This window comes from Euleptes europaea, chromosome 3 (genome assembly GCF_029931775.1).
Source record: "Euleptes europaea isolate rEulEur1 chromosome 3, rEulEur1.hap1, whole genome shotgun sequence".
Classification (NCBI taxonomy): Eukaryota; Metazoa; Chordata; class Lepidosauria; order Squamata; family Sphaerodactylidae; genus Euleptes; species Euleptes europaea.
In genome coordinates, this window is record NC_079314.1 from 17,517,990 (window position 1) to 17,659,922 (window position 141,933).

At 50.0% G+C, this 141,933-nt stretch overlaps 2 protein-coding genes and 1 non-coding gene across 5 annotated transcripts; all 3 read left to right on the forward strand.

Moving 5' to 3' along the window:
* The first annotated feature begins 1,876 nt into the window (after nt 1–1,876).
* KIRREL2 (kirre like nephrin family adhesion molecule 2) lies at nt 1,877–60,660 on the forward strand. Its single transcript, XM_056846705.1, has 15 exons — nt 1,877–1,945; nt 37,719–37,868; nt 39,536–39,685; nt 42,317–42,474; nt 44,028–44,178; nt 44,399–44,504; nt 45,421–45,569; nt 46,702–46,829; nt 46,982–47,108; nt 47,230–47,330; nt 50,405–50,603; nt 53,235–53,345; nt 56,077–56,186; nt 57,500–57,709; nt 60,198–60,660. Exons 1-15 carry the CDS (start codon nt 1,888–1,890, stop codon nt 60,639–60,641), a joined length of 2,352 nt encoding a protein of 783 aa, XP_056702683.1. The 5' UTR covers nt 1,877–1,887; the 3' UTR covers nt 60,642–60,660.
* TRNAD-GUC (transfer RNA aspartic acid (anticodon GUC)) lies at nt 14,210–14,281 on the forward strand. The gene has a single exon. It is a non-coding gene; the product is annotated as a tRNA-Asp (tRNA).
* Nucleotides 60,661–80,535: 19,875 nt separating the features above from the next.
* On the forward strand, nt 80,536–136,405 carry APLP1 (amyloid beta precursor like protein 1). 3 transcript variants are annotated; one of them, XM_056846210.1, is made up of 17 exons: nt 80,536–80,643; nt 88,565–88,732; nt 91,908–92,037; nt 93,832–93,944; nt 95,213–95,391; nt 96,328–96,602; nt 97,764–97,894; nt 99,336–99,410; nt 100,863–101,021; nt 104,184–104,312; nt 105,072–105,171; nt 108,140–108,286; nt 121,578–121,601; nt 122,027–122,094; nt 122,808–122,933; nt 133,729–133,872; nt 136,253–136,405. In XM_056846210.1, the coding sequence occupies exons 1-17, from the start codon at nt 80,536–80,538 to the stop codon at nt 136,349–136,351; spliced, it is 2,175 nt and encodes a 724-aa protein (XP_056702188.1). In that variant the 3' UTR covers nt 136,352–136,405. The 3 variants fall into 3 exon arrangements, with proteins under 3 accessions (XP_056702188.1, XP_056702190.1, XP_056702189.1); XM_056846212.1 differs by having other exon boundaries at nt 80,575–80,643; nt 122,808–122,876; nt 136,253–136,402; XM_056846211.1 differs by lacking the exon at nt 121,578–121,601 and having other exon boundaries at nt 80,575–80,643.
* Nucleotides 136,406–141,933: the final 5,528 nt, after the last annotated feature.

A 141,933-nucleotide genomic window follows, 5' to 3' on the forward strand; every position in this document is an offset into this window, starting at 1 on the left:
CCAATGAGTAACCACAGCTAAACTCCCGACAATAGAGATCTGAGGAATGGACTTCCAGGGGCACCCATTGGCTTTTACCCCCCATGAAGGAAAACGTATGGGTACCCACTTTCTCCTCTACTATAGATAAAAGCAGATTGGGGAGTTCTGCCTGTCAAATTTGTATTCATCCCTTCTTTCATTGAGCATACCTGGCCAGCATGGTGTAGTGGTTAAGAATGGTGGAGTCTGACCTGGAGAACCGGGTTTGACTCCCCACCCCTCCACATGAGCGGCGGAGGCTAATCTGGCAAACCAGGTTGGTTTCCCCACTCCTGCGCTTGAAGCCAGCTGGGTGACCTTGGGCTAGTCACACTCTCTCAGCCCCAACTACCTCACAGGGTGTCTCTTGTGGGGAGGGGAAGGTGATTGTAAGCCGGTTTGTTTCTCCCTTAAGCGGTAGAGAAAGTCGGCATATAAAAACCAACTTTTCTTCTTCTAAACCCGCCCTCCCCAAATCTCCAGGAATGTCCCCACCCAGAGTTGGCAACGCTAAGGGTAGGCATCCCTACTGGCCCGTGGCCCCTGCGGCCAAATATCGCCTGCTGGTTTCCCCTGGCCCCATTTGGGGCCAAGCAAGGAGCTGGTGGCCAGCCGGCCTAGTGAGCAGCTAAGGCAGGCAGTGCTGGGGGTGGTGGCAGGCAGGCAGGCAGGCAGTACCCGGTCAGAAAGCTGCTCGCTGCCTACAGTTGCATCAGGCTGTTGTGTAGAGACAGGCTTCTCTCTCTCCCCCCCCCCCCGCCCCACTCCCCACTCCCCCAGGGCACCGGCTTCTATTCTCGCCTTCCCTTCTCTCCCTGCGACGCGGGTCGGGCGGAGATCACCCGGGTAACCCCCGCCGCCGGTCAACCACGCAACTTCCACACTTTGCAAAACTGAGCGGATCCGGCTACGGCCAACCCCGGGGTTGGAGACCCGCTTGCAACTAAGAACCAAACAGCCCCCTAAAGTAAAACCACCAACAGGCATTGCGGAGGGGGTGGGGGGCATGGAAGGGAAGGACACTGCCTGGCGGGAAGGAGTGGGGGGGGGGTCTGGGAATACATCAGGGGCGATCTTTTGGAGCCGGGAAGCGAGGATCGTTTTAAAAACCAGGACATCTGGCAAACCTGAACGGACATTGAGCGATTCGTCTATTTTTTTTGGGGGGGGGGGCGTAGAATCCACGCACGTTTTGCAAGCCGCGGCCTCCCCCCCCCTCCGGTCCCCGCCCAGCGATCGGATCTTGCAAGCGGGGACTGGAGTCGGAGGGAGGGGGGGCTCGAGCTCAAACTCCCCCCCCTCCTCCCCGGTCCTTCCCCCCCGGTCCTTCCCCGTCCGCCAGCGGCATGCTCAGTGCGAGCGGGCGCCTTTTTTCCTTAATGAGTGCAGCCTCCCAGGCAGCCAATGGGGAGCCGGGGTGGGCGTGGCCACGGGGGGGCCGCCTTTGCTGAATGAGCCGGAGCTCCCTAGAGGTGAAGGGCTCCAGTGTGGAAAGAGCCGGGGAAGCGGGCGAAAGTGGCGACCGGGAAGGGGGCAGCGCTTTTTTCCAGCCCCTTCTTGCAATTAAAGGGGAGGCCCGGAGCGGATCTCCCCCCCCCACTCCTCCTCCCGGCCACGCACGGCTCCTCGCTCCAAGTCACCCCCGCGGCCAAGGTCAGGCGAGGAGCCCGGGCTCGGCACCGCGCTGGGTTAGACCTCGCCGAGGGATCCCGGGCGTTGGTGCTGGGGGGGTTGGGATCCCGGGCGTTGGTGCTGGGAGGGTTGAGGTCCCGCGGCCAGCGCCGTCCGCGCCGGAGCTCCGAGCCCCCCCCCTTCCACTTTTCCGCCCCACCCCGCCCCACTCCCCCCACCCACCCCCGGCCCATTATGAGGACGGCGCTTCTGTGGACGTGGATCGTGTCCCTGAGTTACTTCGCACCCACAGGTACGAGCTGGGGGCTTTTTTTTTTTAACCGGGGGGGGGGTCCTCTGCCCTTCTGAACCCTGGCACTCGGGCCGGCTTCGCCCACTTTTGGAGCCCGGCTTGGAGGGCTTGGACGGGGCGGGGTGCATTTAGGAAGGGAAGGGGCGGCGTGCTGCGGAGGGGGATATTGGGGGGGGGTCTGTAACGCTGGTCGTGGGGTTCAGCGGCTAGGGCAGGGATGGGAGGGGCCGGCCAGGACTCCTGGGTCCCTTTGGGAACGGGGGGAGGCGGTGGGACCCCGGATTGTTGGTAGGGGGGGGAACCGGAGGGAGGCCGTGTCCGAACTGTGCCATGGATACAGCGGGGTGTATGGATGACCTTGAAGAGAGATCGGCCGGGATCGCAGCTTCTGCTGCTCCCTGTTGTTTATTGAGGGGGGGTTGGCTAAATGAAAGATTTACCTGCTGGTTGTACTGGGCGGGGGTTCTCTCTTTCCCCGGGGAGGACCCCCCCCCTTTTAAGGACTACACGTTTGCAGTTTCATTCCCAGAAATGTAGAGGCGTGTTTGTCTGCTTGGGGGTGGGGAGAGACTCGATCCCCTAAACTATGCGGGTGGAGACCAGGGGCAGGTTCACCTCCCCTGTCCTTATTCCCTAAAGTGCGATCCGGGGATAGACGGGTTCTTGGGGTTAGGGGTGAGAGAAGCGGCGGCGCTGCGGCGAGACACCCCCTCGTGGCTAACCTTGAACGAGTCCGTGGCGGGCGGGATGCGCCCACCCACCCGCCTCGACGCCCGGCCGTCCTACCCCCTTCCCCGGCTCCCTAACGCGAGCTCGCCGATCCTCATTCAGGATGAGGAGGGACGCCGGCGCCTCCCTGGAAGAGTCCCCGAAACGCCTCTCTCCGCTCGGAGCAGCCTTCCCGCGACGTCCGCGGAGCGTCGCTGGTCCCGCTCCCACGCCCGGGTGGCGCTCCTCGCGGGTGGCGCAGTCCGGGCCGGGTCTACTCACGAGCAAGCCCCGCCGCGCGTGGGACCGGCGCATCCCCGAGACTTGAGTTCTCGCCCGCCCGTCCCCGCACGTGACCTCTATCGGGAGAACTGGGTTCTTAAAGCTTCCCTAACACCGTTTCTGCATTGGGGGGGGGGGTTGGCCTCGGATTTGCCGCGCTCTAGATGCGCGTTTTCCCCATCCGAATCCCCAAAACTCAACATTAAGCCCCCGTGCAGAGTTTGGAGAATTCGGATGGGGAAAACGTGCATGTAGAGAGCAGCAAATCCAAGGCCAAACCTCCCATGCGTAAATGGCCTAGGGCGAAAACGCGCGGTCGCTTGAGCCTCCTTTCTTCCCTGTTCCAGCCTGGATCGAACGCACGGACGTTCTTCGAACGTTCCAGCCAGGATCGAACGCACGAACATTCTTCGAACGTTCTAAGAACGTTCTAAGAACGTTCGTGCGTTCGATCCTGGCTGGAACAGGGAAGAAAGGAGGCTCAAGCGACCGTGCGTTTTCGCCCTAAGAGTTTTGCCGCCTAATCCCCGAAAGAGGGCGCCTGGCGAACGGAGGGGGAGGGCGGGAAAAGGCGCTCTGCACATGCTCGGAGTTAAGTCGCATGTCCCCCAACTGGCATTGATTGGGGGGGGAGGGGCAGGGAGGGAGGCCGGGCCTCGATCCAAAAGCGCACGCTGAAGGGCGTCCGCTTAGGCCGGCAGCCAATCAACGCCCCGTCTCCACCCCTCCAGCGCCTGCCTCGAATTGCAGGCGAGGCTCCCCCAGCCTCGGAGCGGCCGCGTCTCCAAGGCGGCGTCGGGTTGGGGGTCCCGGGGCGCGCGGCCCCCACTCGCCCCCCCCCACCGCCTGGGAGAAGTTCTCCTGCGCAAGCCCCTCTGAGATGAAAGCAGCGGTGTCTCGGGGGTCGGTGGGTTGATCTCCCGTTCGCTCCGATGGAGTTTCTGCAGCAGAACCGCCCTGCCCCGCCCGGACTCCCCGAACCCACCGCGCGGCCAACCGCGGGTCATTCTGGCAGTGGGTCGCTGGGCGGGGCCGTGGGCGGGGCGAGGTGGGCGCCTCGGGGAAAGGAGCGGGCTCGGGTCCCTTTAAGGGCGGCGCTCGCCTGCCTCCTCCAGTCGCAGTGCTGCAGCGGCGGCAGAAAGGGGCACCTGCCGAACTTCTTCTCCCTTTGCGCTCTTAAAGGCGCAGGAGCCCGCTTGGGCGGGGAGGCGGGGCCGGCGCGGCGCCGGGGCTGATCCCGGCTGTCAGATGCCTTCCGTGGCGGCGTGGGGAGTGCAGACAGGTCCCCCCGGGGTAGGGCTGGGGGTGGGGGGGTGCGGGGAGCGGAGGTGTCGAGGAGGGCGAGCGAGTTCGCACTTGCACGCCTGGCTTAGCCCGCGCCCCCGGCGGTGTGTTCCCTTTGCGCTAACACTAATGATTGCTGAATGGTCGCGGCGCTCTCTTGTCCTGGGGCGCTGCGCCTCTCTTGGCGTTGCGTCGAGCTCTGCATAAATAGGGATGTGGGGGGGGGGCGGATAAAGTCTAATGATGATGCGCCTTGAGACGGCAGCGCCTCCCCCCCCCCCAAAAAAAAAAACACACACACACAGACACACAGGGAAAATAGATCTGGGATGGAAGGAGAGGCGAAGCAGGAGGACAGAGCCTTGAATGTTCAACTGCCTGCAACTGAGCTCCATTCTATTTTTTAACAACTCAAACTCTCTGAGAGGCAAACCTCTACAAGCCGCGGAGGATGAACACATGAGCACACGAAGCTGCCTTCTACTGAATCAGACCCTTGGCCCATCAAAGTCAGTATTGAGCACATGAAGCTGCCTTCTACTGAATCAGACCCTTGGCCCATCAAAGTCAGTATTGAGCACACGAAGCTGCCTTCTACTGAATCAGACCCTTGGCCCATCAAAGTCAGTATTGAGCACACGAAGCTGCCTTCTACTGAATCAGACCCTTGGCCCATCAAAGTCAGTATTGAGCACACGAAGCTGCCTTCTACTGAATCAGACCCTTGGCCCATCAAAGTCAGTATTGAGCACACGAAGCTGCCTTCTACTGAATCAGACCCTTGGCCCATCAAAGTCAGTATTGAGCACACGAAGCTGCCTTCTACTGAATCAGACCCTTGGCCCATCAAAGTCAGTATTGAGCACACGAAGCTGCCTTCTACTGAATCAGACCCTTGGCCCATCAAAGTCAGTATTGAGCACACGAAGCTGCCTTCTACTGAATCAGACCCTTGGCCCATCAAAGTCAGTATTGAGCACACGAAGCTGCCTTCTACTGAATCAGACCCTTGGCCCATCAAAGTCAGTATTGAGGACACGAAGCTGCCTTCTACTGAATCAGACCCTTGGCCCATCAAAGTCAGTATTGAGCACACGAAGCTGCCTTCTACTGAATCAGACCCTTGGCCCATCAAAGTCAGTATTGAGCACATGAAGCTGCCTTCTACTGAATCAGACCCTTGGCCCATCAAAGTCAGTATTGAGCACACGAAGCTGCCTTCTACTGAATCAGACCCTTGGCCCATCAAAGTCACTATTGAGGACACGAAGCTGCCTTCTACTGAATCAGACCCTTGGCCCATCAAAGTCAGTATTGAGCACACGAAGCTGCCTTCTACTGAATCAGACCCTTGGCCCATCAAAGTCAGTATTGAGCACATGAAGCTGCCTTCTACTGAATCAGACCCTTGGCCCATCAAAGTCAGTATTGAGCACACGAAGCTGCCTTCTACTGAATCAGACCCTTGGCCCATCAAAGTCACTATTGAGCACACGAAGCTGCCTTCTACTGAATCAGACCCTTGGCCCATCAAAGTCACTATTGAGCACACGAAGCTGCCTTCTACTGAATCAGACCCTTGGCCCATCAAAGTCAGTATTGAGCACACGAAGCTGCCTTCTACTGAATCAGACCCTTGGCCCATCAAAGTCAGTATTGAGCACACGAAGCTGCCTTCTACTGAATCAGACCCTTGGCCCATCAAAGTCAGTATTGAGCACATGAAGCTGCCTTCTACTGAATCAGACCCTTGGCCCATCAAAGTCAGTATTGAGCACACGAAGCTGCCTTCTACTGAATCAGACCCTTGGCCCATCAAAGTCAGTATTGAGCACACGAAGCTGCCTTCTACTGAATCAGACCCTCGGCCCATCAAAGTCAGTATTGAGCACACGAAGCTGCCTTCTACTGAATCAGACCCTCGGCCCATCAAAGTCAGTATTGAGCACATGAAGCTGCCTTCTACTGAATCAGACCCTCGGCCCATCAAAGTCAGTATTGAGCACATGAAGCTGCCTTCTACTGAATCAGACCCTTGGCCCATCAAAGTCAGTATTGAGCACATGAAGCTGCCTTCTACTGAATCAGACCCTTGGCCCATCAAAGTCAGTATTGAGCACATGAAGCTGCCTTCTACTGAATCAGACCCTTGGCCCATCAAAGTCAGTATATTGAGCACATGAAGCTGCCTTCTACTGAATCAGACCCTTGGCCCATCAAAGTCAGTATTGTCTACTCAGACCAGCAGCGGCTCTCCAGGGTCTCAGGCAGGGGTCTTTCACATCACCTACTTGCCTCGTCCCTTTAACTGGAGATGCCGGGGATTGAACCTGGGACCTTCTGCATGACAAGCGGATGTGCTACAAACTGAGCCGCAGCACTTCCCTAATTGTCTACTCTTGGATGGTGCCGAGTTGTTTTCTGTTGCCCCAGAAGGTCAGACATTAGGCTATGAACTTGGGCAGTTCATGAGAGGGAGGGCATCTTGGCCATCTTCTGGTCACTGGGTGTGTGTGGGGGAGGTAGTTGTGAATTTCCCGCATTGTGCAGGGGGTTGGACTAGGTGACCCTGGTGGTCACTTCCAACTCTATGATTCTAGTCTATGATTCTCTGAACTGCAGCGAGTCTGGGCTTCTGGTCCGCAGCAAGAATTCTGTGTGAATCAAAAGTTCGCACTTGGCATCACCAATGGAATGTGGTTCAGGTCAAAAACACTGCTTTGTATCTGTTTTCTGGAAAAGTCGGTACATAGCAGGGGGCTGAAAAGGCACGTGGCTCCGGTTGCCAACTCCAGGTTGGTAGTTTCCTGGAGATTGGGGGAGGGCACAGTTTGGGGGGCGGGAGGGCCCCGAGCACGGTATACTGCCATGAAATCCACCCTCCAAAGCAGCCGTTTTCTCCTGGGGCTAGCTTGGAGCTCGGTTGTGATTCTGGGAGATCACCAGGCCCCACGGGAGGTTGCCAACCCTAGGCTGGGTTGAAATCTCATCTCCGCCATAAGCTCGCTAGCTGGCCATTGGTTCTTCCCTGCCTTGGGTCCACCCCGACTGCGATATAATAAAACTGGCCTAGCTTACAGGGCGGTTTGTAAGAGTTGCTGTGTTAATGAACATAGGAGGCTTTGTAAACTGAAAGGCTATTAAAATACCGTTATTTCTAAGCAGTGAATTGGCTGGTGCTGCTGATGTCTCATACAATAAAGCAGTCGGGAGGTGGTCAACATTTTACCTAATTCTCTTGGCTCTGACACAACATAGCCAGTACAGTGCTATGGCTAGCATGTCGGCCTAGAATTGGGGGAAACCAGGTTTGAAATCTCACTCTGCCGCTAAGCTCACTGACTCTGGGTCAGTCACACACTAGCTGCCTGATCTCCTTTACAGGGTTGTTGTTAGGGGAAAAAAGAGGATATAAATGGTTAGATGCAATCTGCATTGGTATTCACCCCTCTTTCCAAGCTGGAATGGACCCTTGATGGATGCTCAACACTGGTGTTGCTTAAGAACCGGCGTGGTGTAGCGGTTCATGTGTTGGATTAGGAACTGGGAGTCCCCGATTCAAATTGCGACTGCCATGGAAGCTTGCTGGGTGACCTTGGGCCAGTTGCGTATTGCTGGCCTAGCCTACCTCACAGGGTTGTTGTGAGGATAAAATGGAGAGGGGGAGAATGTTGTAGCCACTTGGGGTCCCCAGTGAGGACGAAGGTGGGGTATAAATAAAGCAAGGTCCCCCCCCTTTTTTAAGTTACAACTCCATCTGTCATTATCTTCTGAAAATGGAGGGGGGAGGACACCAAAGCCTGCAACAACATAAATCAGGCCTAACTCAGCTATTGGTCCCAGTCTGCAAAATGAAAACCGACAACCGGTCAAAGGCCTCCTTGGCCTTCAAGCGGTCCATCTTCATGGTACCCTTTCCACTGTGGCTTAGTAGTAGAGCATCTGCTTGGCATGCAGAAGGTCCCAGGTTCAATCCCTGGCATCTCCAGTTCAAGGAACCAGGCAAGTAAGTGTTGTGAAAGACCTTTCTCTGCCTGAGACCCTGGAGAGCTGCTGCCGGTCTGAGTAGACAATACAGACTTTGATGGACCGAGGGTCTGATTCAGTATAAGGCAGCTTAATGTGTTCACATCCGTTTGTCTGCACGGGAGCCTTTGTATATCTGGGCCAGGGAATCTGTGAGCATTGTGGAGAATCCTGGGGAATATTTGGGGACAGGCACTTGGTTCCCAAGGGGTGCCGGGTAGGGCTCTTGGGCTCCACAGCTGCCCTGCGTTGACTGGCAGGGCGAGCTGAACACATCCCATATTCTGCTGTGATTAGGGTTGCCAACCTCCAGGTACTAGCTGGAGATCTCCTGCTATTACAACTGATCTCCAGTCGATAAAGATCAGTTCCGCTGGGGGCGGGGCTGTGGCTCAGTGGTAGAGCATCTGCTTGGCATGCAGAAGGTCCCAGGTTCAATCCCCAGCATCTCCAGTTAAAAGGACTAGGCGAGTAGGTGATGTGAAAGACCTGTGCCTCAGACCCTGGAGAGCCGCTGCCAGTCTGAGTAGACAATACTGACTTTGATGGACCAAGGGTCTGATAAGGCAGCTTCATGTGTTCACGTGAGAAAATGGCCACTTTGGCAATGGGGCTAGGGCACTGAAGTCCCTCCCCTCTCCAAACCCCACCCTCCTCAGGCTCCGCCCCAAAAACCTCCGGCAGGTGGCGAAGAGGGAAAGGGATGTCTCAGTGCAAAGGGTGGGGGGAAGACATCTTGCCAGGAAGTTTGCTCCCCAGCATTTTCATTCGGAAGCCCCTGGCTTCTGTCAACCCCCATGTTTCCCCAGTTAACCCTTTCCAGCCATCTGATTCTTGTGACACTTCGAAGATGTTCTTTTGGCACAGGCTTTTGTGGGCTGGAGCGGGCCTGTAGCCCCTGAAAGCATGTGCCACGGTGAATCTCGAGGAGTACCTCCAGACACCTTGCTGAATTCCTCCGAGCCCAGCTTGAACACCACTGCCCTAGATTGAGCTGTATTTGAGTCGCGTCAAATAGATTTTTTTTTAAAAAAAAAATAGAGAGCTCTATTTTCTTTTCTTCCCTTCGAGTGTTCCAGCTGCGCGGCAGCCAAAGGTGCTTGGAACAAAACCGAAAGTGTGCGTTGGGTCCTGGCGCTGTCTTGGTTTTGAAAATCTTGACTGTGTAATAAAAATCTTTCCATTGTCCCGACATCCAGTGCTCTCTGCCTATCCGGGCTGAAGAATTTGGTTTTCTTTGCTTCGCAGCCCCCCCCTTCTCCCCTAGTGTTCCAGCAGAAAAAGAAAGAAAGAAAATTCCAGCTGGCTCCCAAGAATGATAGAAAAGGATAATTCCCCCCCCCCCTTCATCCTTTAAAAGAGAGGGGAGAAAAATCCCGTCATCTCATTGAGAAGCTGTGTGACTGAAATTTGGCAAGAGCGAAAGCTGGCCTGGGGGATGAGCCTTCTGTTGTCTCTGTGGAAATCCACTCAAATTTGCAGTGATCTCAAGTTGGCAAAGTTGCAAAGAGTGCATTTATCTGAATACTAATGCCGTGCCTTGCCTGTTTGAAGCGATGCAAATGACTTACCCCCTCTGCCTATCGCTGATACGGACCGGGGGCCGGCGGGGGGGGGGGAATAGCTGGTCCGCCGACCCCAGGAGGTGATGGAGGGGGGAAAGGCTCCTTGGTAGGGCTGACAAACAATTAACTGACAAAATTGATCAACTTACTAAAAAGAAAAACCCTTGCAGAATCTCAAGGTGATCTTTAGAGTGTGTGATAGGAAATGAATGTGGTTCCTTTTTTCCTCCCACCCTTTGGACAGAGAAGAAGAAAAAGAGGGGTTGGTTTTTATATGCCGACTTTCTCTACCGCTTAAGGAAGACTCAAACCGGCTTACAATCACCTTCCTTTCCCCTCCCCACAACAGACATCCTGTGAGGTAAGTGGGGCTGAGAGAGCTCTAAGAGAGCTGTGACTAGCCCAAGGTCACCCAGCAGGCTTCATGTGTGGGAGTGGGGAATCAAATCCTGTTCTCCAGATCAGAGTCCACCTCTCCAAACCACCATTCTCAACCATTATACCACGTTGGCTCCCACACGGTTGGGAAATGTGTTTAGCTCCCATTTTAAAATGCCATGAGCTCTGAAAAGCCTCTTGCAAGGGGTAGACAGTTCAGATTAGGAATCGGGTCTGTTTGCCGGTTGTCTGCTCCCCTAAATATTACGTTGGGCTTCTCCCAGCTGCCATGCGCCAAACCAGACCGCCAACTTGGTGTCACGGTTAGAGTGTTGGATTAGATTCTGGAAGACCCTGGTTCAAATCCCCCTATCCAAAGCTTGGTGGGTGACCTTGGTAGATGAGGCTGAGAGAGCTCTAAGAGAGCTGTGACTAGCCAAAGGTCACCCAGCTGGCTTCATGCGTAGGAGTGGGGAAACCAATCCAGTTCACCAGATTAGCCTCCGCCGCTCATGTGGAGGAACTGGGAATCAAACCCGGTCCTCCAGATTGGAGTCCGCCACTCCAAACCACTGCTCTTAACCACTACACCACCCTGGCTTTCCATAGTAACCTGTGCCTGCTGTAGTAACCTGTGCGTGCTCAGCAAAAGCTTTTAAGGCAAACAAGTGTGTGTTCTGTGCCGTGAACGTGTGTTTTGGCAGCTGTGCATGTCCTGTAATGTGGGAATGCTCGAGACAGGTTCACAGAGGGGGGGAGCGGACCCTTCCCATTTATCACTACTGCCGTCTTGCTTTGCCAGCGCTCTTGACCTAGCAGCCTCTGTCTGGCCTGCCACTGCGCTGCCGTACTTCTTTCCAGATGGAGGCCAGGAAAACCTGCCCGATCACGAGAGCCAGATTGAGAGAGCAGCAGATGTGCAGGTTGATGAAGAAAAATTAATATATTGAGATGAGAGATGCCTCTCCCTTGTCACACAGAATAACACATCTATCGTTATCGTTCTAGTGTTTTGTCTAAAAGCCTGTGTGCTATATAGACTTACTTGAATAAATGGAATATCACATCTTTAGCCTGCTGTTCCTCCCGGGAGCTGGGGCTGTGGGTTTCCTTTTCCCTATATTAGCCTCGCAATAGCTGAGTAGGGTTGCCAATCTCCAGGTGGGGCCTGGAGCTCTCCCAGAAGGAATAACTTCTCTCCACGCTACAGAGATTAGTGTCCCTGGAAAAAAGGATGCTTTTGAGGGTGGGCTCTTGTGTGCCAGAGGGCCCTCCAAGCATTGCCAACCTCCAGGTGAGGCCTGGAGGTCTCCCAGAATGTCTGTTGATTTCCAGACAACCAAGATCAGTTCCCCTGGAGAGAAAGGCTGCTTTGGAGGGTGGACTCTATGACATTATACCCCAGTGAGGTCCCGCCATTCTCCAAACCCCACTGTCCCCAGGCTCCATCCCCAAATCTCCAACAATTTCCCAAGATAGAATTGGCAACCCTAATCCCCCTGTTGCCAAATCCCAGCCTTGCCATGCTCCACCCCCAAATCTTCAGGAATTTGCCAGCCTGGTGTTAAGCTGAGAGAAAGGGATGTGCCCAAGGTCACCTGGTGAGTTTCAATGCAGAGGAGGGATTTGAACCCGTTTCCAATGACGGCGGCAAAGAAGAAGAGGAGGAGTAGGAGTTGGTTTTTTTTATGCTGACTTTCTCTACCACTTTAGGAAGAGTCAAACCGGCTTACAATCACCTTCCCTTCCCCTCCCCACAACAGACACTCTGTGAGGTAGGTGGGGCTGAGAGCTCTGAGAGAACTGTGACTAGCCCAAAGTCACCCAGCTGGCTTCATGTGGAAAAGTGGGGAAACCAACCCGGTTCACCAGATCAGCCTCCGCTGCTCATGTGGAGGAGCGGGGAATCAAACCTGGTTCTCCAGATCAGAGTCCACCGCTCCTAACCACCGCTCTTGACCACAACGCCACGCTGGCTCTCCTAGTTGGACACGCCGGTACACACCATGTATAGATTCCTCGTCAGCAGAAAGGCTATTGTGGAATTTGGTCCTGAATCTGGCAGCGTGGCGGATGGCCAGCCGGTCCCCTTGGCAACTTAGTGATGGGATAAGGCGCATCGGCATTAATAATCTTCCTGCCAGGATTCCCAAGATTGGCGTACTTGGTGAAAGGTCCCAGCTGTGCCAGTCACCATTGTTGGGCTTCTATGGATTTATTCTGTTGGCAGATTTGGGGGGTGTGTCAATAAACTTTTATTGCATCCTACAAACCCTATATTGGCTATGGGGGGGCATCTATAGATCCATTTAGAAAAATGAACCGCTACGTTCAGCAAGGGATACTGTATAAAGCTCATACCTGTGTGTCTCTAAATACTGGCATGCTCTGTGAATGTGTAGGGGCTTTTTTTTTTTTTTTTTTTTTGCTGACTCGAAGAAGCGGCTGATATTAAACAAAAATTAATAATAAAGCTCCCCCCGCCCACCGCGTGCCTCATCCGCTGTCACCAAGTAATTGTGTGATCCTTTAATTTCCTGCGGCTGAAAAAAAAAATATTTGGATTGATTTCTAACATGTCTGGAGAGCTGCTTTAAAATATCCATTGATTATTACCAGCTAAAATTGTTGGAGGAAAAGGGAGGGAAATCGAATTTTCCAGAGAGAGAGAAAGAGAAGACAGAAGCCTTTTTAAAAAAAAGAAAACGGCCCTGCAATTATTACATGCTTGATGGGCACTAGATAGATTGGCAGCGGCCCAAAGATTTTGTCACTGCCGCCCATATTTCACGGCGAAGGGAAGAGATGCGAAGGGCCGTGTGTATGTTTCTCCCCCCCCCCCTTGCAGTTACTGCTTCTTCCAGAGCCAGCCTTTAGCTTGACATATTGGTTTAGCCCCAGAACCCGTTTTTATTGCCAGAGCCCCAACTCTGGAACGCGGGGCACTGGGGGGGGGGGGGCAACGAATGCATTAGCGCCGTCGCCAAAAGAGGATTCTGTTCTCAGCCGTTGCTTGTCCTATTGTGTGGGGACACGCGAGGAAGGAGGAATAGAATTACCTGTCTCATAAGTTTGATTCCTTGCCAGGGGGTGCTAATATATTGTCCAGCTATGCTTGTTATGGTGTCGGGTTCCCCCCGGCTGCTGAAAGCATAATAAAAATCTGCTTTACATCCCTGCTTGCCCCATTGTCTTGCTTTATTTGGGACAGTAGGCTGTTTTGGGTACCTGGCACTGTGTAAATCAGAACTCACAAAAGTATCAATGTTGCCCCCCAAGGAAATCCAGTTTGTGCACAAGTCTTTGAGTGGCCCCTGCAATGTCGGAGAAGGTTTTAGGGCTCTGAGCTTGCCCTTGGCACCAGCAATGCCAGAAGCAGCACGCAACGCCCAAAACAGGGTAGGAGACATGTTTTGGAGAGGAGCCGTGGCTCAGCAGTAGGGCATCTGCTTGGCATGCAGGAGGTCCCAGGTTCAATCCTAGGGTTGCCAGCTCCGGGTTGGGAAATACCTGGAGATTTTGGGGGCGGAGCCTGAGGACGGTGGGGTTTGGAGAGGGGAGGGACTTCAGTGCCACAGAGTCCAATTGCCAAAGCAGCCATTTTCTCCAGGGGAACTGATCTGTATCGGCTGGCAATCAGTTGTAATAGCAGGCGCTCTCCAGCCACCGCCTGGAGGTTGGCAACCCTATTCAGTCCCCAGCATCTCCAGTTTAAAGAGTCAAGTAGTAGGTGATGTGAGGCCCTGGAGATCCTCTGCCAGTCAGACTAGATGATAGTGACAGGGATGGACCAATGGTCTGAATTAGAATAAGGCCGTTTCATGTGCTCAGTTGGACTCATGTGCTATTTTCATTTTATCTCCGCTTTTCTCATAGAACTCAATGAGTGACCTTAGGCTACTAGGCTTTGATTTCCCCCCTCCAATTGCTGAGCTCAAACTGCCCCCCCATTATGTTTATGGGGGTCCTCTGTCTCCCAATACCACACTTTAGGGGGCCTTTCAGTCTGTAGCAGCAGGGAGGGGCTGTGGCTCAGTGGTAGAGCATCTGCTTGTCATGCAGAAGGTCCCAGGTTCAATCCCCGGCATCTCCAGTTAAAGGTGCTAGGCAGGTAGGTGATGTGAAAAACCTCTACCTGAGACCCTGGAGAGCCGCTGCCCATCTGAGTAGACAATACTGACTTTGATGGACCATGGGTCTGATTCAGTAGAAGGCAGCTTCATAAGGAAGCCCTGCTCTACTGATGGAAATCTCTTCCATCTTTGGAAATTTTCCATGGGATCCAAGCCATGGTTTCGGCTTAGCCTTCCTCAGAAGGTTGTTGTGAGGGGCCAGAACCATATTCATGCTGTCCTGAAAGGTGGGACAAAATTATGATTGATAAAATGTAATAAATAAGCCCAAAAATATGAGGGCAGGTTTCCACCACATGATAAATATTGGATTTGTGCATCCAGTAGCAATTGACTCATATGCAGATTAACAGGCTCTTAGGTTTCTAGGCCTCATGAATGCTGGGCAGTTGAAATATGAGAGAGACAAAATGCCGGGGAAGGGGGACACTTGAGGAACGCAAAATACAAAATTTGAAAAGTCTACCCAAAATAAGAGAACTCCAAATGCAGTCTCCAACTATAATTACGTTGGTTCACTTGCATACAGTCTCCGGCTACAAAAATACATAGAAGAAGAAGAAGAGTTGGTTTGTATATGCCGACTTTCTCTACCACTTAAGGGAGACTCAAACCGGCTCACAATCTCCTTCCCTCCCCCTCCTAACAACAGACACCTTGGGAGGTTGGTGGGGCTGAGAGAGCTCTGGGAGAACTGTGACTAGCCCAAGGTCACCCAGCTGGCTTCGTGTGGAGGAGTGGGGAAACAAATCCAGTCCACCAGATTAGCCTGCGCCGCTCATGTGGAGGAGTGGGGAATCAAACCCGGTTCTCCAGATCAGACTCCACCGCTCCAAACCACCGCTCTTAACCACGACACCACGCTGGCTCTCGAAAATATGTTAAAATACGAGGCATTGAAAACTGTACAGGATCAGGTCTCTGTTCTGTGTAAAATACAGATTACATCAGAATAGTGCCATAATCCTGAGAACTCAGTGGGAAACCAATCAGCTACCTGTTTGAATGGATACTCTTATGGGTATCAGACCACACGGGGTTATAATTTCTACAGTGACTACAAGGAAAGAGTGTTGACTTTATGTCTTAGTACCTGTAATCAGATCTTCTAGGTGTCCTGCTGAACTGAATTGTACCCAGATTGAATTAGAGAGTTTTTCTAACTTCCTTTTGTCCAAATCCTTAAGCCTCTGCCTGAGTCTATACAAAAGCCATGCTGCTCATGGGGGAGAAAGGATGGAGGGGGGGAACGGAGGAAGGTTAATTATTCTCTGTATTTTTAATTAATATTTCGGATTCTGAGTCTTATCAGAAGAGATGCATGTGAAGTCCTAGGGAGTATTGTGATGATTGGGAGGCATCTTCACAACAAATGAGGTGTAAAAAGCCAAGAACTGCATCTGCCGAAATGTCCCACTGGGTCAGCAGGTGACTCGGAGCTGAATTCTAAATTATACCATATGGGTTCCTGTTAGGGTTGCCAACCTCCAGGCTATAGCTGGAGATCCTCCTATTACAACTGATCTCCAGCCGACAGAGATCAGTTCCCCTGGAGAAAATGGCCGCTTGGGCAATTGGACTATATGGCATTGAAGCCCCCTCCCCAAACCCCACCCTCCTCAGGCTTCGCCCCCAAAAACCTCCCACCGGTGGGGAAGAGGGACCTGGCAACCCTAGTTCCTGTCTTTTCCCCTATAGGTGCTTAAAGCAGCCTGAGAGAACATATGGTGTAGTGGTGACAGTGTCAGGCTAGGATCTGGGAGACCTAGGTTCGAATCCCCACTTTGCCATGGCTGCTGGCTGGGTGACCGTTGCACACTCCCGGACTATCCTACCTCAGCGGGTTGTTGTGAGGTTAAAATGGAGAGGAGCATGATGCCTGACACCCCACAGCACTCCCCGTTGCTGCTGGCTCCAGCTTCTACGTCTTTCATATTTTATTCCAGCTGCTGTATTTCTAAGTCATTCATCCCTATGGACTAGGAACATGAATCTCAATGACTGCATTTGAAGTGTCCCATTGCAATATTTGTGCATGGTCTGTGAGAAGCAAGTGTACCAGCTAATCTCTCCCAGATATTTCATTCTATCTACCTGCAAATAACTGGATGCATGCATCCTGGAATGCACTCTGTGACGGGCACCTCAAAGGCATGATCCCTAACTGATGCCACTTGCACGCTGTGCATGTACTGAGACTCTCAGCATAGCAAGGTGGCAGGGACATTGTTCCCTTGCCAGGCACATGAGGGGGTGGTTATGTGGCTGACAGATGTTTCTGGGCTCTGCTGTGCTTTGGTGGTGAATAGCGTGCTTGTCGCAGCTGACTTATGGAGACCCCACGGTTTGCAAGGCAAGAGGCATTCAAAGGTGGTTCACCATTCCCCGCCTCTGCGTAGCAACCCTGGACTTTCTTGGTCTCCCATTCAAGTACTAACCAGGGCGGACCCTGCTTGCCTCTGCGTAGCAACCCTGGACTTTCTTGGTGGCCTCCCATCCAAGTACTAACCAGGGCGGACCCTGCTTGCCTCTGCGTAGCAACTCTGGACTTTCTTGGTGGTCTCCCATTCAAGTACTAACCAGGGCGGACCCTGCTTGCCTCTGCATAGCAACCCTGGACTTTCTTGGTGGTCTCCCATCCAAGTACTGACCAGGGCAGACCCTGCTTGCCTCTGCGTAGCAACCCTGGACTTTCTTGGTGGCCTCCCATCCAAGTACTAACCAGGGCGGACCCTGCTTGCCTCTGCGTAGCAACCCTGGACTTTCTTGGTGGCCTCCCATCCAAGTACTGACCAGGGCGGACCCTACTTGTCTCTGTGTAGCAACCCTGGACATCCATGGTGGTCTCCCATCCAAATACTAACCAGGACCGACTCTGCTTGCCTCTGCGTAGCAACCCTGGATGTCCGTGGTGGTCTCCCATCCAAATACTGACCCTGCTTAGCTTCCATGATTTGCCAGGATTGGGCTACCCTGGGCCATCCTGTTTGGGAGCCCACTGTACCTTGCCTTCCCCAAAAAAACTTGCCGGGGTTATGAGCGGAACCGAAAGGCCTCTGTCTCAACCCCCTCAAAGAGCCTGGGGAAAGCCACACAGTACTGCAGATGTATCAGGGTGTTGTCACGCGGACTTAACACAGGGGGGAGGTAGGGTGATGACCTCCAGGTTGGGAAATTCCTGGAGATTTGGGGGTGGAGCCTAGAGAGGGCAGGGTTTGGGCAGAGGAGGGACCTCAGCAGGGTTTAATGCCATAGAGTCCACCCTCCAAAGCGGCCGTTTACTCCAGGGGGGACTGGTCTCTGTAGTCCGGAGATCAGTTGTAATTCCAGGAGATCTCCAGACGCCCCCTGTGTGTTGGCAACCCGAGGGGAAGGGTTTTCTTCTCCCACCTCTCTTCTCCAGACCATTAACAAGGCAGAAAATGCTGTTTGGCCCGGGAAGTCTGATGCATCAGCCTCCTTATCGGGTGTCGGAGGACGTGCGCATTCCAAAACTGAGAAGCCCCAGCCGGCTGCCTCTCCGATGCTCGCATAACATGGAAAAGATGAAAGGGTTGGCGAGAGCCGCACCTACTCATGTGCCTCTCCTTCCCTTACGAGGTGTTAAGAGTGTGAGATAGCGCATGCAACTGGAATCGGAGTGTGCCAGCACATCAGGGGGGGGGTTCACTGTAGGAAAACCGACCTTCCGGTGACCACCAGCAAGGTCACCTTTAAGCCTTTCTCCTCAGCCAGGGGAAGTCAAGCTGGGCTGTGTTTTTAAAAAAATTGGAAGACAGGGACAATTATAGAGAGCCAGAGTGGTGTAGTGGTTAAGAGCGGTGGTTTGGAGCAGTGGAGTCTGATCTGGAGAACCGGGTTTGATTCCCCACCCCTCCACATGAGCAGTGGAGGCTTATCTGGTGAACTGGATTTGTTTCCCCACTCCTCCTTATGAAGCCAGCTGGGTGACCTTGGGCTAGTCACAGCTCCCTCAGCCTCACCTACCCCACAGGGTGTCTGTTGCGGGGAGGGGGAGGGAAGGTGATTGTAAACCGGTTTGAGTCTCCCTTAAGTGGTAGAGAAAGTCGGCATATAAAAACCAACTCTTCTTCTTCTAGCCTTGCCCTCCATTGAAGTCTCGGCAAGGAATTAATTCAATGCAGGATAGTTTAATCACCCTGAACGCTGCCGTTGCAGAGTTTCATTTATCATGTATTTAGTGCTTCTTTCTTTCTTTATTTAGGAGTTTTTTGCAAGGAAGTCTCCAATTGTTGAAGTTAGTTCAGAAGTCGGTCTAGGGTTGCTAGGTCACTCTTCGCCAACGGCAAGAGGTTTTTGGGGCAGAGCCTGAGGAGGGCGGGATTTGGGGAGGGGAGGGGACTTCAATGCCATAGAGTCCAATTGCCCAAGCGGCCATTTTCTCCAGGGGAACTGATCTCTGTCGCCTGGAGATCAGAAGAAAATCATTACCAACACTTCAAACCACTTGACGCTTCGTGACTGCAACTGAATGTCTGTTAGCAACTGAATGCAAGTTGCATTCGCAAATACATTCGCAAAGACTTTCTTGTTTCTTTCAGTGTTTAATGCATGTGACTGAACAACGCGTTTAACCATATGATTTTGACTTTCATGCCTACTATTGTACACATAATGAATTCACAATTGTGTTTTTGTATATGCCTAAATTGAATAAGATTACTATAGCATTTAAAGAATTGCTGGCTGTTTATTACTGCTGTTCCTTGTTTACTAAGTACCTGGAAGTTGGCAACCCTAAGTTGGTTCCAGTTCCAAAAGGCTGAGAATCCCTCCTTTACTCAGAAGACAAGAACAACAAGGAACTGTGTTTTTTTATTTATCTATTTACTACATTCCTACCCCGCCTTTCTCCCCAGTGGGCACCCAAAGCCGCTTACATCATTGTCCCGTCCGCCACGTTATCTGCACAACAGCCCTGTGAGGTAGGTACGGCCGAGAGTGTGTGACTGGCCCAAGTTCACCCAGCAGGCTCCCCTGGCAGGGCGAGGATTTGAACCTGGGTCTCCCAGCTCCTAGTCTGACACTCCAACCTTTGCACCACGCTGCCTCTCCGTTTTGGCCCGATGTCCCTCCAAAGCGCTTGCTGGCATCCCAGCTGAGAAGGGCCGGGCTTTCTTTCTCCTCGGCAAAACAAATGGTTGCAAAGGGAAAACTTCCGCATTGCTCTGCCAGACTTACTGTTGCAAATCGGCCTCTGTCTTTTCCCCGTGTTGTGTGCCTCTCGATTATGTCAGTGCGTGCCGGGGAGGGGGGTGTCTCTGCTCTGACCTCTAAACCCCTTTTGCTTTCCCCACGCACGTTAGTTTGTTTAGAAAATGGGCATGCTTGTGAGGCAGCTTGCAAAGGAAAATGATCCAATAAAATCATAAAGATGACAGCATAAGAATTAACTATAATAAACAAGCCCAGGGCATAAAGTATTCCAAGCGAGTTGGCTGGGTTTTAAAAGCCCCAAATGCTACCTCTGTGCTTTGCAGGGCACAAAACAGTTCACAAAACAGTTCACAAAACAGAATCGATGCATGTGTGTGTTATATATATATATATATATATATATATATATATATATATAATATATTAAACCCTCTTAGAATATACTCCAACTGCCCCTGTTTACTATGGAGAGTGGCTATGTTCTTGCGCATGGTAAATCACACTGCATTTATTTTGCCTTAGGGGGATATTTAGGGGATGTCTTTTTTTCCGAAACAAAGTTAGCGGGCATGCGCATAAGTTCTCCAGCTTTCTTTTTATTTCTCCCGGCCCTGCTGTTAACCGCCTATTGAGGTAGCAATTTGGCTTGGTGTTGGGCCTATGCTGTAATAACCATTCGCCTCGTCTTGGGGATTCCTAGTTTTTCACAAAAGGAACGGTTCTGGCCAGTCCACGCCTCCGGAACCTGTACAGGCCAAAACATGGCGTAGCAAATGAATACTTCAAGAAGAGGAGATGAGAAATGTGTGAAGAGGGACCGGGGTCTGATGTATTCAGGCTCTGATAATCGGAGCGCGCACGAGAGGGCATCTGCGCCTGTGAAATGTTGGAGGGACCGTCTTTGGGGTTGGTTGGGCTCGGTTTCGGTTCAGAGGGAAGTCAGTGGGTCAGGCGGAGACCACCAGCGCTCCGCTGCCATCTGGGAAGGCCCCAGGGCGAATGGACCGGTCTGTGCCAGTATTGTACTCGGCCCAAGACGTGCACGCTGGGCTGCAGAGAGGATGGGCAGATGCGCGCCGGGGATTTTCTGTAGGCCTCGCGATTCAGGGCAGAGGGGGAGCCGAGGCACGGAGTGGCCAGCTTTAGCAGAGACAAATGCAGAAAATTAACATCTGTTGGCTTCTGGGGATGACCTAATTTCTGGCAGCTGAGCTGGTGCCAGGCAGCTATGGCAACATACTGCAGGGGTGTGCAAAGCTCGACGGCGAGCCCGTCGGCACAAAGGGCTGGCGGACGAGGGAGGTGTGCCCTCGTCGCCAAGATCTGTCGGTGCCACACAGGAAGGCGTCTGAGGGCTTCTTCCAGTCGGGTAATGAGAAGGTCAACCAGGAGTCGGAATTCTTTGCTGTAGCGGGATACGTCTACGTGAAGCTGCCTTACCTTGAGTGAGAGCCTTGGTTTGTCAAAGGCCATGCTGGCTCAGTGGTAGAGCATCTGCTTGGCATGCAGAAGGTCTTCGGTTCAGTCCCCGGCATCTCCAGTTAAAGGATCAGGTAGGAGGTGAGGGGAAAGGCTTCTGCCCGAGACCCTGGAGAGCTGCAGCCAGTTTGAGTAGGCTATACTGACTGTGATGGAAACAATGGTCTCATTCAGTATAAGGCAGCTTCGGATGTTCATATGTCTATTCAACTGGCAGCAGTAAAGGTCTTCTATGTCACTTCTATTACCTGATCCTTTTAGCTGGAAATGCCAGGGATTGAACTTGGAACTTCCTGCCTGCAAAGCAGATGCTCTGCCACTGAGTCACAGCCCTTCCCCTGAACAAGAATACAGGCAGCTGCCTTCTACTCAGTTATCTCATTGAAGTCACTATTGAAGTCACTATTTTCTCCTCTAACTGGCAGCAACTCTCTAAGATTTCAGGAAGAGACAGGTCTTTTCCAACATTTGCTACCAGAGGTCATATAACTGGAGAAGCCAAGGATTGAATCTGGGACCTTTTGCATGTCAAGCAGATGCTCCGCCTATAAGCCACAGCCCCTTCTCTGTTTTGCCCATCAAAGATGGTATGATGTTTTGGGAGAAAGCGGCTATGGCAGAAGCAGAAAGGGCAGGAAGCAGTGAACAGGAATAAATGGACAGTTCACAATAGAGGGAAATAAGTAAAATATCTTGGAGTAAATGTAACAGGACAAAATAATCACTACTTTAAAGATAACTGCCAAAAAGTCTGGACAAGCATTAATGAAGATATACAAAGATGGGGAAAGTTAAAAATTTTGTGGTTGGGGAATATACAGTCAAGATGAATGTACTACCAAGATTGATTTTCCTATTCCAAATGTTTATAGAGGGAAAGATTATAAAAAAATGGCAAAGAACAATAAATATTTTAATATGGAGCAGGGTCAGACCATTAAATAATTTTTAAAAAACAATAGAGGGAAGTAAGCAGAGGGGTCCTGCAATGATTGGTACTGGACCACAGCTATTTAATTGGTTCAGAAGTTTTTGGGTTTTTTTTAGTTGGGGGTGAACTGTGTAGTAGTGAAGTTTATAGAATCATAGAGTTGGAAGGGACCACCAGGGTCATCTAGTTCAACCCCCTGCACAATGCAGGAAATTCACAACTACCTCCCCCTCACACACCCCAGTGACCTCTACTCCATGCCCAAAAGATGGTCAAGATGCCCTCCCTCTCATGATCCTCCTAAGGTCATAGAATCAGCATTGCTGACAGATGACCATCTAGCCTCTGCTTAAAAACCTCCAGGGGAGGAGAGCTCACCACCTCCCGAGGAAACCTATTCCACTGAAGAACCGCTCTGTTAGAAAGTTCTTCCTAATGTTTAGAAAGCTCTTCCTAATGTTTCCAGATGACACCAAATTAATTAGGGTGGTAAAAACCATGACAGAGCATGAAGAGGTACAGGAGGCTCTATCTAAATTGGGTGAATGGGCAGCAATATAGCAAATGAAGATGATGCATATTGGAATTTAAAAATCCTGACTTTAAATATGTGCCGGTGGGGTGGGGTGTCAAGGTGCAGCTGACTTATGGGGATCCTGTAGGGTTTTCAAGGAAAGACATTCAGAGGTGGTTTGCCATTGCTTGCCTCTGCATAGCAGCCATGGTCTTCCTTGGTGGTCTCTCATCCAAGTACTCACCAGGGCTGACCCTGTTGAGCTTCTGAGATCTGGTGAAATCAGTCTGTCAAGAGCTTTCCAGGTCAGGGCATTTAGGCTACTTCCCCTGAATATACAGGCTCCCTTCCGTCACCTTGGGTAGTAGCTATTGATGGACTTTTCCATGAATTTGCCTAAACCTTCCTTTAAAGTCTTCCAAGTTAATGGCCAATCACCACATATCATGGGGCAGTAAATCCAAGGAGGAGGAGGAGGAGGAAGAGTTGGTTTTTATATGCCGACTTTCTCTACCACTTAAGGGAGAATCAAACCAGCTTACAATCGCCTTCTCTTCCCCTCCCCACAACAGACACCTTGTGAGGTAGGTGGGGCTGAGAGAGCTTAGAGAGAACTGTGACTAGCCCAAGGTCAGCCGGCTGGCTTCATGTGTAGGAGTGGGGAAACTAACCCGGTTCACCAGATCAGCATCCATCGCTCATGTGGAGGAGCGGGGAATCAAGCCCGGTTCTCCAGATTAAAGTCCACTGCTCCAAACCACCGCTCTTAACCGCTACACCACGCTGGCTGTCCTCGAATGAAATAGTACTCCCGTACTCGAATGAAATAGTACTCCCTGATTTATGGAAACATCTTGGCATCTTCCTTCCTGGGAAACCCAAGTGCATACGGGAAACTTCTCAAGTTACTGAGCAGAAACCAGGGTTTAGGGGGTTATTGATCCAAAGGGGTGACATTAGGATTGGGCTCCCAGAATCTTGGCAGAGCTCTTGAGCACGAGATGGCTGGGGGATGGCCGGGGGATGGCTGGGTGGCGGAACTGATGGGAATTGAATGAGGCCGGGATACAAAGCCGCCATTGTCCGGCTGCCGGCTCACACACTCACAAGCTGCCAGCTCTGGTAACCCGCTCCCCCTTTGCCCGATTTGCAAAACGACAATATGGGATTTGTGGCGCGCGCGCTCCGGCGAGGCTCCCCCCCCCCCCCCGTCGTCTTCCACTTCTGCCGCCTCGTCTCAGAAAGGGGTTCTTCCCCAAATAAGAGGCTTAAAGCAACTGGGGTGGGGCAGGGGCTGCCACCTGAACCCAGACCCCGCCAGGCAGACATTGCCTGGCCACGGCTTGTTAGTCAATATGGCGGAGACGAGAATCCAGATTCTGCAGAGCGGATTTGTTTTTGCAGCGGGCCAGTTCTCAAAAATCTTGGATATCCCATATACAAAGATGGGGAAAGTTAAAAATTTTGTGGTTGGGGAATTTATCTGCAGTCATATGGGATGGCTTTTTGAAGCGGCAAGTCGTCTACAGCCGTGTTGTCCCAAAAGCAAGAGCCAAGAACACAATCATAGTAGCTAGCCTTCAGATGGGGCCTGGAGATACGGTTGCCAACCTCCAGGTACTAGCTGGAGATTTCCTGCTGTTACAACTGGTCTCCAGCCACTAGAGATCAGTTCCCCTGGAGAAAATGGCCACTTTGGCAGTTGGACTCTATGGCATTGAAGTCCCTCCCTCCTCCAAACCCGCCCTCCTCAGGCCTCCCCCCCCCAAAAAAAACCTCCCACTGGTAACCAAGAGGGTCCTGGCAACCCTACCTGGAGATCTCCTGGGATTATGACTATTCCCCAAATAACAGATCCGTTCCCCTTAGGGTTGCCAACCTCCAGGTGGTGGCTGGAGATCCCCTCGCTATTACAACTGATCTCCAGCCGATAGAGCTCAGTTCACCTGGAGAAAATGGCCACTTTGGAAGGTGTACCGTATGGCATTATCCCCTGATGCAGTCCCACCCCTCCCCAGCTCCCTCCCTCTCCATGCCCCACATCCAGAATCTCTAGGTATTTCCCATCCCAGAGCTGGCAACCCTAGTACCCCTGGAGAAAATGACTGCTTTGGAAGGTGGACTCTGTGGCATGGTACCCTGCTGAGGTTCCTCCTTCCCCAAACCTCACCCTTCCTGGGTGCCACCCCCAAACCTCCAGGACTTTCCCAAACAGGGTTGTCAACCCTAAGCACCATCCATGTAATGGGAAGCAAATTCCATCGCTTATGTGTCTATGTCCCTTTTGTCCTTCAGGGCCTTGTCAAAATGCGTTATCCCCGCACCTTTTTCCGTCAACCCACCCATCATCCAGATCCTTACGGGCTGTCTCCGGGAAAGCCCCCCCTGCGAGCTTACGCCATGATGAATCTGTCAGTCTTTAAAGTGGGGGGGCTTTCAGGCCTTGAAGGTTTCTGGGTGTTTTTTTTTTTTTTTTAACTTCTTAAAAACACACACCATCACAGAGATGCTCGATTTGCAGGAGGGGGGTTCTTGTTTCTCTTTTTGGTTTTTTTTTTGGGGGGGGGGTTAATGCAGCTCAGCCTCGCATGCTTTTTTAAATGTTCCCCGGCTCCTCATTGTAGGGCCTTCTCTTAATTATGCCGCATGGCGGGGAATCCGCTTTTGCCACTGTGTCGCCATAGGCAAGGGAAAACATCAAGAAAAACCCACACCGGCGCGGCAAAGAAACGCAGCCCGATCGGGGTTTTTTTATGGATTGTGTCTGTGTGTTTCCAGTTCTCTTTTCTTGGGAGGAAGATTTTTGTCTCTTGCCAGGGTGGGGAGAAGGGGTGGCTTCCCCACCGACCTTCGAGCAGAGGGGCAGAGAAAGCCGGCTACAGAGCCAATGAGGCCTAGTAGGCTGTGGGCCGTGCCGGGGTCCCTTTTATCGAGGGCAGGGTTGCTACCAGGTCCTTCTTGGCAACCGGCGGGAGGTTTTAGGGGCGGAGCCTGAGGAAGGCGGGGTTTGGGGAGGGACTTCAATGCCATAGAGTCTAAGCTAGTATCCCACTTGGGAACCTGTGGACGTTGCTGTGGCTTAATAGTGTACCTTTGTGGACTTTGTTATATTCTGGAATTACCATTACATGGATGAGATAATATGGGGCTGAAGAAACCAAGGTGAAACGGCCGTCCCCCATCTTTGGATTTATATTCACTGGATTTATACCAGATGAACATACTATACAATTGGAACCAACCAACTTTGATAGACTTAAGAAGAGGACTTTTTTGCCTGGTTATTCTATAATCCATGTATATATTGTACATTGTGTAGTCACTGCTGTTAGTGTACATTGTGTAGTCACTGCTGTTAGGTCTATTTGTCTCACACTGCTGTCTTTGATGTTTTGCACTTATTAACATTTGCATTTTTGCTACTTGGCTCTGTGCATTTGTGTACCTTTTACCCGTGCTAATTTCCAAACCATATGGTATAGGCACGGGAGTGCTTTTGTTTTGTTTATAGTGCCTGGAGGTTGGCAACCCCAATTGAGGGGCTCCGTTTCCTCCGGCCTCTAATCAGCTCCCGAAGGTGAGCCGGGCTCCAACCCTCCGGATAGGGTTGCCAACCTCCAGGTAATAGCTGGTAATCTCCTGCTATTACCACTGCTCTCCAGCCGATAGAGATCACTTCATCTGGAGAAAATGGCCGCTTTGGCCATTGGACTCTATGGCATTGGAGTCCCTCCCCTCCCCAAACCCCGCCCTCCTCAGGCTCTGCCCCAAAATCCTCCTGCTGGTTGTCAAGAAGGACCTGGCAACCCTAACTCCAGACCCTTTCTGGGGGCGAGCTCTGCAAGGGGGGGTGCCACATGCCCCCCATCCCCGGTGCCACCACCCCTCCTGCATTTTCGTGGGGCGGCCAAGAATCCTTGGCAGAAGCGATCGGGGGTGACTTGGGCGGCTTTCATCTCCCGTTCCCCCCCCCCCCCCGCGGCTCTGGCACAATGGGCCGCCGATTTCACGCCTATTAGCGAGCAGGAATTTAGCGGCTCGCCTTTGCCTCTGTGCGGCTTCAAAAAGGATTTGCGGCGGAGCGTGGAAATGCAGCGCTCGGGCTTCCAGGAGCCTGCAGGGGGAGAGGGGAGCCAACAAGTGTGTTGGGGGGGGGGGAGTGTTGGAACGGGAAGAAGAAGAGTTGGTTTCTATATGCCGACTTTTTCTACCACTTAAGGAAGAATCAAACCGGCTTACAATCACCTTCCCTTCCCCACAACAGACACCCTTTGAGGTAGGTGGGGCTGAGAGAGCTCTAAGAGCTGTGACTAGCCCAAGGTCACCCAGCAGGCTTCGCGTGGAGAGTGGGGAAACCAAAGTGGTTCACCAGATTAGCATCCACAGCTCATGTGGAGGAGTGGGGAATCAAACCCGGTTCTCCAGATCAGAGTCCAGTGCTCCAAATCACCGCTCTTAACCACTACACCAGCGCCTTCCTATGCCCTAAAAACAAGAGAAGAGTTGGTTTTTATATGCCGACTTTCTCTACCACTTAAGGCAGAATCAAACCGGCTTACAATCACCTTCCCCTCCCCACAACAGACACCCTGTGAGGTAGGTGGGGCTGAGAGAGATTGAGTTGCCCAAGGCCACCCAGCTGTTTTCAAGTGGAGGAGTGGGGAAACCAACCCAGTTCACCAGATTAGCCTCCGCCGTTCATGTGGAGGAGCTGGGAATCAAATCCAGTTCTCCAGATCAGAATCCACTGCTCCAAACCACTGCTCTTAACCACTACACCACACTGGCTCTCACTACTAGGCTGGGAGAGCCTTTCAGTGCAAGATCTCTGGTTGGGCTTTCGAAGGTGAGGGGGCTGCGGCTCAGTTTGTAGAGCATCTGCTTGGCATGCAGAAGATCCCCGGTTCAATTCAATCCCCGGCATCTCCAGTTAAAGGGACTAGGCAAGGAGGTAATGTGAAAGACCCCTGCCGGAGACGCTGCCGGTCTGAGTAGACAAGACTAGCTTTGATGGACACAGAAACATATGGAGCTGCCTTATACCGAATCAGACCCTTGATCCATCAAAGTCAGTGTTGTCTACTCAGACTGGCAGTGGCTCTCAGGCAGAGGTCTTTCACATCACCTACTTGCCTAGTCCTTTTAACTGGAGATGCCAGGGATTAAACCTGGGACCATCTGCATGCCAAGCAGATGCTCTACCACTGAGCCATGGTCCCTCCCCAAAGGGGAGGGACTTCAATGCCATAGAGAGTCCAATTGCCGAAGTAGCCATTTTCTCCAGGGGAACTGATCTCTATCGGCTGGAGATCAGTTGTAATAGCAGGAGATCTCCAGCTACTACCTGGAGGTTGGCTACTGATTATATCCTGCTCGGGAATGTTGTAACTAGCAGAAATTGTCTGTGCAACCATGTATCAGTGAATTATTATCCCTATGGAGGAAATTATGTAAGAAGAATTCATGGTTTGCCTTTGCTGATCCCTATGGGATAGAGAAATTTCTGGCTCTAGAAGCCTCTTACAAGACGAGTGTGAATATTACTGATTCTATTGAACGGGACTGAGGAAGACTTGAGACTTGAAACGATCGTATCCCTTTTCACCCCTTCTTTTTCAAGACCTCAACCTTGGATTGAAAGTTACTGTATATGTATTTACACACCTGTATAACTTGCGTATGAATTACACTTTTGTCATTTTTGATACCGCATTGCCTGTGTTCTGTACTTACTACCTGGAGGTTGGCTACCCTAGAGGAAGGAGACTTGGGAGGCTGGGGTATGGGGAGGGGAGGGACCTCGGTGAGGGGGGGGGCGTACAACGCCTTCCAAATAGGGATGTCAGCCTCCAGGCGGTGGCTGGAGATCTCCCACTATCACAACCGATCTCCAGGCGACAGAGATCAGTTCCCCTGGAGAAAATGGTCGTTTTGGCAATTGGACTCTGTGGCACTGAAGCCCGTCCCCAAACCCTGCCCTCCTCGGGCTCCACCCCTAAAATCTCCAGGTATTTCCCAACTGGGAGCTGGCAACCCTGCTTCCAGTGCAGCCGTTTTGTTCCCAGTGCATCAGATCTTTGACATCTGGAGAGAAGTTGTATTTCTCAGAGATCTCCTGGCTCTACTTGGAAGATGGCAGCCCTAAGTCCATGGAAGCCTCTTGTCTATAAAAAAATCACACCCTTTACTCTGGGAACCGTACTTCTGGGAGGGGGTGGGGCTAAGGATCCCAAACGACCGTTCCTCGAATTCCTTGGGAAGGGGGCAGCCATGCCCCCTGAATGAGTGTCAAAATGAAATGCCCGCAGAGAATTCTCAGTTCCTATTTTTTCCCTAAAATCTGTCACAATTTCTTCTCATCTTGATGATTAATCATAGACTCCACACCCGTTCCCACATTCTGTCGCGTATATACAGGATTGCTGTTTTGAAAATCTGCATTAATCCAGGATTTCTATCTCTGTGTTCAGAACAGAACCCCACTTTTCCTTAGAAGCATGTGTTGGGTGGGTGGGAAATGTCTACTTTCTTCTTCTTTTGCTTCTTTTGTCTTCCTGTTTCTCTCTCTCTCATCTAGTAGGCTGCCAGCTTTTGCAATAATGTTAGTTAGCGGTGCTGTTGAAGAAGAAGAAGAGTTGGTTTTTATACGCAGACTTTCTCTACCTCTTAAGGAAGAATCAAACCAGCTTACAATCACCTTCCCCTCCCCACAGCAGACACCCTGTGAGGTAGGTGGGGCTGAGAGAGCTGTGACTAGCCCACGGTCGCCCAGCAGGCTTCATGTGTAGGAGTGGGGAAACAAATCCAGTTCCCCAGATTAGCCTCCGCCGCTCATGTGGAGGAGTGGGGAATCAAACCCGCTTCTCCCGGTCAGACCCCACTGCTCCTAACCACCGTTCTTAACCACTACACCACGCTGGCACGTTGACAGCAACTAGGTGGTTTTGATTAAAATCAGGTGAACGCTTGACAGATTTTTGTCGTTTAAAATGTTTAAATTTCTAGTCTTCATGGTTCCTATGAGGGGGAGAATATTTCAAATGAGAACGTTTCAAAGATGGGCCAGATATCGGATTGTACACCTCTTCCCACATTTATAGAAATATTGATCTATCTTTTCTGTAGAGGATTGGCTGTATCCCTGGTTCCAACTCCAGGTTATCTTTCCCCTCTAAGTAGGACTGCATTCCTAAGTAGAGTGACATCTTTCTAAATTAGGGTTGTCAACTCCAGCTTGGGGAGAGCAGCCTTTGAGGAGGGGAAGGAGCTCAGCGGGGATACGATGCTACTCTAGGATCTCTGTTTCTCCTAGACTCTATAATATGCCATCCCATCCGCCCTCTGCAGCTGCCTTTGCTCCTGAGGAAACTGATCTCTGTCATCTGGATATCAGTTGGTAATTCAGGGAGAGCCTCATGCCCCGCCTGGAGGTTGGCACCCCTAAAGGCACCATGCCTGCCACAACCAGCAGCCACCCTGAAGAGTGAGCTCACTGGGCCAACAGCGGTTTCCTCTAGGGTGGCGTGTCAAGAGGTGATCGGATCCGGCGCCGTCGTTGAATAGAGGCACGGCACAGCCTTGCGGTGGCGGAATTTGCTTGAATGGCACCAGATGGGTGCCCAGATGGACTTCTCCCTGTGGGCTCGTGGGGGGGGGGGGGGTTTCATTCCTGCAGCTGTGTGTGCTGAAGAAGAAGTATGTGTGTGCGTGCACACGCACATGAGAGTGTGTGTGTGTGTGTTTTAGTTACGTTAAAAGCAACGCGATTCGTGGGATATGTGTGTCCCCCCCCCAGCGAACATAAAGCTTGCATTTGGGGAATGTGCAAATAGCCTAATTTAGGCGCTTAATGGAGAAAATTGCGACGGCTCCCGCTTCAGTGTGTCCATTAAAGCGATTCTGAGGGCCAGCGAAGGCCTCTCCCATTAACATCGCTGCGAATCAACGCCTAGAGCTGCCTTCCGACCTCTATGCTGCTCGGCCGGCCCTTCGGCTGCGGCACCCGCCGAGCCGGTAGCTAGCTCCCCGTCGGGTGTCAACTCACCCCCCGCGTGCAACACGGGTCATTTACGCGTGGGAGGTTTACCTGAAGTTCATTGCTCGCTCCCCCCGCGCTTTCTTCTTTAGAAGCTATGCACCTGCAGTCTCCAAGCTCAAAACAAGAAGCCCGCCCCTTTAAATGCTGCTTTGGGGTTGGCTGGGGTTCTTTCTTTGAGAAAGAAGTCTCCCCCCACCCTCCAGATATCTCAAAAAATCTATTTTAAAAGACAAAAACACCCTAAAAAGAATGTGGGGGGAACCCAAGCCTTGCTTTAAAAGTCCATTCTTCTGCCCAGAAAGAACTCCCAGGAAGCAGGGAGTATTTGAATCCCTGCCTCTTTACACACTGCTTTGTAATCGGCTGTGAGAGAAGCCAAGTTTGCGTGTCCCGCGCTTTGCCTTATGCACGGGGATTTCACCCGGGCTGAGCTCAGGGGAGAGGAAAGAATTGGGTTAACAGAGGAATGGAAAGACCTGGGGTTTGTGAGGGCTGGCAGCGAGGTCATCTCTAATGGAGGGAAAACTCATGCATAACTCCAAGGAACAACCGAAACAGACCGGGGGGGGGGGTAAACGTGAGTATAAATACCCATGCGTAAACGACCATGGTCGTCTTTATGGGTTATGATGGACCAGCATCTCTCCCTTTTTTTAAATGATTGGTGCTGTCCAGGGTGCTTGCATGTACAAAGTCCTTTGCAGTGGTTTGATGATTTGGCATCACCGTAAACTAGGGATGGTTGGGAGGCTCAGAAACTTGGCCAAGGGCCGAGTCTAACCAGCTGCGCATCTTCTGGGAGGTACTTAGAGAAAGATTGATGGGCCATCCCCTTGACCCCATCTCCCTACAATGGCCTGCCAGCAACTTAATTTATTTACTTCATTTATACCCCACCTTTCTTCTCAACGGAGAGCCCAAGCAGCTTACGTTGTTCTCCTCTCCTCCATTTTTCACCTCACGACAACCCTGTGAGGTAGGTCAGAGTATGGGACTGACCCAGCACGGGGCCTCCCAGATATTAATCTGACACGCCCACTGTATTAGACCCCATTCTCTCTGTGGTTTGTTTGGTCTGCCTCTAGATCAAGAACTGGAAAGCTAAGCTTAACCAACTGGATTAAGTTTTGAGGCTTCCTACTTTGCCCACCCCGTTGAGCTAAAACCTGCATAGGGCAAAAAGAAGGGACGGAATCGTTTAGGACCAATAGGGTGTAGCACATCAGGAGACTTTTTTTAATCGTATTATTCTTTGCTGTGGCATTTCTGCAGCTGAGATAGTGGGATCCAGTGAGCTAAAGTTTAGGATAGAGTGGAATTAGCAGTTGGGGTCAGAGCCTATTTTGAAAAGGTGCCAGAACAGGAACCTCTTGGGGAGGGGCTGCGGCTCAGTTTGTAGAGGATCTGCTTGGCACGCAGAAGGTCCCAGGTTCAATCCCCAGCATCTCCAATTAGACTAGGCAAGTAGGTGATGTGAAAGACCCCTGCCTGAGACCCTGGAGAGCCGCTGCCAGTCTGAGCAGACAATACTGACTTTGATGGACCAAGGGTCTGGTTCAGTATAAGGCAGCTTCACGTGAAATCATGTGAAATCTTGCATTTGTTTCTCCTGGGCAGATAAAACACAAATTGGATTGGAATGCAAAAGCTACACTGATTGGGTCATTTATGCTGTTTAAAAGCGCAAAGGTGGAATCAGTTTAGGATTGCCAACTCCAGGCTAGGAAATACCCAAAGACTTGGGGGCAGAGCCTGGGGAGGTTTGGGGAGGGGAGGGACCTCAGTGGGGTATAACGCCATAAAGCCTACCCTCCAAAGCAGCATTTTTCTCCAGGAGAACTGATCTCTGTCCTTCAGAGAGCTGTTATAAATCCAGGAGATTGCCAGGCCACACCTGGAGTTTGGCAACCCCGGGTCAGGTGAAACCACTGTCCCATGTTTAGGGGAGCAACTTGAAAGGGGGGGGTCTGTTCTGGACCACTCGTATAGTTGCACGTGCCATGCACGCCGTCATCTCAGATGCATCATTTCCTTCACTTGGGAGTCGAGCAAGTTTACACATGCCGGTTGCATCTGATGAAACAAGCTCTGACTCGTGAATACTTATGCTGGAATAAATTTTGTTAGGCTTTCGGGTGCCCCTGGGCTCCTGTTTTACGTACTAGTTGTGTTGAGGGAAGGGACGGCAGCTGGATTCTGCTTTGGGGTGCCTCCGGAGCCCGTTCTTGTACAAATGGTGCTTCCTTTTTAAACATTTTTAAATCACTTGAGCCATTTTTTTTTTATTATTATTATTTTTGCAAGGGTAAAATAAGGTATACTTTAGCATTTGGCACTATTGCGGTTGTCGTCTCATTGGGACTGGATTTATTCGAGCGGCCGGGAGCGCAAGATAAGCCAAGATACCAATTCTGCAAACCGTAAAATAGGGAGGTGTTCTTGACGTTGCTTGCAGAAATACCCCAGGTTTTCATTCTCAAGAGATAAAAATAAGGCCAAGGCCAATGGTGCAAAATAGATAACAAGATTTATTATTACTCAGAATAGAAACTCTCTATGTGTTTCGCCCAAGGGGCTTCTTCAGGGAAATCTGTAGTTATCACAGTAGCCTTCAAATAAGCAGTAGTTCTTCAAATGGGTGAAACGCGTAGGGAATTTCTATTCTGAGTAGTAATAAATCTCTATCAATTTTGCCCCACTGGCCGTGGCCTTATTTTTAATCTCCTGTTACTGAAGAAGAGAAGGGTTGGTTTTTATATGCCAATTTTCTGTACCGTTTAAGGAGAATCAAACCAGTTTACAGTCTCCTTCCTTTCCTCTCCCCACAACAGACACCCTGTGAGGTAGGTGGAGCTGAGGGAGTTCTGAGAGAGCTGTGACTAGCCCAAAGTCACCCAGCTGGCTTCATGTGGAGGAGTGGGGAAACCAACCCGGTTCACCAGATTAGAGTCCACCACTGTTGTGGAAGAGTGGGGAATCGAACCCGGTTCTCCAGATTAGTGTCCGCTGCTCATGTGGAGGAGTGGGGAATTGAACCCGGTTCACCAGATTAGAGTCCACCACTCAGGTGTAGAAGAGGGGAATTGAACCCGGTTCGCCAGATTAGAGTCCACCACTCAGGTGTAGAAGAGGGGAATTGAACCCGGTTCGCCAGATTAGAGTCCGCCGCTCAGGTGGAAGAGTGGGGAATCAAACCCGGTTCTCCAGATTAGTGTCCACCGCTCATGTGGAGGAGTGGGGAATCAAACCTGGTTCTCCCAGTTGGCGTCCACCACTCTTAACCACTGCACCACGCTGGCTTATTCCTCTTTTCATTCTCGAGCCACTCTTTTCCTTGGTATGAATCTATACCTTGGCTGGGCCGCGTGGAGGGCCCCGAACCGAAGCTCTGGCCGGTCCCAGACTTGGCGGTGCCGCTGACTACCCAGTCTGATTAGCAGGCCCTATTCTCTTCCCAGGCGGAAGAATCCGCCTGCCTTCCTGACTCCCAGCCTTTGTCTGCGGCTCCCTCTGTGTCTTGACCCTCTTGAGGGGATTATCCGGCTGCTCAGCCCCTGGTTGAGTGGGTAAACTTTTAAACAATGGGACAAAAGGCCCGGCCTTATTGGATTGCAGCTAAGCAGGCTTTAGTGAGGAGATAAGAGCCTCAAGATGGGGCGGCTCTGTGTGCCAATAAAGGCTCTTTCAGCCTCTCGGATCTTAACAGACTCCCAGCGGCTGGGAGGGCGGAGGGCGGGGTCTGGGAGGTTGCACAGAGCGGGTTTCGGGCACTGGGGCAGAGCTGATAACAGGGTGGACTTCCCAGCATCTGTGGAAAAAAGTTTCATACGATTCTATTGCATTGTTTGGGTGTGCCTGCTACGGCTTTGATTTGCATCGGTTTCTAATTCTGGGAAGCAAATCTTTCTATGAAGAAGGAGAAGAGTTGGCTCTCTTCAGTCTTCTCTTCTTCTCCTTCTTCTCCTTCTCCTTCTGTCTTTTCCCATGTTGTGTGCTTTTCAATTATGTCAGTGTGTGCCAACTCTTCTTCTTCTTCTTCTTCACTTAAGGAAGAATCAAACTGGCTTACAATCGTCTTCCCTTCCTCTCCCCACAGCAGACACCTTGTGAGGTAGGTGAAGCTGAGAGAGCTCAAAGAGAACTGTGACTATCCCAAGGTCACCTAGCAGGCTTCATGTGTAGGAGTGGGGACACCAACCCGGTTCACCAGATTAAGAGTCCGCCGCTCATGCAGAGGAGTGGGGAATCAAACCCTGTTCTCCAGATTAGGGGCCACAGCTCCAAACCACGACACCCTACTGGCTCTCTAGCCATATGTAGACATATGTACTAAAATCATTTGTGTGTCAGTCCTCAATTCCAAGGTTGTAGACACTAAAACTCAGTTTCAAGCCACTGTTCTCCAGATTAGAGTCAACCACTCTTAACCACTACACCACGCTGGCTCTCAATGAATAAATATAGTTCGTCCTTCTCGTCCTTACAAATAATTTTAACAATGCACTAAGTCAGTATAATTCTTTTAGAACAGGACCCTATAAGGGTGTCTGAGGTATCCAGAGGATTAGAACACTTCTCCCTGTGGTCTACACACACATGCTGAATCGTGTCTGCTTTGCTGCCTGTACACAAAGCATGCAGCTGTGATTGCCCCCTGCTGTCTTTCATATGTGTCACAGGTGTACAGCTAGGCTTGCCATTTGCGGTGGGTGAACCCTCGCCCACAGCCCCAGTCCCCTGCCCTCGAGAAACCAAGGACCAGAAGAAGAAAAAAATGGCCCCCATAGCGACACTCTAGGAATTTCCCATATCTCTATGGTCTCTACTATAGAAATTAGGGGAAACTCCTAGAGCGTCATCCAGAAGGGAGATCACATCCCCCAAACTCCGCCCTCCCCAGGCAGCTCCTTCAAAATCTCCCAGCGTTTGCCAAGGCAGAGCTGGCAACCCTTAGTGCAACCCTGGCTGTATACTTGGCACATGACTCGGTGCTTTGTGGAAACCGCTGAACACTATGTGCCACATGAAGCGGCTCTATCCCATGTAACTAGATGATGGTTTATTCTTACCCAGTCAGCATGATGTTGGAGTGACTGGAACTCCGGCTGCGTAATTGGAGTTTGAAAAGCAGCCAGGGGGACGGGATCGGGGGGGGGGGGGCACAGTGCTGGAGAAGGAGGAACTTTCCTACCCGTCTCTGTACCATTTCCTGTTTGAACATGGCACATGGAAGCAAAACATGGCACTGGTATCCTCTCTCCCCCCAATCCATGGAATTTAAAAGCAGTCCAGGAGTACCAGTGGAGAAATGGTGTAGGGAGGAGACGGTTTAACGCTTGCTTTGCCAATCCCCAATCTCCCCAGAGCGGCTTTGCTTGTCTGAACCGGGTTGGTTTCCCCACTCCTCCACATGAAGCCTGCTGGGTGACCTTGGGCTAGTCACAGTTGTCTCCGGACTCTCAGCCCCACCTGCCTCTGTTGTGGGGAGAGGAAGGGAAGGTGATTGTAAGCCGGTTCGAGATTCCTTTAAAAGGTAGAGAAAACCGGGGTATAAAGGCCAGCTCTTCCTCTTCTGAAGCTCCATTCCCAGAAGTCCACTGTCCTGTATCATCTGGCCTTTAGGCTTCCCACCCCGTTCCTAGCTCGTTCTTTTGGTCTAGCTACCAGACTCAGGTTTCACCCAAAGCTGAGCAAAAAAAAGAGCTCCGTTTCGGGCAACCCCTCAGTTTGACTGGCGCCTTCTCCTTCTCCCAGCTCCACAAAGTTCTGTTCAGTGCATTTCCGTAAGGCTGGAAGAAAAGGGGAACAGAAGAAAAACTGCTCAACGAGGGCAGCGCAGAGCAGAAATGGAGCCTGCTTCTTCTTTTTTCCCCGGCCGAAGGGCATGTGCAGAGCCTATGAAACTGGCACCTCAGCAGTCTGTGGCAGGGAGATAAGGAAGTGCCAGGGGCCCGGGGGCTGCTGCGTTGCCTCAGAATTGAAACGTGCTCTATCAGCGCTCTTTCCCCTCACACCCCCGGTCTCTCCCACCCCGTTTCTTTGTGCAGAGGCAGGGAAACTAAAATTGCTAACAGAAGGAACACTTTGAGAACATGCACGTAACTCATGAGGGTGGGCGCACACAGTCCCGCAACATTGCTGAGTTTTTTGAAAACTTCCATGCAAGCAGAAAGCTGCACTCCACATTTCCTTGGTGTATTAGCTTTCTAGATGCAGGGAGATAGTTTTTACGTATGGGAGTGTTTGAAGCTGCAGTTTGTCCTCTAACTGCTTTCTGGAGTGGTACTATCCACTCAGTCACCACAAGGTTTGTCCTTGTGTAGGTCAGGTCTAGATTACCTGGGGAAAGGTTGGTTCCTGTAGCTAAAGTTGCAACATGGAACCTCCATGTGCAGTACACAGTATACCTTTGAGCACTAGGGGACAAAATAAGGGGTTAAGGCCTTTGTGCCTTGCCAGGCACATTCAGAGGCCCCTCTTTGGGTGCTATCAGAATCATGGCTGAGACGGACCACAATCTGAGCAAGCTAACAGGTCAGTTTATGCCTCTTTGCTGCGAGAGCCGGTGTGGTGTAGTGGTTAGAGCATTGGACGAGGATCTGGGAGAGCCAGGTTCAAATCTCCACTCCTGCCGCAGAAGCTTGCCGGGTGACCTTGGGCCAGTCACACCCTCTCAGCCCCACCTACCTCACAGGGTGGTTGTGAGGAGAAAAGGGAGGAGAGGAGTCTGGAGAGAACCATGTTGGATTCTTACTGGGGAGAAAGTCAGGGTATAAGTAAATCAATAAACCACAGCCAATCAAAGTTCCAGCTCGTTACAGGGAGCCTTGAGGCTTAGAATCATAGAGTTGGAAGGGGCCCTACAGGCCATCTAGTCCAACCCCCTGCCTAATGCAAGATCAGCCTAGAGCAGAGGTTCCCAAACTGTGCTCCGTGGAGCACTTGGTGCTCTGCAAAACATCTCCTAGTGCTCCATGAAGAGGTTGGAAAGAAAAAAATACTACTCTCATTCAGTTTAGCTGCTAGGTGAAAATTAGTGCTCCGTGATGAATTTCTCTCCTGAAAAGTGCTCCATGGCTCAAAAAAATTGGGAACCTCTGGCCTAGAGCATTCTCGACAAGCGCTTGTCCAGCCTCTGCTTAAAGACTGCCAGTGAGGGGGAGCTCCCCACCTCCCTAGGAAGCTGATCTCACCATCGAACAACTTGACTTAGCAGCCTTGACTTAGCAGCCTTGTTTTTCTTCCCTCTCCCCTTAGGGTTGGCGGCCTATTTCTTCCAGCAGCCCATGGATCAAGTGATCGTGTCTGGACAGTCGGTGACCCTGGCCTGTGTGGTGATGGGCTACCGGGGCATGGTTCAGTGGACCAAGGATGGGCTGGCTTTGGGTGGAGAAAGAGACCTGCCAGGTAGGTTTGCTGTGGTGTGGGAAGCAGGCTGGGAAATCCCCGAAGATCTGGGGAGGGGAGCTTGCGGAGGGCAGGGCCCAGGAAGGGGAGGGAAGAGACCTCAATGGGGTGTAATGCCATACAACACCTGTTTTCTCAGGGGCAGCTGATCTCTGTAGTCTGGACATCAGTTGTAATTCTGAGCGATCTCCAGGTCCCACCTGGAGGTTAAACCTATAGAAACCAATACCACTATAAAATTATGAGTCTGTTTTATATACACTCATTAATGGTTAACTCCAGTACATATATAAGCTTTTATGCAGATATTGTAACAAAAATACCTACGCTTTTGACAAGGTTTCGCAATTTGTCCTTGTTTCACTTTAACTTCCTTAGAAGGCTGTTGCTTTAAATTTCACAGGAGATCCTTAGCTGCTTTTGAAGTCTTACTGATTCTTATTCCCATTCTCCAAGCAAATGTTCAGTTAAATCTTGACAGACCACGCCGTTCTGGGCTCACGCACAAAGGTCTGGAGGTTGGCAACCCTTGGAAAGACCTCTGTGGCATAAGAGACCTGCCCTCCAAAGCATCCTCTTCCTCCTCCAGGGAAACTGATCTCTGTAACGTGGAGATAAGTTATTCCTTCTGGGAGATCTCTGGAGGTTGGCACCCCTAACAGAGAGAGGCAGACGATGTGGTTATAGGAGAGATCAGTCACAGGTGACATTCGCCACCAGACAGACCTGGCGCCTGCAGCAGTAGTCAATCAATCAATCAATCAATCAATCCTTTATTGGCATAAAAAGGCGCAATACAAAAGGATACGAAAGGAATGGAAATATTAAAAGGTGCCCTTTAAAAAATGGTTAGTAGATAGTTACATCAAATAACATTGTTTGTTGATAATACCATCTAATTAACTGTTTGGCGGGCTTTTAAAACAAACTTTAAAAACTGTGCCGTCTCCACTATTTGAGGCGAACTGTTATTCGATAAATAGGCGGCATTAAAAGAATCTAGGACATTCTGTCTATCAGTCAACAGGGGGCTTAATAGATCATTGCGAGATTCTGTATAGAAGAAGAAGAGTTGGTTTTTATATGCCGACTTTCTCTGCCACTTAAGGGAGAATCAAACCGGCTTACAATCACCTTCCCTTCCCCTCCCTACAACGGACACCCTGTGAGGTAGGTGGGGCTGAGAGACTGTGACTAGCCCAAGGTCACCCAGCTGGCTTCATGTGGAGGAGTGGGGGGGTAAAATCCAGTTCACCAGATTAGCTTGCGCCGCTCATGTGGAGGAGTGGGGAATCAAACCCAAATCTCCAGATCAGACTCCACCGCTCCACATAGAAACAGCTGTAGTCATTGTCCAAGCTATTGGCATTTCAATCGGGAGTTTGATCTTTTAAATTTTCCCCCTGGCCTGTTACAAGGATAGTTTAGGGCAGGTTTTTTCCCCTTGTGTGTGCTTTTATGCTCCGGGGGGAGGGGGGCTTCATTAGCCGCTTTCCGATGGATGTTATTTTCAGTCGTTCATTTCGCCTCGCTTTATTCTGTGAACCGCCTCGCAGAACCGGCATAAACGTTTCGAGTTGATAAATAATTGGGGCAGGGCGCTGTGCGCATTTCTCCGTTCTGGGTCCCGCGAACTAATCCCGTCCCGCATGCCCTCTTTGCTGCAGGCTGGTCCCGGTACTCCATTGTTGGAGATGCTTCTGCCGGGCAGCATAATCTGCGCATCGATTACGCCGAGTTGGACGACGACGCGGTCTACGAATGCCAGGCCACGCAAGCGGCGTTGAGGTCCCAGCGTGCAAAGCTCACCGTCCTGAGTGAGTTTTCTTTTCTCTTTTTAAAAAAATATTTTATTGTTTTATAAAGAAAGGTACAGAAGGAAAGAGGGATAAGGTAAAAATAAAAATATCCAACATACAAATATAGGTCAATCAGACTACATTGCCCTGCTTTTCTGCATTATAATCAGATATTTGTTCTAATTATTAAATAAATAAAGAATGTTTAGACTAACATATAATCTGAAGGCGATCACCTTGTTAAATTATTCAACACGTCGAATATCTCCACTACATCTCTATCGTCAAAGTTATTTCTCCGTATTTATATCTCTGCGTTCATTCATTCATTATCTAGACATAGAAATTAGTTTGAATATAAATTCGATATCATTACTATTAATCGACCTCTACTTTCTTATTCTGTTTTCTGTTAGTATTAAACGTCGACATATTTATAAAATAATTTCCACTTTTCATAAAACTTCTTGTAGTTTGTATCGTTGCTTGTATTTATCATGTTGGTCATTTTCGCCACGGTAGCATATTCCATCAGTTTATCTTTCCATTCTTCTATATCCGGGAGAAGTAGTTGTTTCCATTTCCTCGCCAAAACTATTTTGGCGACGGGAGTTTTCTCCATGGCATCTGTCGCACGGCTCACTTCTGTCATGTTCCCCTGATGTGAAATTGCCCTCTATGTAGTACTCAGCGCATTCATGGGTGGGCCTGGGTCTCAGAACTTTGTAAAATTTCCGTGTCTGAAACCTAAGGAGGGTTTCCCAAAGAAGAAAAATCCAAACCTGAGGACACGTTTGGTTCTGGTTCTGAGACGAGACTCTGGGATTCCGTCCTGAACGTACTAATATATTACTTTATAATAATATTAACATTATTAATATGTTAAAAATAATATAAACCAGAGAGGCAGTCTAATATAGTGGACAGCCAGTCAGGTGAAGTGGTTAGAGGAAGGGTGTCGAACTCATTTGTTACGAGAAGTGGATATGACATAAACGTCACTTGGTCGGGCCGGGCCATGTGTACCGTAACATTTAATGCTAGGTACTGGAGATACTGACTCTATAAAGCAAGCCACGGCCCTCAATTTGCAAGATATGAGCAAGGCTGTTAAAGATAGGACACTTTGGAGGACTTTCATTCATAGGGTCGCCATGAGTCGGAAACGACTTGACGGCACTTAACACACACACACACTGGAGATACAAACTTAATAGAAGATACAGGCAGAGCCAATTAATGATATTTTTTTTTACTTAAAATACAAACATGCTCAACGCAATAACAGTCTTACAGTATTTCTTTAATTTATCAGTCTCTGATAATTGACACCTTGGGACTGGGGGAGGTGGCTGCCTTGCGGGCTGGATAAGAGCCTTCAAGGGGCTGGGTCCACACACACACCCAGGCCTTATGTTTGACACCCCTGGGTTAGAGTGTCGGACAAGGATCTGGGATACCCAGGTTCGAATCCGCACTCAGCCATGGAAGATCACTGGGTGACCTGGGACCAGCTTTCAGCCTAACCTACCTCACAGGCTTGTTGTGAGGATAAAAGGGAGGAGAGGACAAGGATGTAAGCTGCTTTGGGTCCCCTTTGGGAAGAAAGGCAGGGTGTAAATGAAGTAAAATGAAATAATCCGTAAAATATAAGCAGTAGGGCGTCACAGGAGCATTCTGTTTCCCTCGGGGGCCAAACAGATGCCCCCTTCATCTGAAAGGCCCATAAACAGGGTCTCAGAAGCCAAAGCCTGTCCCTGTTGTTGCCCAGGCCAACGGGAGATTCATAGGTACACTGGCCCTTCTGTACTTTCATTAAACTGTCATAGATAACCGCCATTAATAGATAATCCTCCATTAACTTGACTTATCTTTGGAAGCCATGGAAGTTAGCAGAGTTGCACATCCTGCAGCAATGAGTTCCACAGGTTAATTAAGAGTTGTGGGAAGAACAGCTTTCTTTGGCCTGCTCTGCAACTACTAACGCTGAATGTAAACGGATGGCCGGGTCGCTTTGACAGCCTGTCCCCATGACGCTGCTTCCTACTGAGACAGACGATTGCTCTGTCAAGGTCAGCCTCGTCTACTCTGACAGGCAGCGGCTCTCCAGGTTCCCAGGCAGAGATCTTCCATTTCTCCTGTGGCCAGCTAGCGATGCTGTGGGTTGAACCTGGGACCTTCTGCCTGCCGTGCAGATGCTCTACCGCTGTTGCAGGGCAAGATGAAAAGCTGCGTGCTGGGTCTGGAGGCTTTTCTTCTGGGTGTTGGAGGAGTGTTGGACTGAGTCCTCCTCACACATACGTACACACCCCGATTACTTCCCCCAGTTTTATGGGATTCTCCTGCCTCTGATGTATCGAGAGAGAAGTGCTCGGATCCCTGCGATGGTGGTGCTCTCTGGGGGAAAGCGCTGGCAAGCTCCGTTCTGTCGCAAATGATTAAATGCTTTAATGATCCCCTCTTCAGTAGATCTGGAAGAGAGCCCTGGCTTGGATTAAGCATTCCCCTTCTGTTTCGCTCCAGCCGGGACGTGATTCCAAAGGAGCTTGCGCTTCCAGAAGGCTTTACGCGTGCGGCAATGGGGGGGGGGTGTCCCCTCCCCGAGCGTCGCCGCGGCTGACCTCCTTTCTCTTCCCCTCCCCCTTCCAGTCCCTCCCAACGATCCGGAGATCCAAAACGGCCCCATCGTGCACGTGATCTCCAACGTCCCCTACAACCTGTCCTGCCGGGCGGCGGGGGCCAAGCCTGCAGCCGAGATCAGCTGGTACCGCGACGGGCAGCGGCAGGATTCTGCGGTTTATTCCAAGGTGAGGCTGCGTTGCGGGGCGGCGAGAGTGAAGCAAGCTGCATGGACGGACGTCTCGAGGGTCTTCCTCTAGATATGGACGTTCCAAAACCAATCTGAGGAGCTCAGTACGGCGCTTTACCACTGCTTCCTCCCATACTGTTCAGCACCCCCACTGAAAATCTTCTAATTCCCACTATCTTTGGCCCCACCTACAGAGGTGAGGTAAATGGCAACCAGAGGCAGGGCTTTTTCCGTGGTGGCACCTTGTCTCTCTCGAAAGCGCTCCCCTTTGGGACCCGCTTGGCTGTCCTTTAGGCACCGGGCCAAAGATTTCTTTTTACTGAGGGGTTTCAACCTTTTAAGCTCCACTTTTCACCCGAGGAAGAAGAGTTGGTTTTTATATGCCGATTTTCTCTACCTTTTTAAGGAGAACCAAACCGGCTTACAATCTCCTTCCCTTCCTCTCTCCGCTACAGACACCTTATGAGGTGGGTGAGGCTGAGAGAGCTCTAGGAGAACTGTGACTAGCCCAAGGTCACCCAGCTGGCTTCATGTGGAGGAGCGGGAAATCAAACCTGGTTCTCCAGATTTGAGTCCACCGCTCTTAAATACTGCACCATGGTGTCTCTCTTATTCTATGGCCTCCGTTTTAAGAGTTTTTTTGCCCCTGGTTTGTTTTTAATATTGATAATTCTTACTTTTTTCATAATTGCATTTTTACGTCATGAACTACCTCAAGCCGGTGTGTGGAGAGGTGGCACATAAACATTGTAAATAAAATAATTTTTGACACGACCGACTAGTATTTATTTATTTACTTCATTTATCCCACACCTTTTTCCCCAATGGGGACCCAGGGGGGCTTACATAATTATCATCTCCTCCATTGTATCCTCACAACAACCCTGTGTGGTAGGTTAGGCTGAGAGGGTGTGCCTGGCCCAAGGTCACCCAGTGGGGTTCCATGGCAGGGTGGCGGTTTAAAGCTGAGCCTCCCAGATCCTCACCTGCCACATGAAGGGGCCACCAAAGCCAGCGGGGTGTAGTGGTTAAGAGCGGTGGTTTGGAGCTGTGAACTTTAATCTGGAGAACCAGGTTTGAGTCCCCATTCCTCCACATGAAGCCAGTTGGGTGACCTTGGGCTAGTCACAGCTGCCTTAGAGCCCTCTCAGTCTCACCTACCTCGCAGGGTGTCTGTTGTGGGGAGGGGAAGGGAAGGTGATTGTAAGTCGGTTTGAGTCTCCCTTAAGTGGTAGAGAAAGTCGGCAGATAAAAACCAACCCTCCTCCTCCTCCTCCTCCTTCTTCCTCTTCTCTTTCCTCTTCTTCTCCTCCTCCTCCTCCTTCTTCTTCCTCTTCTCTTTCCTCTTCTCCTCCTCCTCCTCCTCCTCCTCCTTCTTCGTCTGTCTTTTCCCATGTTGTGTGCTTCTCAATTATGTCAGTGTGTGCCAACTCTTCTTCTTTCTTCTTCTTGAACCACTGCACCATACTGGTTGTGTGACTGTGGATCGGAGATGGCATTGGGGCCACAGGGCTCAGGTGACCCATGCCAGTTCCCTTTTCTCTCCCGCAGGCGCTGATGGAGGACGGCAAACGGGAGGTGGCAGTCAGCACCCTCCTCCTGACCCCCAGCAGCAGGGATAAGGGGAGCGCCTTCACCTGCCGGGTCAGCAATCCCGCAGCCCCCGCGGGCAAGCAGACGACGGTCACCCTCAACGTCCAGTGTGAGTCTGAGCAGACGGGGACCCAGCGGGGACAACACTATTGGCGGTGCATTCCCCAACCTGCTCTGGGGCGGAGCTCTTTAAGGGGTGCTGGAGCCACAGGCGGGGCTAGTCTTGGCAAACCATGACGCCTCGGCTTTTGGAAATTGCGGCCTGGGCACCCTGTTATCGAGGCAGAGGAATGTTTAGGGTTTCAGCCGCCTGCCTCCTCTTCCTGCAGACCCGCCTGTCGTCACGCTGTCGGTCCAGCCGCACACCGTCCCTGAAGGTGGCAAGGTCAGCTTCCTCTGCATGGCCACCTCCAACCCCGAGGTGACAGGCTACAGGTAAGGGTTAGAACAGGGATCCTGCTCACCCGAGACCCGGCTGCAGCAAAGAAGTAGCTCTGACGCCCTCTATGGGAGGTTTGGGGAGATTGCATGCTCACCGGTTGGGAACGCAGGGTCAAATCTTGGGTTTTGTCCTTACATAAGAACGGCTATGCTGGTTCAGACCAAGGCCCATCAGCAGTCTGTTCACACAGCGGCCAACCAGGTGCCTCTAGGAAGCCCATAAACAAGACGACTGCAGCAGCATTATCCTGCCTGTGTTCCACAGCACCTAATATAATAGGCATGCTCCCCTGATACACAGTGGCCAACCAGGTGCCTCTAAGAAGCCCACAAACAAGAAAACTGCAGCAGCATTGTCCTTCCTGTGTTCCACAGGACCTAATATAATGGGCATGCTCCTCTGATCCTGAAGAGAATAGATCTGCATCATGACTAATAGCCATGGATAGCCCTCTCCTCCATGAACATGTCCACTCCCCTCTTAAAGCCCTTCAAGTTGGCAGCCATCACCACATCCTGGGACAGGGAGTCCCACAATTTAACTATGCGTCATGTGAAGAAATACTTCCTTTTATCCATTTTGAATCTCTCACCCTTCAGCTACAGCAGATAGCCCTGCATTCTAGTATTATGAGAGAGGGAGAAAAGCTTCTCCCTGCCCACTCTCTCCATACCATGCATAATTTTATAGACCTCTATCATGTCTCCCCTTAACTGCCTTCTTTCCAAGCTAAACAGCTTTGAGTGTTTTAACCGCTTCTCATAGGGCAGTTGCTCTAGTCCCTTGATAATTTGGGTTGCACTTTTTTGGTTGCTTCTTCTGCAGGGGCGGTTGTTCTCCCCCCTCCCCCACCCCTTTCCCCAAGGGGCCTTAAGTCAGGATTTTCTAAGGTTGTGCCTGTATCCACAGGTGGGCGAAAGGTGGCGTGCCTGTTCCCGAAGCCAATGGAGACAGCTACGAGGCGACGGTCGACCAGTCCTTCTTCACTGAACCCGTGTCATGCGAGGTGTCAAATGCTGTGGGAAGCACCAATGTCAGCACACTGGTGGATGTGCATTGTGAGTGAGGAAGCTGATTGGGATCCCAAGATAGGTTGGGGACTTTATGGAAAGGTGGAGGCCGGCAGGGGATATAAAGGGTTATGACCATACCGTTGGCAAGGTCAGGACCATGGACAGCAGACCAAAGGTTGTATGCTATGGGTCTGTTCCATTAATAGTAGGGCATTTCCCCAACACAAGAGGCTCTTCCATTAAGAAGAAGATTTGGTTTTTTATATGCCGATTTTCTCTACCTCTTAAGGAAGAATCAAACCGGCTTACAATCACCTTCCCTTCCCCTCCCCATAACAGACACCCTGTGAGGTAGGTGGGACTGAGAGAGTTCAGAGAGATCTGTGACTAGCCCAAGGTCACCCATCTGGCTTCATGTGTAGGAGTCGGAAAATCAAACCTGGTTCTCCAGATTAGAGTCCGCCGCTCTTAACCACTGTTCTTAACCACTACACCACGCTGGAAGTACATCTTGCATCAGGGAAAACACTTTGTGCCAAAGGAAGGTGCCACCCTTAGTGGAACAAATCCATAGGATCTGACCCCAAGACAGTTAAGGACAGAAGGTACAAGCTTAATATTATATTAAAAGAAAGCACAATGGCAACTAATACAGGTTGATAAATTAAAACCACAGTCCAAACCCGTTTTGTCCCCCTGGCCATCAGTGGTTTAATAACATCACTTATAATAACATAACTTAATACAATATTTTAATGTTTTTATATAGATATCAGTGCTTTAAAATAAATATATTTCTATGATAAAGAGAGAGAGAGAGAATGGCAGTATAGGATAAGAACTGTGACCATAAATATGCACCAGTTTATTTGACACTAAAGGGTCTGGATGGCATTATCTGCTGTGATATGAGGAGAGACTCCGCAATTTTATTTATGCACTGATTTAGCAGATGGACAGTTCATGATAGAATATGATTTCCTCTATGGCGATTGCATGCTATAATGCTGCCATAATGCATGCTATAATGCTGTTATCATGCCAAGAAAGGTGTATGTATGTAATATATTTTTCCACCCAACCTAGGGATAAGAATTGCACAAGGAGCTTCCTGGCTCACAGCCTTAGGTCCTAACCACCGTTCTGTTCTACCCCCTCCCCGTTTCTCTCTCCGCAGTTGGACCCCGTCTTATATCTCAGCCCAAACCCTTGACTGTCGATGTGGGCTCAGATGCCTCATTCACTTGCACGTGGTCCGGGAATCCACCTCTCACCTTGGCCTGGACCAAGAAGGGATCTAGCGTGGTAAGAAACCAACATTGGGAGTTTATGTGCCCCGTACCCTGCCTCCTGCATTCACTGGGAAATCTAGAAGGTCCACCCCCCGCCCCTTCTCAATGCAAGGGTGACCCCTGTGGTCATCAGAGAGCCCTATCCAGACCCTATCATATTGGCAGGTGCTAAGCAACGGGAACACCCTACACCTGAAGGCGGTGACGCAAGAGGATGCCGGCATCTATGTGTGCAAAGCTATCGTGCCACGCATCGGGGTTGCAGAGAAGGAAGTGACGCTTGCAGTGAACGGTAAGGGGCCGGGGTTGTGTTTGGATCGAGTGGCTTGGCAGGCCACAGCGACCTCCCAAAGGGGGTGTGGTGAAAAGGGGGCAGTGGCCGCCGCAGCCCCCTGACCGTGCTCTCGTTTCAGGCCCGCCCGTCATCAGCGCGGAACCAAGCCAGCAGACGGCGGTGGGCACCAAAGCTCGGCTGGAGTGCTTGGTGGGGAGCATCCCGCCCCCCGACAGGATTGTAAGTGTTTCTGCCGGCTTGTCTGTCTGTCCCCTTGTGCGAATTATGCGAGTCCACACATTAGACCCGAGGGCAGCATTCCGGAAATGTTTGCATTGAGGAAGCCGCAACCTCAAGTTTCTAGCCCCTGAGATTCAGTGTTATAAAAGCTTAGAGGATGTTGCATATCTGCCTTTGGAACTCGTGTACGTTTTAAAAAACTTTTCTATCGTGTATTTTTCATGGGTAAGTAAAAAACGTTTGAGAAATTCTGTTGTTGTTTTTTAAGGAAAATTAGAATGAGATGGGGGAATGAAAACAAAGAGGAAAAAGTTGTGTTTTTTTGGACATGGCATAATAAGAGCCAGTGTGGTGTAGTGGTTAAGCGAGGTGGACTCTAATCTGGAGAACCGGGTTTGATTCCCCTCTCCTCCATATGAAGCCTGCTGGGTGACCTTGAGCTAGACACAGGTCTCTCTGAGCTCTCTCAGCCCCACCTACCTCACAAGGTGTCTGTTGTGGGGAGAGGAAGGGAAGGAGATTTTAAACAGGTTTGATTCTCCTTTTAAAAAGGTAGTCGGCATATAAAAACCACCTTCTTTTTCTTCTTCGGGATCGTCCAGACTAGTCCAACCTTGTAGGGCTGTTGATTTGGTAAAAACCGAACAAAAAAAATAGCGAATAAATGCCATTTCAGTAAATTTCTAGTTCAGGTTTACCGAATCAGCAAAAATCTGGGAGGTTGGCAAAGCCAAATTTGCCATTCCTGAAAATTCGGCTTTATCAGGAACATCTTTCCGCGGCTCCTGTGGGAACATTTGTGCAGGTAGAGGTCCCAAATTTTCATGGGAGCCTGAAGGGACTCTCCTTGCAAGAACCCCCAAATTTGGTAAAGATTGGGTCAGGGGATCCGGAGTTATGGGGTCTGGAAAGGGTCACCCCCATCCTCCTCCTTGGAAATGCATTGGCAAAGTGGCTGTGTTCAGAATCTTTAGTGTGATCTTTGCAATGTATCTTTGCAAAGTTCTCCCCATGCCTCCATAGAGATACAATGTAGAGTCTTTTCAAGGTACCCTGAAAATTTGGGACCTCTACCTGCAAAAATGGCCCCCAGGAGCCGTGGAAAGCCGCAAAATGGGTTTAATGGGTTTAAATGGTCGGATTTTTTGGAAATCCTGAATTTAAAGCCGAATTCCCACCTTTACCAATATAGGGGAATTTGGCATTCGGATTTTCCCGGCGGGGTGGGAAGGCCAATTAAACCCGAACCCAAATTTTCCTGAATTTTTTTTTTTAACAGCCCTACAACCTTGTCAGATCTCAGAAGCTAAGCAGGGTCAGCCCTGGTTAGTGTTTGGATGGGAGACCATCAAGGAAGTCCAGGGTTGCTGTGCAGAGGAAGGCACTGGCAAACCACCTCTGCTAGGCTCTTGCCATGAAAACCCCAAAAGGGGTCGCCATAAGTCGGCTGTGACTTGACAGCAGTTTCCACTGTAATAGGATGTAATAAACAGGATGTTTTGGAACAGAGAGTAGTTTTCAAAGGAGCTGTCTTCCAGTGGCATAGGATTGTATACTGTTTTCAGTCTTGAGGCAAGCTGTAATCTATTTCTGCATTTTTTTGCTATGTCGGAAATCAAGTCTTCCAGTTCTCTGACACCGCATACATTGAAGCTGTTTCTTTTACAAAATTCCAAAGGGCTTTAGCATATATGTATTTTTTTACTTGGAAAAGAGAAACTAAACCCTTCCCACCCTACTCCTTGATATACTAGATATCCTCTTGCAGAGAGATTCCCCCCCCCACCGATAGCAGAGGATTAAAGAATGCGATTCCCCCACCTGTAATCTGAAGCGGTCCGCCGCATTCTGTTCCTTTGTTCCTTTTCATGTGCAAGCCAGCTGGAGTCTATCACGTCGGTATGGGGAAATGTTTTTCTGGTAGGGGGTATGTGATGTTCTGTGTCAAGAAACCCTGGAAATGGCGTTTTGCCTGCTCCAAGCTCAAAGGTTTCCGAGCAGCACACAAAACTGGAATTGCATTCATAATGCTACTGGAAAGCATTCGCAGGATGTAGCAAAGCCAGGGTAATGTCTTGGCCGGCCTGATTGTTAGTGGGCTTTAAAACGGATCTACATGGTGGTGCACTTGAAATATATATATTTTTTAATTTTTAAAATGAATAAAACAAAACATACAAACAAACGTACACATTAGTTTCTTACATTATACTGGAACTTACTCTGTAATTTCAATTTGATTGTACCTTCTTTGAATTATGATATTTTCATATCTTACAATAGATGTTACAATACAATAGAGAGCCAGCGTGGTGTAGTGATTAAGAGCTGTGGTTTGGAGCGGTGGACTCTGATCTGGAGAACCGGGTTTGATTCCACGCTCCTCCACAAGAGCTGCAGACGCTAATCTGGTGAACCGGGTTGGTTTCCCCACTCCTACACACAGAGCCAGCTGGGTGACCTTGGGCAAGTTACAGCTCTGTTAGAGCTCTCTCAGACCCAACTACTCCACAGGATGTCTGTTGTGGGAAGGGGAAGGGAAGGTGATTGTAAGCCAGTTTGAGTCTCCCTTAAGTGGTAGAGAAAGTCGGCATATAAAAACCAACTCTTCTTCTTCTTCTTAGATTTCTTACCTAAATTCTTACATTCTGTTATTTTTATCAGTTAACAGCTATATAATCAAGGAATATCTTCAATTTTTCATAAAACTCAGAGGTTGATCTGTTAAATACACTCGAGATATTGTGGCAAGGCCATCTCAGGCTATTGCTGGCCACACAGATTGGCTGGTATTATTTTTCCCCTCTCTGACGCAGATCACCACAGAAGGTCTGCAGAGGTGCACGGCAAAATGCTTTTCTTTTGGCACAGGGATCTGTTGCACGTTCTCATCCAGCCACATGACGGCAGTGGCCATATGGAGGCATTTTTTAAAGCGGCCTCCGTGTGGCAAATATCGTGCCCATGCTGGCTCCAAGTCAACTCTGTCTTAGCACCCGTGGCTTCTGGATCCTCCATCTGTCCCAGCCCTTGATTTTTTTTTCTCTCTCTCTCTCTCCTTCCTCTCATGGCAGGCCTGGGCGTGGGGCGAACGGGTGCTGGATTCCGGCTCGCTGGATCGCTTCACGGTGGACACCGTCGTGACGGAACAAGGGGTGCTCTCAGCCCTGCTGATTGACCCGACCCACGATGCCGATTTTGCCCTCCCCTACAATTGCACGGCTTGGAACCGCTTCGGCATACGATCGGCCGCTGTCAGCCTGCGCCGCCAAGGTGAGGCTCCATTTTCACTGCCAGGTACACCCTTAATACCGGGGCCAGTTAGGTTGAAATACGGAGCAGAAAGGTAGGCCGTTTATGCATGGGAGTTTTACCTGAGGTTCGTTGCTCGCTGGACCCACACTTTCCTGCTGGGAATCTCTGCACCAGCAGTCTCCAAGCTCAAATCAAGAAGCATTTGAGTCCCTGACTCTTGAAATGCTGTTTTGTAATTGACTGTAGTTCTTACTGCGAAAGAAAAGTCCTTCCCCCCCCGAAACCCAATCGCTGCATTAAAAAAGCATTTACAAAAACGCAGCTCTCTAAAAAGAATGGGGGGGAGGACCCAAGCCTCATTTCTAAAATCCTTTCTTGCGCTCAGAAAGAACTCCGAAGCAGGAAGCATTTTAATGCCTGCCCCTTGACATGCTGCTTTGCAATTTGCTGTAGTGCTTTTGGTGAGAGAAACGTCCCTCCCCCAAGCTTCCGTGTCCTGCACTTTGCCTTATGCATGGAGATCTCACCCAGGCTGAGCTTAAGGGAGACGGAAGAATCGGGTAAATAGAGGAACAGGAAGTCCCGAGATTTGTGAGGGCTGGCAGCGAGGTCATCTGTAATGGAGGGAAAACTCATGCATAACTCCAACCGAGACAGACCAGGGGCGAACGTGAGTGAAAGTACCCATGCCTAAACAGCCATAGTGTCCATGTCCATGATTAGCCGCAAAGCTTGCTCTCTCTCACTGTCGGTGTAACCTACCTCACAGGGTTGTTATGAGGATAAAAATGACCTCAACCCTCACATGCTCTCCTGAGCTCACTGGAAAAAGGACTGTGTGTCAATATCACAAAAAAAAAAATACAATCAAAGATTGGTGGGTGGGTTTACCTAAATGTGTAAACCCGAGATTTACAGGGAAGTTTGGTTCCAAGTTGTTATTCGTGGAGGTAATCCACATTCACAGTTTGGTTAAGGCAAAAGTACATTTTGCATATAGCCCCCTGCCTCTTTCCAGGGACATTTCCCTGTCTTTTTATGCCGTATGACCAACGGCTGATGCTGTAATTTGATGGCGAAATAAACTGAGAACCACGTGTCCGAAAGGAGCATCCTTTCCAATATATACCCAACACAAGTTCCACCTGGCCACTTTTTCTAACTTTACCTTCAGTTAGGGAGGGGTGGAAAGCATCCGTCTGTTCCAGGCCCTTTTCAGTCATTGCTCTGCCGCTGGGGAGTAGGCGTCTGCTGGAAGCGTGGCGTGGCAACGCTGTCTGTTTTCAGGAATGGTTGGGAAATGACTCTGCTTAAGAGAGCCTTTGAGGGTCCCTAAATCTGACCCTAGAAGCTAAAATGACTCAACCGAGGCTGTCGTACTTTGGCCACATTATGAGAAGACAGGAGTCACTGGAAAAGACAATCATGCTAGGAAAAGTGGAAGGCAGCAGGAAAAGAGGAGGACCCAACAAGAGATGGATTGACTCTGTAAAGGAAGCCATGGCCCTCAGTTTGCAAGACCTGAGCCAGGCTGTTAAGGATAGGACGTTTTGGAGGACATTGATTCATAGGGTCGCCATGAGTCGGAAGCGACTTGACGGCACTTTAACACACACACACACACACACACACACACACACACACAAATCTGGTAGGGTTGCAAACTCTGGGTTGGGAAATTCCTTGAAGGGTGGGGTTTGGGGAGGCAAGGGAACTCTGCAGGATATATCGCCATGGTGCCCCACCCTCCAAAGCAGCCCTTTTCCCCCAAGGGAACTGATCTCTGTGGCCTGGAGCTCAGCTGTAATTCTGGGAGAACTCCAGGCAACCCTAAAATCTGGGTTATCGGTCCAATTGCTGTGACCGTCTGTGTCTTGGATGGGTTCTGTGTATTTTATTTCTCCGTGGCACGTTGCATTTTCTGTCTCGCCGTCTCGTCTGGGGTAGTCAGCCATTTAATGTTTTAATAAATGAAAGCCAACGCACGAGAAGAGGGGATCCTTAACCCCTTTCCCTTTACACTTTTTTCCCCCACTGAAAATGCCCACAGATGCTTTAACCCCCATCGGGGAAAAACATACAGGTAAGTGGTATCCAGTAAAACTCTCTTTGTGCTGTCCCAATGTAAGCCCTCCTGGTATTACTTTTTATTGATCGCTGACAATATTATAATCCCCCCCTCTTTTTTTGCTGTTGGTAGTGTTAACAGAATCCGGTTTGTCGCCTCTCGCTCTGTTTTTTTTAAAATCCTGCCTTTCTTCCAAGAAGTTCAGGGCAGCACACGTTGTTCTTATTTTTATCCTCACAACAACCCTGTGAGGTAGGCAAGGCTGAGACAGCAAGTGACCGGCTGGCCCGAGGTCACACAGTAAGCTTTGTGGCTGAGAGTAGATTTGAACCTTGATCGCCCTCATCTTGGGCCTGCACTCTAGCTGCTATACAACACTGCCTTTCCCTCCGCACATAAACTTGGGCTTGAATTGATTGTCTGGGGGGTGTTTTCTCTCTCTCTTTTCTCTTTTAATTCATGGTGTTAGGTGTCCTTTTATTCTTCCTTTTGTGCTGATCTGCCAGTTACGGGTCTGTTTTGTTTTCTTGTAAAACACTGCTGACTAAAACTGTGATTAAAATAAGGAATTCTCCCATCAGAAGTCCTGTCGGTTCTGATCTTGGGGGTTTTGGCTTCCTCTGGCGTGGTTGGCCTTCTGCTTCTGGTGGTCACCGTCTCTCTCTGCTACCGGCGCAAACGCTGTGGGAAAGGTGAGAGTTCGTATACCCCTTCCTCTCTTTGGGGGTGGGGGCAGAGCCTGGGTAGGGCGGGGTTTAAGGAGTAGCGGGACCTCAGCTGGGAATAACGCAGGGGTGTCAAACATATGGCCCGGGGGCTGGATTTGACCCCTTGAGAGCTTTTATCCGGCCCGCGAGCCAGCCAAGGTAGCCACCCCTCCAGTCCTGATCTGGGCTGGCAAGGCATGGCCCCGCCCAACCAAGTGATGTTTATGTTATATCTGGCCCTCGTATAGGCCTGCCAGGTCCCTCTTCCCCACCAGTGGGAGGTTTTTGGGGTGGAGCCTGAGGAGGGCGGGGTTTGAGGAGGGGAGGGACTTCAATGCCATAGAGTCCAGTTGCCAAAGCGGCCATTTTCTCCAGGGGAACTGATCTCTATCGGCTGGAGATCAGTTGTAATAGCAGGAGATCTCCAGCTACTTCCTGGTGGTTGGCAACCCTACCCTCGTAACAAAAAGAGTTTGACGCCCCTGGACTAATGCCATAGAATCCACCCTCCAAAACTACCATTTTCCCCAGGGAAACTGGTCTACGTCACCTGGAGATCAGTGGCAATTCCGGGAGGTCTCTGGGCCCCACCTGGAGGTTGGCAACCCTACCACCCTCTACTTTGTAGGCGCTGACGTTTTGAAAGTGGTCCCACAGGAAAGGCCAGATGAAGACCTGCTTGAGGTTCTTCGCTGTGGCCCTATAGAACTCCCCCCAAATCCTGCATTCTTACGTTTACTCCTTAGTGGCTCCATCATAGTCTGCGACCTTAAACTATGGCCTTGTGCGCCAACCCAGAGTGAATGGGGGCAGAGGCGAGGTACAGTTTATGGAACCACCGTTCGACCTTTCTGGTCATTCCCATCTGTGTTACTTATTAAAAAATATTACATTAGCAAAATTGACGAGGGCTTAGGTTTTAGAAGAAGAGTTAGTTTTTATACCCCGCTTTTCTCTACCAAAAGGAGTCTCAAAGCGGCTTACAATCCCCTTCCCTTCCCCCTCACAATAGGCACCTTGTGAGGTAGGTGGGGCTGAGAGCGTTCTGAGAGAACTGTGACTAGCCCAGGGCCACCCAGCAGGCTGCACGTGAAGGAGTGGAGAATCTAATCCGGTTCTCCAGATTAGAGTTTGCCGCTGATGTGGAGGAGCAGGGAATCAAACCCGGTTCTCCAGATTAGAGTTTGCCACTCTTAACCACTACACCCTGCTGCCTGGTTTGTGAGAGAGAACCTGGTGGTTTGGACTTCGGTTGCAAATGGCTGTTCTTAGCACTGGATGAGCAGGGCAGCTGATGGGTTGGATCCAGGCTACATGGATCCTTTCCACTGATTCCCCCCCCTTCCCGCTGCAGACCTTCTCTCATAGCATTCCTCAGGGGTCCCCTATCCCCCAAGAACAGCATTCCATGGAGATCAGTGGGCCGCAGTGGGAGGGGAGAGGCAGGAAAGTTCATTTCTTCCATTGGGGAAACACATGAACACGTGAAGCTGCCTTATACTGAATCAGACCCTTGGTCCATCAAAGTCAGTATTGTCTACTCAGACCGGCAGCGGCTCTCCAGGGTCTCAGGCAGGGGTCTTTCACATCACCTACCTGCCTAGTCCCTTTAACTGGAGATGGTGGGGATTGAACCTCGGACCTTCTGCATGCCAAGCATGCTCTACCACTGAGCCACAGCCCAATTTGGATCCACCCTGCTATCTTTTAGAACCACCTGTCAGAAAACTGACTGGTCCGGGCCAACATTTGACTTGAGCCTCGCTACCTTGCGTGCATCAAGATATTTAGGAGCAGCCATTCAGGGGAAGACGAGGGTATTCAGTGTATTCGGATACGTTCATATCCACATTCAAAGGCCCAGTTATTCCCAAGTGCTGGGGCATGCAAGACATATCCTGTCTGTGGGAGTGGAGAAATTGAGGATTGCTACTCACATTTCGGTGTAGCGTTGATATCTGTCTACCTGGTACAATTTTTTTTATCCTGCCCTCCCTCCTAGGAGTTCATGTGTAGCGTAGTGGTCCCCAGACGTTTTGAGCCTTCAGTAGGGTTGCCAACCTCCAGGCACTAGCCGGAGACCTCCCGCTATTACAACTGATCCCCAGCCGATAGAGAATAGTTCCCCTGGAGAAAATGGCCGTTTCGGCAATTGGACTCCACGGCATTGAAGTCCCTCCCCTCCCCAAACCCCGCCCTCCTCCGGCTCCGCCCCAAAAAACGCCAGGTATTTCCCAACCCGGAGCTGGCAGCCCTAGCCTTCAGGCATTTTTGCAATTCTGACACAGTGTGGTAGGCGCTGCCACAAAATGGCCACTACAGGCAGTGGAGCCAGCCACAAAACGGCTGCTGCAGCTTATCCTCAGTCAATCAGTGAAGATCCTTGTGCTGTGGTGGGAGCTGCTGTTAAAGCATCGGTTTTAAAAATCTGCACAGCCAGTCAGAAGCCCTGCTGAGCAAAAGCCCCACCTACTTTCTAAAGACACTGGCTGCGGCCACCATAGCATCCACAGGCACCGTATTGGGGACCCTTGGGTTAGAGTGTTGGGCTAGGATCTGGGAGACCTCTCTTCAAATCCCTGCTCTGCCATGGAAGCTCACTAGGTGACCGTGGGTCACGCGCACCCTCTCCCCCTAAACCCACCTCACAAAAGGGAAGAGGGGAGAACAATGTAAACTGCCTCTGGCTCAATCCGTCTGTCTGTCTGTCCTGCAGCCAAGCGGGGAACGCAGCTCTCCAAGGCCGACATCCTGGTGCAGATCACGACCAGCGAGAGCAGCCCCAGCCGGCCGAGCGAGGGGGAAGATGATAGCAAAGAGCCTATGGTGAGTAGAGTTGACGTCTCCAAGCACAGGGATCTCTGCCCACAGCCCAAGGAGCACTCCATCCATGAAAGTACTCCACTGGGTACCCTTTCCCTTGACCGGCAAAGGTCCTCATTTCTACCTCACGCCACCACCAAGTCCCAATCTTCTCGTAAGAGCTCTGTTGAATCAGGACTGCAAATCCATCTAGCTCAGCATCCAGTTTCATCCACATACTTGACCGCACACAACGCTGCCTTATACTGAATCAGACCCTTGGTCCATTAAAGGCAGTATTGTCTACTCTGATTGGCAGCGGCTCTCCAGGGTCTCAGGCAGAGGTCTGTTCACATCAGCTACTTGCCTAGTCTTTATGCCAATAAAGGTCTATGAATGAATGAGCTACTTGCCTAGTCCCTTTAACTGGCGATGCTGGAGATTGAACCTGGGACCTTCTGCATGTTGGATTGTGAGGGCTTTGTTATGCCCAAATCCCTGTTAAATTAGCAGAGTGCACAAAGGCTGTTGAGCGCAGATAAGCCCATCCAAACCTCTTTGTGTGCCAGGAACAAAAACTGCTAGGAGCCTTTACTCTATTTAACTAATATACTTCATTTATTGTAGGAAATCCATTTCTGGATAGGATAAAGTATAGTTGTCTATCTATTCTAACTAACTAGGATGGAGGAAGATCCAGGACATGCGTCCTTCCCTCACAGTGGCAAGATGGAGAAGAGTGCCAGTGAGTGTGAGGAGGTGGGGAAGAAACAGGAAGGAAGGAAGTTTCCCTAAGAGTAGCAGTCTACATATCAAAGGGATAGGTCAGAGCAGTAGAGAAAAGATGCCCCAGTGTCTTGTCCCCTCTATCCCTCTGACTCACTAGTCTTGTCCCCCTCTGGAGTCTGAGGTTAAGAGACAGCCAGAGTTCTTCATTTCCAACACTGCATGTCGAGCAGATGCTCTACAAACTGAGCCATAGCCCCTCCCCTAATATTTGAACACATGAAGCTGCCTTATCAGACCATCAAACTCAGTATTATCTACTCAGACCAGCAGCGGCTCTCCAGGGTCTCAGGCGGAGGTCTTTCACATCACCTACTGGCTTAATCCCTTTAACTGGAGATGCCGGGGATTGAACCTGGGACCTTTTGCATGCCAAGCAGATGCTCTACCACTGAGCCACAGCTCCTGAGTAGGTCACTGGGGCTACAGTCTTCCCCCCGTTGTATGTCTGGTATTTAGAGGTATACTGCCACAGGACTCGGAGGTTCTGTTTTGCTGTTGTGACAGAAAGCGGCCCTGTCCTAATCATGCCCTCTTTTTTCTGTGTTTAGCAATGGTACAGTCCTTTGGGAAAGCCCCCGTCGCCCGTGCTTACGACAAAGGGACCCAAAGAGCTGAAGCTGGAACCGGGGAATCTCCTGTACCAGGCTCACCCTTCACCCTTCGTCTCTCTCCAGGCCACTAGCAGTGAATCTCCAGCGACATCCCATACGGAGCACAGCGAAATACTGGAAGATGACGAAGGGAGCCAGGAGCTGAAGGTGAGGCCGGCCGGGACACGGAGGTGACGCGGTGCCTGCCCTACACAGGGCCTAAGTAAATGCTTACACCAGAGGCCCCCAATCTTGTTGAGCGCTTTTAGAATTTCGAGAATAGGGAATGGACATCGCCACAAAACGGCTGCCATGGAGGGCCGGGACCTGCCGTGGGCTATTGGGATCAATCGCAAAATGTTGAGAAGTTGCATGCCAAGGGACCTCCTGCTATGAAGTCTTTCTGGGTTCTCTTGTGCAACCAACGAAGTGGAGACAAACCAAGTCTGGCTCTTTGGTTTGGGGGGAAATGCTTTGGTGAAGAAGGAAATGGGTACCATTGGCAGGCACCCCATTGGAGAAATCACTGTTTTAAAGACACACTTCAGTCATCTTTATTTCGAACCCTGTGGTATGAAAAGCCGTGCAGGGAGTAATTCTTGAGAAAGAGTTACATCCCTGCCATTATTTCTCTGCTTAAAATCTCTCTCACACACACACCCTGGTGTGCTTTTCAAAAAATCACACACCAAATTTCTGTTGCACAGTTGCATGTGACATGTAGCTGCCCCCTTAGAGAAAACCTGCTTTGGGAGGGAGTAATTCGTACAGAGAAACAGCAGGTGGGAAGGGGGTTATTTAACCCTCCGCCCCTTTCGTTCCTTTTCTGTTCTAAATTGTACCCTATCCCCAGCTGCTTTTCTACCTAGGGGATGCCAAATGTATATTATTCCAAGTAAAACAAGATGGTGGTTCATCTACACACCACAGAGCTCCTTAGAGGTAGTCTAGGATTATTATTTTTTTAAATCTAATAATTAATAAATAAATACACACACACACCCTGTTTGTCCCTGGTATTCGGAGGTATACTACCTCTGAAAATGGAAGTTCCATTTTAAATTGTCTTGCCTGTTGATGGACTGAAGGATGAAGGATGGTTCTGGGGGTCCCTTCACCGGCACTTAAACTTATCCAGGAAAAAAAATCACAGCAGCAATGGCTAACAATAAAATAATCACTACTACAAACGTGTATATGCAAAAAACTTTACCAACAATTGACAGACAAAAGACTAAAGCAAAGAGAGACCAAGCACTAGGAATGTAACATCACTCGATGTGATACACAAAGGAGTTCCAACGTCCAGTCTCTGCCACATATAGTCCAAGTTTCAAGAGTTTGTGTCCAAACGAAGGAGCACTAAAACATGACCAGACAGGATTCCGGTAACTTCCTGTTTCGCAGTGCCTTCATCACTTGTGGAATCACACTTGAAACTCTTTCCTTTAAAAGGTTAGAGAAACGGTTTACAGTTTCCAAGGGTACAGTACCTACACGTTCAGAACTTTCAGGAAATTTCATCTGACCTGCCAGCAAAGGATTGAGGGCTGGAGTGGAAGTATTTTCGGTTGTCACCGTGTCCGCTGTCAGAATAGGCGGAGGATTGGCTTTAGGATTCTTTCCTGGAAATTGGAGCAACGAATATAGTCATCGGAATGGAGATTATCTAAATAGCTTTTTGGGAGGAAATTTTCATGTGAGGCAGGTGCTATGTCAATGATCAACTCATCCAAGGAAAGTTGGGGTTCGGAGGGTTGAGGGGGTTGATTTATGTCCACCAGTACAATCGTTGTCTGTTGGTCTGTTGTGAGGGCGACCTGGCTGCGACATCTGTCACCCCATTGATCGCCAGGGTTGAAACTTTCCAAGGAATGCCCTTTTGCAAATTCCCAATCTTCATCTATGAACTCATATGTTCGTGTCAGCTGACTATATACGGCAGAGGCTGGATGTTGGAACTCTTTTGAGTATCACGTCGAGTGATGATACATTCTTAGTGCTCTTTGCTTTAGTCTTTGTCTGGCAATTGTTGGTAAAGTTTTTTGCATATACACGTTTGTAGTAGTGATTATTGTATTGTTGGCCATTGCTGCTGTGATTTTTTCATTGACTTCATCGTACAGCACTGTTATGTTTTTTTTAATTCCTTAAGTTAATGATTGTCACCATGTTTAGTAGCAAAGAATTCTGCGACTCAGTTCTGTTTTGGCGACTTCACCACGTAGGACGTCTAGAAGTGAATGCCCCGCCCCTTGATCCTTTTGGTCACACCTTGAATTCACCTCACCGGCATTTCCTTTCCTTTCTTTCTTTGCTGCTATGACCCATAGGTCCTGAGCAGTTATTTCTTAGAGGAAAATATGATGGAGAGATATTTGGCCACAGCCAATGTTATATTCGGATCTCTATCCATCAGCAAAAAGGGGACTATTTTGTCCCTTGTTATGGGGGCAGGAATTCTCGCCAATATGCGGGTAATCTATTTATCTCGGTGGTGTTTAAAGAGGGGGCATTCCATCATCTTATGAGATAATGTGTCAACTTTCTTTGAATTGCATGAGCAAAATCTGTCAGAATATGGTAGATTTCTATATCTGCCATTTAATACTGCAGAGGGTGCAGCATTTAATTTCCATTGTCTTTTTTTGTGCAGGACCCCACTAACGGCTACTACAAGGTCCGTGCCCACGAAGAGCCGTGTTTGGGGAGCGGCTTCTCAGAATACACGCCAGGCCCCCGCCCTCTGTTTGGGGCCTCTTCTTTGTACCCTTCGGCCGGGCCGGTGCAACCAAAGCTGTACGAATACGCTCACCGCTACACCCTGGGCACCCCCGGCTCCCGCTCGGCCTACGACCCCCACGAGCGGCTCTTCCCTCAGGAGAACATGTACGGCGGAAGCACCTACCTCACCGCCCCCTACAGCCGGGCCTTCACCAGTTACGTCAAGCCCAGCAACTACGAGAAGGCAGAGAGCGGATACGAGCCGTCGGACCAGGCCAGCAAGGCCTCGGGCTGTTCCCGCTTCTCGTACACTTCCTTGTGTCAGCAGTCTGACTACGGGCGCCCTTCCCACCAGCGCATGCAGACCCATGTATGACTCCTGCCCGACCCTGCCGAACACTCTGGTAGTCTTCAGAAGCCGCCAAAAAAAGGAACGGACGCTCGCTTTGGCTGAAGGGCCAGGCAAACAGACTGGGAGTCCTAGACCCGAGCTGAGGACACAATTCGGACCGTCTCGGGAAGGCGGAAAGCAACCAGCTTCGCAACCCACAACGGCCAAGTCGCAGCCGAGATGGCCGAGGGGCCGGTTGGTCATCATCCGTCGGAGCCCGGCCCGTCTCTCTGTGACTGCGAGGACGCCGGCGCTGCCTTCCTTGTGTCGGGACGCAGCGAACCAGGGTGCACCTTCTGCTGAAAGTGGAAGTGGGCTGCAGTGGATTGGGATAACTTGGCCTGGCAGAACCCAGGTGGGTAGCACTGGCCTTTCAAGGAAGATCTGAGGAGCCCGGGGGCCAGGGCGTTGAAAACTGGCGAAAATATGGTGCTATAATAGCCTCAGCCACAGGGCTATGTGACGCTCGGTCTAGCTCTCCAACGGGGTTTCAATCTACTTCCACGAAGGTGTGGCTTTAGATCTTACTGCAGTCGCATGATTCTGGGAAATCTACGCATGGGCAATAATGCTTGCATTTTCCTTTTTTCCTGGCTTGACGCTGTGGTTAAATTATTCCCTCTCCCCCTCTTTTCTGGGGGCACCTCTGAATGAATGCAAATGTAACTCTATACCCCCCACCTCCCATTTCATAGAACCCAGACCCTTTTTCCAGGGCAAAGGGACCGAAATAACATCCGTTTGGAGAACTGCTCTTCATTCACCTGCAGAGAACTCATCTGACCAGGGGGTGGCACTAGTGCTCAACGACTTAGGCCACTTCGCTATGCTGAGATATGAAAGGACTCCTAGGGTACAAAATCTAAAATCGATCCAACTAAAAAGCCCGTGTGGGGCCCGGAAGGAAACAGGAAGCCAAAAGCAGATGGGATGTGTTTATATCTTTCTCTCTTTTAAAAAAAAACACACACACACATAAGTTATTCCTTTTGCCTTAACTGTATTTCCCTGCTGTGAATGTTTTGAGTTCTATCAACTTATCTTTCCAGAATCGCTGTATATTATTTTTGGTTTGCATTTTTTGTTTAGAATGGGATTTCACAGCGGCACGCTGTGATCATGCCTGCCTGAGTATGTCATGCTTTATATATTAAAAAAAAATCCAGAGGGGAAATTGTAAATGTATTGCCTATTGCAGAACTCAAATATTTATATTTAATTTTTAAAAGTAGGAACAGAGTGACGCTTTATTTCCAGGTTGCGTACTGTACAACCATACAGTAGTAGAGGCAGGCTGGACAAAACACACGGCTACACGCAAACCACACAAAGCTCTAGCACCTGATCTTTCACCTATCTAGAAGAAGAAGAGTTGGTTTTTATATGCCGACTTTATCTACCACTTAAGGGAGACTCAAACCGGCTTATGTAAAAAATTAAAAATTTATTGCAGTCTTTGAAAAGTGTAACAAAAGTTATCACAAGATTTAACAAAAGTTCCAGATTTAAAACAATGATTCAATACAACAGAAGAATAAAAGCCTACAGCTTTACAACCGCTTTACTATCGTTCCCCGAGTCTTACATATAAACCGGCTTACAATCACCTTCCCATCCCCTCCCCACAACAGATACCCTGTGGGGTATGAGACAGCTCTAACAGAGCTGTAACTTGCCCAAGGCTGCCCAGTGGGCTTCATGCGGAGGAGTGGGGAAACCAATCTAGTTCACCAGATCAGCCTCCACCGCTCAAGTGGAGGAGTGGGGAATCAAACCCAGTTCTCCAGATCAGACTCCACTGCTCCAAACCACTGCTCTTAACCACTACACCACACTCGATACATCTGTACAGCTGTCTCTGTACAGTCGGTATGCCGGCAGCACCCTGGTCGTGCTGGGAAAAGTTGATAAAGGGCGTTATCACTTGAAGGAAAGCCAGCGCTGATTACTTTAACACTCAGTATGAATAAACTCTGGGCATTTGTTACAAGAGGGCAAACGGAACTCAAGTAGGCAGACAAGGAAGTAGAGCAGGGGTGTCGAACTCATTTGTTACAAGGGCCAGATAGGACATTAATGTTACTTGGCCAGGCCGGACCATGCCTCGCCAGCCCAGATCGAGAGTGGGGGGTGGGTGGCTGCCTCGCGGGCTGGATAAGAGCTCTCAAGGGGCCGGATCTGGCCCCTGGCCCTTATGTTCGACACCCCTGAAGCAGGGGTTGATGTCAGTTGATGTCGGAAGGCAAGTATAAATGAATACCCTGCTTGTTGAAAAGGAAGCTTGGAGCTTAGATGATCTGTTTGGGACCCGAACCATGCCACAAACTTGAATGCTGGACAAGTACTTGCATTTAAGAAGAAGAAGAGTTGGTTTTTATATGCCGACTTTCTCTACCACTCAAAGAAGAATCAAACCAGCTTACAACCACCTTCCCCTCCCCACAACAGACACCCTGTGAGGTAGGTGGGGCTGAGAGAGCTCTAAGAGAGCTGTGACTGGCCCAAGGTCACCCAACTGGCTTCATGTGGAGGAGAGGGGAAAACAACCCAGTTCTCCAGATAAGCGACCGCCGCTCACGTGGAGGAGTAGGGAATCAAACCTGGTTCTCCAGATAAGAATCCACTGCTCCTAACCACTGCCGTTAAACACTACACCACGCTGGCTCAGATTTACTTATATTCTGTGTGCACAACCTGTAACCCATCAGCCATGTATGGCAGCTAATCAGGATCGAAATCTGTTTTTGCGGTCTCACAGGAAGGTTTCCAAGCATCTAACAGGCACAACACGGTGCTTCTGAGCTTTGTTCTGTTTGGGGATTACAAACCGCACAAGCCTGATTTAATGTGTTATCTTGTATTATGTCTGGGGTATATGGAGGTACAGTAGACTGAAGTTCTGAGACTTTCATTCGAGAGTTCCTAGGAGAGACAGTGGTGTAGTGGTTAAGAGCGCGGACTCTAATCTGGAGAACCGGGTTTGATTCCCCACTCCTCCACATGAGCAGCGGATTCTAATGTGAACCGGGTTGGTTTCCCCACTCCTACACATGAAGCCAGCTGGGTGACCTTGGGCTAGTCACAGTTCTCTCCGAACTCTCTCAGCCCCACCTACCTCACAAGGTGTCTGTTGTGGGGAGGGAAAGGGGAGGCGATTGTAAGCTGCTTTGAGACTCCTTAAAGGTAGAGAAAAGGCGGGGTATAAAAACCTATTCTTCTACTGTCTGGGAAGGGGAAAGCTACCTAATCTGTAAGAACAAGATCTCATTGTAAAAAAAACACAAGCATCTTATTGATCTAAGTGGGGGAGAAAATCTAAAGCTACGAATGAAGTTAGATTTTTGTTCTAAGAAAAACCACCAACTTTTGTCATGCTTTTGAGTTCCACAGAATTCTTCTTCAAGCTTGGACATTGAGCATAATAAAGAGGGAAAGGGGGTATGGAGAGATGTTACGGAATGTGTTGGCTGCAGTGGTCTTATCAAATGGAAGAAAGGAGCGGTGCAGGTTTTAAATACATTTGCTAGCTGCAAAAAGATCTCATAGGGGGCTATAGGAGTAAAGGAACAAAGGCTGTTTTCCCTTTGGAAACCTAAAAGATAGCAATTCTTCAACTGTGGCTGCTGTCCTAATTGGAATACGCAGGTCCCCTGGAAGGCAGAGAGTGGAGAAACGTGGTGGTGGAAAGCGCCGCCAAGGCACAGCATGGCTTATGGTGACCCTGTAGGGCAGGGGTGGGAAACCTTTTTTCCACCAAGGGCCATTTAGATATTTATAACATCATTCGCGGGCCATACAAAATTATCACCTTAAAAACTAGCCGGCCAAGCCCCAAGCAGGCAGCTGCCCCAGATGACCCACACACACACACACGTGGGCAAGCAGGCAGGCAGGCATCCAACCGGTGGCGTGCTCGCCCACCTGGTGGCACTGGATGGTCTGTTGCACCAGCCGGGCGTAGCCGTCCAGCCACACGCCGGAGTTGCTCCTGCTTCGCATGGTCGGGGCCGGATTCTACAGCCGGCTCCTCTACCTCCACCTGCAGGGATGAAATGAGGACACACTGGCTAAGAATTCCCCCCCCCCCTGCGCATTCTGGCCCTGCCCCCTTTAACCCCTCCATTGTCGCCAATTCCGCCCCCAGCCCTGTTGTAGTACAGAGGGAATATGTTTTTCCACAGCCCAGGTGGGGAAGGGTTAACACAGTTTCTTGGGCGGTCCTAACAGCTCCATAGCTAACAACTCTTCTGCAAGGGGGGGAAAAGGTTCCTTTTCCCGGCAAAACAAACTCACATCTGCCTTGAATAGAGGCTATTCCTGTCCGCGGGAGGAGGGCGGATCGCCAGTCTTAGATCCTTTTGAGCCAGAGATTTGCCAGGACCCACCAAGGGCCAGACCAAATGACATTGTGGGCCTTAAACTGCCCCCGCACCTGATGTTCCCCACCCCTGCTGTAGGGTTTGCAAGGGAAGAGACCAAACAGGTGGTTTGCCATTGCCACTGTGTCTACCGAGCAACCCTGGACTTCCCTGGTGGTTTCCCATCTAAGTACTAACCAGGGCTGACCCTGCTTAGCGTCATAGCGAAAACGCATGGTCGCTTTATCCTCCTTTAATCCCTGTTTTAGCCAGGATTGAACTCACATTAGGCAAAACGCATGCGTTTGATCCTGGCTGAATCCTGGCTGAAACAGGGATTAAAGGAGGATAAAGCGACCGTGCGTTTTCACCCATAGATCTTGTGAGATCAGGCTAGCCTGGGTCATTCAGGTGAGGGAGGAGTATAATAGTTCCGATACTACCAAAGTTGGGGGTTGTTTAGATGGAGCAAATAAATAAACATTTAATTGAGTAGTCCTATCTAGGAGGGGTATAAGGGTATACTTGTAAATATCCTCATAGGCAAAAATGTTCTGATGCATGTTGAACCTGATGCCCCAGGGTACAAACTCAGCCTATACTTTATATACGCCAGCGTGGTGTAGTGGTTAAGAGTGGTGGTTTGGAGCGGTGGACTCTGATCTAGAGAACCGGGTTTGATTCCCCACTCCTCCACATGAGCAGCGGAGGCTAGTCTGGTAAACTAGATTGGTTTCCCCACTCCTCCACTTGAAAACAGCTGGGTGATCTTGGGCTACTCACAGCTCTCTTAGAGCTCTCTCAGCCCCACCTACCTCACAAGGTGTCTGTTGTGGGGAGATGAAGGGAAGGAGATTGTAAGCCAGTCTGACTCTTCCTTAAGTGGTAGAGGAAGTCGGCATATAAAAACCAACTCTTCTTCTTCCTGCAAAGAAATACAATTCTACGTCCAGCACTCCCAAGAAGAACTGGAGGATGAAGGCTGTGTGAATTGAGCATTATCAATCTTCTCTCATTTTTCACAACTCATTCTGCGGCTTCCACGCTTTTTACACCCCTCTGATCTTGCTAAGAGCGGCAAGGCACATGAGGCTCGAAAGCCAAACACTGAGGCGCTAAAAATCTTCTCCTGGCTTCTGAAATGTCAGTGGGGATTGCCCACGCTTGTTGAAGAACATCTTCACAGTCATAAGTAGTGGGGGTTGGGGAGCAGAAAACCTTGGGAATTGCAGCATACACCAGTCGTTTGTGCATGGGAGTTTGACCTGAGGTTCGTTGCTCGCTGGACCCACACTTTCCTGTCGGGAATCTATGCCCCAGCAGTTACCAAGCTCAAATCAAGTCCCCGCCCCTTTAAATGCTGCTTTGTAATTGGCTTACTTTGTAGAGCTTACTGTGAGAGAAAATCCCCCCCCCCCAAAATCTAACTGCTGCATAAAAAGGCATTTTAAAAACAAAAAATGGAACAATCTGAAAGGGGGGGAATCCAAGCCTCAGTTTTAAAAAGACTTTCTTCTGCTCAGAAAGAGCTCTGAGGAAGCAGGAGGCATTTGAATCCCTGCCTCTTTACATGCTGTTTTGTAATTAGCTGTAAGTGAAACCAAGCTTGCGTGTCCCGCGCTTTGCCTTATGCACCGGGCTGAGCTCAGGGGAGAGGGAAGAATCGAGGTAACAGAGGAATGGGGAAGTCTGGGATTTGTGAGGGCTGGCAGCGAGGTCATCTGTAAGGGAGGGAAAACTCATGCCGACTGGGAGCAAACATGAGTGAAAGCACCCATGCATCAACAGGGGCCAGCTCCTTCAAAGGGAGGGGCTGTGGCTCAGTGGCAGAGCAACTGCTTTGCGTGCACAAGGTGTCAGGTTCAGTCCCCGCCATGTCCAGTTGAAGGATCTCAGGTCTCACCTCGGGGGGGGGGGAAACAAGACTAGAAGTGTGGTTTAGCGCGTAGAGTGTCAGGCCAGGAGCAGGGAGATCCACATGAAAATTCGCACTGGGCGCGGAAGCTCGTGGGGCGGCTGCTCTTGGACCGCCCATTCCCAGCGTAACCTACCTCGCAGGGTGGTTGTGAGGGAACAATGGAAGGGAGGAGAAGCGGAGACGCCGCCCTGAGCTCCGCAGGACACAAATGAGGTTCGAGCTAAACCAAACGGGTTTCGTGGTCCAGCCGGGGCCATTGACATTATGTGTGACCTTCAACAGTGGTATTGAAGACTAGGTCGCGGTAGAGCTTGGGAAAATCCTGGTTTAGGGAGGATCCTTCTAAAGGTATCACTCCGGCTCTGCCGCGATTTCCTGGCTGCAAGGTTCCCGTCCCGTAACAGTGTTTTAAACAGTTATTTTAAAACACGTAGAGCCTTTCTCAGCTTTTTTCTGTTCTTGTGAAACCAGATGGGCCGCTGGTGTCATCGTGTTTTTGTCTCTGAAAATAGGAGGGGAGGGGCTGATCGCAGACCATCTCTGTTTTTCATTAGCCTTTATCTGCAACGTCTCGGCATCGTGGAAATGGTTTCATGCGAGGCGTGTGTGGGTTTTTTTCTAATCGCATGCCAAAAACATTTCTCGCCACTGCTGCATACCAAAGGTGGGGCGGACGGTCGATCCCCCTGCAGAGAAGATAGTTGCCACCTGCCACGGTGTGACTTGCAAACAAAGATTTCACTGCAAGGCGCACCAAAAAAAGGATGCATGCCAAATGATTTCACTGTGGCTGTGAAATTGTATCATAGCACAAACAGGTGGTTCCAGCTGTGTAAATACAGGTAGCAGGAAGGCCGGCTTAGCTGTGGTCGCATGATTTGTGTATTATTTTTCACTTTTTTTATTTGAAGGCCCTGTTTTCAGAGGATACTGGTTGTTTTCTTTCTCTTTTATGGTCAGAACCTGGTATTTTTGCATTTGTGGGCTTGCCAGCCTCCAGATGTGGCCGGGAGATCTGGAATGACAACTAATATCCAGACTACAGAGGTTGATTCCCCTGGAGAAAATGGCTGCTTTGGAGGGTGGACATTATGGCATTATACCCTGCTGAGGTTCCTCCCCTCACCAAACCCTCCCCTCCCCAGGCTCCACCCCCCCCCAAAAAAATCTCCAGGCATTTCCCAACCTAGACTTGGAAACCCTGCCCCGATGATCCAATATTGAATCCAAACTTTCTTTTTTAGGACTGTCCCCTTCGTTCCTCATGTCTAGCGGCCCACAGGCACTGGAGGCAATAGACCACCAATCAGCTTTGGGCAGGGCTTGTAACATATGCTCTGCACCAGAGGTGTCAAACATAAGGCCTGGATCCGGCCCCTTTAGAGCTCTTACCCAGCCTGCAAACCAGCCATGGCAGCTACCACCCTCCACTCTCGATCTGGGCTGGCAAGCCCGCTTCAAGCTCGCCAGCTGAGGAGGAGGAGGAGGAGGAAGAGAGTTGGCTTTTATATGCCGACTTTCTCTACCACTTAAGAAAGAATCAAACCGGCTTACGATCACCTTCCCTTCCCCTCCCCACAACAGACACCCTGGGAGGTAGGTGGGGCTGAGAGAGCTCTAAGAGAACTGTGACTAGCTCAAGGTCACCCAGCTGGCTTCACGTGTAGAGACGGGGGAAACAAATCCAGATTCACCAGATTAGCATCCGCCGCTCACGGGGAGGAGTGGGGAACCAACCCAAATCTCCAGATCAGAGTCCACCACTCCAAACCACTGCTCTTAACCACTACACCATGCTGGCTCGGTACGCCACGCTGACAGTCATCCCCCACTCTCGATCTACACTGGCGAGCCCGCAGCTGGCAAGTCAGCCAAAGCAACCACTGCTACCACCACCCGTTCCCGATCTGGGTTTGTGAGGCCTGGCCCAGCCAGACCAAGAGTCTTTCATGTCACATCCGTCCCTCATAACAAATGAGTTTGACACCCCTGCTCTACACTGGTTTCACGCCCCTTCTTATCCTTTCGCCTTCCATGCTTTTGTCGACTGACTGTCCTCAAATATCATACAGTTTTTCTCTTGGCAAGGCCAGATGTTTTGCCTTCTGCTGTTCTGGCAGGTAGATTCCTAGGAATCCCCTGCTGGGATAGATTATTTCCACGTGGATCTGGGGCCACTGAAACATTATCTCATATTTCCTTGGATTGTATCTGTGGATACAGCTGGTGATCGTTCCTGATGCTTCTCGTTTTCTGTATCTTCCCTGCTAGCTGATACTGATCCTGGTACTATTTTGGCTGTGGCTACATTTCTGGCTTCTGTGCAAGGATGGAAATAGAGGGTGGCTCTTGTCAGCTTGGTTCTGTCCAAGACGGCTGAGTCCTTGGATTGTTAAATAGATTCAGAGTTGCGTATTATGGTTCCCAACTGACCGGGAAAAATAATCAGCATAGCCGATTCTTTCACCTTTAACTTGGAAGAGATGCAATTAGCAGGTGAAGTCTTTCTCATCAAGGAGCTAAGCATTACTAATCTTGTGCACCTACAGGGGTCAGTTGCCGGCCTGCAGCCTTGCATTTATGCCACTGTATACCTGAGTTCGATCCCGACGGAAGTCACTTTCAGGTAGCCGTCTCAAGGTTGACTCAGCCTTCCATCCTTCCGAGGTCGGTGAAATGAGTACCCAGTTTGCTGGGGGTAAAGGGAAGGTGACTGGGGAAAGCACTGGCAAACCACCCCGCAAACAAAGTCTGCCTAGAAAACATCGGGATGTGACGTCACCCCATAGGTCAGGAATGACCCGGTGCTTGCACAGGGGACCTTTACCTTTTGTAACTGGATCGAGCAGGTGCAGAGGAGAGCGACAAGGATGATCAGGGGGCTGGAGTAGGCAGGAGGTTTTTGGAGTGGAGGGGGTTGCGCGGGCACGGCCGCACTGCCACAATCGCATCACTTCTGGTTTACACCCAGAAGTGTTGCATCGCAAGGGGCGTTTACCACTCAAACTAGGAGTTTGAGTGGCAAAAGGCTCATTGCGATGCAGCACTTCTAGGTGTAAAATGCATCACAAGGGCCAATTACCACCCAAACTCCCAGTTTGAGTGGTAAAAGGCCCCTTGTAATGCAGCGCTTTCGGGTGTAAACTGGAAGTGACGTGTTGCCATGGGCAGGCACGCATGCGCGCGTTGCCCGCCGACCCTCAGTTGGTCGGCGGGCAGCCAGGTGGATTGGCGGGGGTTTGCCCGCCACCACCTGCCACTTGGCAACCCTAGCCTGGAGACCAAGCCCTACGAGGAAAGGCTGAGGGAGTTGGGAACATTTCGTCTGGAGGAGAGGAGGTTGAGGGGGGACATGATTGCTCCCTTGAAGTATTTGAAAGGCTGTCACTTAGAGGAGGGCAGGGAGCTGTTCGTGTTGGCAGCAGAGGATAGGGCTCACAATAAATAATGGGTTTAAACTGTGGGTGGAAAAGTACCAGCTGATATTAGGGGGAAATGTTTTTACAGTAAGAGTTGTTTGACAGTGGAATCAGCTCCCTAGGGAGGTGGTGAGCTCCCCCTCACTGGCGGTCTTTAAGCAGAGGCTGGACAAACACTTGTCGGGGATGCTCTAGGCTTATCCTACATTAAGCAGGGGGTTGGACTAGATGTCCTGTGTGGCCCCTGCCAACTCTATGCTTCTGTAATCAGGTCCTTGTTAAGCTTTGGGCAAGCCGCCGCCTTCCAAACCAGCTCCCCGTCATTGGCAAACAGTTCTGAACAAAATCGGCCAGCCAGCATTCACAAACGCCCAACCCTGCAAAAGCTTATATCGAGCGGCTCAATTATGCAAAGTGCGTTTACAAAAACACACTTTGATTAGAGCTTAATCCATTGGTCAAATCTCATTGATTTTGATTCTGGGCATGTTTTGGAGCTTGGCGCATGAGCAGTGCATCATGGTGGCCCCGGGGCTGGGGTAACTGCTCCCCCTCTCCAGGACTGGCTTCTATTTTCTGCCCCAAAATCCCCATCTTTCCTCCATGCTAGCCCTGGGCAACAGGGCCTGCGGGGCACTTTGGAAAGAGGCACACAGAACTGCCAGATTTCTCCCCACCCCAAAAGGGCAACGTCTTCCCCATGTTGAGTTGGAGGGGAAACGATTTGGAAATCCTGTCACCAAAATCTCTCTTTCCAGGAATTTATCACGTTAACTTTCCTTTCCCCTTTTTTTTCCCCTTAACTGACTCTTCGCCACTCTCTTAATGTCATGCTCCAGAGGCATACTTATTCCTCATCACACCAGTTGGGTGTTTCTTTCCCCTTTTTGCATAATTTATGAACATGTATTTTTTTCCCCCTGTATACTTAGGGGTATGTCGAGACCCCTTCTTTGTCTGTGGTTGGCCTGGCTTCCCTGCTTTCAGGAAAAGGACAGAAGCCAGCCGACTGATTATTATGCATGTGATGATTATGACGAACTGATTATTATCATGCAGCCTGCTGGGTGACCTTCAACCGGTCACGGTTCTCGCCGAACTCTCTCAGCCCCACCTACCTTCCCAGGGTGTTGTGGGGAGGAGAAGGGAAGGAGATTGTGAGCCAGTTTGATTCTCCTTTAAAAAGGGAGAGAAAGTTGGCGTATAAAAACCCACCCTTCTTCTTCATTTCACGAAAAGATTCACCTGTGAAAAATCTACGTGCGTAGCCACGGTGAATGCACAGGCTTCTCACCGGAAAAAAGAAGACGTAGGTCTCGTGTTTTCTCCCTCCCCCAGGTAAACAGGGACATGTGATTGTGCTCCTGCCACTGGCATAAATAGAGCCCAGAGAGAAAAGTGCCGCCTTTATCATCTGGAAAGGTCCTGATCCGCCCCAGGGCCTCTTCCAGAACAGATGGCAGACGGCGACTTCTTTCCTTCTTCGGTGGCGTGTGGTCACCGATAGCAGGTGATCAGCAGCAGAGGGAGTGCTGGTAGAGACGAGTGCAAAGACACCACCCTCTGCTTTCCAGCCTCGGCCTGCAGAGGGAGCCACGGGGCAGCTTGGGAACACCGTCCGATAGCGGGGCGTAGTGGTTAAGAGCGGTGGTTTGGAGCGGTGGACTTTGATCTGGAGAACCGGGTTTGATTCCCCACTCCTCCACTTGAGTGGCGGATGCTAATCTGGTGAACTGGATTGGTTTCCCCACTCCTAGACACGAAGCCAGCTGGGTGACCTTGGGCTAGTCACAGGTCTCATAGAGCTCTCAGCCCCACCTACTTCACAGGGTGTCTGTTGTGGGGAGGGGAAGGGAAGGTGATTGTAAGCCGGTTTGGTTCTTCCTTAAGTGGTAGAGAAAGTCGGTGTATAAAAACCAACCCTTCTTCTTCTTTGACCTGGCCATCACATCAATGTTATGCTCCCCATATCAACCCTGCACACCTCGATGTGTGGCTTTTATGTAATTACCCAGCCCAAAGTGCATTTCTTTGCACCAAATGCCTGAAGCTGCCTTATCCTGAATCAGAAACCTGGTTGTGTTGTCTACTCCAACTGGCAGGTGGAACTCTTTCCTATCACATCACCTACTCTCTGGTCTTTTTAGCTGAAAAAGCTGGGCATCCGTCCTTTTTAAATTGGAGTCAGCGGAATTGAACCTGGGACCGACCATACACAAAGCAGCTGCTCTACTGACAAGCCATGACCCATCCACGTCGAAAAGATACACGAAGTCCTATTGCCAAAGCGGCCATTTTCTCCAGGGGAACTGTTCTCTATCGGCTGGAGATCAGTTGTAATAGCAGGAGATCTCCAGCTAGTACCTGGTGGTTGGCAACCCAACCTGGGAAACAGTGGAGGATGTAGCTCCCCACCCCTTTATTCCGCTCCCCCGCCCCATAGGGTTGCCAGGTCCCTCTTCGCCACCTGCGGGAGGTTGTTGGGGCTGAGCCTAAGGAGGGCAGGGGTTTGGGGAGGGGAGGGACTTCAATGCCATAGAGTCCAATTGCCAAAGCGACCATTTTCTCCAGGTGAACTGATCTCTATCAGCTGGAGATCAGTTGTAATAGCGGGAGATTTCCAGCCGCCACCTGGAGGTTGGCAACCCTAACCCCCAACCCACTTTGCACAAGAATAAAGCCCCCAATTTTCTCTGCGCTTCTCCCTTCAAAAATGTACTGCAGTTTGAGTTTTGACTTCATTTTTATTCACCAATATTCCAGTGACAACTGATGCACTGAACCAGCTAGATCTATCAGGTTTGGGCATCATTTAAAAAAAAAAAAAAAACCTCCTACAAGCACGAGTAAAATAACTCATTTGCAAATGTCAGATAGACATCTGGAAGGAGTAGTCACGATAATTTTTTTTTATTATTCAGACAAAAATGGAAATTGTGTTTTTATCCATCAGGTTTATCCATCAATCTATACCCTGGGTGATACAATTAGTAGATTCTTCAGCAGGTCATATCATATATCACCACCACTGGCTACGGGCCCTCCCCCTGATGCAGGGTTTGGTCAGTTGCCCCGGCTGCCCCATAAGTAACATGATCCCTGCCTGCGCCTATTCCTTTAACAGTTTGCTCAGATACCAACACGCAATGACATGTTTTTCTAGATCATGAAAAGCTTCAAGGTGGATCAAATTGAAAGGCACAAGAGGCGGTCGGATGAGTCTTTTTCAGGTCAGTTGGCAATCCTAGGTGCCACTGATTTTATTAAAGACCCTCACTGGGTGGCCGTAATTCAGAGGTTTTCATTTTTTCTTTACCCCCCCCCCCCCCAATGTAGTATGAAACGAAGAAGCCGTGGACTTTCTCTCCTATGTGCTGCGGGGCACACTCCAAGTTAAATTGTGAAATAGTTAAATTGTGGAACTCCCTGCCCCAGGATGTGGTGATGGCTGCCAACTTTAAGAGGGGACTGGACATGTTCATGGAGGAGAGGGCTATCCATGGCTACTAGTCAAAATGAATACTAGTCATGATGCATGTCTATTCTCTCCAGGATCAGAGGAGCATGACTATTATATTGGGTGCTGTGGAACACAGGTGGGACAATGCTGCTGCAGTCGTCTTTTGTTTGTGGGCTTCCTGGAGGCACTTGGTTGCCCACTGTGTGAACAGACTGCTGGACTTGATGGGCCTTAGACTGATCCAGCATGGCTTTTCTTATGTTCTTTTTTTCTTGGAGGAGAGAGATATTCATGGCTACTAGTAAAATTGGATACTAGTCATAATGCAGACCTATTCTCTCCAGGATCAGAGGCACAGGCCTATCATATTAGGTACTGTGGAACACAAGCAGGATAATACTGCTGCAGTCGTCTTGTTTGTGGGCTTCCTTGAGGCACCTGGTTGGCCACTGTGTGAACAGACTGCTGGACTTGATGGGTCTTGGTCTGATCCGGCATGGCTTTTCTTATGTTCTTATGAGTCCTACTGGTAACAGCAACCATTTGGGAATGTCAAAGTAACATTCTGGATCTCTGGGTTTCAACCAGGCAACCGTAAGCCTGCCTTGAGGGTCACAGGTTGTAGAACAAAATATATTTCTGGCTCCCAGGCCCCTGACTGAAAACAGAGGTGTACCCGAGAGCACAGTGGTTAGCTATCCCCGCTCTAGTAGTGGCACTAGGCACATATGCGCCAACAGCCAAAATTGCCAACTCTTTTGGCAGGGTTGCTGTGCTTTTAACTTCTGCTAAGAAGGCAGAAACTTAGTTGATGAAACGGAAGCCAGAACGGGGTAGGTGCCTCTCCAAGCTGAAAAAAGCTGTGTTGGTGGCCCTTTATTTGGACTGGCACAGTAAGATAGCAGCTGGAGGATCTGCCCTCTCCCCCATAAGACTAAAACAAAACTCCTGGGGTGGGGGCTCAGTGGCAAAGCATCTGCTTGGCATGCAGAAGATCCCAGGTTCGATCCCCAGCACCTCCAGTTAAAAGGATCAGGAAGAAGGTGAGGTGAGAGACCTCAGCCTGAGACCCTCCAGAGCCGCTGCCAGTCAGCGTAGACAAGACTGACCTCGAGGGACCACAGCTCAGATTCACTGATCTCGTGGCAGCGCCAACCAAACCACAGAGCTCAGTGCAGGATCGCTCCACTTTTGTGGGAGCAGTTGCCTTTCAATGAGAAGCAGTGGGCGCTGTGATCTGGCAGGTCACCAGTTCAAATCTTGCCTCTCTCTCAAGCTCTTCAAGTGGCCTTGGGCAACCCACATTCCTCCAGGCCCATTTGCAAGAGGGGGAAGGGTGGTTATACGGTCCTGCCTCACAGGATTGTTGTATAAGTTGCAAAAAGACAATGTGCAGGAAGCACCTTGAATGCTGGCCATTTATATCAGGCCTTAAAATCGGAATGAAATGGGGAATGTTCTCTTCCCCCCGTCCCTTTCCAGTCCTTTCCTCATTGGAAAGCAGGTTGCCATCCAGGTACAGACGGGGTTGTTACCTGTGGCAGCCTCAGGTGCTTCCAGGGTTATCAACAGGCCTGGAGAGGAAAAATGCCCTGTCCCTTTAAGAGAGGCTTAACGGGATGTTATTTAGCACCATGCCATGCAAAGCTTCAGTTGCCCATTTCCACCCATTAAGCCTCCATTAAAGGGATAGGACATTCTTCTCCAGGTCCGATGGCAACCTTAGACGCCCTGAGACAATGTAGATACTGAAAGACAGAGAAGTATCACAGTTTGACTGTGGCGAAGATTAGGGCAGAGAAGGGAAAGGGTACAGGTTGTATGTGGTGAGGTTGCATGCTTGGTAAATGATCATAGAGTATCTCTGACAGCAATAGAAAAGTTGGGGGCTGGGGGGTGTAAAAATTAGGTGCCTGTCTTGGCCATGTTCACTTTGCACTGCAGATAGGACATCCAAGATGACAGGCTTGGCAAGAAGGGATTGAGGGGGGGGAATGATGGTGGGAAGATCAGAGGCATCACGCTCTCCGCAAACTGGCTCTCCTGGGGCGACTATATCTTTCAACCAGGTGAATGTATTTATGGCAAGCACAAAGGGAGGGACGGAGGAGGGGTGCTTATTTCTCTCGTCAAATCATCCTCTTCACGAAACGTGTCCGAAGGAGCTTTGCAACATGAAAACCATTAAAATCCATTAAAATAGAATCTGAGCCGTGAACGCTGATTTGCAGCAATGATACAGCCGGGTAAGAACAGCACCGTGAAAAACACCACCAAACAGCCTCCAGGAGGCCTTAAAAGGCACAATAAAACTATCCCAGTAAGGTCAGGGCAAAACCTTTTTTTAAAAAAAAAAAACAGTTTGTGGGGGTGGGTGGGAAATAGTACACTTGTTGTGGGCGCTACAAGGAGAGCACAGTGGTTCCAGCAAGCTCCGATAGAAAGGGGAGGGGCCGTGGGCAGAGCATCTGCTTGGCATGCAGAGGGTCCCAAGTTCAATCCCTGGCATCTCCACTTAAAGGGACGAGGCAAGTAGGTGATGTGAAAGACCTCAGCCTGAGACCCTGGAGAGCAGCTTCCAGTCTAAGTAACAATACTGACTTTGATGGACAATACTGACTTTGATGGGTCGAGGGTCTGATTCAGCATAAGGCAGCTTCATGTGTTCATGTAAGACCAACCTCATGCATGCGCATTCCAGTGAGGTTCCCGCCCAGAAGGTACTTCAGTGGCAAGATTTCACTGGGGGGGGGGGGGGAGAGCTCCTGTTCCTTCACTGTTGCCTGACAGGAAGAAACTCAACAGGGGAAGCATGGAAATGACAGTCTTCCCCAGTTGGACTTCTTCCTCCGTGCAGCCCTTAGTAGCCTGGAAACAAATAAAGGTGGAAAACTGATTCGGCTCTTGCACACTGGATAATAAAACCCAGACCCATGTAAAGCGACCGAGTGGAGGTGAGAGGGAGAAGGATTGCGCTCGCTAGTCCTGCCCCCCAACGAGGGTTGTCAGGTCCCTCTTTGCCACCAGCAGGAGGTTTTGGGGGCAGAGCCTGAGGAGGGCGGGGTTTGGGGAGAGGAGGGTCTTCAATACCATAGAGTCCAATTGCCAAAGCGGCCGTTTTCCCCAGGTGAACTGATCTCTATCGGCTGGAGATCAGTTGTAATAGTGGGAGATCTCCAGCTAGTACCTGGCGGTTGGCAACCCTAGCCCCAACCTAGGTGCTTTTAGCGAAGGCAGAGACGACGCGTGTAAAACTGTACACGCATAGATTCTAGACGCGTGAGGTCCCAAACGCTGGGCCGTTGGGAGCCAAACCGATTCCTCACTCCCGCCCCGCCCCCAAGCGCACACACACAAGTTTTCACGCCAGCCGAGAAAAGAGCTCAGAGTCGGCCATTCAGACATTTGGAAGTTACAGGTCATCTCCATGAGCATTTGGAAGTTACAGGTCATCTCCATGAGCATTTGGAAGTTACAGGTCATCTCCATGAGCATATCAGGAGAGCTGGCTTCAGACAAATAAAGCACATGTGTGTGCCAAGCAGGATTCCGCATTCAAGTGGCCACCGAGGGAGGAAGCTTAGCGGTGAAGGGCATATATACCCGGGTTTGGTTTCCCCACTCACCCACCTCCTGCAGTATACCGGGGTGTCTCTGAGCAGGGCTGTCTTAACAACATTATAGGCCCCCAGGCAAAGCAGTGCACTGGGGCCCCTACCTAAAGGTAAAGGTCCCCTGTGCAAGCACCAGGTCATTCCTGACCCATGGGGTGACGTCACATCCCGACGTTTCCTAGGCAGACTTTGTTTGCGGGGTGGTTTGCCAGTGCCTTCCCCAGTCATCTTCCCTTTACCCCCGGCAACCTGGGTACTCATTTTACCGACCTCGGAAGGATGGAGGGCTGAGTCCACCTTGAGATGGCTGCCTGAAACCGACTTCTGTTGGGATCGAACTCAGGCCGTGAGCAGAGCTTGGACTGCAGTACTGCAGCTTACCACTCTGCGCCACGAGGCTCTTCGGGGGCCCTACCTACACAACCAATAATAAAATAATAAAAATGTAAACAGTGGATAAAATTAAAGATATATTTATAGGGTAGCCAGGTCCCTCTTCGCCACTAGTGGGAGGTTTTGGGGGCGGCACCTGAGGAGGGTGGGGTTTGGGGAGGGGAGGGACTTCAATGCCATAGAGTCCAATTGCCAAAGCGGCCATTTTCTCCAGGGGAACTGATCTCTATCGGCTGGAGATAGATGTAATAGCAGGAGATCTCCAGTTAGTACCTGGAGGTTTCAGTCCAAGCATTATTATATGCATATTTGGAAGTTTAATACAATTGTATAATTACTTTGTAAATACTACAACGTTGCAATTGGGAATTTCATTGCTAACTGTGTGTTTTGTATCCTGTTATTGGATCGTGTATCCATGTAACTAAAATCAATCTGATAAATAATTCTGATTAGAACTTATAGAATTGGTATAATAGATTATTTATTAGACCACAAGGGCTGTTTCTTTGTAGTACCTGGAGGTTGGCAACCCTATATATTTATTGCTGCTTCCATAATGAACATTTCTCACATTATACTTCAGTATCCTTAATCCATAGGGTTGCCAAGCTCCACGTTGAAGCCCCTCCCTTACCAAGCCCCGCCTTCCTGAGGCTCCGCCCCAAAAACCTTCCACCGGTTGAGAAGAAGGACCTGGCAACCCTATCAATCCAACCCCAAACTAACATTAATATTGTTCGCTATCTTGAGTAAAACACATGCTAAATATGCAAGTCACAACGTGCCGGCGCGTTAAGACGGCCCTGCCTCTGAGCACGCACAGAGCGCCACTCCCTCAGGCCTAGGGTTGCCAACCTCCAGGTAATAGCTGGAGATCTCCCGCTATTACAACTGATCACACTGAACTGTATCCCTTGAGGAACTATGAACCTGACTTGAAACAGTATTGGATCGAGGATTAATGACAAATTACCAGACTTTGGATTTTATAATGGGATTTGATTGAACATGGGGCTGAAGAAAACATCTTGAAATGGCCGTCCCCCAGCTCATTCTTTTTGGATTATACCAATCATTGGATATCCTACTTGAATTGGACTTTTTCAACTATATTGTAAAGATAAATTGCATATTTGCATCTATAACACAAAGAAAAATTGTACACCTGAATGGCTGACATCAAGTGAATCTTATGTATTATAGTAGCAGGATAAGTATTTGTTGTATAGCACTTGTTGTAATTTGTCCTAATCACAAATAATAATTTTGTAATTTTGTACCTTGACTGCTGATTTCCAAAACTGCCAGGTAGTAGCAGGAGATCTGCTAATTCAACTGATCTCCAGCTGATAGAGATCAGATCACCTGGAGAAAAATGGCCGCTTTGGCCATTGAACTCTGTGGCATCGAAGTCCCTCCCCTCCCCCAAACCCCGCCCTCTTCAGGCTCCGCCCCCCAAAATCTCCCGCCGGTGGCAAAGAGGGTCCTGGCAACCCTATCTCCAGCCGATACATCACAATGGGTAGCTGTGTTAGTCTGTCTGCAGTAGTAGAAAAGGGCAAGAGTCCAGTAGCACCTTAAAGACTAACAAATATGTATATATATATACATGCACACACACAAACATATTATATATACACACACACACACACACACACACACATGCATATATATATATAAATATATATATATACACATACATATACACACACATGCGCATATATATATACACACATATACACACACATGCGCATATATATACACACACACATATACATGTATATGTGTGTATACCTATATATACACACACACACTATATATGTGTGTGTATACACACACACATATATATACATATATATATACACACACATATATACACACACTATATGTGTGTGTGTATGTATATGTGTATATATGTGTGTGTGTGTGTGTGTGTGTGTGTATGTATATATATATATATATATATATGTTTGTGTGTGTGCATGTGTATATATATACATATTTGTTAGTCTTTAAGGTGCTACTGGACTCTTGCCCTTTTCTACTACTCCAGCCGATAGAGATCAGTTCACCTGGAGTAAATGGCCGCTTTGGCCATTGGACTCTATGGCGCCGAAGCCCCTCCCCTCCCCAAACCCCGCCCTCCTCAGGCTCCCCCCCCCCCAAACCTCCCGCCGCTTGCAAAGAGGGACCTGGCAACCCGCACTCCTCCCCGACGCGCAGAACGGACGGCGGGGCCGGCAGGGAGCCGGAGCCCCCAGCTCTCCTTCCTCCCCTCCCTCCCTGTCGGGAAGCCCCCCCTGCCGAGCCAGCCGCCCTCCCTCCCTCCCTCCGTCCCCCCCCTCCCTCCGTCCCCCCCCCATCGCTAGCCGGGCCGGCTCCTCCCTCCCGGGCGCTACGTCGCGGCTGGGCTGGCCGCAGGCAGGCAGGCAGGCGGGCGGGGCGAGGCCGGCCAGCGCGGGCGGGGCCGAGCGGCAGGCTGCAGCAGAAGCAGCGGCGGCAGCAGCAGCAACAGCAGCAGCAGCAGCGAGGGCGGCGGGGCCAGCGCCTCCTGTCACAGCCCAGCCGGGAGCCGCCGCCGCCGCAGCAGCAGCAGCAGCAGCAGCGCCCGGGGAGGGGGACGCGCTGCTTCCCGCCCCCCGCTTTGCTCCGCTCGCCCTCCGCCCAGGAACCGCAGCAGCAGCAGCAGCCCGAGTCTCGGCCGAGCCGTGGCCATGGCTGGGGCGGCGGGATGCGCCTCCGCCGTCGCGCGCCGTCTCCTCGCGCTCCTCGCCCTGCTCGCCTCTTCCAGCCGCCCCGGAGCGACGGCGGCCAACACCCAGGTGAGGCCGCCGAGGGGCGGGGCGGGGCCGCCGCTGCTGGACGGGGCGGCGGGGGGGGGGGCGTGTGCCTGAGGATGGCGCGTTGAACCGGGGGGGGGGGTTTTGCCCAAGGTCACCTGGGCGGGGAGAGGCTGCCTTTTTTCCCCACGGTGGGTCGCCGTGTTCGTCTGTCTGCAGTAGTAGAAAAGGGCCACAGTCCAGGAGCGCCTTACAGACGAACAAGAATATTTTCTGGCAGGGTAGGAGCTCATGCCTTAAAGACGAGCAAGACTATTTTCTGTAGTAGAAAAGAGCAAGGGTCCGGTAGCACCTTAAAGACGAACACGAATATTTTCTGTAGTCAAAAAGGGCCAGGGTCCAGTAGCACCTTAAAGACTAACAAAAATATTTTCTGGTAGGGTGTGAGCTTTCGTGAACCACAGCTCCCTTCTTCAGATACAGCTAGAATGTCACTACGAATATTTTCTGGCAGGGGATGAGCTCATGCCTTAAAGATGAACAAGAATATTTTCTGTAGTAGAAAAGAGCAAGGGTCCAGTAGCACCTTAAAGACGAACAAGTATATTTTCTGGCAGGGGATGAGCTTTCGTGAGCCACAGCTCGCTTCTTCAGAAAGCTCATCCCCTGCTAGAAAATATTCTTGTTCGTCTTTAAGGTGCTACCGGACTCTTGCCCTTTTCTACTACTGCAGACAGACTAACACGGCGACCCACTGTGGAAAATATTTTCTGGCAGGGGATGAGCTTTCGTGAGCCACAGCTCACTTCTTTCTTTCTGAAGAAGCGAGCTGTAGCTCACGAAAGCTCATCCCCTGCCAGAAAATATTTTTGTTCGTCTTTAAGGTGCTGCTGGACTCTTGCTCTTTCCTTTTTTTTATTATGATTCTGTACCACCTTAAAGGGATCGTGTCTTGGGCAGGCAAGTGGGAAAGATGGGAGGGGGGGCCAACACCTACGCCCCTCTCGGGAAGCCATCTTCGGGATCTCGCTTTGCCTTGGGCACCAGGACGGAAGGAAGGGTGGAAGCGGGCGTCTTTGGCTTCCCCGGGAGGGCAAACGTGGAGGGGCATCTACTCCCTCCCCTCTGATGGAGAGGCAGCGTTGCCAAGATGATTCAAAGGCCATTTGTGCACGGGAGGTTTTGCCTTGGATTTGCCTCTCTCTAGAAGCACCTTTTTCCCATCCAAATTCTCAAAACTCAAAAATAAGCCTCCGCCCCCGCAGAGTTTTGAGAATTCAGATGGGGAAAATGTGCATCTAGAGAGAGGCAAAACCTCCCATGCATAAATGGCCAAAGATACCCTGGCCTAGAGTCTCTTTTTTTGGCCCCAGATATTGCTCCTGTCAAGGGTCGGGGGTCTACCAGTTCCTGGGGAGGGGGGGTGATGTCCATCTCTGGCTACTGATCTTGTTTGCATTGAAGTCCTGCCTAAGGCAGGGGGGTGTTCCCCCATCCTGCCTTGGATAGCCTCTCTCTAGCACTCCCAAAAGGGACCTCCTAGGATCTATCCCTCTCACAGTGTCTCTGGGCTTAAGCAGAGGTTCCTCTTTCCAAGGAAGGCCGAGCCCCTGTAGAGTCACTCCAAAGGTGGCCTGGACAACCGTCTCCTTAGGATCGGGGCCTACAGGGGCTGCCGGCGGCATGCAGGCTGAAAGGTGCCCGGTGGAATCGCCCATCCGACATCTTAGCTGTGGTACCCACTGCTGCCTTGGGGAACGGTGTGGCGCCAAGACGCTCTGCGACTTGGCATCTTACCTGCCCGGGACCCTCTAACTGAGTAGCCACTTTGGCCTGCAGTCTTCTTTTCTGCCCGCCTTCTCCTGGCCTCATCGCCAGCTGCCCCGGGTGTCATTGGCTCTAGAGGAGGTGGGCAAACCCTTTTGGGAGGCTGCAGATGTCTCCTGCTGAAAGGAGAGTCACCAACCAGTCGTCTGCCTTTTCTTGGCCTGCAGGGGTTGGGTGCAGAGGCTGTTCTAGCGGAGCTCTGTCCTGGGCACTCTGAACCAGACGCCTGGCTTTTTGAGTTCTTTGCAGTGTGCCCGTGTATGGGGTAGGAAGGCGTCTAACCCACCCCCCACCCCCCGTACATTTGCTTAGCTCCTTGGGGGAAATTGTCTGCAGCTTACAGCCTGGGTGGCTTATTGCATCAGAAAAACCGTGGCTGTGTTTGCAATTTGTGGGAACTTAAAATGCTAAATAGCCTACCCCCAACATTAGAAACAGATTGTGGAGAGACTGCGACGTACCAGAGGGATTTTCAGGTGTGGGAGAACATACGAACACATGAAGCTGCCTTATATTGAATCAGACCTTTGGTCCATCCAAATCAGTATTGTCTACTCAGACCGGCAGCGGCTCTCCAGGGTCTCAGGCAGAGGTCTTTCACATCACCTACTTTCCTAGTCCCTTTAACTGGAGATGCCGGGGATTGAACCTGAGACCTTCTGCATGCCAAGCAGATGCTCTGCCACTGAGCCAACGTCTTTCCACAAGAAGATGAATGGCGGAAGAGAAGCAACTGTGGCCTTTTGATCAAAGGTGTGACCCCCCACCCCCAGACATACACACACACTGGGGTAGAGCACAGAAATCTCCCCCTCCCCCCGACTCCTTAACTGGATTCTGGTTCCTTCAGGGTCATGTGAACCACATTAAGCCCTAAGGGAGGCAGGGTCTTACTTTGTTCCTGTAGGCCCTCTAACTCCGCATGGTTTTTAAAAGGGTCAGATACAGTCACTGAAGATAGTTGTGTTGATGGACAATGGAGATCTCAAGTGGAATGGAGCTTCCATGATTAAAGGCAGCATACTTTCTTTTATTTGTCGAGGCTGAAAGGCAAGCAAAGGGTCATGTCTCTTGTTGGTGAGCGTCTTGAGATATCTGGCTGGCAGTTGTTGAAGACCGAATGCTGAGTTTGATGGTCCCTTGGTCTGATCCACCAAGGCAGTTCCCATTGGTTGGGAAAGAGATTGACATCCCTCCCCCCCAATCAACAATGAAGCCCGTAGTGGCCATATCCATCAAGGCCTTCCTTGGGTTGCCTTGCTTTGGTTAATAGTGTTTGGGAAGTGTGGGCTATGAGCATCAGAAGCTGTCTTATTTATTGGTCCATCAAAGACAGTATTGTCTACTCTGGCTGGCAGCTGCTCTCCAGAGTCTTAGGCAAAGGTCTTCTGCGTGTCCTATTATGTGATCTTTTAAATTGGAGATGCCGGGGATTGATCCTAGGGCCTTCTGCATGCTGAGCTGATGCTCTACCACTGAGCCACAACCCCTCCCCGTTGGCTCTGAATTCCCCGCTCAGGCTGGTAGCAGCTCTCTATGGTCTCAGGAGGAGAAAGGTCTTTCCACAACAACTGCTTGAGAACCTCTTAATTGGAGATGCCAGGGATTGAACCTGGGACCTGCTGCGTGCAAAACTTGTGCTATATCCTTGAGCCACGGTCCCTCCTCAAGTAGAAGGGTACTATATAGGAACATATGATGCAGCCTTATGATGAGGCAGGCCATTGGCCCATCAAGCTCAGTGTTGTCTACTCTGGCTGGCAGCTGCTCTCCAGGGTCTTAGGCTGAGATTTTTCACATTAGCTCTTACCTGGCCCTTTTAATTGGAGATGCCGGGGACTGAACCTGGGACCTTCTGAGGGCAATGCCTGTGCCATGGCCCCTAACTTTAATAAACACATGATACTACCTTGTGTTGAGTCAACTATTGGTCCCTTGAACTCTGAATTGCTTGTCCAGGCTGGCAGCAGCACCTTAATCAACACTGCAGGAGGAGAAAGCTCCTCACCGACATTGGCTACCTGAGATCCTTCCGCTAGGGCTGAACTTGGGACAGGTTTCTTCCCTTTAGGAAACTGCCTCACACCGGAGTCATCCCATTGGTCTGTCTAGTTGGGTTTTGTCTACTCTGACTGGCAGCAGCTTTCTAGGGTCTGGGTGGGAGTTCTTTCCTAATGCCCACTACCTTTAACTGGAGATGCCAGGGATTGAATCAGGACCTTCTGTCTACAAAGAAATGTTCTGCTACTGAGTCAAGATCCTTCCCCCAAAATACTGTTTTAGGTAGTCTAGAGATTAGATAGATAGATAGATAGATAGATAGATAGATAGATAGATAGATAGATAGATAGATAGATATTGTGTCCAGCATTATTCCATTTCAGTTTTCATTACATAGGTAAATAGTCTGGGAGACTTAAAATGTAAGCATTTCTTGTTGTGGGGGGTAGATTAGTGCTTGAGAGATTTCTGGAACCCAATTAGTATGTGAGGAATCATTTCGTTCTGGTCCTAACTGGGGTTCTGGCCCATGTGAACAGAGGAAGCCCCCCCCCCCCGTGTCAATTGTTCTTCTCTCTCTCCCCAGCCCATCACTGGCTCTTTCCTCTTTTTTTCTTTTTAGCAGTGCCCCCCTCCCAATCTCTGCTGCTCGAATGAATAGCGAAGAGCTGATGTAAAGCACCGGAGTAAGGAAATCCCCTACTCTGGAAATAAACCTGGTCCGCTCTCTTGGTTTTTCTGGTGGGATCCTTGCTCTCTGGCTGCGATTGCTCCAGAAATGTTTTTGGGTTTTTTTTTTGAGGGGGGAAGGAGTGATCTGACTCCTTGGGCCTCACGAATGAAAGATGCTTATCCTACCTCTTCTCTCCCCCCCACACACTCACACACACACACTCCTGTTGGCGAGAAGCCCACCCTGCCTCCATCTCCCAGAACCAGCTGGCGCTGAGATGCGCGGACAGCTTGCATCAGCTGAAGAGGACGGGATGGGGGGGCAGCACCGAGGGAGGCTGAGAAAACAGAACAGATCCCCCCCTCCATCCCCGCCTCCTCGGCTTCTCCCTCTTCCTCTTAAGAGATTTCAGCTGTCCCCTTCTGTGAGACACAGGCCACTGCTTTCTGCGCCAGCTTCCACCTTAGCTTTTTTGCTTTTTTCCCCCTGCAGCGCCCCCCTCCCCAGTTATGAGATTCAATGTGGGGGGGGAACAGGTGGAAGCTTTCTCTCCCTTCTATCTCATCTCACTAAGTGCTGCAAGGGGAGGAGGGGGAGATTAGTAGTGCATTTATTAATCCCGGTGCCAATTAACTGCTTCCCTGCCGTCCCGGATCCCAGTTTCCAGCTACCTCTTTGTCACGGTCGGCTCCCCACCCCGGCTTCACACGCCCACACACCAGATTCTCGGGCAGGGTGCAGGTTTAGGAAGGAAGGGCCAGCCCCTCTTTTCATGCCTAACCCCGTTCCACCCCGGCCCTGAGGGAGGTCATCGCGCCGCCGTATGATTACGGCCGTGGCGTGTAATCGCTCCCAAGCAGCGGCTTAGCCACAGGATCCAACTTAATCTGGGCCTGACTTCTCCACAGTTCTCCCCGTTCTCTGCCATGTGTGCATGCACACACTCTCTCTTTTTCGTGTGCACGCAGACTTTGAACAGGTGTCCAGTCGTACCTGAGATCTCTTTTGGACACCCTCCTTGGTTTCTGATGGCAATTTGGTTTTGGGAACGTTTTCACTCACCTTCGGGATCTAACACTGCCCTCCTGCAATTATGGAAGCCTTAAGGATAACCTGTTTTGTTTTGGGTTGCGCTTTATCCTTGAGGTGTGCGAAACCTTAAAAACCCATTTGCCTGCAGAAGCCACACTGGGTTAAATGCCCGTGTGAAAGGGGCTCCAAGACTAACTAACAAAACTGGATTCCGGCGTAAGCTTGCAGGTACTAGGGCCCACTTCTTCAGATGCAGTGAGTGGATATTGTAACTATGCAGTTATGTTATTTGTGCATGGGGAGGTGTTGGAGGGGGGGAACCCAGTAGCAGGGTCAAGAGGCCACAAAATGCAGGGGGCACTGAGTGGAACTATCCGTGTGCGTAACAATTCAAATCGAATCCAGAAAATTCCACACCATTCTCTATTTTGGTTTGGCTTTTTTGCACCTGCCATGGGTGGGGGAGTCCCAGTTTAGTTTAGTATTTGTGGTGTCCCTTAGTTGTTAAGGCGTTAGTCCTCATGGTGCCGATAAATTACTGTTGTTATTACAACAGCCCCCCCCCCCCCGGAATTGCATCCACTTTTCCCTGTTCTGTCTTTTTCCACCTGGGAGGCTCCTGTACAGATACATCCATCCTTACCCCCCTTTCCTTAGCCCCCCCCCATTCTGAAGCCACTTGGGGCATTATTGGGGAGCCGCTTGGGGAGGGGCTGTGGCTTAGTTTATAGAGCATCTGCTTGGCATGCAGAAGGTCCCAGGTTCAATCCCTGGCATCTCCAGTTAAAGGGACTAGGCAAGTAGGTGATGTGAAAGACCTCTGCTGGAGACCCTGGAGAGCCGCTGCCCATCTCAGTAGATAATACTGACTTTGATGGACCTTGATGATCTGATTCAGTATAAGGCAGCCTCCTGTGTTCATTCTTCCCTGCACCCCGGCCCTTGAGTTGTTGTGTTCACTTGTGGACCCGGGTCAAAAAATTGTGGTTCTCCCCGTCCCCCGGTACACACCCACATGTTTGAACTGAAGCAGGATTCGGGCTGTAAGGAAAGAAAGAGAGGAGTTGAGTATTTGCAGTCTGGTTGATCTGGAACCATCTCTGCTTCTGCCATGGTCCCGAACCTATGGCCCTTTTCTAGTTACACCCCCGTGCCAATCGCTGCCACTCATAAACCAAACCCTCTGGTGGTTTCGAGGCCCTTGTGATGGTCTCCCGTCCTAGGCTCAGAGCCATTGCCCCCTTGTTTCTCCAGCATCTGGTTCCTGTATCTCCTTCAACCCTGCCTCTGCTAAAATCCTCACTTACAATTATAAGTTTTAAAACTCAGACGCTGGAGGTCTTGTCTCCCTTATGGGATCCACGCCCCTTTGTTTGTGCCAGTTGAATAGGGTCACATGAAGCTGCCTTATACTGAATCAGACCCTTGGTTCATCAAAGTCAGTATTGTCAACTCAGACCGGCAGCGGCTCTCCAGGGTCTCAGGCAGGGGTCTTTCACATCACCTGCTTGCCTAGTTCCTTTAACTGAAGATGCCGGGGATTGAACCTGGGACCTTCTGCATGCCAAGCAGATGCTCTACCACTGAGCCACAGCCCCTCCCCTATAGGGTCCTCGTGTCATTCTTTTGGTGAGGTTGGGAGAACTGATGGAAACGGGGTGTGTTGCTGAGGCCGGCAGAGACTGGAGACCTCGAACCCATTGCTGTCAGGGTGTGATAAGAAGATCAAGCAGCCCTGCCTGTTTCTCTCGCCCCTTTTTGCCTGCCTTTTGGGTAGCGGCTGCTTGGTCCGGAGGCCCCATCCGCCCTCTGGCATGATACCTGACCAGAGAGCCGGGATACTGTGAGAAGCTGTGCCTCCTGAAATTGGGAGGAAGGAATCCGAGAGGGAAAGAGCTTTGCAGGAGGGATGGATGCAAGCGTGGAGCGATCCTGGGTGGAGGAGCAGAGAGTAGGAGGCGGTTGTGGGGAAGGGGGCGCGAGGGAGAGAAAAGAGGAGGGGCCGCCTAGTGGGAGGGGGCTCGAGGCGAGGAAGTGGCCGAGGGAGGGGGCCGGTGATGCAGTATTAATTTCCATCTGGGAGCTGGTCTCCATGGCAACAGAGAAGATCCGGCAACTCCATGGGGAGCGGTTGCCACGGCAACAACATCCCCGTCGTTGCTGAGGAGAAGACACAGAGAGAGGGAGCGATGGTACAAACAAGGATGGGGGAAGGGAGGAAAAGGGACTGGGCAGGTGGATGCCCCATTGGGGCGGGTCAGGAGGGACATCCCTCTGGGCAACCCGACTCTGCCATCAGCCGTAGAAGCAAACCCATGGGTGTCCCTCCCCCTGCCCAGCGAGATCAGCCAGATCAGGGCTCTTTGTGATGACTGAAGGTCTCTGTGGAGCATTGGGGGGGCTTACGTCCCTTCTCTTGCTGTCTTGCAGGTGATGGGAGCCGCCCTCGGCCCGCCGTTGGGGGACCCCCAGGTTGCCATGTTCTGTGGGAAACTGGTGTTGCACCTCAACGTACAAACAGGCCGGTGGGAGCCGGACGCCTTTGGCACCCACACTTGCTTCCACACCACTGAAGACATCCGCAGCTACTGCCAGGAGGTACCAAGCCCCCGTTCAGCCCCCCAAAGCTCACTCGGGTAGAAGAAGGGGCACCCCTTTTCACACCCTGCCCCTTTTCTTTCCTCTCAGCCCACACAGCTAACCCCTGCCTTTCGAGCAGCCAAAACCACCTTCCTAACCCTGCTCTCGAACTCAGTTGCCCTGCTAATCTGACCCCCAATTAAAGCTATTCTTGCCAGGCTGGCCAACTGGCCATCTTTTCCACTGTACTAAAACCAGGTCCCAAGAAAGAGTACAAGGGTGCTGATAGTTTTGGAAGCGGAATGGGGCTGCAGGACCACCCCGCAACCTCTCCCTTTCGGCTCTGAGATCTTCGAGACAACCAGTGCTCAAAAGAAATTACCCCACCGAAATGTTGTCCCTTTGCAGGTTGGCAAGCCGATATGCCAAGGGAACGCTGCCCTCAGCTAGAGTTACGTTATCGGCATGACATGTTCATGCAAAAAGCGCCAGCATCCAAAGTGTGGTCAGGCACCCACAAGTTAGGGATTTGCGCATCCCGCCTTGAATGCACAAACATCCGGTGATGTTGCCACTTGATAGAATGCACGTGCCAAGCGGTGACATCTTTCTTGAGTATGATAAACACCCCGCTGACTAACAATCCATGAGGTAGCCCTGCTCTCTCTCCTGATCTACAATGCACATTGCTATTTTCAACACCCGCGTGCCAGCACCGTTGTGAATATTATTGGCAGCGCCACCCCAGCTGAGGATGCCCAAGTTCTGTTTACACATCACAGATGCTATTTACCACCCTGCCCTTGCTCGGTGGAGCTCAGGTCTGCATACGTCATTCTCCTCTCTGCCATTTTTTAATCCTCACAACAGCCCTATGAGGTAGGTTAGGCCCACCATTACCCAAGTGAGCTTCATGGCTACTGCAGCCCAGTTCTCCGTCTGGGGCTAAGCTGAATCTCAGCACCTTGATCAAGGAAGCCCGATGGCCAGCTCAAAGCTATCTGTTTATATGGACCATCCTATGCCCGGTGAAACTACGTAATCCAGACAATACCGCTGTGCTGTCAACAGGGAACAGTGAATTGTGCAAAGGCTGATGAATGGCATGAAAGGGTACAACCGAACGTGTGCGAGAAGCCCACGGAATTGATGCTGTAAAATCTGCCATAATACACTGAGATGTGAGAGAGAGGACACCCAGAGCAGAGTTGGGTCAGGCAAGTGTGTAGGGTACTGGTTAGGAGCGGTAGACTCTAATCTGGAGAATCAGGTTTGATTCCCCACTCCTCCACGTGAGCGGTGGACTCTAATCTGGAGAACTGGGTTTGATTCCCCACTCTTCCACATGAAGCCTGCGGGGTGACCTTGGGCTAGTCACGGTTCTCTCCGAACTCTCTCAGCCTCACCTCCCTCACAAGGTATCTGTTGTGGGGAGAGGAAGGAAAGGAGATTTTAAGAGTGTTTGATTCTCCTTAAAAGGTAGAGAAAGTCGGCATATAAAAACCAATTCTTCTTCTCTTCTTTTATGGTGTGACAACATGTTTTTTAGTCTTGTACCCTGCCTTGGGCGCCTTTTCATGAGGAAAGGCACCTTAGTAAACATTACAAAGAAACCCTTCTCGGCCCGCAATCTTGCTCGAACAAAGTAGATTGGCACCTTCCATCCTAGCCTCCCTGGCAGGATGGTTGTGATTGATAAAAAATCGGATAACCTTATTTCTGGATTAAAGGGGATTTGGTTATGCAGGAAAGACTCAAGTGAGCCAGCCAAGCCAATACATTGGGGGAGGGTGGGGAGACCTTAGAAGGCACTAGGAATTTTTGGCCAGGACAATTTTTTTCCTGAGTGCAAATCCTCCCAACAGCACAGCTGCATCCCATAATGCTTTTGCCAGCTGTTCTGCAGAACCCTTGTATCTCCTGCATCTCAGCGTATTAGCTAACAGTAATCTTTATGGTAGCTTTATGGCATTAGTTCTACGGGGCTCTTGCATTTATCCCATCCGTTCGGTTGTACCCTTTGATGCCCTTTATCGGTTTCTGTACAAGTCAACACCATCCTTGAGACAGGGCACCCTCCTGCCCCACAAATCCCATGTGTACTGTATGAGACCGAAGCATTCTGTGGTGAACCGTACTTGCAGGCCCGTAAGATGTCCCGTTCCTGGGTGTCGCGTATGACCAAGCCCAGAATACAATCTAGATGAATTTGTTTTAGTTCCCTGGTTGAGGCTGAGTAAGCTTGGACCTGAGAGCCAGCGTGGTGTGGTGGTTAAGAGAGGTGGACTCCCATCTGGAGAACCGGGTTCGATTCCCCCACTCCTCCCCATGAAGCCTGCCGGGTGACCTTGGGCCAGATGCGGTTTTCTTAGAACTCTCTCAGCCCATGTGGAGGCAGGCAGTGGCAAACCACCTCCGGACGTCTCTTGCCCTGAAAACCCTGCAGGGTTGCCCTAAGACAGCTGTGCCTTGACATCAAAATTACACACACACACAAGTTTGGACCTATCCAGTACTTGGATGGGAAGCTATGTGCCATCTTTGGGTATGCTGCTCAGAGCTCCTTTGGAAGGAGGGAAGGGTGCAGATTTCGATATTTATCCTCTGCTTTTCTCCCCAACCGGGGCCCAAAGTGGCTTACAACATCATTCTCCCTTCTTCCATGTTATCCTCACAACAACAACCCTGTGAGGTAGTTTAGGCTGGGAGAGAGAGACTGGGCCAAGGTCACCAAGTTTCAAGTCAAGCCGTAGGCCATCACAATCTAAAACAGTATAGTAACAGGTTAAAATATACAAAACCAGAATCATTAAAAGAATACAAAAATTAAAAATTGCAATACACCCGTTCAGCTCTAACCAGCTTTACCGCCTTTCATGGTTTGCTTCGCCCTGATTTTCTTGGCCGCCTGGCCATACAGCGCCATTCTTTTGGAAATATACGGGTCCTTATCTGACAACAAATAGATTAATCTGTCAACATCAGATGACAATTGAAGGTCGGCAAGTGAGTTTCGCTGGCAAAGTGAGGATTCGAACCCAGATCGCCGAGATCGTAGTCCAGAATTCAAAGCATTGCGCCCCTCTGCCCGTTTCCCTTGTGTTGCCACCAGAAAAGGCTAGGAGGATCTTGTCCGTCTCCGTCCCTTTCTTCCAGGCCGTACTGTGATTATGCTTCTCTTCTTTTCCCCCAGGTGTACCCCGAGCTGCAGATAACCAATGCCGTGGAGGGCACCCAGCCCGTCACAATCGACAACTGGTGCAAGAAGGGGCGGCCCAAGTGCAAAAACCATCGGCACATCGTGGTGCCTTATAGGTGTCTGGGTAAGTGCCTGACGTGGGATGGCCCCCATGAACCAGCGTGATCTGGCGGGCAGGGGTAGTCCTATTGCTCATCAGCCCTGTGGGTCATGGAGAGCCAGCGTGGTGTAATGGCTAAGAGCGGCAGACTCTAATCCAGAGAACCGGGTTTGATTCCCCGCTCCTCCGCATGAGCGGCAGACTAAACCGTAGAACCAGATTCGATTCCCTGCTCCTGGACTCGACTTTCAGGCCAGCAGCGACCATGCTGAGAACTAATTTCCCAAAGGGGCCGGACCCTGATTCGGAATAGGACCGGGGCACTGTGAGAGAAATGGCTCAGGCAGGGGACGCTGTTTGTCCCAGGAGGGGATGAGTACATATGTGCTCATTTGCCGCACGTCCAGCCCCACAATATGGAGCCAGTGTGGAGTAGTAGTTAAGAGCAGCGGACTCTAATCTGGAGAGCCGGGTGTGATTCCCCACTCCTCCACATGAAGCCTGCTGGGTGACCTTGGGCCAGTCACAGTTCTCTTCGAGCTCTCTCAGCCCCACCTACTTCACATAAAAACATAAGAAAAGCCCTGCTAGATCAGATCAAGTCCAGCAGTCCGTTCACACAGCAGCGAACCAGGTGTCTGTTGTGGGGGAGGGGGAGGGGAGGCGATTGTCAGCCACGTTGAGACTCCTTTTAGTAGAGAAAAGTGGGGCATAAAAAACCAACTCTTCTTCTCCTCGCACTCTGTATAATGGGAATGAAAGTGAGTCAAGTCTATGATAAAAAGGGGTAGTGGGCGGGTGGTTGTCTTTGTTGCTTGTGAGCCATGATTCCTGGGGAATGCTGTCTCACAGATGAGGCTTGTTGCCAAGACTTGTTTGTAATCTTTCTGTTGTTGAGAGGCACTTAGGCTGCTTCCACGCATCACTGGATATTGCGCAATGGTGAAATAGCAAACCATGAATGGATTTTCTTGTGTGGACAATGATGGATGGCTACTATTGCACAACAGTGGTGCAATAGCCAATGATGTGTGGGTGCAATCTTAGAACTGGACTAGGTGAATGCATAAAGCTTCCTAATACTGAGTCAGACCCTTGGACTGCCAAGGACATTCTTGTCTACTCAGACCGGCTGCGGCTCTCCAGGTTGTTAGGTAGTTCATTCACCTCGCCTACTCTCTGATCCTTTTTAACTGGAAATGCTGGGGATTGAACCTGGAATCTTCTGCATTCCAAGCAGATGTTCTACCACTGAGCTACCACCCCGCTCCATAGGTGACTATGGATTACCTTTGAAGAGGAGTTGGTTTTTTATATGCCGACTTGCTCTACCACTTAAGGGAGAATCATAGAACCTCCCCACAACAGACACCCTGTGAGGTGGGGCTGAAAGAGCTCCAAGAGAGCTGTGACTAGCCCAAGGTCACCCAGCTGGCTTCATGCATAGGAGTGGGGAAACCAACCTGGTTCACCAGATTAGCGTCCGCCGCTCATCTGCAGGAGTGGGGAAACCAACCCAGTTCTCCAGATTAATGTCTACTGCTCCAAACCACCACTCTTAACCACTACACCACACTGGCTCTCAGGTGAGTCATTCCTTTGGGGCTGTCTAGCCCGGCACAGCTGGCTCTCCAAGAATTTCAGCAAGCGGCCCATCACACACACACACACACACACACACACACATGATGCTATCTTGAGATCCTTGGCACGGAGATGCCAGGGGTCGAACCTAGGACCTCGTGCATGCCAAACATGCTGTGCTGTTGAGTTGCAGGAGGGAACGACTCTTTCTTACTCTCTCTTTCCCATCCCCAGTGGGTGAATTTGTGAGCGAGGCGCTCCTTGTGCCCGACAAATGCAAGTTCCTGCATCAGGAGAAGATGGACTCGTGTGAGAGCTACTTGTATTGGCACAGCGTGGCCAAAGAGGTGAGCAGCCCTGGAGCTATTTTAGAGAAGAGGGAAATCTATTCCTTCTGCAAATGAAACCAAGTCCTTTGGAGATGAATGGGGACGAAGACATTGCAAAACCACACAGATTTTAAATCTTTGTCACGGAGTCCTCAAAGGGAGCGGTTGCTGGGCATTGTTTCTGGAAGAGGATTTTGTGTTAAAATCCCCAGAAGATTACATTGTGGGGTTCCAAATACAGGCCACCGTTCTGCGACGGGGCAGAAAAGCCACAGAATTCGGTTTCTTAATCACTGTTTCAGTGTGTGTGTGTTTTCCAAGTTTCTAGTCCTTATGAGTGTAAAGATATGGGGAGAAATGTTTTGGGCAACCCCTGGTGAAATCTCAGAAGGTGGAGGAGTTGTGGAGCAAGATTTCAAACAGCCGGGGGGTGGCGGCACGTGACACTTGCGAGCTCTGCCCTGTGACGAGCGAAAAGAACAAAATTTTGCCAAACTGTAGAGCAGAGGTTCCCAAACTGTGCTCCGAGGAGCACTTGGTGCGCTGCGAAACATCTCCTGGTGCTCCCGGAAGAGATCGGACAGAAAAATAGTACTGCCATTCGGTTTAGGATATAGTTGCTAGGTGAAAATGAGTGCTCCGTGGCGAATTTCTCTCTGGAAAAGTGCTCCAAGACTCAAAAAGGTTGGGAAACCCTGCTGCAGAGCATGTGCAAAATGAGAGAGATCGAATGCGTTCTGCTTCATCCTTGAGAATATGTACAGGTGGAAGAACTAGGCTGAGTTTTGATTTTATTTTATTAGCGTGCATCATTCAGGAGGTATTATTAAAGGACTAACTGAAGGATGCACTATTCCTAGGTTCATCCTTGTGTGCCATCAAGCTCCACATTCTGGATTGAAACTTAGATTCTCAGGTGCTCGGGGGGGCAGTTTGGATTGGGACTGCAGTGCTGGGGGAGAGGGGGCTTAAGCCCCCCCTCCAGTTACTTTCCTGACCTTTTCAGCCTCTGGGGCTGCTTGCCCCATTGGGGAAACTTAACATCTACCAATGGGGCTGTGTGCAGGGTAAACGCCAGCTCCCTGGAGGGATATCACGTTGAGAGAACGGCAGGGGTGGGCAGGCAGTCAGCACTCCTTTCTCCCCATGCCCGTGCTGGCACCCCCCTCTCCTTGAGCCCAGGGCAAGTGCCCCGAGCCAGACCCGCCCCCCAAGATCCAGCCCTGTTATTGGGCCCCCTGGTGCGCTTAGCAGCCTCCTGATACCGTCCTTCATCTGATTTGCAGGCCTGCAGCGGCGAGGAACTGGAGCTTCACAGCTACGGCATGCTGTTGCCCTGCGGGGCCGACCGCTTCCGAGGGGTCGAGTACGTGTGCTGCCCCTCTCGTCCCGCCCCCATCCGGGTAGAACAAGCCACCGAGGCCCCTCCGGGCCTCGCCCATCTGAGGGCAGAAGCGCTGTACAGGTGAGCAGGCGGCCCCAAATCGCAAGCGTCCTCCACCCCTTAGGAAGATACCGAGCATTTATAGTTTAGAGTGTTCAGAAGCGCTCTGCTTCAAGCGAATTTTACGACCCTACAAGGTGGAGCAGCGTGCTTATCCCAGTGTTGCAGGCGAGACGTTGAGATTAAGTAAGGGTGCTTGTCTTAAAAGCTGATTAGCAAGATTCAAACTGGAGGGTTCCAGATTCGCAGCGAAGTTACTTACCTGTAAGGCTACGCAAGGTCTTATTTTGCTTATTTTCCAGAAACAGGGTATAAGAGAAACGTTTCACAACTTTCGAAAGGCTTCACAAGTTTCTTTTGAAGTTAGCCAGCTGGAATTCAGCTTTCTGGCTGCACGAACTGTTGGAAACTTGTTTCTTCTTTTTTTATCGAAACACAGGAGGTCTGTTTTTCATTTCATGCCTGTATGATTGCATTTCATGAACACCCCCCCCCCCCCAATAAAAGCTGTCTGCTTCAAGATCTCAGTCTGGACACCCCAGCGCGTTTTCATGTATGTTCACAAAATTGTGAGCCTGTGTTCTAATTCAGATCCAGCACGGTGCGCTAGTCCAAGCGTCTGACTAAGCCTGGCAGACCTGGATTCAAATTCCTCCTCGCCCATGAAGCTAACTGGGCAAACCTTCAGCCGGCCACCCTTTCTGAGCCTACCTTGCAAGATTGTTGTGTGAGGAAAGGGGGAGAGCCGCATTCGCCACTGTAGTGCCCCAGAGTAACAAGATAAGTTTGTTTTCAAATACGTCCTACCGATCTCTTCCACTCAGTTTGCTGCCATCCAGGTAGGAGTTGTGCCAACCTATTCAGGGTACTTCCGGAAAGGAAGCCGCACCTTTTCCCCTTTTCCACAAAATGGGGCGCCTCTGCGAGAATCACCTGACTTGGTTCCTCTGTCCCTAGCAACAAGGTTCCAACAGCTCGCATCCCAACGGAGGAAGAGAGCCTGGAACTGGAGGAAGATCGGGACCTGGACGAGGAGGAAGAGGAGGTGGAGGAAGAGGAGGAAGAAGAAGAGGAGGAGGAGGAAGAAGAGAGCCCTGCAGACACCGCCTCAGACTCAGACCCCTTCCCTAATGCCTGGGATGACTACTTCGTGGAGCCGGGTTATTACGACGACAGCATCACCCAGACGACCATCACCACCACTACGCAGACCACCGAAGAGGACGTCAAAGGTAAGCCGACGCGGGGAATGGCGGATGCTTCCAAAGGGAGAGGTTTGAAGAGTCCCTGCTGCAGAAGGAGTGGCCGTTGGCACGCGAGAGTCGGGGCGCATGGAGCCAGCCAACCACCCAGGGGGTGGGAAGGAAACGCTCAGCTGCCCGGCCCGGTCACGTCTCCTGCGCCGCACAATGGGGCCTCTGTTTGAGGCAGAGCTTGGAACCTGGCTCTTCCTGACACGAAGGGGCAGCCGCCTCCTGGCCCTACGCATCCTTCAGTCAGCATCTCTGAGAGGCTGAAGGGGGGCACCCGTGCCTCAGCTGGCACTGATCCGAGCGTACATCAGGCTTTGAATCATGCTGGGCCTCTGGAAGTAAGGTTGTGGTTGTTGTTTTTTAAGAGGAAGAGTTGGTTTTTAGATGCCAACTTTCTCTACCACTTAAGGAAGAATCCAACCGTCTTACAATCACCTACCCTTCCCCTCCCACAACGGAAACCCTGTGAGATAGGAGGGGCTGAGAGAGCTGTGACTATCCCAAGGTCACCCAGCAAGCTTCTTTACTTTAATGACACTGTTTGTATGGCAAATTCGGCCCTGAACAATGTACCCAGCAGGCTTCATGTGGAGGAGTGGGGAATCAAACCCGGTTCACCAGATTAGAGTCCACCGCTTTTAACCACTACACCACGGTTGCCTGACCCAACTCTACTCTGTGTGTTTACCAAAGTGCCTTTCTACATGAAAGGGCACCTGAGGCAAGGTACAAAACTGAAAAACATACGCTGTCAAAACTGAAAGAAGAGTTTATTTTTATATGCCGACTTTCTCTACCTTTTAAGGAGTCTCAAAGCGGCTTACAATCACTTTCCCTTCCCCACAACAGACACCCTGTTAGGTAGGTGGGGCTGAGAGAGTTCTAAGAGAGCTGTGACTAGCCTAAGGTCACCCAGCTGGCTTCATGTGGAGGAGTGGGGAATCAAACCCGGTTCTCCAGTCCACCGCTCCAAACCACCACTCTTAACCACTAGACCAAGAGGGCAGGGGGGAACTGATACCACAGCAGAGAGGCTTCTTCTGCGTATTGGTGGGACTTGAGGCAGGTGGGCAGGTCACTTCAAGATGGCGTTCGTGAGGGGGAATCGTTCGAGTAACACGCTCCCCTCTCCTCTTGCAGTGACCCCAACCCCTCGTCCGACTGACGGAGTGGACGTCTATTTTGAAATGCCCGGAGACGGGAGCGAACACGCCAACTTCCTGCGAGCCAAGATGGATCTGGAGGAGCGCCGCATGAGGCAGATCAATGAGGTGATTTGGCCTGCCCTCTTTCCCTTCTGGCGTTTGGTCAGGACATTTATATATTTTATTTATTCGTTACAAAACTGTACTGTACATTCCCGCCTTCCTGCCCAGTCAGGGCCCGCCCAGGCAGCTAACAGTTGAAAATGGAACACATTGGAAAACCAATTAAAATCAAAACTATCAAACACATGTAGATACACACATGCAAAAGAACCCCCACCTGTTAAAACATAGGGCAGGAAGGGCATCGGGGGCCTGAGATCATTTGACTCCCGTGTTGGTTTGCTGGACACAAAATCCAGTAGCGCTTTTGAGACTGAGAAGATGTTTTAGGGGATGAGCTTTCTAGAGTCAAAGCTCTTTTCATCTAACATGCCCCCCTGCCTCGTCTGATGGGAGGCGCATGGATTTTCAAAAGCTCATGCCCTCCGCCCGCCTGCCCCCCTCCCAAAAAAAATCTTGTTAGTCTCTAAGGTGTGACTGGACTTGAATTTCACTATATTGTCGAAGACTTTCACGGTCAGAGTTCATTGGTTCTTGTAGGTTATCCGGGCTGTGTGACCAAGACCACGGTCACACAGCCCGGATAACCTACAAGAACCATTGAATTTCACTGTTCCACTGCAGACCAACACAGCGACACTCTCAAATGATCTCTGTGTGGATTTGTGGCTTCAGGCCTGTGCATGGCACATTGTCTGTATCCCACCGGTTGCTTTCCTATTCCTTGTGTCTCTAGGCAGGGATCTCTTTACCTGGGGAAAGGAAAGGCTCAGTGGTTTGGCAGCAGCGTCCCTTAGTGCAAACTTGGTAACTAGTTAGGTTAAAAGCGATGCGTGTGTTTGGCTGGGTGGAGGAAGGAAACGCAGAACAGGATGTCTGGAGAGCAAGCCTAAGGGGGTTTACTTGGAAGTAAGTCCCCTTTTATTCAGCAGTGCTTACTTCCAGGAAAGCGCCCTGAGAACTGCAGCCTTCAGTGCTTTATCCCTCACCTCTCCTGACTTTGCAAGAAGAAAATGTACATCATTATCCAACATATATAAGAAGAAGAAGAGTTGGTGTTTATGTGCTGACTTTCTCTACCACTTAAGGAAGAATCAAACCTGCTTACAATCGCCTTCCCTTCCCCTCCCCACAACAGACACCCTGTGAGGCAGGTGGGGCTGAGAGAGCTCAAAGAGAGCTGTGACTAGCCTAAGGCTAGTTCACCAGATTAGCCTCCACCGTTCATGTGGAGGAGTGGGGAATCCAACCTGGTTCTCCAGATCAGACCCCACTGCTCCAAACCACCGCTCTTAACCACCACACCACGCTGGCTCCCATACCTCCTGCAACTAATACATCCATATCAGAAAGCAACGGGTTACCGCATTGTGGCAACAGAGTAGGCTATGCATCTATCAGTGGACACACCGTCATGATTCAGAGTTTCTTTCTGATTTCATAGGTGATGAAAGAGTGGGCCGAGGCCGACAACCAAGCCAAGAACTTGCCCAAGACTGACCGGCAGGCACTCAACGAGGTGAGGATCAGCCTTGGGTAAGGGAGCGACTGGCCAGCCACCATGTCGCAGTCTACTCGGTGGCAATTGTTAGTTTGACTGTATTTGGGGCTTCCTTTATAATGTGTTTTTGGTCATATCATGACAAGACTTGCTAGAAAAGACAATAATTCTAAGAATAGGATTCCACCAGGCCTACAATTGAGGACGGCCGTGGATGTAATCAGCGCTGGCCTCCCTACCCCCCTCTCTTTATTTGTTGCTGTATGAATTAAGAGGGTTTTTTTCTGTTATCTGTCCTTTGGCGATACTGTATTTTAACGCCATCTGACGTTTTAGGTTATGTTTTAGATTGAGAATTGTAGGTTTTTTTAAAAAAAATTAAGACCTGTATGCTGATTTTAATGTTGTTACGCACCCTGAACCCGGCTTTTGCCAGGGAGGGTGAGTCAGAAATCAAAATAATAAACCAACAAATAAATAAATAAAAGTCGAAGGCAGCAGGGAAAGAGGAAGACCCAACATGAGATGGACTGATTCAATAAAGGAGGCCACGGCCCTCAGTTTGCAAGACCTGAGCAAGGCTGTTAATGATAGAGAGATTTGAAGGTCACTGATTCATAGGGTCGCCATAAGTCAGAAATGACTTCATGGCACTTAATACGCTCATGTTGTGTTTGTTAATGGTTTGGGTTTCTAGAATTGCCTGTCCCCCTCCCCTTTTTAATGAGTCCCCCCCCCACCCCGTGTGCCAGGTTCAGCATCCCTGCCGAGCCCCCTAGTTTGCTGTCGTGGCCTTTTGGGTAAGAAGCGTGGGCTTTCTCAATGGTTTTTGTCCGTCAACCATCTCAAGCATAAATGTTGCAAAAGCATATATTATTTATTTATTTTATCGAGCTTATACCCCGCCATCCCCAGCAAAGCCGGGCTCAGGGCGGCTCACTGAGTGGTATAAATATACAATAAAACACCCAGCTTGTTAAATCAGTAATTAAAACCTGCCCCATAAAATCAATAGGTGCACACGACAGATATCCGAATGGTGCCTTTGGATGTGACGCATAGGTCACGGCGGGGTCTGCAGGTAATCCAATCCCCCATAAGATAGAAGACATTCAGGGGGATAAGGCAGTGTAGGGTAGGGAGGCCAGTATTGATGGAAAGACACCGTAGCTGGCTTCAACCATAGACGTGGCGGAACAGCTCTATTTTGCAGGCCCTGCAGAACTCCTTAAGGGCCCGCAGAGCCCTGGTCTCATTGGAGAGACTGTTCCACCAGATGGGGGCCAAGGCAGAGAAGGCCCTGGCCGAGGCCAGCGGGACACTCTTTGCTCCGGGGACCACCAGTAAATTAGTATTTGATGATAGTAGTGTTCTCTGGGGAGCATATCAGGAGGGAAACATTATTATGTACATTCACGTAATGATTGCCTTCCACCTCTACCCCGGCTTGCTCCTTTTCGGCTGTCCCAGCATTTCCAGTCCATCCTCCAGACGTTGGAAGAGCAGGTGGCCAAGGAACGACAGAGGCTGGTGGAGACTCACCTGGCCCGGGTGGTGGCCCTGCTGAACGACAACCGACGCGTGGCGCTCGAGAGCTACCTGACGGCTGTGCAGAGCGATAACCCTCAGGTAGGTAGAGGGACCTGGACTGGATGGTCCAGGCTTGCCCAGTCTCGTCAGACCTCGGAAGCTAAGCAGGGTCGACCCTGGTTAGTGCTTGGATGGGGGACCACCAAGGAGGTCCAGCATCACCATGCAGAGGCGGCCAATGGCGAACCACCTCTGTGCCTGTCTTGCCTTGAAAACCCCATGAGGCATCACCATAAGTCAGCTACAGCTTGACGACTCTTTCCACCGACAGGCAGAGGGATCACAGGAGAACTGGACCAGAGTAGAGAGTTTGGTAGAGCGTTGGGGACCGAGGGTATCTCTTAGGATGCGTATAGGTGGAAGACGTATGTCCAGATAGCACCTCCCAGCATTCTTGGTTCGGTGCTTGTTAAATCAGAGGAGGGGCCTTGGCTCAGTGGCAGAGCATCTTGCATTACATGCAGGTGGTACCAGGTTCTGTCCCCGGCATCTCCATTTTAAAAAGGATCCGGTAGCCGGTGGTGTGGAAGTCCTCTGGCTTAGACCCTGGAGAGCCGCTGCCAATCTGGGTAGGCAGTACTGACCTCGATCGACCAATGGTCTGATTCAGTATAGAGCAGCTTCACGTGTATGAGAGGGGTCACTACAGATGTATAGCTGCATCTGTCGTAACAAAGATTCACAGGAGTTTAGGAGCAACTTAAAGATTAAAGGAGTCCCGTGGCGCAGAGGGGTAAGCTGCAGTACTGCAGTCCAAGCTCTGCTCACGACTTGAGTTCAATCCCAACGGAAGTCAGTTTCAGGTAGCCGGCTCAAGGTCGACTCAGCCTTCCATCCTTCCGAGGTCGGTCAAATGAGTACCCAGCTTGCTTGGGGGTAACGGGAAGATGACTGGGGAAGGCACTGGCAAACCACCCCGTAAAACATAGTCTGCCTAGAAAACGTCGGGATGTGACATCACCCCATGGAGCAGGAATGACCCGGTGCTTGCACTTTACCTTTACGGTTTTTTTTGTTTTTTTTAAGACTAACAACATTTTATTCCGGCATGAGCTTTCATGAGCCAGAGCTGACTTTTTTAGAAGCATAGAAGTGTAAGGGAAAAGTGGGGCTGCAGCTAGGTTTGCCAGCTCTGAGTTGGGAAATACCTGGAGATTTTGGGGGCGGAGCCTGAGGAGGGTGGGGTTTGGGGAGGGGAGGGACTTCAATGCCACAGTGTCCAATTGCCAAAGTGGCCATTTTCTCCAGGGGATCTCTATCGGCTGGAGATCAGCTGTAATAGCAAGAGATCTCCAGCTAGTGTCTGGAGGTTGGCAACCCTAGCTGCAGCTCATTCATTGGCTTGGATCCAGAACGCGAGTGTGGAGAGGGAAACGTACTTAACGCAATTTCATATGTGCAAGCAGTAGCACAAAGGCTGCGGCGACGCAGAATGCTTCTGTGCAATTTCTAGCAGAATAACGATATGCATATAATCCAATGAAATGTACAGCCTCTTCTGCCAGACTCTAAAAACCCTGAAGGTTTTTAAAAAACTTTAATGGTCTTTGATGGGTTTCAATAATTATGACTGATGATTTATTTTAATTGAGGTGCTGATGCATTTAATTTCTCTGATTATTATTATTTTTCTTGCTACTTTAATTCTAATGACTGTGCAAGCTTTCCTCTCTTTTTATCGTGCTCAATCATCTTCTGTCGTGGTTCTGATTCTTCTTTTGTAAACCTCTCTGTGTTGTTTTTTATCATGCAAGTGGTATAAAAACTCTCTGGATACATAAAATTAGCAAACATGGTAACAGCTGTGTAGGTTGCACAGGTACACATGAACACATGAAGCTGCCTGATACTGAATCAGACCCTTGGTCCATCAAAGTCAGTATTGTCTACTCAGACCAGCAGCGGCTCTCCAGGGTCTCAGGCAGAGCTCTTTCACATCCCCTACCTGCCTAGTCCCTTTAACTGGAGACACCGGGGATTGAACCTGGGACCTTCTGCATGCCGAGCAGATGCTCTACCACTGAGTCACAGCCCCTCTCAACAGATCCAGTGTGGAAGTAGCAGTTCTTGGCGGAGGTCCGAGCATAGCTCTGCCGACCATCCTTTCTGTCCACGTTCCCACAACTCCTGAGGATCTCCTCTTTAGATTCCTCTGGCATCCCACCGCTTCCCTTCCTCCTCAACATCCTTTGCTGCTGGATCACCTTTTGTCTCGTAGGGAGGGGGTGTGGCTCAGCGGTAGAGCATCGTCAGGGCCGATTCCAAGTTTTGGAGGGCCCTGGGCAGATCGTTCTCCAGGCTCCCTTCCCCCTCCTCTGCTCTCCCCCAGGCCCTCGTCTCACACACCCCTTCTTTCCCACCCATCCACATGCCTCCCACTTGCCTGTATGTGTTAGGCAGCTTCATGTATCCAGGTGTTCATAAGACCCTTGTCAAGATCTACTTGTTCAGCAAAGCCTGCCTGCCCCTTCCCCTCTCCTCTCCCTCCCCTGCTGTTCATTTAAGGCAGGACGTAAGCTGAGTTGCCCCGACATCCCACACTCTCGCAAGTACTGTGGTGCCATGAATGGCAAGTCTGTAGGAAGCGCGGGGCTGGATATCAGGGATACACAAGAAAGCGACTGTTGACAGAGATTGAAAGGAAGGTTGATCTCGGAGGATAATACGCAAGCTAACGCTGCCTGCGGGGTGGAAGGGGGGGGACTAGTTAGCCCGGAATAACCCACCGCGTGCAGGTGCACAGAACCCAAGACGCTCGCTCCTGTCTTCCCGCATCTAACGCTTAAGCGATGCATGACAAAAATGCTGTGAACGATATAAATCGAGGCATCGCTGATCATATGAAGATCGTGCAGCAGAGCCACTGAGGAGGTGGGGAGGGAGAGGGGCAGGCTGCAGAGAAAATGCATACAGAGGGGGTCAGCAGGGGGGGAGAAGTAGCACAGATGTTGGGTAAAGGTTTGGAGGGGCGTGGCTCAGTGGTAGAGCATCTGCTTGGCATGCAGAAGGTCCCACGGTCAGTCCCCGAGGATTCCAGTTAAAGATCTGGCCATACGTGATTTGAAAGACCTCTTCCTGAGACCCCGGGGAGCCTGAGTAGACAATACTGACCTTGATGGACCGATGGTGTGCATGATTGTAAGGTGGCATCGTGTGTGATTCTCCTGTCTTCACCTTTGCGCTCTCCCGTTTTTGACCCAGCCGGACCGTGTCCTGGCAGCCTTGAAGAGGTACGTGCGGGCAGAGCAGAAAGACCAGCGCCACACCCTCCGCCATTACCAGCACGTGGCTGCCGCCGATCCCGAGAAGGCTGAGCAAATGAAGTTCCAGGTGCGACTCTTCCCACATCTACTTACCCTGTTGTTCTTCGCTCATGCTGTCTGGAAATACAATCTGGACTTTTCAATATTGGGGGTCGACAGATGATGAGGCGTCATTATTTTAAAGTTGTGACCTAGCTTGCGTTTTATAGTTTTGTCATTTTGTTTTCCCCTGAAGATTTGTTTTATTCTTGTCGTAAATTGCCCTGAGCCCAGCTTTGGCAGAAGGAGGGTGGAATATAAATATATTATTGTTTTTATTGTTTACTTTATTGTTATTAGGGTCATTGACCAGAAAATACATATTCACGCATATAAAACATTCAAGTGAAGACGAAAGCAATTTTCAATAGTACAACACCAAAGGACTAATTCATGATAATAGTAAAACCGTTTAGCCACTTCTAAAATTCCAATAACAATAAAGTCAATAAATAAATCTGTAAAAGCTGAAATAAAAGTAAAAATAAAATGCAGTAAAATACAGTAAGAATATGAAATTTAAAATTTAAATTCATTTATCATTTTTATCATGATACCTGCATTATTCCTTTTATATACAAAAGCACGGAATTTAGCGACATTACTTGTGACTCGTGGATTTCCATCAGAGAGGAGTTTTTCGAGTTGAGTTTTTTCAGAACAACCTGGGATTTTCTTTAAATTGTTATTATTGTTATTACCACCTCCCTGGGGAAACCTCCCCTCCAACCCTGCAGTGTTGGGTCTCCGTGCAGAACCCTGAACCCATGCTGCGGTTTGTCCCTAGGTGTACACCCACCTCCATGTCATTGAAGAACGAATGAACCAGAGCTTGGCCTTGCTGTACAAGAATCCTCAACTTGCTCAAGAGCTCCGTGGGGACATTGGTACGTACCCAACTACTTCGTCTCCCAAGGGGGCATCTTTTCTTACCTCTGCAGCATCTCTAACCTTTGCTGTTCCTGTAGGTCCCTTTCTCTTCTTCCTTCCCGCTCCCGCTACTCCTTCTGGCTCTTAAGCCAGGAATGGCTGGCTGATGTCTGGGAAGCCCCTGCTCCAGTTACGTAGGGCACCCCTGGGTTACCCCCAGCTGGAAGCAAACAACTTGGCCTGGACTGCTTCTTCTGATGGTTCCGCCAGTTATGATCCAGCCAGTTTCCCTTCTAGCACTGAGAAGGGACACCCCACAGACCTCGCTGTGTTAAGAGAGCCAGTGTGGTGTAGTGGTTAAGAGCGGTGGTTTGGAGCCGTGGACTCTGATCTGGAGAACCGGGTTTGATTTCCCACTCCCTCCACATGAGCGGCGGAGGTGAACTGGATTTGTTTCCCCTCTCCTCCACATGAAGCTAGCTGGGAGACCTTGGGCTAGTCACACTGTCTCAGCCGCACCTACCTCACAGTGTGTCTGTTGTGGGGAAGGGAAGGTGATTGTAAGCTGGTTTGAGTCTCCCTTAAGTGGTAGAGAAAGCTGGCATATAAAAACCAACTCCTCCTTCTTCATTTGCTTTAAACATTTTATACTGTGCTGTATCAATGCAACGTTTCCAGAACTGTTTGGAAGGGAATATTAATAACTGTATATAAGACTAGTAAACGAGCAATCCTAGAAGAAGAAGAAGAGTTGGTTTTTATATGCCGACTTTCTCTACCACTTAAGGGAGACTCAAACCGGCTTACAATCACCTTCCCTTCCCCTCCCCACAACAGACACTCTGTGAGATAGGTGGGGCTGAGAGAGCTCTAAGAGAGCTGTAACTTGCCCAAGGTCACCCAGCTGGCTTTGTGTGTAAGAGTGGGGAAACCAATCCAGTCCACCAGATTAGCCTCCGCTGCTCAGGTGGAGGAGTGGGGAATCAAACCCGGTTCTCCAGATCAGAGTCCACCGCTCCAAACCACCGCTCCTAACCACTACACCATGCTGGCTCTCTAGAGCCAGAAAAGGAGTGCGAGCCATTAAAAAGCAGCCAGAGACTAAGCATTTCAACCAAATTAATACCCAGTCCTTTGGGTAGGTGGAGGTGGGGGGACCTTATCTCTTGCAAGTCGGAAGCAGCACCTGCGTGAAATCGGAATAAGGGACACTGCTGTGGGGCATTTGGGTGGCCTGGTACAAATCGAGTTGTTTATCTCTTCCTCTTGGAGGGTTGGGCAAGGATTCTCAATCTGTAGGCTCACGAGGAGCTTGTGGATGGACTGGCATTATTATCCCACTAACGGGCCTCTAAAGAGAGCACATTGCAAAGTCCTAAAGGGGATTTTCCTTTTAAAGTAAAGGATTAAGCTTGTCATGTGGGTCTTGAACAATGGTAGATTCCCATGGGAGTGCCCTGAAAGGTTGGGGGAACCGGGGGCGGACTGGCCATTATGGCCACCAGAATTCTTCCCAGTGGGCCAGTGGCCTTCTTCCCTGCACCTGGGCTGCCCCAGCCCAGTGGCAAAAAGGAGGCGTACAACATGTCTGAATCTCATGTCGCAACAGTGAGGCCGTGCGCTGCCCTTCTGTCATTGGGTTGGCCTGATCCAGATGGGGGGAAGGTAGGGTTGCCAACCTCCAGCTGACAGAGATCAGTTCCCCTGGCAGAAAATGGCCTCTTTGGCAATTGGACTCTACGGCATTGAAGTCCCTCCCCTCCCCAAACCCCGTCCTCCTCAGGCTCCACCCCCAAAACCTCCCACCAGTGTCGAAGAGGGACCTGGCAACCCTAGGGGAAGGCCTACCCAAGCCTTGTGCAGTGAGGGGGTGCTGCCTGGAGGAAGAAAGGCTGCCTCTCCCTCCCTTCTTTGGGTGGGCACGGCCTGGGCAGTCAGGCAGGAAATCTTTCCCACCTTCCTTTGGTGGAGTGGAGCCAAGGAGGCAAGGTTGTTTTTCCCTCAGTCCACCCCTGTGGGGAACCGCTAGGTTTGCCAGGTCCCTCTTTGCAATCGGCGGGAGGTTTTTGGGGTGGAGCCTGAGGAGGGCAGGGTTTGGAGAGGGGAGGGACTTCAATGCCATAGAGTCCAATGGCCAAAGCGGCCATTTTCTCCAGATGAACTGATCTCTATCGGCTGGAGATCAGTTGTAATAGCAGGAGATCTTCTGCTATTACCTGGAGGTTATCAAAAATATGTAAGCATCTGGGCTCATTCAGTAACATCAACAACTTCCAGTATATTCAGTTTTATATTTTTCTTAAACAGAATAAATCACAACAAATATTCTGTTCCCTAACTATCTAACTTAACTATATGATTGATACATTGATACAGCTCAAAACTGATACACACAAAATTGATACAGCTCAAAATTGATACACACGTTCCAAAGGATTGATACAAACGTTCTAAGATAATAGAAACGAGTTCTGCATGCAAGTGCAGCAAAAATGAAAGTCCCGGGCTGGAGAAAACAATTCAGTGCGAATCAGCAGTTGCCCGTATGGTCAGGAAGGAAACCTCCTGGGCTGGAGATGGCAAGGACATGTGGTCGATCCCAGTTTACATGTTTCAAACTTTCTTCAGCTTGCCAGTTAACATTAATTTTTCCTTGGGAATAAGACTGCTCTTTCACGCTCTGAGTCAATTTAACTTAGCCGTTCTGTGTAGTCACGCATTGTGCTGCTTGTCTGGCTGCTATTCTGTGCGCACACTTTGCTCTGTGAATTGTTCTGGCGGGTGAAATCCTGGAGGTTGGCAACCCTAGGAACCACTGAGTTGGTAGCCTGCCGATTCCCAGCAGTTAGGAATCTAATAGTTCAGTCCAAGGCCAGAGTTATGCCCTCCTCAGCCCATGGGCTCAGAAGGTCCGTTAATGCCTCAGGACTAGCATCATAAGTCCTCCTGCCGCATCTCAAATTGGCCGCCCTTCGGTCTTTCCAGAGGAGCTGCTGAGATCCGAAAGGGTGGCGACCAATGACCTGCTCACCACGTCCATCTCGGAGACGCGCACCACCGAGGAGTTCCTCCCCATGGACAGTAGCGAGGACGTGGCCGCCGAGAGTCATTCGTACCCACGTGACGGAGAAGGTGAGTAGGAGCTATGCTTTGCTTAGCAGAGGTGTCTTCAAATCCTAGAGCATGAATGGGGGAGCTGGTTCTTGGTGGTGGCGGCGGGGGAGTCAGCCGGCGGCTTATATGTTCAGGCGTCAGATCCAAAGGGTGATCACATAGCATGCGAACAAGATCACTGGGACCCATACTTGCTTTTCAGTTCACTGGTCCTTGTGAGAGCTTATTTTGTATGGCCACAGATTGCCTGCCCCTGTTAAGGGCCTTTTAGATACAGATCCATTGTGTTTGGGATGATTTTGTGAAATCCTCAAATGGAGATCCTTACTGTGTGTTTTTAGACATCATTTTGGATCCTGAGTTTGAGAGGTGGTGCTACGTAGTTATTTCCTTTTTGATCAGCTTGTATTTAATGAATGGTTAGAGTGTGGTATAAGAGCCCCGTGGCACAGAGTGGTCAGCTGCAGTACTGCAGTCCAAGCTCTGCTCACGACCTGAGTTCGATCCTGATGGAAGTCGGTTTCAGGTAGCAGGCTCAAGGTCGACTCAGCCTTCCATCCTTCCGAGGTCGGTAAAATGAGCAACCAGCTTGCTGGGAGTAAAGGGAAGATGACTGGGGAAGGCACTGGCAACTACCCCGTATACATAGTCTGCCTAGTAAATGTCGGGGTGTGACGTCACCCCATGGTTCAGGAATGACCCGGTGCTTGCACAGGATGCCCTGCCCTTTAGAGTGTGGTAGGTTTCCACCTCATAGACTCAGTGGTCAGAATTTTACTCCACAGGAGTTTCCTTTCATCCCCTTAGGACAAGGGAGGCTTTTCCTGGCCCTATTGACTAAAAGTTAGTCTTCTACAGCTTTTCAACCAGGATAAATTAGGGAAGAAACTAAAACCAGTCATTCCACTGTCTCTGGTCATCTTTATTTTAGTTACAGTAAGTGTTTATTTCCTGCTGGTGTACATATTGTGGTCTCAGGCGAGGTAGCAAGAGGTTCAGATGTATATCTGACAGAGCAGATGTTATCCACTGGAGAATCAGTTTTCCTTATTGATTTGCAAGGTTCCTCTTTGGAATGGAATTTGAGAGAGAACTTTCCTTTCGTTTGGGGGACATGTGTAGACGGCAGACTTCTCCCTTTCTGGATGTGTTTTCAAAATCTGAATTTTTTTGCCCATTTCACCAACGGAAGTTTCAGACTAAAATGTGTGTTACCAAATAGGAATAACAAAGCCAGTACTCCATGAAGCTCTAAAGTCTACAATGCAATCTAGGATGCTTGTAAGGTAAAAAGGTAAAGGTCCCCTGTGCAAGCACCGGGTCGTTCCTGACCCATCCCGACGTTTACCAGGCAGACTTTGTTTGTGGAGTGGTTTGCCAGTGCCTTCCCCAGTCACCTTCCCTTTACCCCCAGCAAGCTGGGTACTCATTTTACCAACTTCGGAAGGATGGAAGGCTGAGTGACCCTTGAGCCGGCTACCTGAAACCAACTCCCGTCGGGATCGAACTCAGGTCGTGAGCAGAGCTTGGACTGCAGTACTGCAGCTTACCACTCTGCGCCACGAGGCTCTTAGGATGCTTATAAGCCACCCTAAAAAGAACTTCTGTTTTCATTGGCTTTTGAGTTTATGAAATCCTAATTATCTTTTCCCTAGAAATGTATGAAACCGTATGTGTGGTGTCGATGAAAACGTATGAGGGGATGTTTTTCTCTTTTTCCCATAATGCTTTGGTGCACTCAGTGAAGGTGATGGGGCAGTAGATTCAGGACAGGTCCTTCACATGATATTGACAGAAATTGCTGCCACAGGATCTAGGAATGGCTGTCAGCATAGATTGCTTGAAAGAGGAATAATTCACTGAAGAGAGGTCCGTCCGTGGCTACTAAATCTTGAGGACTAAATGGAACCTCCACGTTTAGAAGCAGTGTACTTCTGAATAACGGTTGTGAGGGGTAGTAACAGGAGTTGGCTTTGGTCTTGGTGACCTGCTTCAGGGCCTTGGAGGGGTGGGGGCATTTGGTTGAGCACTCTGGGAATTTGGATGCTAAATTAAATGGACCTTTGGTATGCTCCGGCAGGGGTCTTCTCTAAACTAGAGATTTGCTCAAAATATGTCAAACGTGACAATTTTCGATTCTTCTTTCCTGTTGAAATTCAGAATTGGAAATTTGTTTTCCGTTCCCGTCCGCCGAATCTGTCTCGGTTAAGATTCTGCTCCTCCAGCATTCCAGTTTGCTGCTCCGGCAATTAAATCATCTTTTAGCGTAACAGAGCTCGGCTGGTTGAGGGATTACTTGACCCTGGAAGCAGTAATGACCGTGGAGGGTTTTAGCTTTTGATCTGTTGCTTTGAAGCAGAGGAAATATTGGCTGCTTGGATTGAAGCAACGCAAAAAAGAAATTGACTTTAAAAAAAAAAGTCTGTGTAATGAATAGCAAGTACCTTGGGCCTGATTCTGTAGCGACAGCTGTAGTATTTTCTAGCAGGATTTTTCTGTAGTAACCTGCGTCAATCCCATGAACATCTGAGGCTGGCTTACGAATCAGGCCATCAGCCCCCCCTGGCTGGGGGCTCTCTTTCTGACCTGCAGATCCAAGGGCTCCGACCAAAATCATTCCCATCCCTACTATTTAAGTAACACTTGGCATTTATGTTGTACTTTTACAAACGTTTGGTTTCTTTGTTTTTAAGTATTTATAGCCTGCTTCCCCCCCCAGGGGACCTAAAGCTGCTTACAACAACAAACAAAGAAATGTGATAAAGATTTTTTAAAAAAATGGCTTGAGTGATTTAGGAACCAATTGCTGGTTTGTCCCCCAGGGTACCATCTCGCAGGGACGCAACTCCTGCTAGGGAGATTCCCATAGATTTGGGGGGAGGGGGAAGTCTGGGGAGGGGAGAGACCTCAGTGGGATTATAACGTCATAACGTCCACCTACCAAAGCAGCCATTTTCATCAGGGGAACTGATCTCTGTAGTCTAGAGATGCTATAATTCCACGAGATCTCCAGGCCCCACCTGGAGGTTGGCAAGCCTAATCTGTAAACCACAGACCACGATCCCCATGGCTTTTACCCTTCAGCCCATGCCTCTGGTTATGTCTGAGCTTTATAGTTCCTGCAGGAAAAGGAAAGCAAACTTAGTCCAGATGGAACTTGGTTGCTATCACTTTGCTGTAGGTTGATGGTGATATCCCCATATTACAGATTGGGAAGGGGGGGGGGAGAGAGGCAATTCTTGCCTAATGTCTGCCTGTTGAATTGGCCTAAGGAACCTACCTGGGGTATAGGGTTGCCAAGTCCCTCTTCGCAAGATCCCTCTGCGGAGGTTTTTGGGGTGGAGCCTGAGGAGGGTGGGGTTTGGGGAGGGGAGGGACTTCAATGCCATAGAATCCAATTGCCAAAGCAGCCCTTTTCTCCAGGTGAACTGATCTCTGTCGGCTGGAGATTGGTTGTAATAGCAGGAGATCTCCAGCGAGTATCTGGAGGTTGGCAACCCTACCCGGGTACATTTTTTAACTGGAGGTGCTGAGCACCTGAATCTAAACCTTTTGCATGCAAACAGTGAGCTCTGCCCCATTTATTTGTTTGTTTATTTAAAACATTTTTATGCTGCCTTTCCACCCGATTGGGGGATCCTCATAGAGCAAGAGGGCCCTTAGCAAGAGAGAGCTCATTAACATTGTCGGCTCTGAAACGCGAGAGAGGCAGAGAAGAACGGTTAGAAGAGGGATTCATGATCTATCTGGCACATCCTTATCCTTCCTGTAAGGAGCTCTGGCCGTATTACACGGTTCTCCCCTCCCCATTTTATCCTCTCACCAGCCCTGTGAGGTAGGCTAGGCTGAGAGAGTATCACCAGACCCAGGTCACCCAGCGAGCATCTGTGGCAGAATGGGGATTCGAACCAGGGTCTCCCGGATCGTAGTCCAATGAGTTAACCACTATACCGAGGTGGTCCTCCCTCCTCCCTCCTTCTGCTGAAAACTCAGGGCTGTAACTGGCGGGGGGGGGGGAGGCAAGGAGGACAGCTGCCACCCCTGTGGCATGCAGAACTGCCTTTCCTACTCAGCCCACTCCTCCTGTAGGAGAGGCAGTTCAGCTGCCCTCTCTGCATGCCACAGGGGTGGCGGCTGCCCCCCTCGCCCCTCCCAGCTATGGCCCTGTGAAAACTAATAATGTGACCACATTGTCAGTAGGGTTGCCAACCTCCAAGTACTAGCTGGAGATCTGCTATTACAGCTGATCTCCAGCCGATAGAGATCAATTCCCCTGGAGAAAATGGCTGCTTTGGCAATTGGACGCTATGGCATTGAAGCCCCTCCCCAAACCCCACCCTCCTCAGGCTCCCCCCCCAAAAAAAAAACTTCCTGCCAGGGGCGAAGAGGGACCTGGCCACCCTAATTATCAATACCTTCGTAAGCAAACTTCCCTGGGAGTAAGCCCCACTGTACATACCTGAGTAGGGTTCTGAGTAGAACTGCTTAGGATTGCACTGTGGGTGCGCTGCATTGGGCATCCCGTCACACAGCAGGTAAATTGGAACAGGAGATATTTGCCGAGGCAAGCGGTCAAAAAATGCCTTAAAGGAACTGGAATTGTATTTGACATTTTAAAAAATATAAAACAGAAAGGACTGAGGAGTTTTGATCTAAAATAGAAGTGTAAATGGATACTTGAGTTGTAGCTATCTGGTTCCTAGAAAATCTTATCAACTTCTGAGGTTTATGAAAGGAGAGGAATCGCATTCCTGCTCTGAAATATATAGGATCTGGACATTATTAGGAAGTGTGAGAACTAGTTGAACTAGAGGTCTCCCAGAACAGCACTAAAAGAAAATAAGTAATATTGTCAGATGGCAACCATTTGGTATCTGGAACTCTCTGCCACCAGATATGACAGAGCTATTAAAAGAAACGTTTTTTAAAAACCCGTTGGGAATAATGTTTGGTACTTGAACCTGAACATTTGGTGTGTCTAAAGATTTATGAAGATTGAAAACAGTATCCTGTATTGCTTAAAAAAAAAAAACACTTTTGGCTGCATCTGGATCTGTGTTCAAATTACAACAGCCGTGATATTTATCAAGTACCTAAAATACTTAGTGTTGAGCAAAGGCTGTAAATACACAGTACCAGCCTGCAGCTACTTCCAAACCCTATAAAAGCCTACAGCTAGGGTTGTCAGGTCCCTCTTTGCCATTGGCGGGAGGTTTTTGGGGTGGAGCCTGAGGAGGGCAGGGTTTGGGGAGGGGAGGGACTGCAGTGCCATAGAGTCCAATGGCCATTTTCCAAGTGGCCATTTTCTGCAGGGGAACTGGTCTCTATTGGCTGGAGATCAGTTGTAATAGCAGGAGATCTCCAGCTAGTACCTGGAGGCTGGCAACCCTACCTATTGCATAGTACAAGAGAAGAGAGGGAAAATCAGGAAAGCCACCTAAGTAACAGCAGTATCAATAGAAATATTCCAGCAACGACATTGACATAGTTTGGGTCATTTGAAAATTGGATTGCAGGAGCTAAAGATAAATGAGAAATGGAAAAGTATGCTCTGGCTGCGAGCCCAGGCAGAAAGACGGGTGGTGAGGTTATCAGCATCTAGAGAAGCAGACAGTGAAAGAGAGAAGGGATGTGAAGGGAAAACAGAATTTCCTTTAGACTGGAACAGCCTTTCGGTCTGTATAAGATCAGCTTTCGGCCCCAGAACTCGTGTCCCTGACAGTGGCTCGGGACGAAGGTCGTCAACTTTGTGCAGCCAAATGATGTCAAAATTCAGAGCAAAATTTCAACAAGGAGCCAGTATAAGAGTGTAACCGAAACTATACAGCTTAACTTTACCGAGGATCGACCTTTTGATTAATAATCCATAAAGTTCCCACAGCCCAAACACTGGCTGTTGTGAGCTCTTTAATAGGAATTGGCGCACACGAAGCCTTCCAGTAAGTCATAAAAGTACACAGGAGCACCTTTCTCTGACAAAAGAAAATATGTGCATGGTTCGCACCTGGATGACGAGGGCAACTGTTCGCCTCTATCGTCTCCTTTCTGTAGAGCATCTCTAAGCCGCCTTTGAATCCCATTAAGAATCTTCACCCGCCATCTCCTTCACACCCTGGTCGTTCTGGTATCCCACTGACCCCCTCCAATAAACCTTAAAAAAAAAATGAAATCTTTATTCTAAGGAACCACATTAGGCTGTGGGAATATAGTTTGCAGGCCCCCTGGGTCAGGAGATGCTGCTGGATGCTATCCACTGACTGAACGTTGGTACCTATGAGAAAAAAAGACTGATGCTTCTGTCATCGGATGCTGTGTCAAAATGATTCCATGCTTGGCTTTGGCTTCCGATGGTGACGCATCTCCTCGATACAAACTGTCAGCCTTTGCAGTTTGATCAGCTGAGCAGAACACACCTGGCCAGGAATGTAGAGCAAACCAGGTCAGGGGTTTCCAGGGGCTATTCCTAATCTTGACCGGCTGCCTGGTGCTGCAAACCCGGGATAGCTATCAAGCACATGTCAAACCCTGGTGGATTGCTGGTGGGTAAGCAATCAGTTGAACTATACCAGGGGTGTCAAACTCATTTGTTACAGGGGCCGGAGTCATTCGGTTGGGCCAGGCCATACCTCACCAGCCCAGATCGAGAGGGCGGGTGGAGAGTGAGGGGTGGAGAGCCAGCGTGGTGTAGTGGTTAAGAGCAGTGGTTTGGAGCGGTGGACTCTGATCTGGAGAACCGGGTTTGATTCCCCACTCCACCACATGAACGGCGGAGGCTAATCTGGTGAACTGGATTGGTTTCCCCACTCCTACACATGAAGCCAGCTGGGTGACCTTGGGCTAGTCACAGTTCTCTTCAAGCTCTCTCAGTCCCACCTACCTCACAGGGTGTCTGTTGTGGGGAGGGAAAGGGAAGGTGATTGTAAGCCGGTTTGAGTCTCCCTTAAGTGGTAGAGAAAGTCGGCATATAAAAACCAACTCTTCTTCTTCTGCTTCTTCCTCCTCCTCCTCCTCCCCACAGCAGGCTCGCCAGCCCAGATCAGGAGTGGGGGGGGGGGCTGCCTCGGCTGGCTCATGGGCCAGATAATAGCTCTCAAGGGGCTGGATCCAGCCCACAGGCCATATGTTTGACACACCTGAACTATACCTTTACTGAAATTTCTGGCTGGCTTTCAAGCTCCAGGGCAGAATGGGAGAGAATCTGAGCGAATCACCCCCCTAGAAGAGTCCGGGGCCATCTTCTCTCCCGTCTCCTTAGACAATCGGTAGTGGTGGTGCGATCTCCTCCGGTACGCAGAGTTGAGATGGAGAGAAGTGCATGGTTCTCTAGAGAAAGGCAATGACCTGTGAATGACCTGGGGTCGATGAATTCCCCCCTCCCCAGTGCCGGTGTCAACTGCAATCCAATGCACCTCTTGCATCAAAGCCGGAGGCACGACTGCAAAGCTAATGTCGGCACTGCCTCTCCCACAGAGTTCCTAGAAGCTCTGCCATCACCCACCCAGCATGACACGGTGCACCAACAGTGCCCTCAGCGTGACTCATGCGTGGAAGAAGGCACCAGTCAACACACAGCAGTGACCTGAATGCTGAGATGATGTCAGCCTCTCACACTCCCCTGCTCATGTTTCCAGGGATCGTGCTTCCCCCGCCAGAAAGAACCTGTGCCCACAGAAGTTAGGAGCGCAATAATTGCAGGGGAAAGCGAGAGAGATGCTCTGTGGCTGCAGATATGCCAAGTGCGTCGGGAATTCATTGCTTCCCTTTGAGACATTGTAGGGACAAGTGGAGTGCTTGTATGCTCAAATCCCAAGGCACAGTACCAAAATGATCAGGGGACTAGAGCAGCTGCCCTATGAGGAGTGGTTAAAACACTTAGGGCTGTCTAGCTTGGAAAGGAGACGGTTTGGGGGGAGACATGATAGAGGTCTATAAAATTATGCATGGGGTATGGACAGGGAGAAGCTTTTCCCCCTCTCTCATAATATCAGGAACGCAGGGTCATCTGCTGCAGCTGGAGGGTGAGAGATTCAAAACAGATAAAGGGAAGTATTTTTTCACACAACGCATTGTTAAATTGTGGAACTCCCTGCCCCAGGATGTGGTGATGGCTGCCAACTTGGAAGGCTTTAAGAGGGAAGTGGTCATGTTCATGTAGGAGAGGGCTATCCATGGCTACTAGTCATAATACATACCTATTCTCTCTTGTATCAGAGGAGTATGCGTATTATATTAGGTACTGTGGAACACACACAGGATAATGCTGCTGCAGTCATCCTGATTGTGGGCTTCCTAGAAGCACCTGGTTGGCCACTGTGTGAACAGACTGCTGGACTTTATGGGCCTTGGTCTGATCCAGCATGGTTGTTATATTCTTATGTACCCTCAACGGGTTCTCAGCTTGGCTATCCATCTCCTTTTTACTGTTTTGTACCCCCTGGCTTTGGGGGATGTTATCGTTTGTGCCGAGTTCCCACACACTTGTGAACGCGCACATCCACCTAGTTCCCACACACATATGTGAACGAGCACGAAACTTCCTTATACTGAGTCAGACCCTTGGTCCATTGAAGTCAGTGTTGTCTGCTCACACTGCCAGCGGTTCTCCAGGTTCTCAGGTCAAGGTCTTTTACATCCCCTCCTGTCTGATCCTTTTAGTTGTAAATGGTGGGGATTGAACCTGGGACCTTCTGCATGCCAAGGAGATGCTCTACCTCTGAGCCACAGCCCCCATTTTCTAGTTCATCCTGCAAGAGCGATTCCAGACTGCCCCCCACAACCTCTTTCCTCACAGTCAAATGAGGTGCACTTCTGTTGCGCATCTTGGAAAGATGTGCTAACTGTGTTTTGCTTGCTGGTAACACTAGCGGTAACTCATTGTCTAGCTTCAGAGGTTAGAGCAGAGTGATAGATTATGCACTCACCTCTCTTCCACAGCTGGGGTAAAAACACCTCGGTGGGTGGGTTTATCTCAAATTCGAGATAAAACAGGTATCTGAAAATGTGGGTAAAGCACGGGAAAACGCAGGGGGTGAGTGAGGCAACCTCTGCCAGTCGGAAACCGCTTGCATAATCAAAACAAAGACCCGAAGTCGTTGGAGGGGTGACCGCGAGGGAAACAGCCATGCATAAAAGGCCTTAGACTAACTTCTGCTCCTGATCCACCATGCTCCAACTCTTCCCAGTCTCAATCTCTCCCCCCCACCCCCACGGTTGTGCCCTGCCAGTTTATGTTGGTGATATCTATCCCCTAATGCAAGGGTATTGCTACTGTACCTGCAAACACTTTTCTGCTGGCGGAGCACTGCGCTTAGCATGCGCAAGGGGGATTTAGTAGCGATGCTGTCCCAGCCCGTAAACATAATTTGAGAATAGGGTCCCTCCGTAATTTGTCGCTTGAGGGTTTTTGTTTTGTTTTGTTTGTTTTGTCTTGGAGGAATAGCCCGTGGAAGGAATAGCCTTACAAAAGGGGTTTGTTTCAGTCTCTCTTAGCGAATGAATAAAATAACGGGACTCTGAGAACAGCTATAAAAAGCTGCAGAACTACCGTCTCCAGAGGGCCGAATTCATGAACGGTTTAACAGGAAAGGGAGCAGAAAGGATTGTGCTCTGGGTCCGACAAAAACAACTGTCGGTCCTGGCACTCTCTCGGGGACCGTGGTCAGTTAGATGCTGCTGGCAGGCTCAGGGTGGAAAGCTCTTCTCTCTCAGTTGTCCCCGGTGTGGTTGCCAACCCGTGTGCTTTCCTTAGATTGCCACAGTGCTGAGTTTACAGGAATCAGAAGTGGGTACTGTCAAATCTGATTGATTTGTACGTTGACCCGAGCATGGACATCAGTCAGGTTTGCTGGTGGAGCTTGGCGTTTGGGCACCCATGGGCGATGATGAGCAGGCTGGTAACTGGAGGTATACTGCCACTTGGTGCGGAGGTTCCGTTGGACGTCGTGGCAAAAAGTCATTGTTATCCTCCTCAAATATATCTAATCCCCCTTTTTTAAAGCAAGTAGCCATCCCATCATCCTGTAGCAATGAATTCCATACATTGATTTATGCTTTATCTGAATAACCATCTCCTTTTCACATGGTGAAAGAGCCATTGTGTATTCGAGATTGTTTTCTCTTGCTCTCTCCACACTGTAAATAACTCCATAAACTTCTGATTGTATCCCCTCTTGGCTAGCAATTTTTCTTGATTGAACCACATAGGAAATTTACCTTATACCAAGCCAGCTCACTGGTCCATCTAATACAGTATTGTCTCTTCTGGCTGGAAACAGCTCTCCAAAGTTTCAGGCAGAGAGAGGCCTTCCTTAACGTCTGCCACTCAATATCATTTTAATGGCGTTGCCAGAAATTGAACCCGAGACCTTCTGTATGCAAACCATGTTCTCTGTCCACTCAGCCGCACCCCCTCCCAAACTTAAGGCCAAAAGAGTTGTGACTGAAATCACAAATCTCCCGATGTCTTTTTCAAAGTTGAAGTTGCATGAAGGTTGTGCAGAAAAAAGTGTCTGTGTTAGGTTGTGGGGAAAAAAATTCGATAAATTTCAGGTTCAGGTTAATTGGGCCTGATTTTTTCCGGCAAACCCAGAATAAGCCGAAAACCCATAGCAGTAAAATATCAGTATTCAGCTTATTACCAAGTTTACCAAAAAATTGGGGTCCATTATAGTCCACGGGGATTTTCTTCGAAGCTCCTGTGGAGGCATTTTTGGAGGTAGAGTGTGGCTGCAAGGGACTCTCCTTAGGTGGTCACCGAAGTTTGGTGAACTTTGGGACAGGGGGTCCAATCTTATGGGCCCACAAAGGGGTCACCCCCATCCTCCAGGCATTTGCGAGCTCAGCTGTCCATTGGTTTTCAGGTTCAGAAGTTCAGCGTTGTTGAGGACTGCTGAAAAGAGCCAGTTGGCAGGCTGGCACCTCAAAGTCTGGGAGCTCCCTTCGTATCTGGAGCGCATAGCATGATGTCCATGCAAATTAGCTTCCAAACTGAGGAAAAAGGCTTAAATGCAAGAAAAATAAGGCACTGAAAACATTTCTTTTGGTGGTAAATGACATCCTGGAAACAGTCCTTTGTTATAGTCATTAAAAATCTGATTTCAAGAGATGATCACGGTGTGGGGAAACGAAGCCTCTACTCAGGGCAACCTTCAGTTTGAGAGCAGGTTTTTTTGGGGGGTGATATCGGAGCCAGCCAAAGTCTCGACCACAGGGGCTGTCTGAAGAAGATTGCTCATCTGCGCGGGTGAGGAAGTCTCCTTCAGAAGCCTAATGGTATGAGCAGCTGTTGAAGCCAGCTCTTTTTAGTTGGAGGGTATATCCCTCCAGACGGGACTTGATGAGCCCCATCTTTAAAAAGCCCTTATGCTTGATCCATATCAACCCACTGAATGGTTGGTCAGACCAAGTTGGCTTCCTTAACGTTTGCGATTAAACGTCTAATGATTAAACGACCCCCGACCTCAAAATGGTGCCCTAACTATGGGGCCCTAACAAAACCGGTCAAAAAAAGATAGAAAAATGGGATAAAGCACAGAGACGTGTATCTGAGCAAAGGCAAATAGATGAACCTGAAAAACCAAATATTTATTCGGGTTTTTCGGGAATCGCCTATTCGGCTTTGGGGAGATCCCCAGGCTTTGGCATTCAGTGAATCCGAAACCCGACTATTGCCGAAACGGCTAATTTCGGGTTTATTTTTGGTTCAGGTTTATCGATATGCACAACCTTAGTCTGTGTGTGTGTGGCGGGGAGCTAGCTTTCCCAACTGGTGTGGTTTTGCCCATCAAAACCAGTCCCCATCCACAACACACACACACTGTTAATAGCACTTCAGAAAAAAAAGACAGGCGCCCATTTCTTGCCAGGCTTTTTTCTTAAAAGGGCTATATCACCACAGTCTCGGGGGGGGGGGGGGGCGGCACAGGTTGGTTTTGATTAATGAAACCATGCTGGAATTGTAGGGTTAACCCCACCTCCCCAGATGACTGTAATTCAGTTAAACAAGAGACCACAAAGGTCTGGTTATAGCAGTCCCGTAGTCTCTTCTCGTTTGACCCAAACTTGCCCCCAATAATTTAAGCTTTTCTCCATAAGAAAGATAGTGCATTTGTTCCCCCAGTCATTTTGGGTATCCTTTTCTGTATGTTCTAAAATAAGTTTCAGGGATGGGATTTGTGGGCAATCGGAGCTGTTTTAGTGATGTAGTTAGATCATTTTAGAGTCTCAACTTTATGGTCTTAGGAGAAATTTGTTTCTGCATGGAGTGGATCTTGGTAACTATTGCCCTTTGAGTTCTGGGCCTGGCTTTGGCCGGGGAGGGCAGGCAAGAACTATAATAATAAATGAATAAATAAATGCTAGCAGCTATAATATATCAATGAATCGAACACTGATATGCTACAGGCAAAGCTTTTTCCTAATGAACAGCTGTGAGGAAGTGTGGGGATGGCAGATCAGCATTGGATTTGATGATAAGCTACAGCCATGCATGTGTTACAAAATGAACTGGAGCCTAGTGTATTCTCAGTGTTACAACCATCTTTTCTTTTTAATGTTACATCTGTTTGAATCCTGAGAGATTCCTGTGGCATAGGCCCAATTTTTACAGTTTTTCTTGTGGTAAAACTGCCGTGAGGCAACATCCCTACTGTCAGTTTTCAGGATTTTTTTTTTTTTTTGAGGAGCATGTTGTTGTTTTTTTAACGTGTCCCCGCAATGATAACAAATGGCATTTAGTTTCGCATTGGGTCCAGCGTGTGATATCCCACCCTATTTGCCGTGACAATGGCCAAAAAGCAAGCAGGAGAACTGAGCGCCAGTCTCGAGGCATGCCCTCGTTCAGTGGTTTTCAAACTCTCCCTTCAGGGAGAGAACCCTTTCCACCTTGGCCAAGGTGTTCCTCAAAGATTTGCTGTGGAAAATTCTAGAACGTGCTTTAGAAGTTTGGCCAGGCCCTTTGCTGTCACCTTTGGGACCACAGCCCCAAAACTGGACTTTACAGAATTACAGAAAGAAGAAAGATTGGCAGTGGCGAGCAAGCCATCTTTCAGAGAAGCGTATCCACCCATTATTAAGCTGCTTCATGAGGCATTCTCGATATGCTGCCGTTGTACCTCGGGACACCCCGAGCCCAGCTTGAAAGCCATCTGTGCCCTAGTTGCCAGCTTGATCCCTGCTTTCCCGACACCCTGTTGTCATCTTTTTTTCCCCTCTTGGCCTCAAACGTGTGTTTCTTTTTCTGCTCTCTTTTTTTTTCTGCCATGCGCTCTGTCTGTCTCTCTCCTCTTGATGCTCTGTGGGGAACGGGCAGATTCTGAACAAGTTGACAAGAAAGGTGAGTGCTCAGTTCTATGTTCAACATCTTCCCGGAATATTTCTTGGAGGGGGGGGACAGGGGGAGGGAGATACTTCCCAAGGAATGGAATCTGCCCCTCCAGGTGTGTTCCAGAGGGCATGTTGCCATCTTTTTTTCCCCTCTGAAGCTTTATGCTATAGTTTTGTTTTTTTATTGCACTGCTGCTTTTTAAATTTCTAATTATGGCTGTCTTGGTTTTAATCTTTGCATCCATTCTGCCGCTGGCTGCTGTTTTTAAGATATTTTATTTTATTTTTAATGACACGTTGCGAAGCTGCCTTGTGTGCCATTTTGTGACAGAAAGGCAGGATAGAAATCCTAAATTAATCATCCCCCCCTCAACTGGGGAGTGGGCATTTTAAACCATTAAGCTTCTGTTCCTCACCGGATTCCTTTCTCTACAGCTTCTGGACTGGCAGAATACGACTACCCAACTAGTGACAAAGCCTTGCTGTATGAGTACGAGCGGAAGGTAAGTCTGGCCTGAGGGGAATGCTGGCATACCTTTTGTTTTTTATTCGCTGTGTTTCCTGTTGGGTTGTTTTATTTATAACATTTGTGAGCCCTTTTTTTAAGCTCTGGGAGGGGTGTTGCCAAACTCTGGCTTTCCATATGCAGGGAGATCTTGATGTGAAGGCATCTCTCAAAGGAACGATTCCCGAAGTGGACAGTGGGGTGTAGCGGTGAGGGTGTCCGACTAGGATCCGGGAAATCCCCACTTTGCCACGAGATCGACAGGGTCACCTCGGGCCAGTCATAAGCCTAACTTTTCCTGACAGGGTTGTGGTGAGGCTAAACAGGGGGTTAGCAGAGAATTGTGTGCGCTGCTTTGAGCTTCTTGCATGTGTGCATGTGTGACATCGCTCCCGATTTATGGCTATCCTATTAATTAATGACTTCCGAAACGTCCTGTCAATAAAAATGTGATTGAAAGTGAATCCTGAGGTGCTGCCGTCGCGTGGTGGGCTGTACCGTATTTGCGTCTGCCTGCTCTGTATTGTTTCTGTCAGTCCCAAAAGGAGAGAACTAAGAGGGGAAAGAGATGGTTCCAGTGGTCAGGGCCAACATCTCCATGCGGTTCAGAAAGGAGGAACATTTATTTACCCACAGTCCTCTTGTGTCTCCCTGTTACACCCACCACCTCCACCCCCAGATCCTAAAGTCATTTTCTCTCCTTCGCCATAGGTTAATGTGTCTGCCTCGGACCTCAAAGGCCTGGTGTACAAATCCCAAGAGATCCAACGGGACGAGTTGGTAAGTGGCTCTGGAGCCAGCCCGAAACAGCTTCACCTCGCCTTCCCACCTGGCCAGGTGTGCATCCCCAGCCCCGTTATCTTCCTCTTCTGTGTGTTTCCCCTTCCCCTCCATACTTGTACGTGCAAATTCAACCCGCTCGTCCGTACAAACTGAGAACCAGATGAAGCAGAGTCTTTCCCATCTTGTTGTTGTTGTTGTTGTTGAAAACAACCCAGTGAGAGCCAGTGTGGTTAGGGATGCCAGCTTCCAGGTGGTGGCTGGAGATCTCCCGCTATTACAGCTGACAGGCGACAGGGATCAGTTCCCTTGGAAAAAATGGCCGCATTGGCAATTGGAATCTATGGCATTGAAGTCCCTCCCCTCTCTAAACCCCGCCTTCCTCAGGCTTCACCCCCAAAATCTCCAGGTATTTCCCAATCCAGAGCTGGCAACCCTATGTGTGGTGTAGTAGACAGAGTGGTGGACTAGGACCCTGGGTGACCCAGGTTCAAATCTCTACTGGAAGCTTGCTGGGTGACCTTGGGCCTGTCACAAACTCTCAGCCTGGCCGACCTCACAGGGCTGTTGTGAGAAAATAGAGGAGGGGAGAACAATGTTCTTCTAAAAGCTGCTTTGAGTCCCAACAGTGGGTAGAAAAGTGGGGTATAAATAAATGTGTAAATGCAAATGCATGTAAAAACTTGGCGCTGACCCCTCCCTCTTCAGCCATTCAGGCTGTCCCAAACACTTCGGTTTGAGCAAATGCAGGAATAGAGTGGGAACGGGAGCTTATTTGCGTTCGTTCCTTAAAGTCATTTTGCATCAGCCGGCCGAAGGCTTTCGGCAACAAGGCCTGATCCCCACCTGAAAAGTGATTTGGGGGCAGCTTGAAACACAGCAGTGTGGGCAGGCTGAGCTCCATTGTAAGTCTTTGCGTGAACTGTAATGGTTCCCAGGGCTTTGGTTGTGGCATAATGTGAATGTCTGTGCGCGCACAAAAATGCACTTTTGGGGTGGGGCGGTTGGTTGCACAGTGAGAATCGTCAGTGTATAGAATCATAATCATAGAGTTGGAAGGGGCCCTACAGGCCATCTAGTCCAACCCCCTGCTCAATGCAGGATCAGCCTAGAGCATCCCTGGCAAGTGTTTGTCCAGCCTCTGCTTAACGATTGCCAGTGAGGGGGAGCTCACCACCTCCCTAGGTAGCCGATTCCACTGTCGAACAACTCCTACTGTAAAAACATTTTTCCTAATATCCAGCTGGTACCTTTCCTCCCACAATTTAAACCCATTATTGCGAGTCCTATCCTCTGCTGCCAACAGGAACAGCTCCCTGCCCTCCTCGAAGTGACAGCCCTTCAGATACTTCAAGAGAGCAATCATGTCCCCCCTCAACCTCCTCTTCTCAACATTCCCAACTCCCTCAGCCTTTCCTCGTAGGGCTTGGTCTCCAGGCCCATGATCGTCCTCGCTGCTCTCCTCTGCATCTGCTCGATTATGTCCACATCCTTTTGAATTGAGGTAGTACAGTGGTAGCAAAGCAAGAGGGCAAGTGACCATCAGGGGATCTCTAAATGTATTTATCTACTGCACTTTTCCCCACACCTGCTAAATTTCTTTGCTTTATTTCATCGGAGTGGTTAGAGTGTCATACTGGGATCCAGTAGACCCAGGTTCAAATCCCTGCTCTGGCAGTGAAGCTTGCCGGGTGACCTCGGGCCCGTCATACTCACTCAGCCCGGCCTGCCTCACAGGGTTGCTGTGATGATAAAACGGAGGAGAGGAGAACAACGTAAATGGCTTTGGGTCCCCACTGGGGGAGAAAGACAGGGTATAAACAGGGTTGCCAACCTCCAGGTGGGGCCTGGCGATCTTCTGCAATTATACCTGGTCTCCAGACCACAGATTAGCCCCCCTGGAGAAATGGGCAGCTTTGGAGGGCAGGCTCTTTGGCATTATACCTACCTGAGGTCCCTCCTCAGGCCCCGCTCCCAAATCTCCAGGAATTTCTCAACGAGGGTTGGAAACCCTAGGTATAAATGAAGGAGATAAACAAATGTGTATAGCCGCTTCTTGAAAATGGACCTCCGTGTGAACCACATGAACACATGAAGCTGCCTTATACTGAACCAGACCCTTGGTCCATCAAGGTCAGTGTTGTCTACTCTGACTGGCAGCGGCTCTCCAGGGTCTCAGGCAGAGGTCTTTCACATCACCTGCTGCCTGCTCTTTTCAACTGGAGATGCCAGGGATTGAACCTGGGACCTTCTGCATGCCAAGCAGATGCTCTACCTGAGCCACAGCCCCTGCTGTGGGTATTGCAGAGCTTGAAAAGGTGCAGGAAAGAGCAACCAAAATGATCAGGGGACTAGAGCAACTATCCTAGGAGGAGCCGTTAAAACGCTTAGGGCGGTGAAGGGGAGACATGATAGAGGTCTATAAAATTATGCATGATTTGGAGAGAGTGGACAGGGAGAAGCTTTTCTCCCTCTTTCATAATACTAGAACATGGGGTCATCTGCTGAAGCTGGAGGGTGAGAGATTCAAAAGTGATCAAAGGAAATATTTCTTTACACAACGCATAGTTAAATTGTGGAACTCCCTGCCTCAGGATGGGTGGTGATGGCTGCCAACTTGAAAGGCTTTAAGAGGGGAGTAGACATGTTCATGGAGAAGAGGGGTAATCATGGCTACTAGTCAAAATGGATACTAGTCATGATGCACATACCTGTTCTCTCCAGGATCAGAGGAGCATGTCGAATATATTTGGTGCTGTGGAACACAGGCAGGACAATGCTGTCGCAGTCGTCTTGTTTGTGGGCTTCCTAGAGGCAGCTGGTTGGCCACTGTGTGAACAGACTGCTGGACTTGATGGGCCTTGATCTGATCCAGCATGGCTTTTCTTATGTTCTTATGCCTCCCCCTCCTCCCTGTGGCAAGTGCCAGAAGCACCCCAGTTACAAAACGTTGGTTTTGTTGGGCGCCTGGGGTTTCCAGAATCACACCTAGTAATTTTTGTAAAAGTAGGACCTCCTGATTCTCTAGGCAAAACACCGAGGCTCTGGCCCCGCAGAGTTCTACACAGCCATGGGGCACTCCTCTGGATCGCCCTGCCAGATGTTTGGCACTGTCAAAGCGAACGATGCCAATCTCTCGGTATGTGGGGGGGGAAGAGAAGATGATGCTTGGCTTCAGCCACGCCGCCCCCCCTCCCTGCCAAAAAGGGGAAATCGCTGCCATTTAAGGTGGCAGGGCCAACCATCTGTTCGGCAGGTGTGCGTGAGGTTTTTGCAAAGGAATCAGATTGCCCAGATGGGGAGGGAGGGTTTCTTTTTTCTTTTGCTTCTCCTTCTTTTGCATGTGTGGACAAACCACCTACATGCACAGCCCAGGATCCCCCTGTCTGGGGCGGCTGACTCTTCAGCCCCTCTGACTTTGGGACTCCTTCGCGACTGGTATGGGGGAGAGAGAATTCCATCTGCTCCGGGTGATTTATGAGTTTAATCTCTGCCTTTCCTCCCCCCCCCTTCTCTTTTGCTCTGAAATGTCTTCCGAAGACGAGACGATTCAGAGTGTGCCATTTCCGCAGATTTATCACCTGCACTGAGGGAATGGTGTATCTCCCCAGCATTGTCTTCTTTGTCTCCGACAGATGCAAAGCACTCATTTAACTTCTCTGCAATGTTTCTGCCTGTCTTAAGTGCTCTTTTTTACATCTTGATGGTCTAATGACCCAAGCAATTCTCCTTGGCAGGCTTCCTCCCTCTAATGCATCCCTTTTAAAATTCTTATCATGGGCTTTTAGAGCTCTACCAAGATGCTTCCAGTGTCTCCTTTGTTTTTCTCCCCCTGCCTTTCACACACATAACTTTCGTATTAGGTTTAAACAGATAGAATCTCAAATCTTGAGGTCCCTGCATTTAGGATTTTATTCCTTCCCCCACCCCCCTTATGAAGGACGTTTTAAAATGCCGTGCAGTCATTTTCTGGCTCTTTATAGTGAAATGCTTAATTTAAAAAAACACCATAACCCTCTGTTGCCTTATTAATTGCACAGAACCTACATGAAGTTGGGAGTCCGTGTTCAAATCCCACAATGTGCGATTTAGCTACTGAAAGCAGCTTTAGCCGCCTCCCCATATGGGGAAAGGAAAGGGAGGGGGTTCGTTCTTTTTCCAGACAGTTTCCCTGATCCAAATGTCATCTGCAGCTGCTTTAGCCCTTTTCTTTTTTACCCCATATGGATTTCAGAGCAACTGGGGCGGGGGGAACCAGGTTTTTGGTTTGCCAAGTGGTGCCCCCCACCTTCCCATCACTGTGATCCCTGTCTGTATTTTCGGTTTCATAAGAACATAAGAAAGGCCCTGCTGGATCAGACCAAGGCCCATCAAGTCCAGCAGTCTGTTCACACAGTGGCCAACCAGGTGCCTCTAGGAAGCCCCCAAACAAGACAACTGCAGCAGCACCATCCTGCCTGTGTTCCACAGCACCCAATATAATAGGCATGCTTCTCTGATCCTGGAGACAACAGGTGTGCATCATCACTAGTATCCATTTTGACTAGGAGCCATGAATAGCCCTCTCCTCCCTGAACATGTCCACTCCCCTCTTAAAGCCTTCCAAGTTGGCAGCCATCACCACATCCTGGGGCAGGGAGTTCCACATGAACTAGTTTGGTTTTTTTTAAAAAAACCACAAACCCTGACATGTTCTTGTTGTGTGCATGTGTGTACCATCAAGTCACAGCTTACTTATGGCAACCCTGTGGGGTTTTCAAGGCAAGAGATGGTCAGAGGTGGTTTGCCTGCCTCCACGTGGGGTGAGAGAGTTCTGAGAGAACTGTGACTAGCCCAAGGTCACCCAGCCAGCTTCATGTGGAGGAGTGGGGGAACAAACCCGGTTCTCCAGATTAGGGTCCGTTGCTCTTAACCACTACACCAGGTTGGCTCTCATGTTCTTGGTGTCACAAAGTTAATATTGTCAAGAGAGGGAGAGAAAGAGAGAAACCCATGGGTTGGGCCCAGTGGAAGAAATGCCCACCAGCAGAATAGAACGTATGAACACATGAAGCTGGCTTCTACTGAATCAGACCCTTGGTCCATCAAAGTCAGTATTGTCTACTCAGACTGGCAGCGGCTCTCCAGGGTCTCAGGCGGAGGTCTTTCACATCACCTACCACCTGATCCTTTTAACTGGAGATGCCGGGGATAGAACCTGGGACCTTCTGCATGCAAAGCAGATGCTCTTCCACTGAGCCACAGCCACAGAAGAAGAAGAGTTGGTTTTTATATGCAGACTTTCTGTACCACTTAAGGGAGAATCAAACCAGCTTTTACAATCACCTTCCCTTTTCCCCCCACACACACAACAGACACCCTGTGAGGTAGGTGGGGCTGAGAGAGTGTGACTAGCCCAAGGTCACCCAGCTGGCTTCATGTGGAAGAGTGGGGAAAACTAACCCAGTTCACCAGATTAGTGTCCGCCACTCATGTGGAGGAGTGGGGAATCAAACTCGGTTCTCCAGATCAGAGTCCATCGCTCCAAACGACCACTCTTAACCATTACACCACGCTGGCTCTCAATAGGACTTTCTCACCTCCCTTTATCTAACCACAGCCAAAAGGGCTCCCCCGGAAAGCTGTGCTTCTGGGAACAACAGGGGACCACCCTGCCGCGTCGTCGTCCCCCCCCCCCCCCCCGGAACACCATGAAGGGCAAATCTGCAATCGAAAGGAGAATCCAGCAAAAAGCTGTTAGTGGGAATATCTAACACTGGATCCAACCCCTTGTAATTTCTTCAGCGCACACTGGCTTTTGTACAGGAGATGCTTTTTTGTGCGTGCACACACACACACACACACAAAATAGCTGACCTTATTTTCTGACTTTTCCTCGGTGCAGTAATTGCGCCTGTTCTTAAAAGTAGGATTCATTTCCCAGCATATTGCTGCCCCAAGCATTCCCTTGAGCGCTTTCTTTTCATGTCATTGTCATAACATGTGTTTTTTTTTTTGTTTTTTTTTAAATCAGTTTCTGGGTCCTGTGTTTGGTCTATTCAAGGAATCGGACCGATGGCGGGGCTGTGCAGCTTCTGTTCTCTGTGCTGCTTATTGGGGGGGGGCGCTCTGGGTATAATAAAAAAGCTGCAGCCGGGAGGGGGAGAACAGTCTCGTTTTTATATACAGAGAGGTTGTGTCTTTTTTTTTTTTGTGGTGTTTTTTTAATGGAGAGAGTTAAAATGTGTGTTCCTTCACTTTCAGCCAGAAATAATGCAGGAAATTCTTGGATATTTGTTTCAGTCAAATGTATAAGTGAGAACTGGCACATTGTATTGGTTAGAGTGCTATAGCTGGGCCAGAGAGACATGGATTCGAATCCTTCTAGGATTGCCTGGTCCCCCCTGGCAACCAACAGGAGATTTGGGGGGGGGGTAGGGTGGCAAGATCCAGGTTGGGAAATTCCTGGAGATTTATGGGTGGAGACTGAGGAGGACAGGGACCTCAGTGGGGTACAATGCTATAGAGTCCACCCTCCAAAGCATCCATTTTCTCTAGGGGAAGTGATGTCAGTAGTCTGGCAGTGAGGTGTAATTCTGGGGAACCCCCAGGTTCCACCTGGAGGCTGGCATCCCTAAATCCTCCCTCTGTCACAAAGCCTTGGGCCCGTCGCGTGTTCTCAGCCTAACCGACCTCACAGGGTTGTTGTGGAGATAAAACGGAGGTAGAACCACATATACCGCCCTTTGGCCTGTGGAGGAAGGAACAGGAAATGAATGAATGAATAAACAGGGCCCGAGGTTGCTAAGGGAAGGGATGTGTAGCGGTTAGAGCGTCCAAGTAGGAGCTGGGAGACCTGGGTTCAAATCTCCCCCTCACCACAATACCCTGTGGCCAGTAGCTGTCGACTTCGCCGCTGTCGCTGGTTCCAGCAGTTCCGATTGACGTCTCTGGGAGAAACGTGTGAGTCTGCCACCTGGAAGCAGCACTGCGAGCAAAGCTTGCCCACCACGAGTTGTGGCTTCTGATGTTGGGGGTATGTTTTAGTACCTCCTCGCAGGGCTCCTCGCAGCCCCCTCATTTTCAAGTCAAAGAGAGCCATCCCGAGGGGAGCAAACACATACCAATGTGGCACCCATCTTTTTTTAAAAAAATATCTCCTCTCTACATTGTATCCTGTCCCTTTATCCAAGGAGCTTTGGAACCAGGTTTGCCCTTCCCCTGTTTTCTCCTCTCAACAACAGCCCTGTGAGGTGGGTTAGGCCAAGAGAGTGTGGGACAGAGTGGAGATCTGCAACCCGCTCGTCTTCCAGTTCTTAGCCCAGCCTTCTAATCCCTACACGATGCTGGTTCCTAATTTAATGAATGTGCTCTAGGCCTGACATTGAGCTAGGACCCTGTCCCAAATGCCTTTTTTTCATAGAATCATAGAGTTGGAAGGGACCACCAGGGTCATCTAGTCCAACCCCCTGCACACTGCAGGAAATTTACAACTACCTCCCTCACACACACACCCAGTGACCCCTACTCCATGCCCAGAAGATGGCCAAGATGCCCTCCCTCTCATGAACTGCCTGAGGTCATAGAATCAGCCTTGCTGACAGATGGCCTTCTAGCCTCTGCTTAAAAACCTCCAGGGAAGGAGAGCTCACCACCTCCCGAGGACGCCTGTTCCACTGAGGAACCGCTCCAACTGTTAGAAAATTCTTCCTAATTTCTAGATGGAAACTCTTCTGATTTAATTTGATTTTGTTCTCCTTCAGAGCTCTGTCGTGGGGCATGAAAGGACGGTTCCTCCACCAGCCTATATCCAGCATTGTGGCTACAAGTTACATTCTAAGTAAAATACCGCCTCCGCTTACACTTACCCACTTCAAGAGAAAGCGCTAGGAAAACCCTGGCCTCTCCCAAGTTTTTCTTGTAGCTGCGGCCCTGCTTCTGAGCATGTGCAGAGTACCTTTCCCACACTACTTGGCGCTGAACCGATTATCATTTACAGCTGGTTCCTCATATTCTTATTCTCTCCCCCCACCCCAATATATTTTACTGTTCTCACGATGACTCGGAGAATTCCAGATTCCCCCATTAGAATCGGTTGATTCTCTGCCCCCCCCCCCCCGCATCTGTTGCAGTATTAAACTTTAGTTACACCTTGGTTCCTGCCTTCTCCGTACATGGACTTATTTTACTCCATCTTTTATTTTTTACAAGAGGTTTGCTGGCATCGGATTACTCGGCAGGAAGCAGAGAAGTTACACTGATCCGGCTGCTTCTCTGCGGAATCCCAAAGCATAGAAAATATATCCTGTAGAAGTCCTTTTTCCCCCTTCTTCTATATAACGGGTACCTTCTCCATGACTGAGGTCATCTCTCTGCTTCATGTCATGTTGCACGTCTTAGTTCATGGATTTTTTTTTTTTAAAAAGTTGCATTCCAAGATAGAGTCGTTTCGGCTACATTTCTCTGGTTTGTGGTCCCAAAAGGCCTTGAGAAATCAGAGGCCGGAATACAGTTCTCTGTACGCAAAGGCAAACCCCAGGAACCAATTAATCCTGTCTAATCTCGCCACAGGTCTCCTTTTGTTCTCGGAGAAAGCAGGCGACGACAACTTCCCAGTTCACGCGCACTGTCAGCATTGATGCTCAAAATGCATTTTAATCAGTTTGGCAGGATTTTGAAGTGGGGCCATGTGCCTTAGGAAGATACATTTTTTAAACCCCAATATTACATTCTACAAACTTCAGTATCCTCGGTGAAAATGGCCCCCGGGATGGGGGGGGCGGGGAGGAGAGACGGGAACGCTGAGAACAAATCCCGTTTTTATTTCTGCTCTTAGCGCCCGATGAACGCTGTGGGGATCAAAAGCTTACCGAACACTTTGCAGCGCTCTCCGTAATCTTTACCTAATCCCTTTTCTTCGTCCTGCTAAGTAGCACCTTTTTGTGTGCGCGCAAATTCCTTTCCCGTCTTCATCCCCCCAACAGCCTGGCGAACAAGGTTCGCTTTTCATACTTCGACTAATAAAAAAAACTGTGAGAATGAGCGATGCGCTCAGGGCTACTTTGTCAGAGCTTACGAGGTAGCAACAAACACGCATTTGCCGCAGGCCGAACATCCAGCCAGCAGCCGCTGTTAATCCTAGCACACTTGTAAACATAGCATTGTGTGCTTCCAGATGCATGTTTGACTTACTCAGTCTTTTAAGAGTTACAGGTGTACCTTGAAAAACGTAGGTGTGGAGCATAAACAAAAGAATATGTGAAACATCTTTAGCCTATGCAGAGCTGCTAATTGGGGGTGGTGGTTTACATAATTCTGGGGGCCCAGTAGGGATGCCAACCTCCAGGTGAGACCAGGGGATTCCCCCCAAGAATTACAGCTCATCTCCAGACTACAAAGAGAGCCAGTGTGGTGTCGATAGAACGACTAATCTGGTAAACAGGACCAAGAGGTGTTTTATGAAAAAGAGAAACCATTTCATCAATATGTTAAGGTTTAACAATAGTAATATTAAACGGCAGAAAAGTTAATGGTTGTTGATGATAAAATTAATGATGGCAATGGTAGCTGATGATAAAATTAATAAGGTAATGAAACTCATATTTATAACCATAACCTAGGAAAGCAATCTTAATTTTAGCAACCATGCAAAGTATGTATGATACAGTAATAGACTTTTTGATGTTTTTATAATTTGTATTGTCACATTTTTCTTTTTCCCTTCTTCCCTTTCTTTAACTCTGTTACCCCCCTTTTTTTACGAAATATATATATTTTTTTAAAAAATAGTTCTCTTAGAGTTCTCTCAACCCCACCAGCCTCACAAGGTGTCTGTTGTGGGGAGGGGAAGGGAAGGTGATTGTAAGCCAGTCTGATTCTCCCTTAAGTGGTAGAGAAAGTCGGCATATAAAAAACGACTCTTCTGAAGAAGAAGAAGAAAATGGCTTCTTTGGAGGTCCCTGTCCACTGTCCACTGTGGTCCCTGTCCTCCCTAGATTCCATCCTCAAATCTCCAGGAGTTTCCCTACCTAGATCTGCCAATCCTACCCCCCATCCCTCTCTGGTGGCCGGGAGGACCTGGTAACCCTAGGACCCAGGGAGATGGCTGAGGGATAGTCACAGCATACCTGTCCTAATTGAGAATGCTGTGTGGGGTGGTCTGAAGGAGTGGAAGGGGAGGAAGAGGGCATCTTTGTCCGGCAGCTCTTCGCACACCCCAAGTGTGTGACCAGTGTGGTGTCGTGGTTAAGAGCAGTGGTTTGGAGCGGTGGACTCTGATCTGGAGAACCTGGTTTGATTCCCCACTCCTCCACATGAGCGGCGGAGGCTAATCTGGTGAACTGATTTTGTTTCCCCACTCCTCCACACGAAGCCAGCTGGGTGACCTTGGGCTAGTCACAGCGCTCTTCGGGGTCTCCCAGCTCCACCTACCTCAAAGGGTGTCTGTTGTGGGGAGGGGAAGGGAAGGTGATTGTAAGCCGGTTTGAGTCTCTCTTAAGTGGAAGAGAAAGTCGGCATATAAAAACCAACTCTTCTTCTTCAAACAGGGACTTGAACTTGGCTTTCTTAGCCTCACAATCTCACATACTTGCCTTAAATGTGGAAGATTCCTTGTTTTGTAGCCTATAGTGGTTGGGCCCGCCCCTGCATGATTCGAGCACTAGCCCTGTCCAGCATTAGTGTCTGAAGGGAAGTTTTCAGTATGGGGTGAGGCTAAGCCCTCTTTCTGTACGGGTCTGCCATGTCACAGCCCCCCCATGCTGGTCCAGTTGTAGGCACAAGGGGGCCTCTGTCGGGGGGGGCAGGGATTTGGGGCAGAGGAAAGGGGGCTGAGACGGCGTATTAAAACCTCCCCGGATCTTTTCCTCCGCAGGAGCCGGACACCTTGGTGACCATCAACCGGGGCGCCCTGATCGGCCTTCTGGTGGTGGCCGTGGCAGTCGCCATGGTGATCATCGTCAGTCTCCTGATGGTCCGCCGGAAGCCCTACGGGACCATCAGCCACGGCATTGTCGAGGTAAAGTTGGAAGGGCCGCTGTGTCAAACCCAACCCCCTCCTGTCCAAAAGGCAGGACTGAGTGTCTCCCCCAAGATCAACATCTCAGTCCATGGTGTACCACAAGCGAGGAGCAGAGCAGATGCGCCACAGAAAGTTGTTAGCAACAGAAGTATAGCGTCCAGATCACGCAAAGTGATGGTATCGCTTTTCTCTGCTCTGGTTAGACCTCACCTAGAGTACTGTGTTTGGTTTCGGGCACCGCAATTTAAGATGTAGACAAGCTGGAACGTGTCCAGAGGAGGGCAACAAAGATGGTGAGGGATCTGGAGACGAAGTCGTATGAGGAAAGGTTGATGGAGCGCTATATGTTTAGCCTGAAGACTGAGAGGGGGATATGATAACCATCTTCAAGTACTTGAGGGGCTGTCATATAGAGGAGGGTGCCGAGTTGTTTTCTGTTGCCCTAAAAGTTCAGACCAGAACCAATGGGTTAAAATTAAATCAAAAGAGTTTCCGTCTAGACATTAGTAAGGATTTTCTAACAGAGCGGTTCTTCAGTGGAACAGGCTTCCTCGGGAGGTGGTGGGCTCTCCTTCCCTGGAGGTTTTTAAGAAGAGGCTAGATGGCCATCTGTCAGCAATGCTGATTCTGTGACCTTAGGCAGATCATGAGAAGGAGGGCATCTTGGCCATCTTCTGGTCACTAGGTAGTTGTGAATTTCCTGCATTGTGCAGGGGGTTGGACTAGATGACCCTGGTGGTCCCTTCCAACTCTGTGATTCTAGTGGAAGACAGTTAAGCCACGCACTACATGGTAGAAACACCCACAGCTTTCCTCAGTCTGATCTGGCCTGACAGGAAAGCTCCCTCTGAACCCAGGTAAGGCTAACAAGCCCACCCTGGACAGAAGCCATTCCCACACATCACTGTTTACACACACACACATGTGCCTTCTATGACATGTGAATCCGGCCATCACAGATACATTTTTGGGCACAGACTTGCCTCGTGTTATTGCACTTCACTTTATTGCGCTCTGCAGATATTGGGTTTTTACAAATCGAAGGTTTGTGGCCCCCCTGTGTCGAGCAAGTCTATCGGCACTGTTTTTTCCAAACAGCATGTGCTCGCTTTGTGTCACATTTTTAGCAATAAAGTATTTTTTAATGAAGGTATGTACATTGGGGTTATTTGTTTTTTTAGACATAATGCTATTTCACACTTAATAGGCTACAGTATAGTGTAAAGATAACTTTTATATGCACTGGGAAACCAAAATGTGTGTGTGACTCGCTTTATCGCGATATTCGCTTTTTGCGGTGATATGGAACCGAATCCACAATATCTCTTGAGGTAGGCCTGTATATGTGGGGAGGGGCTGGGGCTCAGTGGTAGAGCATCTGCTTGGCATGCAGAAGGCCCCAGGTTCAATCCCCCGGCATCTCTAGTTAAAGGGACTAGGCAAGTAGGTGATGTGAAAGACCTTTCTCTGCCGGAGACCCTGGAGAGCCGCTGCCGGTCTGAGTAGACAATACCGACTTTGATGGAACAAGGGTCTGATTCGGTATAAGACAGCTTCATGTGTTCATGTATGTGTTTTTGTATTTGCTTAACTGTCCTTGTTCTTGTGTGTGTGTGTGTGTGTGTGTGTCCCCATACATACAAAGGAAAGGATCCTGGGAACTGTAGTTCAGTGAGTGGTAATGCGGTTAGAATGCTGGACCAGGATCCTGGGAGACCCAGGTTCGAATCCCCGCTCTGCCATGGAAGCTTGTAGAATGACCTCTCTCAGCCTAATCTCCCCCCCAGAATGATTGTTGTGAGGATAAAAAATGGAGGAGAGGAGAATAATGTAAGCCACTTTGGGTCTCCGTAAGTAGTGAAAGGCGGGATATAAATAAAGTAAATAAACACTGAGAGCGCCAGCGCAGTGTACTGGTTAAGAGCGGTGGTTCAGAGCGGTGGACTTTGATCTGGAGAACTGGGTTTTGATTCCCCGCTCCTCCACATGAGTGGCGGACGCTAATCTGGTGAGCCGGGTTGGTTTCCCCACTCCTCCACACGAAGCCAGCTGGGTGACCTTGGGCTAGTCACAGCTCTCTCAGCCCCACCTACCTCACAGGGTGTCTGTTGTGGGGAGGGGAAGGGAAGGCGATTGTAAGCCAGTTTGATTCTGCCTTAAGTGGTAGAGAAAGTCGGCATATAAAAACCAACTCTTCTCCTTCTTCCGTGTCGCACTATGGCTCCCAGAATTCTCTTTCCCCCACACCACTTCAGACTCCCCTGGTTTTTCTCCCAGCACTTCTGTGGTCTTGTCAGTTGGAGGGTCTCAGTGGTCCCAGTGCCACATTTGGATATTTTTTAACTCCCCTTCTCTTTCTCCCCACCCCACGCCGCAGGTGGATCCTATGGTGAGCCCCGAGGAGCGGCAGCTGAACAAGATGCAGAACCACGGCTACGAGAACCCCACCTACAAATTCTTTGAGGAGATGAACTGAGATCCTCGGTGCTACAGGCGGGGCGGGGGGGGAATGTGGTGTCACTGGGGAGGTGGGCGTGACCATGGGGGTGGGTGGGAGGGGGTGGTATCTACAGGGGGAGAGGGGTAGGTTCTCCATGCACTTTCCCCACTGACCTTCTCTCCCTCTGCCCTGGCTGAGCCTGGTCTCCTTGCCCTCGCAGTTCCCTTTTGTTCCTCCCGCCAGTTGCCATATCCCTCTCTCCGCGTACCTTTCTGGCCTTTACGGCTCCCATTGCTAACCTCCCTCCCCCCACATCCTGCAGCCTCCCTCCCCACACATCCTCCACCTTCACAATTCCTTAGGGCCTCCTCCCCAACCCCGGTACTGCTGATCTTGGGTGCCACCTCCAGGTATCTCTGCTCGTCCGGCTACCTCCGCAAAGCACCCGGACCCCTTGTCGAATCTGCAGTATCTTCATGCAAAATCGGATGGGGGGGCCCACTGAGGACCACGCCTGCACCATAACAACTCATGCGCACACATTGCTAACCAGCGCTCAGTTGCTTGGGACTGTCACACGAGCATCCTCCTAACCGTACACTGGGCGGACTGTAGCTTTGACACTTAGAAGTCCGTCGCCTCCAAATTCCGCGTACGGCTAAGGCTGCATTCCACCAAGCCACTGCCGTTCCCCCGACCCATTCTGTCAACCGCACTCATTTGTAACTCTTTTATTTTGTAGCTTATGCACCAGATAAGCGCACCATGCACACTCAGATCGCCCCGTCGCCAACCTCGCCGGCCTCCCGCTTAAGAATCCACTTCTGCCTACTCTCGCTTGTCTCTCTCCCTCCCTCCCCCTGCCTTGTATTATGCTTCCTTTTTCCACCCCTCACTAGTTGCACTTAATTTATTGGAAAGCCAGCTGTGAGGGTGATCCGCAGCGGGTGAGCCCCTCCACTCCCCTTGTTCTGGGTTAACTTCCGTCAGCACCTTTACTGACTAGTTCAGGGAGGAAGAAGAGAAGATTCAAGCTCTCCTCCCCCTTGGCTTCCACTCCTTAACGATGCAAGGGAGACGGGTAGAGTTGCTGAAAAGAGACAGAGGGCTGGCTTTTGTCCATCCTGGCAGTTCCTTGGCTTGGCAGTAAGGTCAACAAATGTAATAGAAGCGGAGGGTCCCTTATCAGGCGAGAACAATTTTGCCCTCTGCGAGCGGGGCATTTCCCCGATGGTGGAACCTCGCCGGTCACCACAGGGTGCCACAGCGTGGCATTTATCGTCACCTTCCAAAGATCTTTGGGCAACGAGCCATCTTGGCACCATGGAAGGGGGGGACAGTGGGCCATCGGGGCTGGATTACCTTGTAATGGCATCCAGCCAACAAAACTGGAGGCTAGGAGATGCTCTTCGTTTCTCTGGCTTCTGCAGGGTTGCCGTTGGGGAGCTCGTTAAGGAAATAGACTACGTTGGTTGACTTACACTAATGGAGCTTAGGGGGTAGATTTTGCAACACTATCCGGGGGGGGGGCAGATTTTTGATTTTGTTTGTTTCCCAAGACCTAATCCCCCTGGACAGCCATTGGGGGGGAAGGTCTACCCATGAAGGGTTGCCAGAGCCCGACCCCCCAATAGGGTTAGCACCCGTCTTCCAGCTGCACAGTAGGAGGAAGGTTTCCCCTGCTGCAGAAGGAAACCAGACATTTGGAGACCCTTCCTCCTGCCTCGCGGAGCCCTGGAAGAAGCAGGACTGTAGAAGCTAGAACTCCCCACACACACACATACACACAGGATGCAGGCAGACAGACCACCTGCAACCTCCCCAATTCCTTACCAGATTCAGTAAGGATTCCTTACTTAGATTCGGGAAAGGAAGAATGTAAGGTTTTGAGCCCAGAAACACTCTCTGCTCTGTTACTACATTGTTTGCCAATTCACTCCCTGTCTTTCCTTGCCCCCATTTCTGTTTCGTCCTTGCTCCTTTTTTTTTTTTTTTAAGCTGACACTCTCGAAATCAAGATGCAAATATGTCAAACCAGGAAATGGATTTCAATTGCCAGCCCTCCCACCAAACTAATAAAATATTGTCACTTCTCTAACCCCAGTGCTGGGCCTGGTCTCTTCTGTGCAGGGCGGCGGGGAAACAGAAGACAAGAGATGGTAACGGGCTTGCAAAGGGGAAGAAGAGTTGGTTTTTATATTCCGACTTTCTTTACCACTTGAGGAAGAATCAAACTGGCTTACCAACACCTTCCCTTCCCCTCCCCACAACAGACACCCTGTGAGGTAGGTTTGGCTGAGAGATCTCTTAAGAGAGCTGTGACTAGCCCAAGGTCATCCAGAAGGGTTCATGTGTAGGAGTGGGGAAACCAACCCGGTTCACCAGTTTAACATCCGCCGCTCATGTGGAGGAGTGGGGAATCAAACCCCGTTCTCCAGATTAGAGTCCACCGCTCCAAACCACCGCTTTTAACCACTACAGCATGCTGGCTTTCTCTGCTCTAAAGCATGTGGCGGGCTAAGGGAGGAAGCATTTGGAGGGCTGAGGGAGGAGAAAGGCTTTGTTCACACAACCGTTTTTCTTCAGTGCTGTTACCTGTGGTCCCATAGATGCGTTCATCACAGGAATGCACCATTCAATCAATCAATTCATTTATTGCGGTCAACAGACCTAAACCAATTTAAAATTCAGGGCGGAATGCACCATTCAGATGACGATTTACATCTGTGAAAGAGTGAAGAACATCAGAAGAGCCCTGCTGGGTCAGACCAGTGGTCCATCTAGTCCAGCATCCTAGCTCACACAGTGGCCAACCAATTCTTCTGAAGAGCCAACAACTGTACATAGAGGCTGAGGCCTGCCCCCTGATGTTGCCCCTTCCCCACCTGTTCCACCTGAACCCTCAAGGTGGCAGCGCAGTAGACATTAATGTTCATCGGTTGCACCAGGGTTGGAATTCATGCCAGCATAGTTTCCTAAGCATTACATGGATGTCAAAAACTGCAAACGCCACAGTTTAAGAACATCAGAATAACTGTCGAAGGCTTTCACGGTCAGAGTTCATTGGTTCTTGTAGGTTATCCGGGCTGTATAACCGTGGTCTTGGAATTTTCTTTCCTGACATTTCGCCAGCAACTGTGGCAGGCATCTTCAGAGGACTAACACTGTCCTTCAGTGTTACTACTCTGAAGATGCCTGCCACAGTTGCTGGCGAAACGTCAGGAAAGAAAATTCCAAGACCACGGTTACACAGCCCGGATAACCTACAAGAATCAGAATAACTGCTGGATCAGACCCGTGGTCCATCAAGTCCAGCATCCTGTCTCACTCAGCGGCCAGCCAGTTCCTCTGGAGGGTCAACAACAAGGCATAGAGGCCTTCCCCATATATTGTCTCCTGGCACTGGGATTCAGAGGTTGACCACCTCGGAATGTGCCGGTTCCCTTCAGCCACCCTGGCTAGTAGCCAGCGATAAACCTATCGTCCATCAGTGTGTCTGTAATGGCAAGACCAAGCAGCAGGGAAGGATGTTTTCATAATTGTTTTGTTGCAGCACAATTCAACGGAGGGCGGTTCACACATTCAGCGATGCACAAATGGGCTGGCACAGGGACGATTCCCACACAATGGCACCTGTTGCCAAGGACCAGATGTTTAACCAGGAGCTATGCTTCTTGGCTTCTGAGGGCAGAGGGATGGAGACACAATGGTAATCCGGTGCCCGGCTCAAGTGGGAGGAAGCGGAAGACTTCCTTGTGTTCTCTGCCCAGAGCTTTGCCAGGACTGAGGCCTCCAAAGAAGAAGAAAAGTTGGTTTTTATACGCTGACTTTCTCTACCACTTAAGGAAGAATCAAACCGGCTTACAATTCTTCCCCTCCCCACAACAGAGACCTTGTGAGGTAGGTGGGGCTGAGAGTGACTAGCCCAAGGTCACCCAGCTGGCTTCATGTGTAGGAGTGGGGAATCAAACCCGGTCCACCAGATTAGAGTCTGCCACTCGTGTAGGAGTGGGGGATCAAACTCGGTCGAGTCCACCGCTCCAAACCACTGCTCTTAACCACTACTCCACGCTGGCTCTGAGGGGAAGGGGGAAAAGCTGGCACAGAAGAAACAGCATTCAGGCCAAAACCAGTTCTGAAGTATGCGTCCTCTCCTCTGATCCAGCAGAGGGGAGTGGCGACACATGAAGCTGGTGTATGGGGTTGTAGGACTTAACCCCTGCATCAAGAGGTGGCTTCACAAGGCCCAAGAACCGGCCAGAATGAAATGCTAACAATGGCTCCTTAGAGGTCTAATTTCTCAAGGCGGCAGCTGTGGAGTCTTCTTCCCTCACGTTCAAGTTGCATGCCCCACGGTGCATCCAGGAGGCTTTGCCCCCAAGCCTTTTTGTTTTACCAGGAGGCCTATTGCTTTTTCACACCATACTTCATTTTGTGTGCCTCTTATGAGGGAGAGGGGCAGCCCTGTCAGTCTGGCACCAAAACTGAAGTCTGGTGGCACCTTGAAGACGAACATAATTTCAAGCTTCGCAAGTCAGCAGCTCTTGCTTCAGCTGGATGTTGGAATGAAGGTTGTAAGTCTTCAAGGGGCCACTACCCTTCAGTTTCATTTTAATATGGAGTTACCGTCATGCTGTTCTATCACAGAGCCGCTAAGGCAGATTTTTTACTCTGCTGCCTTTTTAACCACGTAGAGAGCCCGAGGGACCCCTAAATCTTGGAGGGCTGCTGCTGTAAGGAGGAGTGACCCCCCCCAAAAAAAAAACAGCTGCCGAGAAGTAGAGGCCAAAGCTGACCAGCCATTGGGGTATGGGATTGATGTTTAGTTGCTGAGCAGAGGTGCGGAGATGAAACAATAATCCACTGCCCAGAACCAGTAGAAGTAGGATTGCCAGCCACAACCTGGAGGCTGGCAATCCTACTTCTACTGGTTCTGGGCAGTGGATTACATCTGATCTCCAAGTGACAGAAATTAGTTCTCCTTGAGAAAATGGGCGCTTTGGGAAAAAAACTGAACAGTTTTTTTCTCCATGTACAACTGGATGGAGTCTAGGGTTGCCACCCTCCAGGTGGTGGCTGGAGATCTCCTGCTACTACAACTGATCTCCAGCCGATAGAGATCAGTTCCCCTGGAGAAAATGAACGTTTTGGCAATTTTTTTTTTTGTAAAGAGTTTTATTGTTAGGAAGTACAAAGAAAAAACAGAACATCACAATTAAACATGGGGGAAAAAAGATACATAAATTTACATAGACCAAAGGGAAAAACTAAAATCAAGACTACAAAAACCCAAGAAAGAAGCCATGCATGAACTTCATTTGCTAACCCCAATGGGGGCATCAATACATTCAATTAAATTATCTGCTCATTAAGACATAAAATATTGGTTTACCTAATTAAATTACTTATATTACAGTCAGAGATTTTCCCGAAATGAAGTAACAAATTACCCCACACCTTATTGAATGCTTCCTTCACCTTACAACCTTGAATTACTCTGATATTAGTATTTTTTTCCAAAATCATAAACATTTTTATTTTCTGTCGCCACCTGTCCAACGTCATATTTTCTGCCGTTTTCCAATTTGCAGCAATTACCAACCTTGCTGCTATAATCA

Excerpts from the sequence above, each read along its gene's own strand:
- KIRREL2 (XM_056846705.1), top strand. The coding sequence starts at position 1,888 with ATGAGGACGGCGCTTCTGTGGACGTGGATCGTGTCCCTGAGTTACTTC. Across the intron at positions 47,331-50,404 it reads TCCCGCCCCCCGACAGGATT|GCCTGGGCGTGGGGCGAACG; the intron begins GTAAGTGTTTCT and ends CTCTCATGGCAG. Across the intron at positions 53,346-56,076 it reads GCGCAAACGCTGTGGGAAAG|CCAAGCGGGGAACGCAGCTC; the intron begins GTGAGAGTTCGT and ends TCTGTCCTGCAG.
- APLP1 (XM_056846210.1), top strand. The coding sequence starts at position 80,536 with ATGGCTGGGGCGGCGGGATGCGCCTCCGCCGTCGCGCGCCGTCTCCTC. Across the intron at positions 95,392-96,327 it reads AGGGCAGAAGCGCTGTACAG|CAACAAGGTTCCAACAGCTC; the intron begins GTGAGCAGGCGG and ends CTCTGTCCCTAG. Across the intron at positions 104,313-105,071 it reads CTGAGCAAATGAAGTTCCAG|GTGTACACCCACCTCCATGT; the intron begins GTGCGACTCTTC and ends GTTTGTCCCTAG.